This window comes from Saccostrea echinata, unplaced genomic scaffold, assembly GCF_033153115.1.
Source record: "Saccostrea echinata isolate AGI-Se365-2 ecotype Australia unplaced genomic scaffold, CSIRO_AGI_Sech_v1 ptg000009l, whole genome shotgun sequence".
Taxonomy (NCBI): domain Eukaryota; kingdom Metazoa; phylum Mollusca; class Bivalvia; order Ostreida; family Ostreidae; genus Saccostrea; species Saccostrea echinata.
Window position 1 is genome coordinate 12086568 of NW_026889758.1, and position 115933 is coordinate 12202500.

Here is a 115933-nt window from a genome sequence, read left to right on the forward strand (position 1 = left end):
AAACTTTGTCAGTTGATGCATCTTGGGTACCCGGATTGTGTCAACCAAAAAGTGTCATCATGACCTACTTTAGGAATTTGATAACTATTTCTGATACTTATTTACTAAGAATCATCAATCTTTGTCAGTTGATGCATCTTGAATCCTTGGAGTGCATCAACCAAAAAGTAGGTCACTGTGACCTACTTTTGCAACTTAATGGCTAAATTTAAGTATTTCAGATACTAATTGGCCTGGAGTTATCAAACTTTGTCAATTGTTGCCATGCTGACCTTCTTTTAGAATTTTAAGGCTTTATACTTATATATAGGTTACCAAGAGGCTTAAAACAGATGAGATTATAGGTTGTACAGTTTTCAGAAGAGCGATTCTAGGCCCTTGGGCCTCTTGTAAACTCATTTCTCCTTGGATTAGAATTCAGGCCAAAGGGTAGGGCTTATTGGTCATATATTGAAAATTTAATTTAGAGTATTCTGGGAAAGAATCTGGGGGGATAAGACGAGCCATGTGCCCATGCCCATTTTTCGGCTATGCAAGAACATTTATTGGAAAAAATCTCTCAATTGTTCGAATTTACTTAAGCATTTTAATGTTTACCGTAGTTTTCAAAATGATATTTATATTCTAAACAAGCTAAACAGTTGACTTTCATTTACTGTCACAAATGTCTAACATGGGTAAGGACTTCTATTAATTAATCTGCATATTGAGTGTTTACACTAATTGTGGAGATATTATAAAAATGTTAACATCGTATATAATGATAATGGTGATCTAGAAGCGCTTTTATTTAAAATAAATAAAAACGGGAATAAATGTATTCAAATATCTATTATAATTTTTATCCGGCATTTTAAATAATTTACTGTAAATAAGTTCATTACTACATGTATATATTTTATTTCCAGTGAAAAATATGTTATTCCTATAGACATTTTTATCTAAAGTAAAACAAAATTAAAACCAAAAATAATAATCAAAAAATCAGAGCATGACTCGAACACTTTCCTTAATAAAGGTCACTTTAAAGAGCTCCTCGCTAACCACTAGACCACATAGTCGCACTTACATGTCTATTTAAATAGCATACAGTTCTCTATATTTAGGAAGCGTTTTCGGACTTAGAATTTTTTAAGACCACGGTGAAAATTTAAGTTAGTTAACTTATTTTTTTATGTAGAGTGGGTCTTCATACCAAATTTTTGCAAGTGTAAAAAGCAACATCTTTCCATTGCCTTTCATTAATCGTTCTCAAAAAAATGGTACGATGACCCACTCTATTTAAAAAATATAGTTATATCATCCAATTTATGTCAGTTTCTGTGAAAATTGAGCGTGATGCCATTTTGTTGTGTTAATCAGAATCATTTTCGCTGTTACAGTATTCAGGTTTTGTCAAATTTATATGCAAATGGTAATGAGCATTACATTAATTCAACAAAAAGTGAAATTTTTGTAAAATGAATTTATTGATTTTTTATCCATCGTTATGTAGGCATATGGCTCGGCTTATCCCCCCAGTTTCTTTAGTAAGCAGACTTTATAATGCATGGTAACAGTAAGCTAGTTGGCCTTTATCAGATGTGTATCAAATGTAACTCAGCATCCATGATAAAAGTTATTCCACCTGAAAATTGTTAATCTTTCACAACTTTCAGTTCAAGTCTAGACAAGTATTTTAGTATAATTTTTGGCAACATCTAGATGAGGAGTTCTGGCTCCTGGAGACCCATTGTTTTATTTGACTGTTCTTGTTTTGAAGATGAAGGTGGACAATACAAATATTAAGGAAAATGTGAAAGATCTTTGTGTGTACCTCAGCACGGTCGATGATTCCTATGATGCCCAGTTTTACTCCATCCTTGCTGATCCCAAAAATATCTTCCAAGTTTCTGGCTCTAAGCTTTGTCTCAATAGAAAGGCAGACTATGAGGAAAAGCCAACCAAGTATGTTTTATTTATCACATGTATTTATTAAAAATGTAAACATTGTGATGTGCGTACATTTCACTTATGTGGAACACACTACATTGGTGTATGTTAAATTTAAGATGTGACCAACCGAAGTGCACACTAATTGTAAAAGTTGACTTTCACGTGATTTAAAAGGTAAAAACAAAGCTTATTATTTATTTCATGTAAAATGATAAGAAAATGTAAACGTAAACTTAATTTTGATGTCCATTTTTTATATACAAGATGGAATGTGACAGTGAGATGTACAGACATAGAGGGGGCATATGTGGACAACACATTCCAATTCCAAATTCTTAATGAAAATGATCCACCAAAGTCTGCAATGGTAAATTAATTTTTTCTGGCCCCAAGTTCAAAAGGAAAGGGAATTTGGTTTTGGTTTGTTTGCAACTTTAACTTTGCTCATAACTTTTGATGAAACAACTTTATATTGTCAAATAGTAGCTTATGGTCAGGAGGGTTATCATGACCTTTAACCAAGGTCATTTAAGTGATGTCAAAATCATGGGGATTGAAGATGCAAAATTTTTGTCTTGGCTACCTCATTTTTGACAAGAAAATTTGAGTAAGAATGAAATTTTATTTGAATTTTCTTTAGCTGATGCCAAATATGATACCAGAGAACAGTATGGCTGACACACACGTTGGATGTTTTAGTGCACAGGATGATGATCCAAGTCAAAATGTTACTCTGCTGCTTGTAGACTCGGAGCACAGAATGTTCACCTCTTACTCTAATGGATCACAGCTATGTCTCAAGGTTTTGCTAACAAAGTTATGATCTAGTTCACATTTTCTTTCTGGAGTGTACATCCTTTGAGATCTGTAGATGCCTTTTAAAGTTGGCATTAAAATATTTTTACGAGAAAGCTGTGATTAGTTGTAGATTACATTTTAAGAATACTGCAATAATTAATGGATAATAGACAGTAATCTAAGAATTAAATGAATTAAGATTGCATGAGGCTAACAGTTCATGTAATGTATGTGATCTTTCAGCATTAATTGCCTTGATTATCATTTTCTGGGTATTTTTCTGCTGGTGTAAAAACATTTGTATGAATTGATTGTAGGTATTAAAGCAGTCAGATCCCTTATGTCTATCAGAAGGGGGTAAATACTGTGTGTTGAACAGAGAAGAACAGAAAGTTCACTTTGTCACACTGATGGTACAGGATGACTACAGTCCCCCAGGCATTTCTTATTTTAACCTCCCTGTGACCTTGAAGGATGTCAATGACAAACCTGTGTTGGTGACCCTTGACCCAAATGTCATACCCGAAGAAGTTGAGCCTGGTTAGTTTGGAATGATATTTTAGATATTAAAATTGATAAAATTGTTTGCTTTAATTTTGATGAAACAACTCTAATTTACATGAAAGTACAGTTATAATCATAGATGTCAAATGTATCTCATGGCTGAGCATTAACTTATTGAAGTATAATCATTAATATGGTCAATACTGTCAGTAAGAACATGCAGTAAAAGGAAATATATTGCATATCCATGATTCTAAGATTATTAAAAAATGCACCCATTCCTTTGACTGTCTTTGGAATTATTTTTAAGACTAGCCTTTGAATATTGTAAGATATCTGACCTATTATTCAATTTCTGTAGGATTTCCACTTTGGAATTTATTCTTTCAAGGCAATGTCTTTATCCTTTTATCATTCCTATTCTGAAGATTGACAAACTAAGTTTAAAATTTGAAGATTATTATGTACGTAAAGTCATGAGGATTAGTTTTACTCACAAGCTCTTTTCTCCACCACATATCAATATTTCCTGGAGATTTTCACTTTTATTTCTTGTAGGAGAGCCATTAACAGCTCTGAGAACCATTGATGAGGATGAACACCAGGTTTTCCAGTATGAACTAATGGAAGATGACACAGGACTGTTTTCTATTATCAATGGGAGTCTGGTCTCATCAGTGAAATTCAATTTTGAAGAAAGTGACAGTAAAGAATTTCATATCAAAGTTATATCTAGGGATAATGGCTCCCCAAGTTATAGTGTAAGTGCAGAAATGTTATATTCATCAATAACTGCTTGATTAAGTTACTGAAAATAGCTTACACTGTTAACAGAGATTAACAGACATATTAGTTTTATGTTCATATATCAGTGTTTCAGAACATTGATTAAATCAAACAGGCACTAGAGAGGGGAAGCTATCTCTCCGGCGGCAATAATTTGGAGAGGTGACATGATACAACGCAGCAAAACTTATCTCCAATAAAGAATAATTTATGGAAATAAAATCTGGACTAAATCATGGGAGAAATTTATCATTAAACTCATGTTTTAAAAAAACATTTAAGACCATTACTCTGAATTTATTTCTTGCAGGAACTTGTCACACACTAACATTAAATGATTCTTAAGAATAAAATCTGGAATAAGTCACTAGAGGATATTTTTTTTACTGAACTTGCTTCCTCAGTTCCAAGATGTAGGAACTTGTTCTAAACTAAAATTTGATCATCTAAGTCTTTAGTATATTTAAAGTTACCATTTGAGACAAATACAGTTGAACTTCAGTATCTCGAACACTGATATCTTGAATACCATGGATATGTCGAAGTGATTGGGAAGTTCCAAACACTTATTCTTTTAAAAGTATTTTACCGTATATACTCGCCTATAAGTCGATCCGCCTATAAGTCGGTTGTAATTTTAAAGCTTAAATTGAAGGGATTGACCCACTAAAATACCAGTCTTTTTATAACTCGCGTATAAGTCGGATCATGAGTTTTGGATCAAAGTTTAACTCCCCAAAAACTGACTTATAGGCGAGTATATACGGTACCCTCGATAATTTCTTTTAAGTTTTTTCTCGGTCCCCTTGAGTTTGGAATAACAAAGTTTAACTGTTAATCAGTTTTTAGCTCTAATGATCAATACGCATTGATAAGGTGTCCATGGTCAGTTTGTCTGTCTACCCATCTATAAACAATTTTTTCAAAATGCTACTTCTGCAGTATCTGATTTTAATTATATTTTATACACAGTTAGACTATACAAATATGCATAATTCTTCATATCAGGTTTTGATTTTGACGAATGGTGTTGCCATGGTTACTAAGATAGAAATTTCTTATTTCTAAAATTCTTTCAAAATGCTAGTTCTCATACAGTTTTAGTCTGATTCAATAAAACCTGATACACAAGGAGACTATACTTATATAATAATTTTATATATGTGTTTCTGATTCCTATGAAGGATCTTTGCCATGGTTACTAAAAAAAGAATTTTTTGGTGAAATTCTTTCAAAATGAAAGCTTGTGCATTTGTACAGCGAACTCATGCCAATATTCAGCAATATAAGTTCAATAACACCTTTTTATCTCACCTTGACGAAGTCGAGATGAGCTTATGCTATACCCCCGGCGTCGGCGTTGGCGTCCCGGTTAAAGTTTTGGGAGCAAGTCTATTCCCAAGTAACTATAAGTCCTTCCTGGACCAAACTTGCATGGATGATGCATCTAGGGATGGACACTACCAGACTTGCTTCGGATGCTGGATCTGACCTACATTTTCCAGATGAGTGATCAGGTTAAAGTTTTTGGAGCAGGTCCATTCCCAAGTAACTATAAGCCCTACCTAGATCAAACTTGCATGGATGATGCATCTAGGGATGGACACTACCAGACTTGCTTCGGATGCTGGATCTGACCTACATTTTCCAGAAGATTGACCAGGTTAAAGTTTTTGGAGCAGGTCCATTCCCAAGTAACTATAAGCCCTACCTGGACCAAACTTACATGGATGATGCATTTAGGGATGGACACTACCAGACTTGCTTCGGATGCTGGATCTGACCTACATTTTCCAGAAGAGTGACCAGGTTAAAGTTTTTGGAGCAGGTCCATTCCCAAGTAACTATAAGCCTTCCCTGAACCAAGCTTGCATGGATGATGCATCTAGGGATAGACACTACCAGACTTGCTTCGGATGCTGAATCTGACTTACATTTTCCAGATGAGTGACCAGGTTAAAGTTTTTGGAGCAGGTCCATTCCAAAGTAACTATAAGCCCTACCTAGATCAAACTTGCATGGATGATGCATCTAGGGATGGACACTACCAGACTTGCTTCGGATGCTGGATCTGACCTACATTTTCCAGATGAGTGACCAGGTTAAAGTTTTTGGAGCAGGTCCATTCCAAAGTAACTATAAGCCCTACCTAGATCAAACTTGCATGGATGATGCATCTAGGGATGGACACTACCAGACTTGCTTCGGATGCTGGATCTGACCTACATTTTCCAGAAGATTGACCAGGTTAAAGTTTTTGGAGCAGGTCCATTCCCAAGTAACTATAAGCCTTCCCTGAACCAAGCTTGCATGGATGATGCATCTAGGGATAGACACTACCAGACTTGCTTCGGATGCTGAATCTGACTTACATTTTCCAGATGAGTGACCAGGTTAAAGTTTTTGGAGCAGGTCCATTCCCAAGTAACTATAAGCCCTACCTGGACCAAGCTTGCATGGATGATGTATCTAGGGATGGACACTACCAGACTTGCTTCGGATGCTGGATCTGACATATATTTTCCAAATGAGTAACCATGACAATGTGTTTGGAGTAGCTTTATAATTATTTATATGGCCTGTTATGATTTAACTTTCATAGATGGTGCATTCCAAACTTGCTTCGGATGTAGGAAATGAAAGACATTTTCTTGATTAGTGAACAGGTTAAAGTTTTTGGAACAGGTCAATATCCAATGAATCATAAGACCTACTTACACAGAACTTGCATAAATATTGTTTTCAGGATGCACACTAACTATAAAGAAAATATGATGTGAGATTTGCATTACTTTTACTGATAACATTCGTCGAGGTGAGCTTCGTAATCTTTGATTACCTATGTTTTATATAGCTAAAACATCTCCCAATGATTTATATTATTTATTTCAATTAAATAATTCAAATTGATAAGAATTTTCAATATTGGTGTTTAAATTAATGTCTGCCCTTTAAGTGTTCAGTATCGCATCATTTCAGTGACCCTACCAAGTGTTATGATTTGCTTATTGAGGTTTAATTGAGGCTAATACGTACAAACTGATTACTTAATAATTTCAATTTTGTGAGAAAATAAACACATCTTACCTAGCTGCCACTACCTATCATAAATTTGCCTTTGAGAGGTTAACCAGACAACATTTTTTGTTTACAACTGGGCATTCGATATTAAATGCTCGTATTTGGAATGTTTCGGGCATACTCATACGTAAGGCAAACTCTGCATTCAATATAACGCCGAGATATTGAATGCTAAAATTCTCTAGATTTTTAGTAGTTTTTCATTATAGACTATTTATAAGCTATGTAATAAAGTAATTTTAATTATGTGTTTCTGATTCCTATGAAGGGTGTTGCCATGGTTACTAAAAAAGAATTTTTTGGTGAAATTCTTTCAAAATGCTACTCCTCCAAAAATCTGATCTTATTTTTATAAAACTTGGCACACAAGAAGACATAAGGTACATAATTTGGTATATTGATTTCTGATAAAGACGAAGGATGTTGCCATGGTGACTAAAATTAGAAATTTACTTCAAATTCTTTAAAAATGCTACTCCAACTACAGTTTTGGTCTCATTTCATAAAGACTTGGTAAATAAATAGACTTTACTAAGATGCATAATTTTATTTATCTGTCTCTGATTTCAACAATAGCGTTGCCATGGTTACTTATAAATAGATATTTCTTTGAAATTCTATCAAAATGCTACTTTTTCTTACAGTTTTTGGTAGCTTTCAATAAGACTTAGTACACAAATAGACTATACATAAATTCATTAAATTGGTATCTGATTAAGATTAAGGATGTTGCTATGGTTGCTAAAACTAGAAATGTCTTTGAAATCCTTTCAAAACACTACTCTTCCTACAGTTTTTTTTCTGATTTCAATAAGACTTGATCTACAAGCAAAATATACAATTGGTGGCATCCCAAAAGTGAGTGAAAAAATTCTCAAAAGAGGGTAAAGCAAACATACAAATATAACACATTTTGGCTTGTTAGCTCTACTGGTCAGAGACTAGTCATGTCTGTCTTTCTGTATGCCCATAACACTGCATTTAACTCAGTTTCCATAAAAAGTGTTCAAGGTATTTTAACCAAAATTCGTAACACTGATACATATTGATGAGAGCTGTTCAACTGTGACATAATTTACTGACCTTGACTTTCGCTGTTACCTGGGCCTCACTTTTCCTTATTTTAGTTTCAAATTAACTATAGGGGATATTTTTATCAAAACTCATACAGTCACTTATATGTATTGGTGGGAACTTTAAGAGTATGTCACAATTTTGGGGATTTTGACCTTTTATATGACCTTGACCTTACTATTCCTCATTTTGCATTTATCTTAGTTTCAAAGAAATTGTTAAATATATTTTCATTGAACTTCAATCAAATATGTAAATTCACAAGAGCTATTTGACTTTGTCAACTTTTTTTTTTACCTAGACCTTCTCTGTGTTCCTTTATCTTGCTATGAATTATTTTACCATTAGCACAGTTTAGAAGAAACTTTTTATAGCATTTTCATCAAACTTCATACACCAATAGGAATTTGTAAGAGCTATTCAACTGCATCATTTTAATTAAACTTCATACAAAGTTACATGTTTTCTAGAGTAATTAAACTCATAATTTTTACCAACTTTGTGATTTTGACCTTCCCATGACTTTAAGGTAGAGACGGATAGCAATCACGTGATAGATAGAATCCGCATATTAGCACGTGCTATTTTTCCGGATTCCGCAACGCCGCCAAATAATAATCTTCATTTACACATTATTGTCTATGCTACAAGATGGCCGACGAAGCAGTCGAGAAAATTTCCTCGTTTAAAAGACAAAGTTTCTATACATATTTAATCTTGACGGTCCTCGAAATTGAAGCACCTTAATAAGAATCGAAATGAAAATGAGACTGAAACCGACCATGAACATAATTTTGGTGAAACTACTCCTTGTCGACTGCAGCACCACGTGGATGCCGGTATCGGTGTCTGATGTGGTTTTGAATATAGACATTAACTGATGAAAGGCCATGACCCTGCAGATGTTAATTGGTATGATGGAAGAAGTAAAAATTTTTGCAGAACAAATGTTTTGTTTGCAGTGTCCGTTTCAGATACATCAGGTGAATATTACGACTATGGTGCATGTTTGTTTAACAATTGTTTAACGTACAGGTCTGGTACAATCACTAGATTTATAGCTACGTAGCTTGAATTACCTACATAGGTTTATTTACCTAACTAAAGTTGTTTTATTTAGCTACATAGTCAAACTTATTTTATGACCAGACTCTTACTTCTTGAATGAAATAACAAGACCAGACATTTCTGGTGAACATGATAAAGGCCGGATTGGTAATTATTTAGCACAATGTGAAGTAATCATACTTTTCTGTGCCTAAACGCACACCAGGTTGTGTATAGTTACTCAAACAATAGAAATCCATATTTTGCTTAAAGCGTTCAAACACAGAAATGTGTAAACTTTCTCTGCTTTGGGTCGCTTTTTAAATATTAATCCCTTGTATAAATAATAGTGGACATTTACTTGCAATTCTAGATCTTTTGTCTTTTTGAAATAAAAAAGCAAATTTGTAAAAAGTTGCATTGAAATAGCTAAATAAAGCTACCCAAAGTAGCAAAACAAAGTTACAGTAACCGTCTGTAGGTAATTCTACCTATGCAGATGAATGTACTGATTGTACTGGACCTATTTAATACTTAACATTGTATATTATTTAAGTACATGTATTTTACATTTTAACTTATGAACCATATACATAGATGATAAATTACAGTTTAAATGGTGCTGTATTCAAAAGATTTTTAAATAAATGCAAGTTTATGTAACAATTATGCACATGTAATAAATTATGTATGTATTTGTTGTATGCTCAAAAGGGTCCTGATTATAAACAGATATTATAAATACTAAAAGAAATATTAAATACTACAGGTGAAGCAAAATATGGAGTAGGCTAAGGCAGTGTATTCAGCATTCTCTGCGGAAATAATGTGGCCATTCAAATTAAGTGTCAGCTGGAAAGAGGAATATCAAGGGTGCTTTTTACATTAACTTCAAAGTAGCCATTGGTTTGTATTTAAAGCTTAATTTGTTTCCTCTCTTATTTTTTCCTTTCAATTTACACTTGCACATGTATCAGGGAAAATCCAGAAATTTTTCCAATGGGGGGGGGGGGGGGTAAAAAGGAGGTGTTTTGTAATATTATAAATTTATTAAATTTCAAAATTTTAGTCCTTATATTCTTAAGTTACACACCATAATGTACAAACTATTGTATACATGTAGAAGCATTTTCTCAAGTCAATAATTTTTCAAAGTTCATATACATATTTCAGGAAAATTCAAGACAGATCTGCTACAGTAACTGTACATAAAGTAGCATACATGTGTGACAGGAAAGGAGGAAAATGTATGGCTGGACCGAGATTCTAACCTGGGACCCCTGCATCACTAGTCAGGTACACTATTGACTTAAATACATGTACTGGTAAATGCTTGTGTATAGACATACAAAAAAAAAAAAAAACCACATCGTAAATTGAATTAAAAACTGAATACATGTAACCAAAAATTAAAAAAATGTAAAGATGTCTTCTAACTTGAATGAGATTGTTTCAGCTATAACACCAAAGAATTGGTATGATAATCTGAAGAAGTCAGTATTGTTAAAAAACTTATGAGACATGGTTTTTTAACAATACATGTACATACTAACTTCTTCACATTATCATACCTAAATTTACAAAAAATTAAATTTACAAATTAAATCAGAATTGTTCATAAATTCTACAATATCTTTTAAATAGATCAAGCTATCTACTTTAATTTTTATTGTCTTATCTTCATGTTACAGATTTTATGGACATACATGATCCTTTGCTATATAATCAAGTGTCATATGCAGTTTTACAAAAGAATATTGGAATTATGTCAGTAAGGTAATTAGGACAAGACTGGATTAAAAACCAAGGAATAAGAATGATGTAAAAAATGTATTTTAATTCCACATACAATAGTTACTGTATGTGTACATAAATTGGCGTATTTAAAATTTAGCGCTATTACTGGGTGTGGAATTTTTGGCAAAATCATGAATTCGAGCTATATATGTCCCTGCTGTATATTGTATTTATTAGCTCACCTGAGCCAAAGGCTCAAGTGAGCTTTTCTGATCAAAATTTGTCCGTTTTCTGTCATCGTTGTCGTCGTCGTTGTTGTAAACTTTTCACATTTTCATCTTCTTAAGAACCACTGGGCCAATTTCAACCAAACTTGCCACAAAGTATCCTTGCGTAAAGGGGATTCAAGTTTGTTCAAATGAAGGGCCACGCCTTCTTCCAAGGGGAGATAATTAAGAATTTGTGAAAAATTAATGGCATCATTAAAAAATCTTCTTTTCAAGAACCACTGTGCTTGAAAATATGAAACTTATGTGGAAGCATCCTCAGGTAGTGTAGATTCAAGTTTGTTCAAATCATGACCCCTGGGGGTTGGGTGGGGCCACAATGGGCGATCAAAGTTTTACATAGGAATATATAGGAAAAATCTTTAAAAATCTTCTTCTCAAGAACAGCAAAGCCATGATTGGTCATATTTACATGGAAGCATCCTCAGGTAGTGTAGATTCAAGTTTGTTCAAATCATGACCCCCGGGGGTTGGGTGGGGCCACAATGGGCGATCAAAGTTTTACATACGAATACATAGGTTAAATCTTTAAAAATCTTCTACTCAAGAACAGCAAAGCCATGATTGGTCATATTAAAATAGAAGCATCCTCAGATAATGTAGATTCAAATTTGTTCAATTCATGACCCCCCCCCCCCCCCCCCCCCCCCCGAACCACTTTTCTATTTAAACTTTTCAACCTTTCAAGACTGAACTGATTTCTGCTTTTTCCTAGCCATAGTGCTCAGGTGAGCGATGTGGCCCCTGGGCCTCTTGTAAATGATTTCTTAGCAGTATTCTTGAATTAGCGCATCGTTTTTGTGCCAAAGCCGCTAAAATATGAAACCCGCTTTTTAAAGTACACATACAGCATGTTGCTAGTTGCTGTATGTATTGTTTTAAATTGAAGATGTTTCATTGACAGGTACATGTAGTGTTTTTTCCACAAAAAACTTTATCCTTTGGCCTTAACTCTTAAACAATTATTGCTGGGTCTTTGTATTTCACATGTTTATTTCTTTTTTTAACCCCATGATCTTGGCCTTAGAGTGTGACTACATTGAGAAACTAGAATATGTAATCTTTACCTATATATACCAATTTTTTTTTTTTATTTAGACACTTCATTAATCCAGTCAGAATGTCTTATATTCATAATATAGACATAGTCATACCATGTTTGCAGTGTAAGAAAGAAGTAATACATGTATTTTAGTTCTTTAAATATTAAAATAATTTGTTCATTTCAGAAAAAGAACTACCAGAAGGATACAGTAAAGAGGAAACAGACATATCCCACCCATTAGATATGTGCTGCAAAATCTGAATATACAGAATGAATTCCACTCATTGCAGCTCCTTCTGAAAAGAACACCTTTGTTGTATTGACATAGAATCAACAGAATTGTCCGGTTCCTTGAACATGACACAACTGGATGCATATGATGGCAATTAAAGATTCATACAAGTGTACATTGATCTTCGTCAGCCAATAAGCCAAAAAACTATAGCTAGCAAAATAACAAGTTTATCTTACTTTTCCAAATGAATCTTAATGGTAATACATGTACATGTAGCATCAACATTCATCAAGCATTGTTATATTTCTTAGATTTTCTTAAATCAAACCATCCTTTTCTTGTTGCAGGTCATAATGTTGTATCAAATGACATTCCAATTTTCTTGAAATTACTTGAGGAGTTTGGACTTCAGGAAAAACTTACATATTATTGAATGTATTCACTTTATTTTGTTGAATTACATCCCGAGTTTAAAAGTTGTACACCATCATATACAGTTTATGGTGGGATTCCTCTAACTTTTATGAACCTGTGTGTAAAATCTATACTTTAAAGTTACAAATTATTACCTTTAATAGATTATATGTTTTTACGTAAATTATTACACTATTTTTGTATGTATGTAATGATAACCGAATCACTCTATTACCCCGCACTTTTTACCATGTGATGCTTGAGTGTATTAATATCTGACTACTGATGACCAGGCAGTCTTCATTAAACAGTGAAACACATAACTCATGCTTTTATTTGAATATCTTTAAAACAAGGATAACATACTGTGGATTGATTCTGTTTACAAAACTTCATATTCACTGGGTATTCTTATACATGTTATACATGTATTTGGAATGAAAAAGGAATTATTAAAGGAAAGTGAAATTAATACTAATTGTCAAAGGAAGATTAAAAGACCAGTTTATTTATGCACAGAATTGGTCAAAAGATATTGTCATTGATAATTCATCCAAGAATCATATGTATAATAAATCTATCAAAGTCAATTTTAAGGATATAAAGGAAAGTTCATATCTGTTTGAATGTAAGTGCAAAAAGGTCAACCAGGGCAACATGTGTCTAGGATGTATAAATATTTGCTTTTGTGATATAAAATGTAATTTAGAAGAATATTACAAAGAATTTATTCATTTTCTGTGAAATATTTTGATGAATTCTTTGATAATCTCTCTTAGTCACTATATTCTTCAAAAGTGCATCCTTTGTAAAGGAAGGGGGTAGGGTAGGGTGTAAGATAATAAACTTGCGCCAGGTTGAAATTAAACCCCATTATGTAGTATGATTTTTTTCTGAAATTTAAGATACCTATTGACTAACTATAATATGCAATAAAAAAAGAAATTTGATGGGTAATTTTTTCACAGTGGAAGCAGAAGTGTGAGTCTTTGAGCAATGAATAGGCAATATTTTAACGTAATTTGACCATGCATCTTGGTGAATGTAATTCTGTTTTTCGTTTACAATGCTTGATAATTTTAAGATTGATGTCAAATATTATTTCATATAGACAGATGTTTGAATTCATATAAGACAAATGATAATTAATATATCAATAAAAAATTTATAGCCCTTTTCATATCTTCTTCTTATATTATTTTACCCTGCTTTTTCAGCTCTTCGGTGGGTGATGAAGGCTATATTAAAATTATCAAATTTCTCTTAAACTAGCCCGATGGCCTACCTTGAATTTTTAATATGATTTAGAACAAAGACTCAACACAAACATATATAAAATTCAGAAAATTTCAATGGTTAGTTTTTTTGTTGACAACCTATCAATCTCTACCTTAAACTTCAATTTTTAAGTTTTTTTAATCAAATATCATACAACTTATTGGTTAGAACAAGTCAACAATGTCATTATATTCATACTTTGACATTTCCAATGACCTTTCTATCCCTTCATTTTGCAGTTAAATGAGTTTCCAAAAAATAATGTTTGTCATTGACTGAGTATTTGTCTGCAGATATTTACCAAACTTTGTGTGCATGCTGATAATAATCTGGTGAGAGCAAAGTGTCAAAAATTCTTTGACCTTCACCTTCCCTATTTCCTCTCTCCTCATTTTGCTCATAGTTAAATATCTTATTTAATTCCGTAAAGGATTACTTAAAAAAAAAAATCCATATTTTGATATTTGTTTGTAAGGACATTTTTACATTAAAAGATAATACTTAATAGATACTTAATTTGCTCAATATGACAATAAACTTAAAACAATGAAACTTTATTTCACAGCTGCTAGATATTAGATGGGATGAATTAAATTCAGACCAAAGAAGGAAAGTACTTTTCCTTTTTAGCTCACCTGAGCCGAAGGCTCAAGTGAGCTTTTCTGATCAAAATTTGTCCGTTGTCTGTCGTCGTCGTAGGCGTCGTCGGCGTCGTTGTTGTCGTAAACTTTTCACATTTTCATCTTCTTCTCCAGAACTACTGGGCCAATTTCAATCAAACTTGGCACAAAGTATCCTTTGGTGAAGGGGTTTCAAGTTTGTTCAAATGAAGGGCCACGCCCTCCTCCAAGGGGAGATAATTACGAAATAGCAAAAAATTAATGGCATTATTGAAAAATCTTCTTCTCAAGAACCAGTGGGCCAGGAAAGATGAAACTCATGTGGAACTATTGTCAGGTAGTGTAGATTCAAGTTTGTTCAAATCATGACCCCCGGGGATAGGGTGGGGCCACAATGGACGATCAAAGTTTTACATAGGAATATATAGGAAAAATATTCAAAAATCTTCTTCTCAAGAACAGCAAAGCTATGATTGGTCATATTTATTTGGAAGCATCCTCAGGTGGTGTAGATTCAAGTTTGTACAAATCATGACCCCCGGGGGTAGGGTGGGGCCACAATGAACGATCAAAGTTTTGCATAAGAATATATAGGAAAAATCTTCTTCTCAAGAACAGCAAAGCTATGATTAGTCATATTTATATGGAAGCATCCTCAGGTGGTGTAGATTCAAGTTTGTTCAAATCATGACCCCCAGGGGTAGGGTGGGGCCAAAATGAAAGATCAATGTTTAACATAGGTGTACATAGGAAAAATCTTCAAAAATCATCTTCTCAAGAACAGCAAAGCTATGATTGTTCATATTTATTTGGAAGCATCCTCAGGTGGTGTAGATTCAAGTTTGTACAAATCATGACCCCCCGGGGGTAGGGTGGGGCCAAAATGAACGATCAATGTTTAACATAGGTGTACATAGGAAAAATCTTCAAAAATCATCTTCTCAAGAACAGCAAAGCTATGATTGGTCATATTTATTTGGAAGCATCCTCAGGTGGTGTAGATTCAAGTTTGTACAAATCATGACCCCACCGGGGGTAGGATGGGGCCACAATGGACGATCAAAGTTTTACATAGGAATATATAGGAAAAATCTTCAAAAATCTTCTCAAGAACAGCAAAGCTATGATTGGTCATATTTATATGGAAGCATCCTCAGGTGGTGTAGATTCAAGTTTGTTCAAATCATGACCCCCAGGGGTAGGGTGGGGCCAAAATGAACGATCAATGTTTAACATAGGTGTACATAGGAGAAATCTTCAAAAATCTCAAGAACAGCAAAGCCACGGTTTGTCATATTTATGTGGAAGCATCCTCAGATAGTGTAGATTCAAGTTTGTTCAAATCATGACCCCCTCCCCCACTCCATTTTTAGGGGTAGGTTGAGACCCCTTATGCATTTAAGCTTTTCAATACTAAACTGATTTTTCCTTTTTTCCTAGCCACAGTGCTCAGGTGAGCGATGTGGCCCTTGGGCCTCTTGTTTACTATTGCAATTCAAATGTACCTTGGGTGGGGCATTCATGTCATATGAAGATATTTTTAGTTTTAATATTGATTGCAAAGCAATAATTAGTGTTGTAGATAAGAGGCATCCCAAAATACATTGCCCTTTAATTCCTCTTCATTAATATAGTACTGTTAAAGTCAATCTATAGATTAAACTAGAACAAGTTGTTTGTTTTTTAATAGTCAATGATTCATTGTAACTCATTCATCTTCCATGTACATACATTTTGTTTGAAGATGATAAAGCATATTAAAGATGCCAGAAATACATTGTTTTATCTTGATAGAGCCATTTGCTTTTATCAATCTCTAATTTGTCTTTGAACTGCTTGTGCATAAAAGCTTTCATATTTTTGGTTGCCAGACTCTGATTTATAACTACATGTGTAAATTTTACCAGGGAATCAATATATGATAGAGACAGAAACAGACAAGTGAATTTACTGTCTTAATGATGAAGTTTTTGTTTGTTTAATGCCCACAATTTATATTTATAAGTACTTGTACAATTTTAGTTTATAGGAGCTGAAAGTTGGGCCGTGTTTTCTGATCAGAGATGATTTAGTTTCTCTGTTTTATAACATTGTATCACTTCTTAGCTCACCTCGAAGAAGTTTAGATGAGCTTATGCTACACCCCTGGCGTCGGCATTGGTGATGGCGTCCTGGTTAAAGTTTTAGGAGCATGTCCATTCCCAAGTAACTATAAGCCTTACCTGGACCAAACTTGCATGGATGATGCATCTAGGGATGGACACTACCAGACATGCTCCAAATGCTGGATCTGACCAACATTTTCCAGATGAGTGACCAGGGTAAAGTTTTTTGTGAAGGTACATTCCCAAGTAATCATAAGCCCTACCTGGACCAAAGTTGCATGGGTGATGCATCTAGGGATGGGCACTACCAGAAATGCTGTGGATGTTGGATCTGACCTACATTTTCCAGTTGAGTGACCAGGTTAAAGTTTTCCTACACCAAACTGCATGGATGATGCATATAGGGATGAACACTACCAAACATGCATAGGATGCTGGATATAACCTATATTTTCCAGATGAGTGAATTTAGCCATACTTTTACAAAATTAGCATAGGTGATGTATCTGGGATGGACATTACTAGACTTGCTTTAGATGCTAAATTTGACCTATATTTTCCAGATGAGTAAACAGGATAATGTTTTCCACAGTAGCTCTATAATTATATGGCCTGTTATGATTAAACTTGCATGGATGATACCTCTAAAGATGGACACTTCCAGTCTTGCTTCAGATGTTGGAAGTGACCTACATTTTCTTCATTATTCAACAAGTAAAATTTTTGGAGCAGGTCCATTTCCAATTAATTATAAGCCCTACTTAAACCCAAACTTGCATGGATATTGATCTTAGGGTGCACACTAACTTAAAATAATATAATGTGAAATTTGCCTAACTTGTAGACAACATTCATCTAGGTTAGCTTTGTAATCTTTGATTACCTATGTTTAAATTTCTCCAGAAAAACAATCCCATTTTAATCAAATTTGGTACAAGCATTATTTGAGCAAAGGACAAGATATTAGTGGTATTGCATTTTTCAGAAGGGGTTCGATTTCTTTATTAATAAAAGGTAAAATTAGAGAGTGGTCTTGTGTGCAAACATAGGTCCAGAAACTGCATAATGAAGGCTGCCTTATGTTAATCAATTTAGTGCAAATAGGCCTGTGATTACGATGGGGCTACAGTGATTCAAAATTATCAGAGACAGATATATAGAATATTGTTTCTGAGATCCAGTCAGCTAATATGATAGGTATATGCTGTTAAGGAAATTAAATTGTCAATTGCCAGTAGTCTTAGCAACTGCAAAACTTCAAACTTTAATTACTGTAGTCAAAGATAAACATTGCTGGTTTAGGAATAATGTGTACATCACTATATGGTCAATTTCTGGAAACACACAGAAAAAGGTGAAAGCCTAGGAAATTGATCAGCACTTTATATTTATCACTGAACCTATATTGATATCTCAAATTTTTTTTTGTCATTGATTTATTAAAAATATGTTTTCATGCTCTACAATATTTTGTCTACTGTAGGAAAATTTAATCAATATTTAACTGATGTGCTTTATCAGCTTACAGTTACTGGATGAATTTTATGTTAAATAGGTTTCCAACTGTAATTTTTTTTTTTAATACAACTTTGCATTTTCAGTACAAGTTGCAGTTACAGTACAGGCCACGAGTTTTCCCCGTCGCACGGTGGAAAACACACCGTGTGAAATGCTCTGTGTTACACCATGTACACGGTGTAGCACGGTGTGTGTGGATTTGAAATACACAGGTAGGCACACCGTGACGCACCGTGTCTAGAAAAATCCCAGCTAATGCTCCCCGTGTCGCACCGTGCCCAGAAAACTCCCTCCGTGCCGCACCGTCTCCATAACATTACAGAGAAAAACCATTTTGTTCTGATAAAATATTTTAAGATTTTAAAACAATTATAACATTGATTTATATGTATACTGTAATTATCGTTTTCTAATCTAGAAGACATTGACGTGTTCTGAATCGTACTAATGATACATGTAGTAGGATTAAATATCAGTAACAGAAAAAATTATTAAAAAATAATTTTAAAAAAAAAATAACAGAGTTGAATTTACCGTGTGCCCAGAAGTTCATATTTCATAAAGTTGTTCAGTTACTTTTTAAAATTATAACTTGGGTTGAAATTTTTAATTTCTGAAGAATTTGATTCCACGCAATCGCGTAACGAAGAAATGGCGTGATCTGTGTTACATGTGGTATACGATCCGAGCTGCATGTATCTGTTTTAGGATACAAACCAAGCATTTATATTCCAGAGTAAAGCACATTTATTTTATTTATCTTGTATTATTCTGAATTTATAAGCGAGAATCGAGAGCAAAATTCCTGTGTACAATAATGTGCGTATTTTTCGTAACAGAATAAATTCTTTACATAAACTAATAAGTATAAATTCTGTTTTAAAAATCCTCTCAGTGTAAGAATTTAATATGTTTTTCCTTAATTATGTAAAGAAACAATGTCAGAGAGAGAGAGAGAGAGATGCTCTTAACCCCCATTCGTATAAATCTGAAGAAAAAATTTTTTTAATTCTCGTTTGATAATGCCGAAGCGTATTTCTCGTAACAGACGAATTTTTTTCTTTTCATAAACTAGTATTTAGGTTTTAAAATCCTTTCAGTGTAAGTGTAAGTTTTTCTTTTATTGAAAAGTGTGTAAACAATGTCAGAGAGAGAGAGAGAGAGAGAGATTCTTTTAACCCCCTTTCACATAAATCTATAATAATAATAATTCTTCGTTTTATTTACATTACCAAAGTCACAATTAACCATTCTGTAATACTATTTAAATTCTGTAACATTGTTTCATAGTCAACCCAGTTGCAACATGTTATGCTCGGTTACACACGAAATCCTCGTGCTATACCTGTCAATCAAAATCGCACGACGCTAGATGGCCCAGAAAGTCTGTTTACGCGGAAAGTCGTGATTTGAAACATTCTTATGGGCAGTTCCGAGTTCACACCTTTCTTAAAAATATATTGGGGCACAGCCGGAGGGCCGGGGGTGCTGTGTGTTTATCACACCTTTCAAATTCTTTCGTCCTTGACCACATCAAGTGTATAACACACTCAACTGACTTCCAGCCAAATTCATCTACCGAATTACGCCACCACACGTGTGCTTTGGCTTGATTACAAACTTACTTTGTAAATTATTCCTATTCAGACACATATAAACATGTAACGTGTTAGATTATAGTTGTTTATTTCACAATAACGTAACATATAAAAGAAAATCTACAGATTCTCGAATAATTTAGAAGGGGGGGGTAAAAACATATTAGCTTGAAAGAGGCTATGGATTTTAATAACTACTTATTTTTTTTTCTCTCTAAAACCATGATAATAACTTTACAAAGACTTAGGTAAGCTTTATTCTATACATGTACATCCCCGCTCTACATTCGCTAATTGATTTTTTTTTTTTTTTTTTTTTTTTTTTTTGCGCAAACCGTTCGACACATTTTTCATTAAATAATTTCAGGATAAAGTAATATTTGTACAGTATTTGAACAGTAGATTTGAGTTACGAAAATTCGACATTTTGTGTGTGTAATATATATTTACCTCCATATTTATAAGATTACAGATTGCAATAATCCTTAAATTATCAGAGAATTTATGAATTATGTACGAGTATCTGACACGTTCTAAATTTTATTTGAGATACTTTTTTTAAATTCTCCTTATGTAGAAATGATTTATAAAATATAACATGCATCTGATAAATACGACATATGAATGCATAAGTGCGGCAAAAATAAATCTTTTTATGAAAATGGCTGTAATTAAAATAAACACAGTTATAATCACTATTCCTTCTAAGCATTATAATAGTTAACTGAACATAATTTTTTCTCTAGTATAACTAGGTCTTGAAACACGACTTACATGGATGTGCATACACATTTGAAGACTTTTTTTTCGGTGCTGGGCACATGCACGTGGATCTTAGATTTTAGGGCATCTTATTTGTTCAAAACACCTGTATATCGATAATGAAGAACTAATATTTAAGAAAAAGTAAAAAGAAAACTTATTTCAAAGGAAATTGATTTAACAAAGACAATGCATAGTTTTTTTTTGTTTTTTTTTTAAGTTCTGTGTGATATCGTAATGGGACACTGTGACACACCGCGCGTACACACCGTGTTACACGGTGCACCAACATGCTAACTTCAAAGACGCCGACATTGATCGAGGTCCACGCAAAAGCGTGGACTAGCGGTCCACGGGGCCCCGTGTTTTTCGGGGAAAACTCGTGGCCTGTACTGTAAATGCAGTATTTAAATCAGAACAAAATACTTGCTAAGGTCCCTGAATTATTTTAGAACAAGTACAGTTAAATCTTGTTATCTCCAACCCAATGGGTCTAAGGATTTGAGGTATTGAGGGTAAAATAACGGTGTTCGAGATGCCAAAGTTTAACTGTATTTGAAATTTTAAAGGTAATAACAAGTGGAAATACAGTAAAAGCTCGTCATCTCAAACTCAATGGGACAAGAAAAAAGTTAGAAATATCCGAGGATTCAAAATATGGAGGGTATAATACTTTTTAAAGAATAAGTGTTTAGGACTTCCAAATCACTTTGACATATCCATGGTATTCGAGATATCAGTGTTCAAGATTCCAAAGTTCAACTGTATTTTTAGATGTGGCTTATTGGATTGTAGACGGTAAAGATCTTGAATTTCAGGTGATTTCCACCCTGACCTTTACTATAGGAGATGTTAATGAACCTCCTTATGACCTTCATCTGACCTCATTAAATGCACCGATACAGTTTCCAGAAGATAAACCAGAGCTGAAGGAAAATGTCAAAGGTATACATGTACAAAGTCAGTTTGGCTGTCAAAGGTATAGCAGTACTAAGTCAGTTTGGCCGTCAAAGGTATAGCAGTACGTAGTCAATTTTGCCGTCAAAGGTATAGATGTACACAGTTTGGCTGTCAAAGGTATAGGTGTACGCAGTCAGTTTTGCTGTTAGTGAGTTTCAACACTATGAATAAATTTATTTTCAACTATCACAATCTTGAAAGTAAAAAAAAAGTAATGTTGAACAAAGCATTAAAATTTATATTAAAAAAAAAAAATAGTATGTGGAATCAGTTTGATTCTTAGTGTTCTTATATTTCACAGCAACTTATATAGGAACCATAGTAGTGAAAGACCAGGACAAGGGAGACAATCTAGTGATGAAATTAATGGATGATCTAGGAGGCCGTCTGGTTATAATGAATGCAGACTGCTCTCAAGTCAAGGTCAGTGTTATTTCAGTGTTATTTTCTGGTTATTATGAATGCAGACTGCTCTCAAGTCAAGGTCAGTGTTATTTCAGTGTTATTTTCTGGTTATAATGAACCCAGACTGCTCTTAAGTCAAGGTCAGTGTTATTTCAGTGTTATCTGCTGGTTATAATAAATTCAGACTGCTGTAGTGTTAATGTCTGGTTATAATGAACCCAGACTGCTCTCAAGTCAGGGTCATTTTTATCACCTGGTTATAATGAACCCAGAATGCTCTTAATTTAAGGTCATTTTATCACCTGGTTATAATGAACCCTAACTGCTCTCTAGTTAAGGGTATTGTTATCACCTGGTTAGAATGAACCCTGACTGCTCTCCAGTTAGGGATATTGTTAGGGCCCCGCTCTGCGGGCGCCCTATAGTGATCAGTCCGTCCGTCCGTCTGTCCATCCAAGATCTCTTGTCAGGAGCATATCTTCTCTCTCCTTGGCCCAATCTGGCTCATACTTCACCCACAGAGTGCCTTTGGGTAAAGGGTGTGCAATGACCTTGAACTATTTTTCTAGGTCTAAGGTTAAGGTCATGGCAGAATTATATGAAAAATCCTTGTCTGGAGCATATCTTCTCTCCTCTTGGTCCAGTGTGGCTCATACTTCACTCACAGAGTGCGACTGGTCAGTGGATGTGCAGTGACCTTGAACAAAGTTTTTAGGTCAAAGGTCAAGGTCAAAAAATAGCCTCTCTGTTTAAAATCTTTGTTCGGTGCATAATTTCTTTCCCTTAAGTCCAGTCAGCCTCAAACTTTACCAATTGACTTAGGCAGGGTTAGAAACTCCCTAAAATTACAACTCGCAAATAATTGTGAGTACCAAGAAAGTGAACTCGCAATTTTATAAGACTACTTGCAATTTTCATACAAAGTTAAATTTATATAAATTAAATCCATGTAACTTAAGGAAAAAGTAACTACTGTACAATACACAAAATACAACTACAGTGTGACTTTTAGTTAAATTACTGATTTAAATCAAAAGCATTGTGTTCTGTCATATTATATAATTTTGCTACAGTTTCAATGCAAAAAAAATCAACTCGCAAGTTTTTGCGAGTTACCTAATTTTTAACTCGCAATTTGGGAATTCTAACTCGCCTTTTGCGAGTTGTATATAGTGAATTTCGAACCCTGTTAGGGTACGGAACATTTGTGATTTTCCTTCCATATTTTGATAAAGGATATGCAACAATTTTCATCGAGAATATGCAACATTTGTGATTTTTGTGCCGTTTTTTGATAAAGGGTATGGAGCACTCGTGATTTTCATGCCATTTTTTATTATAACAAGGATGATAAAGAAGCCCTTTAGACTCAAACAACACATCCCTTAATAGTACACAAATGTTCCTCTTCAAACTTTTCACTCTATTAAAATACTCACTTTTAATCAAATATATCATAAGCCATGCAATTTGTGTACATGTAGGTTTTGTGTGGTGGAAACTGCATGAAACTGATCTCGGATAGTTCTTTAAGAGATTCTTTAATGTTTCGTAAATAAATGTTATAAATTAATCCACAATGATACACAATGCCTGTAGCATATTATTTCTTGTACTGTTTGTGCAGAGGCTGCATGGGCTTATATACAAATAAATGATGTTCTGTATATTCATTGACAAGGATTATAAAAATTTTCAAAAAAATTAAAAATGTAATTTGTAATTTAATTAATTACTTTTGCAAAGTAATTGTAATTTAATTAATTACATGTCTTAGAAAACCTGTAATTTAATTGTAATTTAATTGAAGAAAAAGTCAAAGTAATTGTAATTTAATTAATTACTTTTTAAAGTAATTGACCCCATCCCTGCTTCAAAGTAAACCCTTTTCAGCTACCTTACATTTTCATGTTCATTGCTGAAAGTGAGGCCCTTTGAGATGGCCGCCATCTCAATGATATCTAGTTATCACCTGGTTAGAATGAACCCTGACTGCTCTCAGGTCAAGGTCATTTTAACACCTGGTTATAATGAACCCAGACTGCTCTCTAGTTAAGGGTATTGTTATCCCTGGTAAGAATGAACACTAACTGCTGTCTAGTTAAGGGTATTGTTATCACCTGGTTAGAATGAACCCTGACTGCTCTACAGTTAAGGTCATTGTCATCACCTGGTCACAATCAACCCAGACTGCTCTCAGGTCAAAGTCAGTGTTATAGCAGTGTTATCACCTGATTAAATGAATGCAGACTGCTCTCAAGTCAAGGTCATTATTATTTCTTTGTTATCATCTGGTTAAAATACATAAGCACACGTAAACTGCCCTCAAGGTCGATGTTATTATTAGGTAATAATAACACAGAGTGCTCTCAAGTCAATGTCAGATATATTATTTAAGAAGATTATTTTCATAATTTTCACTGGGTTAAAGGATGTCACGTAATAATCGACCTTTTCTGATATTGATGCGAAAGTGTCCAAGTAGAATATGATATTGCACAACTCATCATTTCTATACTGTAATAAGCAAAAAACAACCATGCCAAAGTTACATAAAACATGACATCATAAGAAGCATGTGTTTATGCCCCCACCATAAAATGGCCAGGGGCATATAGTGTTACCCTGTTCCGTCATTCCGTCATCATTGAATTTCAGTTCATTATCTCGGCAACAGTTGCATACATTCAACTCAAATTTGACATATGGCTATGTCAAAGAAATACGCAGGTCAAGTTCGAATTTGGTCATGGTCCGATGATTTTTGACAGAGTTATCTCTCTTGAACTTGGAAAAAAATAAGAGATTTTCAGTTTCCGCACTCTAACTTTTTTAGGGATTTATGTATAAGGTTGAAATTGCATATGCACAAACAAATTTAAAACTAAAATATAGCATTTGAAATTTTTTGCTGCCTTTGGGAGCATTCGTGGCAATGCGACACATCTAGTTACAATTGTGACGTAATGTCAGCAAAGTCTCGCAAGCTTAGTCTCTTTCTGTGTCTTTGGTCAATATTACTTGACAAAGGTCCTTATAAACACATATTGACCTATGCTGAAGTCCATAATTGTATATCATCCATGCAGACTGCTTGAAGTCAAGTTCATTGTTGCTTCAGTGTTATTGTTTGGTTGTAATGAACACATGCAGGCTTCTATCATGTCAAGGTCTGTTTTATTTCAGTGTTATAATCTGGTAATAATGAACCCAGACTGCTCTGAAGTCAAGGTCAATGTTATTTTAAATATGATTATGAATTTTAACATCAGAACCTGAAACTGTCAGGTGATTACAGTCAAAGATTGGCAGATATTCCTGAGTGTGACTGTCTTTCAGGAGATAAACACTTACTGCCTGGGTACCCTTGTGACATTGGGGTCCTTTGACCATGAGAAGGAGGGAGAAGTAAACATCTCAGTGTCTGTGTCAGACAGCCGGGGTCTGGAGACGACAGTGGAGTGGACAATGGAGATCCTAGATGTCAATGATGCTCCCTCTGTAAGTGAACTCCAAGCAGATACAGTGCCATAACAGAACTTGTTTTGTAAACATGAAAAAGCATTCCATAGGTCAATTTTTTATTTGAAATCCTTTGACATAATATGTGATTACTGTAGTGTTTTATAATCAAAGAAGATGGGTGAACATGACGAGTGAAAAGCCTATAGTGTGACAAACATGAATGTGAAAAATTAAATTTTAATTATATCAAAAATTTCCTTGATATTTCATCCAACATTAAAATATACTTTATGTAAAATCTCTACAATTTTCAAAAATCTCACAAAGATTGAAATTATTTGCTTATGAAATATTATACACACACTGAAGAATGCAAAAAGAGTCATTTTCTCACGCTATAACACTATTTTTCGTTATGAGTGGGTCTTCGCTCCATTTTTTGGAAAGTTAATCCTCAAAGTTTGCATAAAAATATACATTTTTTGTTTCCAAAAACATGGAGCAAAGATCCAAAATACCTTAAAAATATACTTTTATGACATAGCATTCACATCTTTTCAAGAAATACTTGAAGTCCATAAAGTCAAGGGTCATATCACAAACATGATTTAAATGCCACTATTTATCAGGACTTGTGTAGTCTAGTGGTTGGCGAAAGTCTCGAAAGAAAATGATACTCAGTATTTTTATTGCTAGGTGTTTGAACCCCACGAATACTACATTATTTTTTTAAATAAAAGAATAAATTTTGCCGAGAAAATTTTCCTCAGAAAAGTGCTGTTTATTATAATTTCAGAAATTTCAATAATGAGAACTTTACTCTAAATCCTAAATTCACAAATTGAAATGATTTTTATATATGTGAAGCTATAGGCTTTCTGCACGCTATGTTCACCCATCTCCTTAGCCAAGAATAACAATTGTGCTGTCTTGTCCAATGTAAGCGAAAGTTACACAGTTTAGATAAAAATCAACAGTCTGAGAGAATAGTAAAGAGAAAAATAACAATTTATTTAAGATCATAATTAGCCAAGAATAGAAAAGAGAATGGTAATAATGTGTTTTAAATTAAGATAAAAAAAAAAATTATCAGAGGATGATTACTCTCTTGTCTAGTAATTATGAAAGTTCAGTATTATATATATTAAAGGATGTCAATGAGTATTCGCAGGGATCGACATTAACAGTTGTCCGATTGCCCGGGGCAAGTAAATTCTCAGTTTGGGCAAGTGAAACTGCTGATGTACTTGTCCAACCGGGCAAGTGAATATTTCTGATAGATTTTTTTTTATCTTACATTAGTTTATAAACAAAACAATAAAGTAAACATTTGATTTCTACCAGGAATATGACATTGTTTTTGCATTTGGAAATTCCTAGATCATACTGTTTATCAAAAAATCGGGTTTGTTATTCAGTTTTTCTTTCGTGGTAGCTAGCTAGTTGACAAAAATATGCTTTCCGTCTGACAACTTTCTTTACATTCTTACGAAAAAAGATATCATAAAATAGTTCATTTGTTAACTCACAGAATATAAAGAACACCAGTTATTCTTGGCGCACAATGTATTCTTATCAGGACATGTATGTTTCGAAACATGGCAACTATTTTCCTTTAGCATTGCTTCAGTTTTTCGGGGGGGGGGGGGGGGGGGGGGGAATCAAAGTTCACAAAAAGATCACACAAAAAATAATTTTCAAAAATATGAATTTTATTTTTAAGGAAATATTCCTGCATAGCAGTGTGAGTACAAATATTTAAAATAAAACATGAGCAGCAGACCAAATTTTTTTCTGGCACTTAACTTGCCAAATATAAAGTAATATCTCACTTTATTTACAATAATAAATTAAGATACCAGTTCTCTTCTTTCTAAATTTTGGGCGACCAAGTTTTGCATTCGGACAAGTCAAAGTTTGAGTTCACTTGCCCAAAGGGCAAGTGAATCTGAAAGTTAATGTCTATCCCTGATTCGGGTACTCTACTATCATTTGGTCAAACCAACTATTGAATAAATATGAGAATTCATGAAGTACATGAACTGACGTTTGGTCATACCAACTGTCGACTAAATGTGAGAATTCATGAGGTACATGAACAACGCTTCATGCCAGCATATTTTTCATGAATTGCTAATGTGGTGATAACTTTATCACTACCTTAATTATAGATTAAGGAATTGATTTGAAAACCTAATGCAAATGAAAGAAATCTGTAAGAGCACAAATTGCTTAGTAATAACAAAAAATCTTTTAACTCTATCATGATCATATTTATTATATAGAACATGCATTTGATGGTGGGCTGTCAAAATTCATTTCTACAATTTCTAGAAAAAGAAAAACATGCATCATGTTATTGAATGTAAATTTGATACTATCCTTCCATCCTGATGATTGGTTTGAGTAAGTGGTATTCTCAGTAGGTTAATCTCACATTGTTTGTAAAATCATCTTTTTGGTAACTGAGTCCTGCTCATCAACAGAAAGCAGACTACAGGTCATTCAAATACTAATTTTCATTTAATTTAAATGATAACCAGTGAATTATTCTGTGAGTTTTCATGGTTTTAAATGGCCATGAAGTATATTAGCCTACATCTCTATTACAGGAAATCTTGATAAATGGAGAGATGGTCAGCCGTGTGACAGTTACAGAGAACAACAATGGAGCTGTCATAGCGAACCTGACAGCAGCAGACCAGGATATAAACGACACTCATAGCTTCCTCCTGCTCAATTCCGCAGACAGAAGATTCACCCTCAAAGGGAAACAACTCCTGGTGAACACAAATTTACCTTTATCACATCATTTTTTTCTAGGGTGGGATACTTGTAGTTGATATTAATACCATACTAAATACTCTTACTTGAACAGTACAATATATTTAAATTTATACCAGTTATCAATACTCAAAAAAAAAAAATGTAAATTTTGTAGAAATCTCTCATTAATCTGGAGGTCTTTGTCCTGAGCAAATCTGGAAAACTGAATTACTTCTGTTAAATTTTGTTTTTAAATATGAGTAAAAGTATAAAAGCAATATATAATCCTAATTAAACAAAGCAAATGAAATATTATCTTGTGATACTGTAAAATAAGACATGTGAATGAAAAGATTTCAAATTAACGTGTGTTATTAAAATATGTGTGTAAATCATATAAATATAATAATGTTCAACTCAATTTTCAACTCAAATCCTTTGATCTACATATGAGTATAGGACACCCACAGACAAATGTCAAGTTGTCAGTGTCCGGGTTAAAAATACATGCTAATAAAGTGTGGTAAACACAGATAATTGCCTACCTTGTGTTTTGCAAGTAAGGATGGTCAAACTAAAGTAATTCTTTTGATTTTTGAGTCACTGAGTCACCTTTGAATGAAATTTTAAGTTTTTTTGTAGTAAAAATTGATTGACCAAGTGCTGTAGCAGTTCCCTTCTGTATCACTCTCTCTCTCTCATTTACAGTCAATTCACTGACACAGATGGAACATTCGTATTGTTGTTTGTTAACTTAATTAAGACTTGGTATCAATAAAAAATGAAAAAATATTGAAACTGTAGGTGCAATTAAATCCAAATACCTATTAGAATTTTAAGCTCAGGTGTGATTTTCTGCAGTACTAGAATTACTGGTAATCATATTTTCAAGGTTAACTTTTCTATATCAAGTTTTAGTGAAGATCTTTTATAAAAGCCAGACATTTATATATACAAGTTTTTAAGTCATTTAAAACGTGTCTGTTTGAAATAATAAAAGGGTGATGTGAAAAGGATGTGAAATTAAAAAAAAAAAGATTAAACGTCATAACATATGAGTTACTTTAAAAAAAATGTAAGATCTTTTGAAGAGGAAATAAAAAAAAATGTTTGAATATATTGTGTGATAAATTTTTCTTTTCCAGACATCTGATTCAGCTAACCTAGACTTTGAGACCACGGACTCCTACGCCATTCGTATTGTGGTTAAAGACAATGGAAAACCAGCTTTATCTTTTGAGAAATCTGTCACTATCATGGTTGAAGATAAAAATGAGGCTCCAAGAAATATTCTCTTGTCCGCCAACAAGGTAACAAGGGCTACCATGTCTGTCTATGGGTAACCTTGAAATGGTTTTCAGGTTTTGCCAACATAGTGATATTTGTTTTTATGTATTTTAAGAAGGTAAAAGAAATTGTTTGAAATAAACACCATGCACAGTAGAAAACAAAACCCACAAAGTTTTAAAAATGGCACCTTTTTGTAATGATATTTTTGCTTCAATGATGGTAGAATATTTACTAGAAGCCTTATCATATGTCATATCAGCCAAAGTGGCCCCATGTCAGCCAGAGGGCGGAGGGCTGATATGGGGCCGAAGGGCTGATGTGACATATGATATAGATTTTAGTATGTAATAATATTCTATTTATCATATATTTAAAATACTTGATATGCGAGTTCACATAATGTTTCATGCATGTTTGTGAACTATTTAAAATCTAATAAGAGTCAATTTTATCCAAATTAATTAAGTCCACAAATTTTGGTAAAGAATTGTATTACATGTATAATTATTTTTAAAAAATCAAGTAATTGACTTTTAAACTTTATATAAAGTTAACGTTACTTCTAGTTTGATAAGGATTTTCGCACGCCGGTCCAAGCTTTTATTATATACCTAATAAATAGTCTATAATAAAAAAAATTACTAAAAGTCTAGAGAATTTTATCGTTCAATATCTTTGCATTTTATTAAACGCTAGGTTTGTATTATGTATATGAGTATGCCCAAAACATTCCAAATATGAGCGTTCAATATCAAATGCCCCATTGTAATCAAAAAATGTTGTCTGGTCAACCTCTCGAAGGCAAATTTATGATAGGTAGTGGCAGTCAGGTAAGAGGAGTTTATTTTCACACAAAATTGAAATTATTAAGTAATAATTTTGTACCTATTAGCCTCAGTGTTACCTCAAAAAGCAAATCATGATGCTTGGTAGGGTCATTTCTTATATTTATGCAATACTGAACACTTACAGGGCAGACGTTAATTTAAATACTGATGCTGAAAAATTCTTATTAATTTGAGTTATTTAATTGAAATAATTAATATAAATCAAAGGGAGATGTTTTAGCTATATAATAGAGGAATTATCAAAATATACAGTGCGGACTCGTTATTACGATGTTCATTTTGTCACGGTAAAATATCGTAATACCGAGGGCAACGTAATAAAAGTTCCCAATAAAATCCAGTAAAACATCGTTTTGAAAGCTTGTTGTTGTATTAGGAGGTGTATTTTTCTCCTTTTGTTTCCTTCTCCTGTTCAAATTCTTCATTAAAACGCTATATACATAGAATTTATTAATAACTTATCTTGAACAGATATCTTCATGATGCTATTTCTTCTATTTCCTTCATTTTAAAAGAAATGTGCACATTTTTTATAAAAACTTCGGCAATCTTCATTTATCTGCCGCCATTTCCTTTTACTTTTACTTTCGTTTCGGTCTAGATAATGCGTTCGTAAAATTTTCAATGTCTTCGTATCATTACTACATAAATAACAACAATACATCACTGGGCGGTTTTGGGTGTTCAATGAGCTTAGAGCTGCAGTGAACAACTGATGAAAGTGGGCAGTGTGATAGGCATATTCATGGACAGGATTGAGAACACACAAGCTAAATATATTAATGTCAAAATAAATTTGAATTTTTAAATTACTGAACAGAGTTCAATTAGCAGTTGAGCAATTATCGATTTGTATTTCTGTTGACACCTGTGAGGTAGTCCAAGCCACTATCCAAGCTGTTAAAATGTTAGTGGAGTTCAAATTTTGCCAAAGTTATGTTTGATACCCAAGCTGTCTGTTAAACTGCAAACGAAATTACACATTACGTATTTAACATACATGCATACGATTAAATGTAACCCTTTATTTAATAAATTAATTTTACTTATTAACCATAGTAAAAAAAATAATGAAATAAACTTTACAGAGATAGATAAACTAGAGACTACATTTATAAATAAACAGTTTAATTGTTTAACAATGGCTTTGGCACGTCTCCAATTCTGCTGACCTCGCTAGAACAGTCAAGGTGTGTGCAGTCAAGCGTCACTAATCACCTAATGGCCCTGCAAGTTAACACTCTGTCAGAGCACAGGTGTTTCAATGTTTATTTAGCGTCTCCTTAATTGTCTACAGTCGATCAACACTGAATAAACACGGGGTGAAAAAAAATTTTTGGACATAATTTTTACATCGTAATACCGAGTCCCGGCATTTTAGGACATCTTAATAAACAGTTCTATTTTGTATAGATTTGTTAAGAAAGGGTTTTGTGCTTTGAATTTTCAACGTAATAAGCGTTCTATCTTATAAAACCGTCACCTTAATAACGAGTCCGCACTGTAATAGAGGAATTATTGAACTTATTTTGGTGAATATTGGCACTCGTTGGCTGTACAAATGCACTCGTGAGCTCGTGTATTTGTACAGCCAACTTGCACCAATATTCACCAATATAAGTTCAATAACCCTATATTATCATATGCTTACTCCTTGGTAGTAAATACACGGATTTTGCACTAGTGTTGTACAGGTAATCAGAGAACATCGATTGTCGATGAAAAAATGCTACCGATTCCGATGATCGATTATTATTTTTCATAATTGATCATCGGAAACATACCTACCTAGCTACCTAGTCCTTGTTGCACCCAGAGGCACATAGGCAAGGACTAGGGATTTCCATTCTTCTCTGCTCTTAGCTGTCCTCCACCTCTCCTCAGCTAAGTTTCATTTCCATCAGTTCTTTTTCAATGGTTTGCCTCCATGTTGTTTTTGGTCGGCCTTTCCTCCTTTTCCCTTCTGGGGTCTATCTTAGTGCCACTCTTGTGATATTGTTTGTTGGCTTTCTTAAGACAATGGCCAATCCATTTCCATCTGTATTCTGTATCAGAAACGTACTTCTTATAAAATGCAGTCTGGAATTATTCATTCCTGGTTTAAAATTTATTTCTTCGTAATGAAAGAAAAATGGTGTCTTATGTGTTATAAAGCCAACTAGCACAAAGCAGAGGTGATTAAGAACCAAAAGGTGCATATATAGAAAGTGTGAAAGAAGCAAAACAACAAAGAAAACAGTATATTATATTTTATAAAGATTCATATTAAAGAAATAAAATGAAATACTTGTAATAGTCTGCTTTTTATATAGAAAACTGACATCCGATTATAATTGGTAAAATCTCATCGGAAGCAGTAACCGATTCCAACCGATGATGGATTATGAAAATTAACTGATGTCCCATCTCTATTCTGCACTGTGCGAAAGAGGTCACAATACCCCATATTAATGACTGGTCTGAAAACCATTATCACTAGTCAGACATCGGTGTACAAAAACGCATATCAAACCAGCACCTGTTTAATGAACGTCAATTTTATGCCCCCTTAATTGAAGATTCGGGGCATATAGTTTTTGCCTTGTCCATCTGTCAGTCTAGCTTTCTGTCTGCAAAAACTTTAACCTTGGCCTTAACTTTTGATTGGTTTGAGCAATGGCTCTCATACTTCACTTGTGTATTTGTTGTGACAAGACCTTTCTTTGGGTACCAACATATTTGACCTCTTGACCTTGGAGTTTGACCCGCTTTTGCATAATTTTACCACACTTTAACCTTGGCCATAACTTTTGAATGGTTGATGCTAGGGCCTTCATACTTCACATATATATTCCTTGTGATGAGACCTTTCCTTAAATACAAATATTTTTCACCTCTTTACCTTGACCCTTGAGTTTGACCCACTTAACAAAAACTTTAACCTTGGCCATAACTTTTGAACAGTCAGTACTAGGGCTTTAAAAACTTTAATCTTGACCTTTACTTCTGAACAGTTGCCACTGGGAAATATATATTTCTTGTGACAAGACCTACACTTTGGTATCAACAATTTTGACCTTGACCTTGGAGTTTGACCTTTTTTTGAAAAACTTGTACTTTGGCCATAACTTTTGACCAGTTGGTGCTAGGGCTTTCATATTTCATAAGTGTATTCCTTGTGATAAGCCCTTCCTTTGAGTACCCTTTGACCTTGACCTTTGAGTTTGACCTACTTTTGAAAAACTTTAACCTTGGCCATAACTTTTGAACAATTGGTACTATGGCTTTCATTTTTGAGATGTATATTAGTTTAGAAAAGAGCTATCCTTGGGTACTGACAATTTTGACCCTTTGACCTTGACCTTTGAGTCTCACCTAGTTTTGAAAAACTTTAACGTTGGCCATAGCTTTTGAACAGTTGTTGCTAGGCCTTTCATATTTCACATGTGTTACCTTATGACAAGACCATTCATTATGTACCAGCGATTTTGATTTGTTTACATTGACCTTGGGAGTTTCACTTGCATTTGAGAAACTTTAATCTTTGCCGTGGGCTACCATACGGGGGCATCAGTGTTTCACAAACACATCTTGTTTCTATTTACAGTAAAAAAGTGCCAGGGACAGACAATTTTGCTTCAATGTAAACATACACTTTCAATGTGATGTTTTGATGATGCATATGTTTTGGCTTTCCCATAGAAAAAAAAAACTGGACACTGCCGTTCTTTCTATGATATTGGGGAAACCCATCTTTTATCTGTAGCTCCTTCTATACCACTGAATAAAATTTAAGCATACCTTCCCAGAATCTTTATTACAGAGTGCCATTGTGCACCTCCTATTTAACATTTTAATTGGACACATATTTGGGCTTTTCCAAAGCAAAACATGGACACTGCCATTCTTTCTATGATATTGGGGGTACCTGTGACTTATCCACAACTCCTCCTATATCACTAAATTAAAATGAGACTTTCACAGAAACTTAGTCACAGAAACTAAGTATTCCACTGAAATATGGAAGATCTTGTATGACAACTCAGATTAAATTGTGTATAACATCTATCATGGCTGATGTTCATCTTATCTATGTGAAAACTTTAAGATCAGCTGTGTCTTCAAGCAACACCAGAGCATCCTCTAAGAGGATTTATTTACAACTCATGTGAAGGCATGTCAGACCTACACTTTATTATAATGGCATCAAGGATTGAAAATTTTTACCATCTTCTTTTAAATGTACCAATGGGAAGAGTACTTTTAAAAAACAATTTATGAGTTTCATCTATCAAAAGGGCATTTAAAAACATGAAAGTGAAATGTTTAATTACTACTGATGTGAAATCCTTTTGACAAGACCTTTCCTTGGGTACCAGCATTTTTTACCTTGACCTTGGAGTATGACCTACTTTTAAAAACTTCAATTTTGGCCATAACTTAAGAAAAGTTGGTGGTAGGACTTTCAAATTTCACTTGTTTATGACTTGTGACAAGACCTTCCTTTGGTACCATTTTTAGCTCACCTGAGTTGAAAGCTCAAGTGAGCTTTTCTGATCACCCATTGTCCATCGTCCGTCAATCTGTCTAGCCGTCCGTCCGTCTGTAAACTTTTCACATTTTCAACTTCTTCTCAAGAACCACTGGGCCAATTTTAACCAAACTTGGTACAAAGTATCCTTGGGTGAAGGGGAGTTTAAATTGTTAAAATAAAGGGCCAAGTTCCCTTACAAGGGGAGATAATCAAGAAAGGACAAAAATAGGGTGGGTCATTAAAAAATCTTCTTCTCAAGAACCACTGGGCCAAAAAAGCTGAAACTTATGTGGAAGCTTCCTTGGGTAGTGTAGATTCTAAATTTTTAAAATCTTGACCTCTGGGGGTAGGGCGGGGCCACAATAGGGAATCTAAGTTTTACATCAAAATATATAGGAAAAAATCTTTAAAAATCTTCTTCTCAAGAACCACTGGGCCAGAAAAACTAAAACTTATGTGGAAGCATCCTGGGGTAGTAAAGATTCTAAATTGTTCAAATCAGGACCCACGGGGGTCGGGCGGGGCCACAATAGGGAATCTAAATTTTACAGTGAAATATGTATGAAAAATCTTTAAAAATCTTCTCAAGAACCACTGGGCCAGAAAAGCTGAAACTTACGTGGAAGCATCCTGGGGTAGTTTAGATTCTAAATTGTTCAAATCAGGACGCCCAGGGGGAGGGTGGCGCCACAATAGGTATTACAAGTGGGGAAATCTGATAAAGAACAGCATGGCCAAAGTTAGGTGAGCGATGTGGCCCATGGGCCTCTTGTTTTTTTTTACCTTTTTACTAAAAGGCATTGGAGTTTAACTTACTTTTGAAAAACTTTAACCTTGGTCATTACTTTAGAACAACTGGTGCTAGGGCATTCATATTTCACTTGTTTATTTTTGTAAAACGACCTTCCTTTGTTGCCAATTTTTTGTGTCACGTACAGAGCAAAGCGACACTTAGGGATCACTTTACCTGTTGTCTGTCAGTCTGTCCATCTGTCACACCTTATATCTCAAGAACTATAAGAGATATGGATTTGATATTTTGCACATGTATTGCTTGGCACTATGGTGTTTGTAAATTACCATGGTTACGGACCTCATGAGCCTTGACCCTGACCTTTGACCTACCTTTCAAAATAGTTCATACTGCTGATATACAGCATATTTTTAGGTCACCTGAGTCACTCAGGTGACCTATTGCTATCTGTTTTCGTCCGTCGTCGTGCGTTAACTTTTGAACATTTTTAACTTCTTCTCTAGAACTGCTCAACCATTTTCAACCAAATTTGGTATATAGCATCTATGGGTGAAGGGGAACAAAAATTGTGAATTTCATGGTCCCTGCCCCCCTGGGGCCTGAGGGCTGGGGCTTAAACCACCTAAAATAATGCAATCTTTAAAAATCTTCTTCTTTACTCCTGGACATCAAGCAGTCAAACTGTTGGCATCATTGTAATAAGCATTGAGCCCTCTACCAAAATTATGAAATTCATGGCCCCAGGCTCAGGGGTTCTGGCCCCAGGGTGGGGCTATATAGATCATATAGTGAAAGTGCATTATTTCTTTGAAAATCTTCTTCTCTGCTCCTGGGTATTAAATAAAGTTACTAAGTACATAGTTATGATGAGCAAGAGTGCCTCTTCCAAAATTTGAAATTTATGGCCCCAGGGTCAGGGGTTGTGGTGTTAGGGCAGGGCTCTATAGATTATATAGGTGAAAATGCATTAATTCTTTGAAAATCTTCTTCTTTGCTCCTGGGTATTAAATAAAGGAACTAAGTACATAGGTATGATGAGCAAAAGTGCCTTTTCAAAAATTGTAAATTTCATGGCCCCAGGGTCAGGGGTTCTGGTGTTAGGGCGGGGCTCTATAGATTATATAGTGAAAAAACATTAATTCTTTGAAAATCTTCTTCTCTGCTCCTGGGTATTAAATAAAGGAACTAAGTATATAGTTATGATGAGCAAGAGTGCCTCTTCCAAATTGTGAAATTCATGGCCCCAGGGTCAGGGATTCTGGCCCCAGGGTGGGGCTCTATAGATTATATAGTGAAAATGCATTAATTCTTTGAAAATCTTCTTCTCTGCTCCTGGGTATTAAATAAAGGAACTAAGTACATAGTTAAAATGAGCAAGAGTGCCTCTTCCAAAATTGTGAAATTCATGGCCCCAGGGTCAGGGGTTGTGGTGTTAGGGCAGGGCTCTATAGATTATATAGTGAAAAAAGATTAATTCTTTGACAATCTTTTTCTTTGCTCCTGGGTATTAAATAAAGTAACTAAGTACATAGGAATGATGAGCAAAAGTTCCTTTTCAAAAATTGTGAATTTCATGGCCCCAGGGTCAGGGGTTCTGGTGTTAGGGCGGGGCTCTATAGATTATATAGTGAAAATGCATTAATTCTTTGAAAATCTTCTCTGCTTCTGGATATTTAATAAAGTAACTAAGTACATAGTTATAATGAACAAGAGAACCTTTTCAAAAATTGTGAAATTCATGGCCCCAGGGTCAGGGGTTCTTGTGTAAGGGCGGGGCTCTATCAACTATACAGTGAAAATGCATTAATTCTTTGAAAATCTTCTCCTCTGCTCCTGGGCATTAAGGTGATAAACTAAGTACATAGTTATGATGAGGAGGTGGGCCTCTTCCAGAATTGTGAAAGCCATGACCCCTGGGTCAGGGGTTCTGGTGTTAATGCGGGGCTCTATTGATTATATAGTGAAAATGCTTTAATTCTTTGAAAATCTTCTTCTCTGCTCCTGGAGACTATTTAAACAAACTAAGTGCATGGTTATGATGCATAAGGATGCCTTTTCAAAAATTGTGAATTTCATGGCCCCAGGGTCAGGGGTTCTGGTGTTAGGGCGGGGCTCTATTGATTATAAAGTGAAAATGCATTGATTCTTTGAAAACCTTCTTCTCTGCTACTGGAGACTATTTAAACAAACTAAGTGCATGGTTATGATGCATAAGGATGCCTTTTCAAAAATTGTGAATTTCATGGCCCCAGGGTCAGGGGTTCTGGTGTTAGAGCGGGGCTCTATTGATTATATAGTGAAAATGCATTGATTCTTAGAAAATCTTCTTCTCTGCTACTGGAGATTTTTTAAACAAACTAAGTGCATGATTATGATAGACAAGGATGCCTCTTCCAAAATTTTTTAAATATATGGCCTCAGGTTTTGGGGTTCTTGAGGAGGGGGGGGGGCTCTATTGATTATATAGTGAAAAAGCATTAATTCTATTAATTAATCATTAATTAATCCTGTCTGCTCCTTAGTGTTGAGCTGATAAATAAATTGCTTAGCTATGATGAAAATGGGAGCTTTGAACAGAATTTTTAAATCTTGTGGTTCTAGGGTCAGGGGTTCGGGCATAACGAGGGGGGGGGGGGGGGCTTTTGATAATATAGTGGAAAAGTGTTAATTCTTTGAAGTCCATAGTTATGATGATGAGGGTAACTCTTCCAAATGTGTAAATTTCTTGACCCTTGGTCTTGGGTTCTGGTGTTAGGGTAAGGCTTTGTTGCTGCATGGTGATAGTGTTAAGTTGGGGACAGATTAGAACTTAATTTATGAGTTGATACTGAATACTAGACTAATTATTTTGTTGATCCTGATCTTTCTGCTTCTCTTGCTTTAGGGCACATTGCTTCATCTATCAGTGTATTTAACTCCTAAATTGTTGTATTATACTCAGGTGACCGTTAAGGCCCTTGGGCCTCTTGTTAACATTTAAGAAGTTAGTCTGTGCTATTTAGCATGTGCACTGTTTGTCATAAAGCATTATGAAAAATACCAGTGTTAAAGTGCACTTGACCTTTGACCTACTTTGCAAAAAAATTCCCTTGAAGCTTTGATTTAAAGGTGCTTAGACACAGATTTGAAGTTAATATTTTCTCAAATTTTCTGTATAATATCACGACTTACATATTGCAATAGCATTTCACACGAAAATATAATTAAAAACTTATTTTATCTGGAAATTATTGGAACTACGAATTCCTGGACGCGTTTGATTAAAACATCCTTGCACTTTCACAAATTTTATCTTTATCCTTAATATTTAAGAAAAGAAGCGATTCTGTTGTGTATTAATGAAAAACATTACATCTATAATCCAGAAAATTCAGAGTAGAAATGTGCGAAAGCAAACCCCCTTACTAATATCGTCAGTCTGTGCTCAATGTTGTATACAGAGTTTAACAAATTGAATACACCCGTGAAACGTAAACTGTTGTTGTAAACAGGACACGAGCCCTGTTATTGTTAATGTTTACGATTCACCGAGTGTGTTCAATTGTTAAAGTCTGCACACACCACTGAGCACGGACTGACAATACTGTGAGTGGGTTTTGCTTTCGAACATTTCTACTCTGAATTTTCTGGATTATAGTTTTAATATTTTTCATTAATACACAACAAAATTGCCACTTTTCTTAAGTATTAAGAATAAAATTAAAATTTGTGAAAGTGCAAGGATGTGTCAATCAAACGCGTCCAGAAATTTGAAGTTTCAATAACTTCGAGATGAAATAAGATTTTTATTATATTTTAGTATGAAATGCTATAGCAACATATAAGTCATGAAATTATACAGAAAATTTGAGAAAATATTAACTTCAAATCTGTGTCCAAGCACCTTTAACATGTCTTTGAATTTAAGAGACAGGGTTTTGATAATTAACATTTATACATGTTTATGAGCTCATGATACTGTACTTTGAAACTGTATGATTATGATATTTAGTTACCACACAAACATATTTAAATACTATGAAAATACATTGGATCTGTATCTCACAATGAGTCATGTAGACTGACATTTGCAGTAAAGACAGATTGAAGTCTCTTTTGGGTGATTGTTGGAATACTATAAACAATAATATGTTTCGTATTACTGCATTTCACTGAGAAATTTTCTATATTAAGAATCTATTCTTGAATACAAGTTTACCACAACTTTTTAAGAGAAGATGAAAGAGTTGGATTGGGGATATCCTTTTGCAGCTTTTCTACTAAATGTGTTTGATATTGACTTGTAAATGGTGGGTTGTTTATAGCATCTTCAATTTGATAGCTCTCTAAAGCTCAATAACATTGTCTGATTTTGAGCATAATTCCAAAAGTGCAAAGTTGTTTATATGTTCTGCAATGGATGTGCCTTGGGCATGTGTAGTATTCATCATGTCTGCCTTCCATCCCTCTATCCTCCTGTATGTCTGTCCTTCCTACTTTGCATTTGGCTCAGTTAAAAAAAAAACTATTTAAGAGATTTTTCACCAACCTTCATATGTAAGAGCAATTCAACTGTGAAAAAAATGACCTTGATCTTTTATTTGGCCTTGACTGCATTTTCCCCCCATTTTAATAAATACAAATTTAGAAGTGATTTTACCCAGAGATTGGGAGCATATAGATTTTGGTCTCTCTGTCCATCTATCTGTCAGTAAAAACTTCAATTTTGGCCATGAGTTTTGAAAGGTTAGTGCTAGGACTTTCATATTTCACATGTGTACTTGTAACAAGACTTTTCTTTAGGTACCAAGATTTTTTACCTCATGACCTTGACCTTGGACTTTGGCCTTCTTTCAAAAAACTTTAACCTTGGTCATGACCTGCCATATGGGGGCATCAGTGTTTCACAAACACATCTTGTTCATAATTATTTTAATATGCTTTATTTATTTATGAAAATATAAGTACAGTTAATACATTATATGATGTGTGCTTAATAGATCCAATACAAAGGACTATTCAGTAATGATCAGTATTTGCCCCAAAATCAGACTTTGACGGAGAAATCTATAATTTTGTTCTGAACCAGAGGGATATCTGCAGGTTTCAAAGCATTAATTATTAGCTCACCTGAGCTGAAAGCTCAAGTGAGCTTTTCTGATCACATTTTGTCCAGCGTCCGTCTGTCTGTCTGTCTGTAAACTTTTCACATTTTCGACTTCTTCTCAAGAACCACTGGGCCAATTTCAACCAAACTTGCCACAAAGTATCCTTGGATAAAGGGGATTCAAGTTTGTTCAAATGAAGGGCCACGCCCTCTTTCAAGGGGAGATAATTATGAATTACTGAAAAAATAATGGCATCATATAAAAATCTTCTTCTCAAGAACCATAGGGCCAGAAAAGATGAAACTCATGTGGAAGCATCCTCAGATAGTGTACATTCAAATTTGTTCAAATCATGACCCCCGGGGGTAGGGCGGGGCCACAATGGAGGATCAAAATTTTACAGAGAAATATATTGGAAAAATCTTTAAAAATCTTCTTCTCAAGAACAGCAAAGCCATGATGAGTCATATTTATATGGAAGCATCCTGAGGTAGTGTAGATTCAAGTTTGTTCAAATCATGACCCCCGGGGGTAGGGTGGGGCCACAATGGAGGATCAAAGTTTTACAAAGAAATATATAGGAAAAATCTTTAAAAAATCTTCTTCTCAAGAACAGCAAAGCCATGATGAGTCATATTTATATGGAAGCATCATCAAGTAGTGTAGATTCAGTTTGTTCAAAACATGACCCCCGGGGATAGGGCGGGGCCGCAATGGAGGATCAAAGTTTTACATAGAAATATATAGGAAAAATCTTTAAAAATCTTCTTCTCAAGAACAGCAAAGCCATGATGAGTCATATTTATATGGAAGCAATCTCAGGTAGTGTAGATTCAAATTTGTTCAAACCATGGCCCCCAGGGGTAGGGCGGAGCCACAATGGAGGATCAAAGTTTTACATAGAAATATAAAGGAAAATTTCTTCTTCTGAAGAACAAAAAAGCTATGTTTAATCATATTGATATGGAAGCATCCTGAGGTAGTGCAGATTCAATTTTGTTCAAATGATGACCCACAGGGGTAGGATGGGGCCCAATGGGGGATGGAAAGTTTTACATAAGAACATATAGAAAAAAATATTTCTTCTCAAGAACAGAAAAGCTATGTTTAGTCATATTGATATGGAAGCATCCTCATGTAGTGTAGATTCAGTTTGTTCAAATGATGACCCCTGGGATAGGGAGGAGCCACAATGAGGAATCAAATTTTTACAAAGGAATATATGGGAATTTGTTTTAAAAATCTTCTCAAGTACAACAAAGCTATTTGTTATATTGACATGGAAGCATCATCGGGTAGTTTAAAATTCAAGCCCCCCCCCCCCCCCCCCCCCGGGTCTTTTCAATACTGAACTGATTGTGCCTTTGCCTAGCCAATGAGCTCAGGTGAGCAATGTGGCCCATGGGCCTCTTGTTTTTATTAAGCATTACACCATATGTTAGATATGATGCCAGGAAAATGACGTAGATTCAAAATTTTTATGATTTATAGAGAAAAAGGTGTATATAATGTGACAGTCAATATTTTGAGTAAAAGTCAACGAGTGCAGGTCTGCTACAACTCAATGTTTTGATATTATGTGAAGAATGATATCTGAAATATGTGAATATTCTTATGGAGCACGTTTGCGCTCAATAAATTATAGTAAAAGTTGAACAAATTTTGTCCTCTTTCTGAAAAAATAATGCAAAATCCAAATAGTTTGTGATGTGATAGAAACAAAAATTGCCAATAACCTACTATGAAACTTCATTATTTTTTGTAAATTCAACTTTTTCATTCTATATATGCAATTCAGCACATTTCAAGATATTTTCAAAATTTTACTCTTATGGGGGCAAAAATATGCATTTAATGCATATAGCTCTTTCCTGCTTACATAGAGAATATGAAACTGTAAACTGTTATTTTGCTACTACACCACGAAAGCCATGCATCTTATTTTGCTATAGCTCAGACCGAGAAACAAGGTACATTTCTCCTCATGTTCTTCCGTAAATTCTTATGATGATCAAGAATTCTTGATTCATGTAATAACTTTTATCAATATTATGCATTTGTATTAGGAATAACACTGTCTTAATATAAGATGAAAAACTTCATAGTCTCTGTAATACTTATGTTACTTAAATTTTTGACAGTGAACTGAGAGAGACTCTGAACTTAGAATTAAAATAACCGCAAAAGTTAAGGCATTGGATTCCCAGTGGTTAAATGTTGCATAAGAGTTATATACTTATTATGCATCATTTCATTCACTTTCCAAACCTAATACACATATGAGATGTATTTGTTTAAACTATATTGTTAACAAATAAACTAATCTGGAGTGGGTGCTCAACTGTTTATAATGGAGACCAACAGATACTGTTATTTAAATCTGGAGAAATGTGTGTGTGATATCACATATGAAGTACATATTCATACAGCAGTGAATTCTGCCCCTGCTTTCCAACACCTAAATAAATTCCCTAACTAAATTCTGCAGTATTCCAAGTTCTGATAAAAATTTCAATGTAGACAGAGTAGCCTTTTCAAAGAGTGATAACTCTTAAATTCCTTGATAAGTCTTCAACAATGATTTGTATCATTTTTTCAGTGTGGTATTTCATTAGCTCACCAGAACTGAAAGCTCAAGTAAGATATTCAATCAAAAAGTGTCTGTCGGTTTGTCTGTCATGTGTAGTATGTTGTCTGTTTTAACTTTTCACATTTTTGATTTCTTCTGAAGAACCACTGGACCAATTTTAACCAAACTTGCCACAAAACATTCTTGTTTCAATGTAGACAGAGTAGCCTTTTCAAAGAGTCATAACTCTTAAATTCCTTGATAAGTCTTCAACAATGATTTGTATCATTTTCTCAGTGTGGTATTTCATTAGCTCACCAGAACTGAAAGCTCAAGTAAGATATTCAATCAAAAAGTGTTTGTCGGTTTGTCTTTCATGTGTAGTATGTTGTCTGTTTTAACTTTTCACATTTTTGATTTCTTCTGAAGAACCACTGGACCAATTTTAACCAAACTTGCCACAAAACATTCTTGCTTGAAGGGAATTCAAGTTTTCACAAATGAAGAACCATGCCTTAATTCTGTGAAGGAGAGATGATTAAGAATTTGTGAAAATTTAGCGATATTTTTTAAAGTTTCTCCTCAAGAACAGCTGGGCCATGGTGGGTCATATTATTATGCAAGCATCTGCAGGTAGTGTATATTCAGATTACTTAAAATCATGGCCTCAGTTGGTAGGATTGGGCCACATTCAGAAATCAAAATTTTAGTACTGGAAAATAAATGAAAAGTCTTCCCAAGAATAGCTGGGCCATGATTAGTGATATTAATATGCAAACATCATCAGATATTGTTTAAATCATGACCTCCAGGGGGAGGATGAGGCCACAGTAAGGGATTTAAGTTTCATGTGGGAGTATTTAGGAAAAAATCTTTAAAAAATTTCTACTCAACAACAGAAGGAGATGCAGATAAAAGGATTTGAATCAGGTCCAAGGAAGATTATAAAGTTTGCTTTGGAATATACACTTGTATAAGGAAAATTTTTTTTTTTTAACTTTTTTTGTCAGGACTACTGGAGCATGTTTAATCATATTATTATATGTAAGCATCCTCAGGTAGTGCAGATTCAAGTTTGTTCAGATCATAGACCCAGTGGATAGGGTGGGGCCACAATATTGGGGCAAATTTTTTTTAGAGGAGTATCAGAGCTGTTTACTGTTACGGAAATTCAGTATTTGTCCTGATTTTGGTTTCAAAATACTGATTACAAATTGACCTCCAGAAATTATGCTTCTGGGTTATGCTCAGTTTTTAGTTCACTTGAACTTTTCTGATAAACCGGTGTCTGCCGTCCGTCTAGCTGTCTGTCTGTCTGTCCCTCTGTAAACTTTTCACATTTTCAACTTCTCAAGAACCACTGGGCCATTTTAACCAGAATTGGTTCAAAGCATCCCTGGGTGAAAGAGATTCTGAATTATCAAAATGAAGGGCCAAGCCCCCTTCCAAGGGGAGATAATCAAGAAAAGGCAAAAAAAGGTGGGGTCATTAAAAAATCTTCTGCTGCTCAAGAACCATTTGACCAGAAAAGCTGAAACTTATGTGGAAACTTCCTGAAGTAGTGTAGATTCTAAATTGTTCAAAACATGGCCTCCGGGGTTGGGTGGGGCTGTAACAGGGAATCAAAGTTTTAAATTGAAATAAAAGGAAAAATCTTTAAAATTCTTTATTTTCAAGAACCATTGAACCAAAGAAGTTGAAGCTTTTTGAGTTATTATAGATCATAAATTGTTCATATCATGGCCCCTGGGGATCCGGTGTGGCCATAATAGGGATTATATAAGACAAATCTTTGAAACTCCTCAAATCTGTGATGAATCTTATAATGAAGAAAGGACGCAGTGTTACAATGCACTTTTTAGCTCCACTGGTCAGAGACCAGAAGAGCTTATGCGATAGTAATGTGTCCGTCGTCCGTCCGTCTGTCTGTCTGTCCATCCGTCTGTAAACAATTTTTCAAAATGCTACTCCTCCTACAGTTTTGGTCTGATTTCAATATAACTTGGCACACAAGTAGACTACACTAAGATACATAATTCTGTGTATCGGTTTTTGATTTCGATGAACAGTGTTGCCATGGTTACTAAAAATAGAAATTTCTGTGAAAAACATTCAAAATGCTACTCCTCCTACAGTTTTGATCTGATTTCAGTATAACTTGGCACACAAGTAGACTATACTAAGATGCATAATTCTGTGTATCGGTTTTTGATTTCGATGAACGGTGTTGCCATGGTTACTAAAAATAGAAATTTCTGTGAAAAACATTCAAAATGCTACTCCTCCTACAGTTTTGATCTGATTTCAGTATAACTTGGCACACAAGTAGACTATACTAAGATGCATAATTCTGTGTATCGGTTTTTGATTTCGATGAACGGTGTTGCCATGGTTACTAAAAATAGAAATTTCTGTGAAAAACATTCAAAATGCTACTCCTCCTACAGTTTTGGTCTGATTTCAATATAACTTGGCACACAAGTAGACTACACTAAGATACATAATTCTGTGTATCAGTTTTTGATTTCAGTGAACGGTGTTGCCATGGCTACTAAAAATAGAAATTTCTGTGAAATACTTTCAAAATGCTACTCCTCTTACAGTTTTGATCTGATTTCAATATAACATGGCACACAAGTAGACTATAATAAGATACATAATTCTGTTTATCGGTTTTTGATTTCGATGAACGATGTTGCCATGGTTACTAAAAATAGAAATTTCCTTGAAATACCTTCAAAATGCTACCCCTACAGTTTTGGTCTGATTTTAGTATTACTTAGCATACAAGTAAACTACACTAAGATACATAATTCTCTGTACCAGTTTCGGATTTTGATGAATGGTGTTGCCATGGTTACTAAAAATAGACATTTTCTTGAAATACTTTCAAAACGCTACTCCTCCTACACTTTTTGTCTGATTTCAGAATAATGTGGCATACAAGTAGACTACAGAGATACATAATTGGTGTTATTGTTTTTTGATTTTGTTGAATGATGTTTCCATGGTTACTTAAATCAAAATTTCAGTAAAATTGTTTTAAAAGGCTACTCCTCCTACAGTTTTAGTCTGATATAATAATAAATCTTGCCAAAAAGAGACTAAACCAAGGATCATTATTCTATTTATTGCTGTTGCAAAGTTTCAAGTCCAAGTGCTACTTTTATCTTCCTTTATAAATACAACCAGTAGAGCTACAGTCTCATCAGAGACTTCTGGTTTCAAAGTGCGTTAAATTTGGGACAAAGTTAATGCACTTTGAAAAAATTATTTCTTTTCAAAGTGGGTTAATATAGACCATATTAACGCACTTTGAAAAAAATGTGCACAGATTGGTCAATATTCTAGCAACTGCCTATATTATATCTATCTTTGCAAATAAAGCTTTGAGGGACTAAGCCCCCTTAGCCCTTTGAAAAAAATTTTTCAAAGTGCTTTGATTTTGTCCCAATTTTAATGCACTTTGAAAAATTTTTTCAAAGTGCGTTGCCGCAAAGCAGCCATTTTTGTAATTACTGCTCATGTTACGTAACCTCTGAAGTTGACATAAGACGACATAAGACGGCTAAAGACGACTTCCAATAGGAGTGCGCTCAGCAGCTCTAGCAAAATCCTTACTCAATTTGCCAAGGGTGAAAAAAGGAGAGGAGTGGATCATCACCCTTGGCTAGCAAAGATGGATAGATGCTGAAAAAACAAATAATAGTGTTACAATAAAAGATCATTCATATTTTATAAAGTTAATTCAAATTTACATTAAATAATTAAGCCAAAGTATTGTAATCAACATTATATTAAATGGAATTATTGATGAAAAAACTCAAATTAAAATTTAAAATATTCTAATTTAACTCTTTCCCCCTCAGAGCTTTGAAGATAAGGTGTTACTGTATACTCCCGTAGCAAGCCACTGCTGCAGCCTTATCTCCACAGCAGTCTAGCATCAGTGATAACCCCATTTACTCAGGCATTTTCAGAAATAAAGAAAAAAATCACAGTGCTTTATATTTATTCTTAATACTCTCAAATTATTGGGTAAAAATATTTAAAACCAAGTATTTTTATTTTCAGCACAATCTCATCTTTACAATGATGATAATTTAAAGCCAATCCTTTATTTTTAAACTAAGAAAAAGTTTGGTAAATGTCAAGAGTCAGTGTATATACACACATTTTTCATGACAAAATATTTAGAATTTAATCATTTTACAGTCAATAAAAAGGTTTCAATGTCTATTTTGGTATGTGAAAAGATCCACATTTTGCATAGATGAACACTGCGAAGTTTACACGAACGGATAATCTTTTTAATTTCTTTTTTTGGCCAAGTAAGCCTTCTTTTCTGCTTCAGTGATTTTGTACCAGACACGGTCTTCCTTTCTCTTCTATGCATTTATTCGCCATGCACTTTTATTTTTGTGATGCACATAGTCTATAATAATGTTTGGATAAAACATATCACCCAAGAAATCTTTTGTTGCAGTTGTTTTTACGCAAAAATCGGCTCCGGAATACTGGCCATGTGACTTTCAACTCGCACGCCATGAAATTTCGAAGGTTTTCTGGCCAATTATAATGTTCCAAATTAATTTTTTCTGCACAAATGAATTCTTTATGAATATATGTATTCGATTCAGCATCCTAAAACCCATAAAGTTTATCTAAATCGTCGCGTGAATAGAAATAATCTCACCGTACATTGTTCGTAATCCGCCATTTTGAATTCACAACTTTTGTTTTTCCTACCATACAAGGTAAAAACCATCTTTATTTATAGGTACACGTGAATTGATGACAGTGCACATACTTTATTTTTGTAGGCCAATAATAACGCTTCAATTTGATACCTGCCCCAAAGTTGCCGATGTCATAGTCTCGTTTTCACATAGTCTTAAAATAACAAGACGTCGAAAGGCGCTTGTGCAGAAATTCTGTATAGGCGTCGAGAGATGCTAGTGCGGTAATCATGGATGGGCGTCGAGAGACGCTTGTGTGGAAATCCTGGCTAGGCGTCGAGAGGCGCTTGTGAGGGGGAAAGAGTTAAATTACTGAAATGAATAGGGTAAAACTTGTGGAATGAAGAGGAGAAAAAAATTCATTTTAAAGTTTTTCTCAAAAAAACATTTGACTCGGGTGAGTGTTGTAGCCCATGGGCCTCTCGTCTTTTTCTGTGAGAAAATTTTAATCATTACAGAAAAAAACATTTTTTTTGAGCCCAGGTTTCTCCTTGGAGTATTAGTCTAGAAGTTATGTAACTTGATTCATCAGCAGTAGTTTCTAGTGAATCTAATAAATTTGGTTGCATAATTGTCATAAACTCATAATGAAATCATGTAGTTTATCATATTTTCCTCGAACTAGGAGTTCTTTTTTGTGTTGATAAATGGATGACTTAGATTTGAAATTAACCACAAAAATATATTAGATAACCACAAAGTATTTTTTTCCTAAGGCAGTGGGAGAGTTCGTGATGTTTTAGTCGGTTTGATGTTTAGAATCTTAGTCTCTCAAGGCTACAGCCAATCCTTGCAGAAATTACATAATCCTGTTGCACTGTGCAAGTTTTCTTTTCTAATCCATTGTTTATGCATGTATTGATACTCTTCTATGATTAATTTCCAGTGAATTTAAGCAATTTTAGCTCATATCATTACATAATTAGTCCCCACATTAATCACCTGAGTAATGACTGTCAACTGTTAGCTCAGAACTCTAATGACTGCATATTCACTACACAGATAGATAATAGTTATAAATTATAGTTAGTTATTGGTTGTATAGATCAGGGGTCAAAATCAAATAATCAAGTTCAAGTTCAGTTTATTCACCCAAACCAAAATATTGGTACATGGGGTACATTTATAACATATACATTTCAAATAAATTGGTCAGAGGTACATAAACTATACATTGTCATATACAATACAAAACACGGTATAAAATGAAGAAAAAAAAATTAATAAAAATAATAACGAAGAAAGTATAGGAAATACATCAAGGAGGAGAGACAGCATCATAAACTTTTAGAGTAAACATACAGGATTTTTTCAGGATTTTTTCATTTTGGGTTGACATTAGTTCAGTGAATATAATAACAACATGAACAGTAAATCTGTTTGAACTTGATGATGCAGTACTTTTAAGGGGATGAAGGACACATGGTCACATGACTGTTTAACTACGACATAGTCTCCGTTTATATAAGTGCAAAATGTGAAAACCATCAGTTCTTGTATAAATTTCTGACAATTCATTTTACTTTAATTACCATATCTTATATAAAAATAAAAAGTTTGAACAGTCTTGTAAACATTGACAAATTATGAAATAGATTGATTGACCCCTCTGTTTTCCTAAACTGCGCGTCCAAAGAGTCAGTGACATCATACACAATCTGATAGTACAGCAAGATCATACTCGGTGAATACAGGGGCGGTTTTATTATGTAAAAACAGGTCATAATCAGTATACGATGAAATAATTTGGGAAATGGGGGACACAAAAATTATTTTTGCATGGTTGATGACAGGAATCTTATGTAGATATATAGCTTATTTAGCTTACATGTGACGTCATAGTTGGTTTTTCCCGTACTCGAGAAATGTAAACATGACACGTTTTTGTCATGCTTGTGTCTTCTTTAACGATGTCCTGTGCAATATTGAGGTCAGCTTCACCATTCAAAATTTTTACAGTTAATCAATAACATGAAGGACTTGCATTTCAACGTAAATTCTAAAATATTGAATGATAGAATTTTTGGCAAATTAATAGTTGTTGTTTTAGTTGTCTGAAAAAGTACGTAATTTTCCCTATCCAAATGTAGTGTGATAGAAGAAACTTGCTTTGTCGAATTTAAACCCTATTCATACTCTGAAATATTTAAAAAGATACATGTCCACTTACATATTTTTTATCTATGCTTAAAAAATCCCATTATGGACAGAGTAATGGACCCGGAAACATGGAGAACTAAAACTCCACTTAGATACTATAGGGCATAGTATTAGTCGATCAATATCTCTAAAATAAGATAAGAAACCTAATGACATAACTGCTATAAGATATGTGGAACACACTAAATTAGAAATATACAAAATATGAAAAAAAATTGAATGACAAGTATTTTTTCAGCTCAAGGTCCTTCTTCCCCATAAGCCTTTTAACATAGTGCCAACATATTCACACAGCAGGTAGGTACTTAGAAAATTTTGGATCACAGTTCAAGGTCAAGTTTTTTTTTAAAATGAACACTGAGGGATCGATACAGTAAGATAATTTTCTAGTTATTAGGTATAGTTTAGTTATAGTTTAAACTTGAGCACAGATGATATATTGCTGAATCCCTTCTTGTTGATGAAGGGGTGAAATGATATACCTCCTTCACAATACAAAATGTATAATTTTGTTGCCGTATAAATTTTCTATACGAGTCATTTTGATAGAAGGAAACAAAATAAAAGTTGCTCTATGTTTTGTTTCACTAAAACCAGTAATTTAATCTACGTGCAAATTGACTAGAAGAAATTAAGTGGAAGAAGGACCTTGAGCTGAAAAAATACTTGTCATTTAATTTTTTATCATATTTTTAGGTCACCTGAGTCACTCAGGTGACCTATTGCTATCCGTTTTCGTCCGTCGGCGTGCGTCGTGCGTTGTGCGTTAACATTTGAACATTTTCAGCTTCTTCTCTGAAACCGCTCAACCAATTTCAACCAAATTTGGCATATAACATCTATGGGTGAAGGGGGACAAAATTTGTGAATTTCATGGTCCCTGCCCCCCTGGGGCCTGAGGGGTGGGGCAAAAACCACTAAAATTAATGCAATCTTTAAAAATCTTCTTCTTTACTCCTGGACATCAAGCAGTCAAACTGTTAGCATGATTGTAATAAGCATTGAGCCCTCTACCAAAATTGTGAAATTCATGGCCCCAGGGTAAGGGGTTCTGGGGCTAGGGCGGGGCTATATAGATCATATAGTAAAAGTGCATTATTTCTTCAAAAATCTTCTTCTCTGCTCCTGGGTATAAAATAAACTAACTAAGTACACAGTTATGATAAGGAAGAATGCCCATTCCAAAATTGTGAATTTCATGGCCCCTGGGTCAGGGGTTCTGGTGAAGGGGGGGGGGGGGGCTCTATTGATTATATAGTGAAAATGCATTATTTCTTTGAAAATCTTCTTCTCTGCTTATGGGTATGAAATAAACTAAGTACATAGTTATGATGAACAAAAGTGCCTCTTCCAAAATTGTGAAATTCATGGCCCCAGGGTCAGGGGTTCTGGCCCCAGGGTGGGTCTATATAGATCATATAGTGAAAGTGCATTAATTCTTTGAAAATCTTCTTCTCTGCTCCTGGGTATTAAATAAAGTAACTAAGTACATAGTTATGAAGAGCAAGAGTGCCTCTTCCAAAATTGTGAAATTCATGGCCCCAGGGTCAGGGGTTCTGGTGTTAGGGCGGGGCTCTATTGATTATATAGTGAAAATGCATTAATTCTTTGAAAATCTTCTTCTCTGCTCCTGGGTATTAAATAAAGTAACTAAGTACATAGTTATGATGAGCAAGAGTGCCTCTTCAAAAATTGTGAAATTCATGGCCCCAGGGTCAGGGGTTCTGGTGTAAGGGTGGGGCTCTGTTGATCATATAGTGAAATTGCATTAATTCTTTGAAAATCTTCTTCTCTGCTCCTGGGTATTAAATAAAGTAACTAAGTACATAGTTATGAAAAGCAAGAGTGCCTCTTCCAAAAGTGTGAAATTCATGGCCCCAGGGTCAGGGGTTCTGGTGTAAGGGCAGGGCTCTATTGATTATATAATGAAAATGCATTAATTCTTTGAAAATCTTCTTCTCTGCTCCTGGGTATTAAATAAAGTAACTAAGTACATAGTTATGAAGAGCAAGAGTGCCTCTTCCAAAATTTGAAATTCATGGCCCCAGGGTCAGGGGTTCTGGTGTAAGGGTGGGGCTCTATTGATTATGTAGTGAAAATGCATTAATTCTTTGAAAATCTTCTTCTCTGCTCCTTGGTATTGAATAAAGTAACTGGGTACATAGTTATGATGAGCAAGAGTGCTTCTACAAAAATTGTGAAATTCATGGCCCCTGGGTCAGGGGTTCTAGTGTTAGGGTGGGGCTCTATTGATTATCTAGTGAAAATGCATTAATTCTTTGAAAATCTTCTTCTCTGCTCCTGGGTATTAAATAAAGTAACTAAGTACATAGTTATGAGGAGCAAAAGTGCCTTTTGGAAAATTGTGAATTTCATGGCCCCATGGTCAGGGGTTCTGGTGTTAGGGCAGGGCTCTATTGATTATATAGTGAAAATGCATTAATTCTTTGAAAATCTTCTTCTCTGCTCCTGGGTATTAAATAAAGTAACTAAGTACATAGTTATGATGAGCAGGAGTATCTCTTCTAAAATTGTGAATTTCATGGCCCCATGGTCAGGGGTTCTGGTGTTAGGGCGGGGCTCTATCGACTATATAGTGAAAATGCATTAATTCTTTGAAAATCTTCTTCTCTGCTCCTGGGCATTAAGGTGATAAACTAAGTACATAGTTATGATGAGGAGGTAGGCCTCTTCCAGAATTATGAAAGCCATGGCCCCTGGGTGAGGGGTTCTGATGTTAGGGCGGGGCTCTATTGATTATATAGTGAAAATGCATTAATTCTTTGAAAGTCTTCTTCTCTGCTCCAGGGTATTATTTAAACAAACTAAGTACATGGTTATGATGCATAAGGATGCCTTTTCAAAAATTGTGAATTTCATGGCCCCAGGGTCAGCGGTTCTGGTGTTAGGGCGGGCTCTATTGATTATATAGTGAAAATGCATTGATTCTTTGAAAATCGTCTTCTCTGCTACTGGAGATTATTTAAACAAACTAAGTGCATGATTATGATGGGCAAGGATGCCTCTTCCAAAATTTTTAAATATATGGCCTCAGTTTTTGGGGTTCTTGAGGAGGGGGGGGGGGGGGGGCTCTATTGATTATATAGTGAAAAAGCATTAATTCTATTAATTAATCATTAATTAATCCTGTCTGCTCCTTAGCGTTGAGCTGATAAATAAATTGCTTAGCTATGATGAAAATGTGAGCTTCGAACAGAATTTTTAAATCTTGTGGTCCTAGGGTCAGGGGTTCTGGCATAACTGGGGGGGGGGGGGGGGGGGGGCTTTTGATAATATAGTGCAAAAGTGTTAATTCTTTGAAGTCCATAGGTATGATGATGAGGGTAACTCTTCCAAATTTGTAAATTTCTTGACCCTTGGTCTTGGGTTCTGGTGTTAGGGTAAGGCTTTGTTGAAGCATTGTACCTGTGAAATTCTTCTCTGCTTCTGGGCATATCGGAAGAAAACTGAGTAAAAGTTTAAATGATATAAGTAAGCGTATTTCTACCAGATTTTTGAACATCTGGACCATTTGTCTAAGCATTCTAGTCCTGGGCAGGGCTCTATTAATTTGTATTCTACTGAGAGAAGTTATTCCCCTTTTCCATTCACCTTTAATCACTGTAAATAATGTATTTGAAAGGTTAATAGAATAAGATAATTATGCAAGAATGTTTATCATATAATTCAAAAAGTATTTTCTTAGTTTTAATAATCAGGTTGACCTGTAAGTAATAGATAAATAAAAATGAGACAAAAATAACTTATCTTATTAAAAGTTCTTCAAAGACCATAAGAGAGGTCAATGCTAGAGCTCTTAATATGGGATTAAAAATAGTACTGAAGCACTAATAGTTTGTTAATAGTCTGTAGGGCTGGGACGATACAGCTTTTTCTATATCGATACGTATCACGATATTTGAGCCACGATACGATATGTATCACGATATGTTGAATTGGTTATAAAATATTTTTTGGAGTGAAATGAATGAAACATTTCTTCACAAATAAGAATAATTTATTCAAAGAAGTTGTGTATCTGTTGTAAAACAAAATCATTTTACCCAAGTGGTATTAATTATGTATTTCATGTTTATATTTAGCCTATTTATTATATATATTTAACCCAAAATGTTAAGTAAACAAAGAAAAACTCAAGTCAGAATTTTCTTTACGATATGTCGATATTTCTTCATACGTATCGATATGCGTATCATCCTCACATTGAATCGATATTATCGATATCTCGATATATCGTCCCAGCCCTAATAGTCTGCATGGTGATAGTGTTAAGTGGGGGACAGATTAGAACTTAATTTATGAGTTGATACTGAATACTAGACTAATTATTTTGTTGATCCTGATCTTCCTACTTCTCTTGCTTTAGGGCAACAAAGCTTCATCTATCAGTGTATTTAACTTCTAAATTGTTGTATTATACTCAGGTGACCGTTAAGGCCCTTGGGCCTCTTGTTTTATATTTCTTTTTAAGTATGTCCCACATATCTTAAAGCAGTTATATCATTAGGTTCCTTATTTTACAGATATTGATTGACAAATACTATGCCCTACAGTATCTAAGTGGAGTTTTAGATCTCTGTGTTTCCAGGCCCATTACTCTGTCCATTATGGGATTTTTTAAAGCATAGATAAAAAATATGTAAGTGGACATGTATTTTTTTAAATATTTCAGAGTATGAATAGGGTTTAAAATTCGACAAAGCAAGTTTCTTCTATCACACTGCATCTGGATAGGGAAAATTACGTTCCTTTTAAGACAACTTATTAAAATAAACAACAAAAAACTTAATTCAAAAAATTCTATCATTCAGATTTTTTTGAATTTACATAGAATTGCAAGTCCTTCATATTAATAATTAACTGTAAAAATTTTGAATGGTGAAACTGACCTCAATATTGCACAGGACATCGTTAAAGAAGACACAAGCATGACAAAAACGTGTCATGTTTACATTTTTCGAGTACGGGAAAAACCAACTATGACGTCACATGTAAGCTAAATAAGCTATATATCTACTTAAGATTCCTGTCATCAACCATGCAAAAATAATTTTTGTGTCCCCCATTTTCCAAATTATTTCATCGTATACTGATTATGACCTGTTTTTACATAATAAAACCGCCCCTGTATTCACCGAGTATGATCTTGCTGTACTAACAGATCGTGTATGATGTCACTGACTCTTTGGACGCGCAGTTTAGGGAAACAGAGGGGTCGATCAATCTATTTCATAATTTGTTAATGTTTACAAGAATGTTCAAACTTTTTATTTTTTTTTAATATAAGATGGTAATTAAAGTAAAATGAATTGTCAGAAATTTATACAAGAACTGATGGTTTTCACGTTTTGCACTTACGTAAACGGAGACTATGATGTAGTTAAACAGTCATGTGACCATGTATCCTTCATCCCCATAATTTGAATGAATTGACCGTAAATTATTCTACAAACTATTAGTCCTCAAAAATTAAATCATGCTTTGTAGCTTTTTTTACGAATGCCAAATTTGACTGAATACCAATCTTGACCAAAAAATGAATTGAACTGAAAATGGAGATTTTGTACTTTGTATCAAACTGACAAAAAATACCGCAGTGAATCGATACCAGAGAACTGTTTCACTGCTATTGTTGATGTTATCCCAGAAATAAATACAGGTCAAAATGTAAGGGATAGGTGGGTAACAAAAGGAGATCAAAGATTAGGAGCAAATGTACAGAAAAAAATCTTTTGAAAATTTCTTTCAAAGAACATTGGGGCCACAAACTAAATCATACTATTGTGCAAGCATCCCCAGATAGGGCAGATTCAAATTTATTAGTCCCCTACCGATGAAACTGGAGGGGACTACAGGTTTCCTCTGCATCTGTCCGTCCATCTAGCTCTCTGTCCCTCTGTCAATCTGTCCCATTTGGTTTTCCACACTTTTTCCTAAATGCTATGATCAGATACTGAGCTGATTTTTGATATATGAGTGTATCTTGATGAGTTTCAGATCAAGTTTGCATTTCGTTACACTTCATTGATTTTTCACAGAATTACGACCTTTTCAAGGGTTTTCAGCAATTTTTTTCTAAACGCATGCAGATATCGAGCTGATATTTGGTATGTGACTTTACCTTGATGAGTTATAGATTAAGTATGCATTTTGTTCCGCTTCAATGGTTTTTGACGGAATTATGGCATTTTCAATTTTTAACGGGAATCAGATTACACTTGCCGATAGGGGACTAGTATTGTTAATGCAATACTCTCTCAGAATGCTTGTTCAATCTGTGGCCACGGGCTTTAAGTTAGCAACAATAAACGATCAAAATGAAATATACAATATAATTTTTTTTTTTTCAAAATAGCAGCAGTGCAACAGTATCCAAATATAGTGCAGATTCTCATTTCTTATAATCATAACTCCTTGAGCTAATTAAGATAAAGCTAAAAATTTTCTTAGAAAAATATAATAGGTAATTTAAAAAAAAAAAAATTTCAGGAGTAGCAGGGTAACTGGAACCCATATTCCTGTGATGTGTTTATGTAAGTGTGTTCAAAAAGTGGACACTGGGGTTAAGGTAGGACTAAAATTGGGAATCAAATTTTACACAATGTAAAGGGAGGAGGGGGGGGGTTCTTGGTTATGTTTTCAGTTTCACTTCTTTGGTTAATAATGCAGGTCCCCGAGAGGAGTGAGGCAGGATTTGTGATTGGAACACTGAGGAGTGAAGACCCAGATAACAGTAGGATGGAAGAACAGACATTTGTTTACAGTCTGGAGAATGATGCCAAAGGTCGAGTAGAAGTCAAAAGTGACCAGCTACTGGCAAGTTAATATATTTGACTTTAGATAATCACAATATGAAAACTAGAAGACACTAAAGAATGTACTGTTAATTAAACTTCTCTGCTTATGATTGATAGTGCTTGTGAAGTAATATCATAAAACAGATATTTTCTGTGATTGGAAATTTTTGTGATTTGCCCTCAAAGGCAAAAATCCGTCGGTCCTGTTGGCAAGGCCGGTAAAAATTTGTCTGGACCGACAACTTTTAAGAAAACGTCGGTCCAAATGACCGTTTGAAAAATCAAGCGTGATGCAAATTTAATAAAGGTCGGGATTGGGATGCGTAGCTGAAGGTCACAAACACAGAAAAAATTGGCCGCGTACGCGGCGTGTTGACGATAGCCAATTAAATTTGTTATAGCAAAGTCATAAAACGTGTCATTTATGTCTTTTATTAAAGACTTTCTATCCCAAGGAAGGAAACTTGTAAGACTGAAGGCTGTTGAAAATAATCCAGGGCATTTTGGTGCTGTTATTCATATGACTTTCACAGCGTCAAAATAAGGTACATGTATCTGGTATGACAAAACTTTGACTGGTCCGACAGAACATTTGACTTTGTCAGACCAAATGTCTGACAATGATTTAAAAATTTCGACAAGTCTGCAAAGGTAGCAAATTAATTTCTGCCTTTTTCAATTTTTCTGGTTGCATTATACTGCAGAAAAGGTAAATCAGAATTGTTAAGTAAATCTGCTGATCTTCTGTCTCTCAGCTGTTTTTGTATATTGTTTTCAAATCAGATTTATTTCATACCCTGGTAAGCAATTTTTTTTTCCATTATGAATTTAAGGGTTGAAAAATCAGGCAAGAAACTACCTTGACATACATGCCAGTGTTTGTGAATAAAGAATGAATTTTATTAAGATTTACAGAATGTTTTTGCAATTGTATTTTTTATGGATTTGTTCTATCTGCAAAATACTGCAAAAATTGTAAAATCGCAGATAATATATATAGTATACCAGCAAAATCTGTTAAAGGGGGGGGGGGGTTCCTTAATTTCTGTACATAAATAGTAATCAACATTCTTAAGAATCCTTGCACAGAGAGAGTGAGAGGATCAGAAATGAGTAATTTTTGATCGGAGTATTATACCACTGCAAACAAAGTTTTGGGGGCATATAGGAATCACCTTGTCTGTTAATTTTTTCGGTGTAATAAAAAACAATGTTATTATTAGTATTGATGTTTTATTAGGCTGTGCCTTAGTTTCATTCATTAAAAATATAATGAGCAATTACCTGTAAATTTTCACTCTAAATTTTTAAACAAATTGTGAACACCTTCATCAAATACTGGTATTAATGACTTGGCACCTTCTCTGAAAAACCCAGCGGGGGGGGGGGGGTATTTGTCCATTTTACATTATTACATATTACATTAAATTCATTTCACTTATTTTACGATGAAGAATTTAAAAATGTGGCACCTGTAATTATTTTGTGTGATGATTTTGGCAGATAAAGAGGTCCAGACACCTGTGTGATGACCAGCCTTGTCAGTTTGACTTTGAGAAAGAGCCTAGTGTCAATATCAGGGTGATGGTCACTGATTCAGGTTTCCCACCCCTGACCTTTGTTAAAACATTAACTTTGGAGGTTAAAGATGAGAATGATCCTCCACAGGACATTAGACTGGCAGGAAACTCCATTGCTGAGGGAAACACTCCAGGAACTGTTATAGGTACATAACTATGTAGATAAGTCATACTTTTACAATTCTTTAATTCTGATGGTTTCATCCAAAGAGTTGCAACAGTATCCCTCATTAAGAACGTTTAAGACTTTTAAGGCTCAAGTGAGCTTTTTTTTTTTTAGCCCACCTGAGCCGAATTTGAGCTATTCTGATCGAAATTTGTCCGTTGTCTGTCGTCTCGTCGTCATTGTAAACTTTTCACATTTTCATCTTCTTCTCAAGAACCACTAGTCCAATTTCAATCAGACTTGTCTCAAAGTATCCTTGGTAAAGGGGATTCAAGTTTGTTCAAATGAAGGGCTACGCCTTCTTCCAAGGGGAGATAATTATAAATTTGTGAAAAATTAAAGGCATCATTTAAAAATCTTGTTCTCAAGAACCACTGTACTTGAAAATATGAAACTTATGTGGAATCATTGTGAGGTAGTGTAGATTCAATTTTGTTCAAATCATGACCCTTGGGGGTAGGGTGGGGCCACAATGGGCGATCAAAGTTTTACATAGGAACACATAGGAAAAATCTTCCAAAATCTTCTTCTCAAGAACAGCAAAGCCATGATTAGTCATATTTAAATGGAAGTATCCTCAGGTAGTGTAGATTCAAGTTTGTTCAAATCATGACCCCTGGGGGTAGGATGGGGCCAAATGGAGGGATCAAAGTTTTACATAGGAAAAATCAACAGCAGCCATTTTGTGTCATATTAATTCAAAAGCAATCTTAGGAAGTGTAGATTCAAGTAAGTTCATATCATCCTCCCTGAACCATTTTTATATTTAAACTTTACAAGACTGAACCAATGTCTGCTTTTTCCTAGCCAAAGTGCTCAGGTGAGTGATGTGGCCCCTGGGCCTCTTGTTAGGTCACCTGAGCCAAAGGCTCAAGTGAGCTTTTCTGATCAAAATTTGTCTGTTGTCTGTTGTTTTGATGTTGCAATAAATTTTTAACAATTTCATCTTCTATAGAACCACTGGGCCAATTTCAACCAAACTTGCCACAAAGTATTCTTAAGTAAAGAGGGTTTAAGTTTGTTCAAATGATGGGCCACACCTTCTTCCAATGGGAGAAAATTACAAATAAGTGAAAAATTAATGGCATCATTTAAAATTCTTCTTCTAAAGAGCCACTGGACCAGGAAAGGTGAAACTTAAATGGAAGCATTCTCAGTGCAGATTCATTTTTCTTCAGATCATGACCCCCAGGGGTAGGGTAGGGCCACAATGAGTGATCAAAGTTTTACATAGGAATACATAGGAAAAATCTTCAAAATCTACTTCTCAAGAAAGTAAAGCCAAGCTTGGTCATATTTATATGGAAGCATCCTCAGATAGTGTAGACTCAAATTTGTTCGAATCATGATGTCTGGGGGTAGGGAGGGCCCACAATGAGCACTCAAAATTCTTCATAGGAATACAAAGGAAAAATCTTTAAAAATCTTCTTCTTAGGAACAGCAAAGCTGTGATTGGTCAAATTTATTTGGAAGCATCTTCAGGTATGGAAGATTCAAGTTTGTTAAAATCACGATACCCAGGGTTAGGATAGGGCCAAAATGGACAATCAAAGTTTTACATAAGAGTACATAGGAAAAATCTTAAGAAATCTTCTTCTTAAGAACAACAAAGCCATGCTTTGAGCTGAGTCATATTTATGTGAAAGCATCTTCAGGTTGTGTAGAAATCAACACCCTGGGATAGGTTGGGGCAACATTAGTCAATCAAAGTTTTACATAACAAAAAATGGGGAAAAAATCTTTAAAAATCTTCTTGAGATCAGCAAAGCCATGGTTAGTCCTATTATTTGTTATCTTCCACAGATAGTATAGATTAAGTTTGCTATCCCCAGGGTAGGATAGGGCCACAATAGGTGAGTTTTACATGAGAATATATAGGGAGAATCTTTCAAATTTTCTTCTCAAGATCAGCAAAGTTATGACTGTTTATATTTATAAGGTAGCATTCTCAGGTTGTGTAGATTCAGATTTGTTCAAGTCATGACCCCCAGTGGGTGGGGTTTGGCCACAATATGTGATCAATGTTTTACATAGGAATAGATGGGGAAAACTGTTGAAGAACAACAGGGCCATAGTTATTCAGGTGAGCATTGTGGCCCATGAGCCGATTGTTAATAGGTTGGGAAAACTTATATGTTTATACATTTCAATACTGAACTGATTTCTGCATTTTTCTAGCCATAGTGCTCAGGTGAGTGATGTGGCCCATGAGCCTCTTGTTGACAATGCTTTTTTAGCTCACCTGAGCCGAAGGCTCAAGTGAGCATTTCTGATCACATTTTGTCTGTAGTCCGTCTGTAAACTTTACACATTTTCAACTTCTTCTCTAGAACCACTGGGCCAATTTCAACCAAACTTGCCATAAAGTATCCTTGGGTGAAGGGGATTCAAGTTTGTTCAAATAAAGAGCCACACCCTCTTTCAAGGGGAGATAATAAAGAATTAGTGAAAAATTAATAGCATCTTTTAAAAATCTTCTTCTCAAGAACCACAGCCAGGGAAGATGAAACTCATGTGGAAGCATCCTCAAGTAGTGTAGATTCAAGTTTGTTCAAATCATGACCCCCAGGGGTAGGGTGGGGCCACAATGGAGGATCAAAGTTTTACATAGAAATATATAGGAAAAACCTTTAAAAATCTTCTTCTCAAGAACAGCAAAGCCATGATGAGTCATATTTATATGGAAGCATCATCAGGTAGTGTAGATTCAAGTATGTTCAAATCATGACCCCCAGGGGTAGGGCGGGGCCACAATGGAGGATCAAAGTTTTACAAAGAAATATATAGGAAAAATCTTTAAAAATCTTCTTCTCAAGAACAGCAAAGCCCGAATTGGTCATATTTATATGGAAGCATCCTCAGGTAGTGTAGATTCAAGTTTGTTCAAATCATGACCCCAGGGGGTAGGGCGGGGCCACAATGGAGGATCAAAGTTTTACATAGAAATATATAGGAAAAACCTCTAAAAATCTTCTTCTCAAGAACAGCAAAGCCGAATTGGTCATATTTATATGGAAGCATCCTCAGGTAGTGTAGATTCAAGTTTGTTCAAATCATAACCCCAGGGGGTAGGGCGGGGCCACAATGGAGGATCAAAGTTTTACATAGAAATATATAGGAAAAACCTCTAGAAATCTTCTTCTCAAGAACAGCAAAGCCATGATGAGTCATATTTATATGGAAGCATCCTCAGGTAGTGTAGATTCAAGTTTGTTCAAATCATGACCCCCAGGGGTAGGGTGGGGCCACAATGGAGGATCAAAGTTTTACAAAGAAATATATAGGAAAAATCTTCAAAAATCTTCTTCTCAATAACAGCAAAGCCCGAATTGGTCATATTTTTATGGAAGCATCCTCAGGTAGTTTAGATTCAAGTTTGTTCAAATCATGACCCCCGGGGGTAGGGCGGGGCCACAATGGAGGATCAAAGTTTTACATAGAAATATATAGGAAAAATCTTCTTCTCAGGAACAGCAAAGCCCTGATTGATCATATTTATGTGGAAGTATCCTGAGGTAGTGTAGATTCAAGTTTGTTCAAATCATGACCCCCTGGGGTAGGGTGAGGTCATAATGGAGGATCAAAGTCTGAAATAGAAATATATAGGAAGATATCTTCTGATGAAGAACTGCAAAGCCATGATTAGTCATTTTGATCTAGTGTAGATTCAAGTATGTTAACATGATGACCCCAGGGGATAGGGATGGGCCATAATGGGGGATCGAAAATTTTACATAGGAACATATTGGAAAATATCTTCTTCTCAAGAACTGAAGAACATGTTTAGTCATTTTGATATGGAAGCATCCTCAGGTAGTGTAAATTCAATTTTGTTCAAATGATGACCCCCGAGGGTAGGGTGGGGCCCAATAGGGGGATCGAAAGTTTTACATAAGAACATATAGAAAAAATATTTCTTCTCAAGAACAGAAAAGCTATGTTTAGTCATATTGATATGGAAGCATCCTCAGGTAGTGTAGATTCAAGTTTGTTCAAATGATGACCCCTGGGATAGGGAGGAGCCACAATGGGGGGTCAAATTTTTACGAAGGAATATATGGGAAATTTTTTTTTTTTAAATCTTCTCAAGTACAACAAAGCCATTTGTTATATATTGACATGGAAGCATCATCGGGTAGTTTAAAATTCAAGCCCCCCCCCCCCCCCCCCCCCCCCCCCGGTAATCTTTTCAATACTGAACTGATTTGTCCTTTTGCCTAGCCAATGTGCTCAGGTGAGCGATGTGGCCTATGGGCCTCTTGTAATTTTTTTCCCATTTGAACTAAGAATTTTTATTGCTGCATGTGAAACAAGTTTCTTTTCTTTAAAAGGCAGACTTGTGGCTATTGACCAGGATGTTGGACAAACCTTGATTTTCACCCTTTTGAATAACACTGATGTATTTGTGCTAAAGGGCGATAACTATATAGCTGTAATTCCAAGCTTAGATTATGAACAGCAGTCAATGTATGCCTTGTCTGTTAGGTGTAGAGATGATGGCGAGGATTCAAAGTCAGTGAGTTGAATCATGATGTCCCGTTATATTCATGAAAGCTTTAGTATCAGTAGTATGTACAGTCAAACTCAGTTATAAGGAGTCACTGGAACCCCGAATTTTGCTTCCTTATAATCAAGCTTCTTTATATCTGTTTTAGGAAAGTAGTGAAAAGTCATCTATGAGATTCATAAAAAGTTCCTTGTAACCCAGATTTCCTTATAAGGAGTTTTTTTATAACCAAGTTTACTGGACATTTTTTATTTAAGATATTTTTCCAGCAGTAGTTATGAAAACTAAATTTTTAAAATATGAAGTGTTGTTTCTTTTATTTATTTAGATTTGCCTTCTTTCAATAAAAGAATAATGTTTTATTTTTAAAAGAGAGAAAAAAAAAGTTGGGTTTTTTTATCAAGTCAAGAATTCTTTAGCTGTAACTTCAGAATAGACTTTAGAAAAGTAATAATGGAGGAAAAATATTCCAGGTAGACTCTGTTGTGACTATTAATATACTGGATGTAAACGAGCCCCCAAGCTTCACTGGAGTAATGGATATAACAGTAGAAGAGAACAGAGAGACGGGGGAGGTAATTGGAACAGTCACTGCCACAGATCCTGATCTGGAAGAACAGCTTTTGTTTACTGTAACTAGAGGATACAACCACTTTGTGACTGCCAATACCACGTGCCTTACAGAGGTATTGATACAACAACTGAACAATTACCAAATGTCTGAACAATTAAGTAGGAATTGAGTCAATTAATTTTCAGCCTCAAAGGAATTATTTTTAGTTCACCTGAGCTGAAAGCTCAAGTGAGCTTTTCTGATCACATTTTGTCCGTCGTCCATCCGTCTGTAAACTTTTAACAATTTTGACTTCTTCTCAAGAACCAACTGGGCCAATTTCAACCAAACTTGCCACAGAGTATCCTTGGTTAAAGGGGGTTCAAGTTTGTTCAAATGAAGGGCCAAGCCTTCCTCCAAGGGGAGATAATTAGAAATTAATGAAAAATTAACGTCATCTTTTAAAAATATTCTTCTTAAGAACCACTGGGCCAGGAAAGATGAAACTTATATGGAAATATCTTCAGGTAGTGTAAATTCAAATTTGTTCAAATCATGACCCCCAAGGGTAGGGCAGGGCCGGGCCACAATGGACGATCAAATTTTTACATAGGAATACAAAGGAAAAATCTTTAAAAATCTTTTTGACAAGAACCAATGGGCCAGGAAAGATGAAACTTATATGGAAACATCTTCAGATAGTGTAGATTCATATTTGTTCAAATCATGACCCCTGAGGGTAGGGCAGGGCCACAATGGACGATCAAATTTTTACATAGGAATACAAAGGAAAAATCTTTAAAAATCTTTTTGACAAGAACCAATGGGCCAGGAAAGATGAAACTTATATGGAAACATCTTCAGATAGTGTAGATTCATATTTGTTCAAATCATGACCCCTGAGGGTAGGGCAGGGCCACAATGGACGATCAAAGTTTTACATAAGATTACATAGGAAAAATCTGTAAAAATCTTCTCAAGAACAGTTGCGCCATAATTGGTCATATTTATATGGAAGCATCCTCAGGTAGTGTAGATTCAAGTTTGTTCAAATTATGACCCTCCTGGGGGTAGGGCGTTGCCACAATAGAAAATAAAACTTATAGGGAAAAAAATCTTTAAAAATTTTCTACAGCCATGATTTGGCAAAGAAATATGGAAGCATCCTCAGTTAGTGTAGATTTAGGTTTCTTCAAATCATGCTCCCCCCACTCCTCCCCTTAGGGGTAGGTTGAATGCTGAACTCCTAGCCAAAGTGCTCAGGTGAATGATGTGGCCCATGGACCTTTTGTTCAAACTTTTAAGAAATTTTTATGAAGAACTTTGTTTTTGTTCTTATGTTTATGTGTTTTCTTTGTACTTCTCAGTCAGGACAGGGCACTCGCTGTGTTGCTAGTGTTTCCCTGAAGCAGCGTTTAGACTATGAGATTATGTCTATCTTCACTCTGACAGTGTCTGTACAGGATAGTAGTGGTCTGACTGAGTCTTCCAACTTCAGGGTCCATGTACAAGATGTCAATGAATCTCCAACTGTAAGTTTTTACTTCTGGTTCTATTTACAAGATATCAGTGAACCTCTATCTGTAAGTCTTAGCTTAGGGTTCCATTTACAAAATATCAGTGATCACTCAATTGTAAATCATAACTTCAGGGTCTGTTTACAAGACATCAGTGAACCCCCAACAGTAAGACATAATGTCAACTCTGTATTCTCATAATCAGAGTGGTCTCATGAAGTTTTTTTTTAAAAAGTTTGACTTCCAATTCCTGGGTTTATGCTTATCATATAGTATGAAATGGTTTTATAGAATTCAGTGGGCTTACATACCGTGTAAGCAGAATTTTTAGCGAGGATTCAATTTTGGCATTATTAGCAAGGGTTTGAGATTGCTAGAATTGAATATTGCTAACAATTTATACCCTATTGGTTGTTCTAAGCTATCTTTCTTGACATTATAAAATCAATAAGATTACTTGTTTGCTAAACATAAACACATTTTTGGGGGATATATCGCTAAATTTGCGTCTTGCTTAAAATTCCACTTATACAGTATTATTACAACCCAGATAAAAACATTTTTTAAACATTTCTTTTTCAGAGTATCTTGTTAAATGGAAAGTCATTAACTTCACTGTCTGTGAATGAAATGACACAAGATGAGACAATTGCAGAGTTGTCAGCCCTTGATCCAGATCAACATCAATTTCACAATTTTTTTCTTGTGTCAGGAGAGAAAGAGAATTTTGAAATTGTAAAAAATAAACTCAGGGTAAGTCACATGGAAAAGAAATGATTCACTGAACAAGAATGTTTAATTCTCAAGTGATTATCAACTAATGCTGGAGATGACTCAACTAGTCTTTAAAGATTGAAGTATTATACATAAAGATCACTAGTAGGTTATGAATTGTTCAGGTTTTTATCCTGTTTAGGTAAAGGCTAGTGCAGTGATGGATTTTGAAACAAAAGCTGAACACAGACTGACCATAGAGATAACAGACAATGGTTTACCTCCCTTGTCATTGCAAGAGAAAATCACAGTTCATGTAGAAAATTTGAATGAAGCACCAGATGCCTTAGATTTGGATAACAACAGGGTAAAAAAGAATTTATGTGAATGAACTTTTAAATTAATGTCAAAAAAAGTTGAATTTAAAGGAAATGATGAATTGTGAATTTACAGTGCTTCTTTTGGCACAAGCATTATTTAACACTTTTTTCCAAGTAGTTTATGCTTCATGAATCTTCAATTTTCGAAAATTGTAATCAAGAATTAGAGAAATTATGATTTCTAACTGTATTTGTAGACAAAATATTGTATCATTGTAATATGATAAATAAGCTTGTACAAGATGACTTATGCAGAAATAAGATTATTTCAGAAAAAAACAAGAAGTTTGTGAGCCAATGCTCACTAGTAATACCCCCACTCTGATGTGGATACACAAGTTCAGTTATGGACAGACACAGGGATAAACAGGAAGTTGACATCGGATTTGTACAGAAATGAATCCCACCATATGGCATACCTAAACAGTGTGCTAAACTTTCAAGTATCTGCGATGAGTAGATGCAAGAAAAAAATTTGTTATGTATGGTCCAGGGAGATGCATGGATAAACAGGAAAATGAATCCCATCTTATAGCATTGCATAAGCCAAGAGTATGCTAAAATTTCAAGCATCTGCTATGAGTAGTTGCTGAGCAAACTGCGAAAAAAAAATTTGTTGCAGACAGATTGTACAAATCCAATGTCAACTTCTGTTTATCCATGCATTTGTCCATGCCGTACTTAACAAATTTTCCTCACAGTTTTCTCAGCAACTACTCATTGCAGATGCTTGAAAATTTAGCACTCTTTGTTGAGGCATGCCGTATGGTGGGATTCATTTTTGTACGAATCTGATGTCAACTTCCTGTTCATCCCTGTGTCTGTCCGTAACCGAATTTGTGTACATTCTTATCAGAGTGCATATACACATCAAAGAGGGGGTATTACTAGTGAGCATTGGCTCACAGAATTCTTGTTGTGGTTGCATTAAAGATGAACATTTGTTTTTTTTTTTTTGCTAAGGTTCCAGAGAACACTCCAGAGGGTGAGATGATTGGTCAACTGTTGACTACTGATCCAGATAACAGAAATGCAGACATTCAGACATTTACTTATACAATATTGACCAATCATGAGGGCAGGTTTAAAATTGTAGGAAATCAACTCCAGGTATCCCAGTTCTTTTTGTTAAAAAAATGTTTGGAAGAAGAAAAACTGCATATTTATATCTGTTAAAATGTTTTCTAAGATAGGCAAGGCAAATTCCGAGTGCCATAAGACTAGGGTATATACCTGTGGTGTTAACTTTGAGGAGTCTGATGCATATAATGTGACCATTATGGTGACTGATAGTGGACTTCCTCCTCAGAGCAAAGCATTCAAGCTGACAGTATACGTGACAGATGTCAATGACAGACCTACAAATCTGACTTTGTCAGGTAATTGAAATTGCTTTCTTTTTTCCTTAGAAAGTAAATTATTGCTGGTGTTTATTTGGAAACCATATCAGAATGTTTAAAGTCATTCATAGTACAATACGGAGGCAGTGGAATGCAGAATTTTCTAATCAGAGTTAATTGCAGTTCTTTGATTAACAGGTCAATCATATCAAAATCTTATTAATGTTAAATTGTCCATCATTGAATTCATTTATTTAATGTTTTCTTTGAAGACATTTTCTTTGAGACTTTTGCAGTATTTGAAAATGTATGTTAATAAAAATAATGTTTTGATTAATCCACAGTGAATTGTACAACCCAAATTTATCAACAGTGAATTGTACAACTGATAATTGTACAACTGATAATCATTGGACACATTTTTGAAAACAGGACACAAAGTTCAGAGTCTGGCATCAAAAGATGCTGTGATTGGTCAGCTTCTAGTGATGGATGAAGATGTTGACCAGTCACACGTCTTCTCTTTGGCATCTGGTGGTGATGGTCAATTTCTGGTCAGCAGTGAGGGTCAGGTTACCAAGGCAACAGACCAACCTCTAAAGAGTGGGCATATTTATAATATTTCTGTGGAGGCCATTGATGATGGACAGCCACCTTTAAAGGTTCTTCTTCAATTTATTTATAGGAACATGTTTGGTCATAGTGTTAAGCAAAACCCAGTCTATACAGTTTAAATATCTGTCTGTCCCTCTTGGACATGATGCTTTCAAAAATTGTCATTATAGTTGGCCTATCTTGACCTTTGATCTTGAAGTAGGTAAATAATAAGTTGTCAGTTTCAATATGTGTAGGCCACCAGATAGTTTTCTTATACTTTGATTATATGTAGCTTATAGTATTGATAAAGGCATTGATCAATGTCCTGAAAATTACCTCCAACATCCTGTTAACAAACTTCTGTAGTTTAATAGTATGATTTGAAATAATAAATGTTTGAACCTATTTTTCAAATTGAAATTCCATTATTTGTGCATCCATAACAAGGTTGTGGAGTACAATTTTCAGTCAAAAATAGGCTTAGACACAAGTCATGTGTCTAGAGAAACTTAAAGATCAAGGTCAAAGATAGTGATAGATGAGCATTGTGAACAAGTTAAAAATGGTCTTTGTTAAAAAAACAAAGATGATTTTGATGAAAGAATTGTAACTTTTATGTTTTGAATCATCATGAATTACACGTTCTTTTTGGTATCTTAAAGGTGACTTCCAATTTTCAAATAGCAGTTCTTGGAGGGAAGACACCTGTCAGTGTAAACTTCACTTCAGAAGGAGGAGTCAAAACCTTCCCTGTCAATCATCCTATTGTCATGGAAAACTCTCCTGTTGGCACGGTGATTGGATCCCTGGAGGGTGTAACTTATGGTGTGGATGAGATATTAACCTTCTCTTTTGAGGTGAAGAACAAGGAAAATCCTTTCAGGACTGAGAATGTCAGTTGTAATACGGAAGTGAGTAAGCAATATTTATTGACTTTAAAGTGATTTTTTTATTACAATTGATGAAAAGAAATGTGTCTGTTGTGAGCATTGTGACTTGTGCATCTTTTCGTTATTATAGACTGACTTGACCAGCTGCACTGTTTCTGTGAAGATAGAAGAAGTTCTTGACTTTGAGAAGCAGCCATTGCTGTCAGTAGCTGTTACTATTGAGAATGGTGAAGGAGGAAAATTGGTTGAAATGTTTGAAGTTACCATTGAAAATGAAAATGAGGCTCCACAGGTAATTACTCCATAATCTCTGAAAAGTATATTCTAACCTTTTTTTGATTTAATACGGGTTATGAAATGTCTTGGTATGTGTAAATAATGGGTATTTTAATTTGATTTTCCAAGTTTGCAGACTTTTCATATTTATTTTCACCTACAGTTACAGTTGAGGTGAAACAGTTCACCGTGGTATTTTTTTCTCGGTTTGATACACGGTACAAAATCTCAATTTCGGTGCATTTCATTTTTTCATCGGGATTATTATTCAGTCAGGTTTGGTATAAGTAAAAACATGCAACTTGGCATAATTTGATTTTAAAAATGTAAATTTTTTGACTGATAGTTTGTAAATTTATCTTTAACAGTCAAATCATTGTAATTAATTAATTTCAGTCAAGTTGCACATAGATTTATTGACATGATTTAGTGAAAAAAAACATAAACAACGTTGAAATTGATTCCTTGTGTATCATTTCAAAAATACCCAGAGCAAGACAAAATTATATGATACATATTGTATTGTGAAGAAATCGTATTGTTTCACCCCTATAGTTAATTTGTTTTTCTGTGACTTTTTTAAGCCCTCATGATCAAAGATTTAGAGGCATATTATTTTTTGGTCTGCCTGTAACTTTAACTTATGGATTTGATATGATAGACACTTCATATTTTGTCATATTGAAGATAAAGGTTACCCAGTAATATCAGATAAAGGTCATAATTGAGGTCAAAGTAATATATATCTGTTACTATTTGGACCATGGTGTTTCACAAGCATATCTTGTTTTTTCTGTGTTTTTGACAGGATATCCAAGCAAGCCGTCAAGATTTAGTTATTCCAGAAAACACCCAGGGACTGGTGACCATCTTCCAGGTAACTGATCCAGATGTGTATGATACTCACTCCTTTACCTTGCTGGACGAAACTGGTGAAAAGTTTACGGTCAACTCACAAGGACACTTGTCTACAAGAAGAGGTATTCGATTGTTAATGTAGAAATGAAACTTAATAATGACTGTGGTAATGATAGCAAATGATAATAAATACATACCCTGAAATTAGACTTTTACTAAATAAGCTGAGTGAAGGGATTTATACTGTCAAAATAATGAACATACATGTAAATTAACAGAATGCAAAGTTAGAATAGCACATATTAAAGTGAATGCAATTCTTTTTCAGGTGTAGTAATAGACTTTGAGGAGAGTCCACATGTTAACATCACAATTAAAGTTGCAGACAGTGGAGGACTTACACTGAAGAAAAACTTCACCATACAGGTGGAAAATATCAATGAAAAACCCATTCAAGTCAGTCTCTTAAACAATAAGGTTAGAAAAAAAGTTATATAATATTCAAAGTTGGACTACTTTTCATGAACTGAATTCAGTAGGGTATACCTCTCCTCTATATTAACTATGTTGAATTCAGGTGAAGGAAATGAGTGATCCTGGGACAATTATAGGTCAGATAGTGACAGGGGATCCAGACTTCAATCAAACTCACACTTACAAATTGCTGGATGATGCTGGTGGCAGGGTCCTCATTCAGGGAAAGACTCTTCAGGTACAAAAAAATATACCTTACTGTGTTTTTAGGAAATAAAAGTCAGGGTTAGAAACTCCCTAAAATTACAACTCGCAAATAATTGCGAGTACCAAGAAAGTGAACTCGCAATTTTATAAGACTACTCGCAATTTTCATATAAAGTTAAATTTATATAAATTAAATACATGTAACTTAAGAAAAAAGTAACTACTGTACAATACACAAAATACAACTACAGTGTGACTTTTATTTAAATTACTGATTTAAATCAAAGGCATTGTGTTCTGTCATATTATATAATTTTGCTACAGTTTCAATGCAAAAAAAATCAACTAGCAAGTTTTTGCGAGTTACCTAATTTTTAACTCGCAATTTGGGAATTCTAACTCGCCTTTTGCGAGTTGTATATAGTGAATTTTGAACCCTGAAAGTGCATTAATTAGAAAATAAACAGTAAAGTAGTAAGCATTTAAATATCAAATGCAAGCCACATTCATTCATATTTCAATATAGCCAACTTTGACATTGATGGAGGACTTGTAAATGGTTCTATGATATTTAGGTTGCTGCCAAGGGGAATAAGTGTGAAAAGATAGGTGGAACCTCCTGTTTACTAGATTATGAATCTGAGAGAAGCTTTAATGTTGTGGTCAGTAGCCAAGATTCAGGATTTCCCCCTTTGAATCTGACTAAATCCCTCGCAATAGATGTGACAGATGTCAATGACCCCCCTCATGACCTTGTACTGAGTCTAAAGAATCTACCAGAGGATACAGTGGTTGGGAAGCTGGTTGGGACATTGGAGGTATTCTTGAAGCTTGACTTGCAGTTAGAATGTAAGTAGAATCTGTTGACTATTTATTTTGCATTGTTCTTATTTGAAACTCTAAGGTCAGTAATGCAGAATCAGAACAGACGGTGACCTTTAGCACAGAGATGGAGGCTGGAATGTTCACAGTGGAGGGTAACTCACTGGTACTAAAAAAGGCACTGGACTATGAAACAACACCTGTGTACAACCTGACTATCACAGCAACAGATAATGGTTTGCCTCCTGCTAAGGTAAGTTCAGTTACCATCAATATCGAGGAGGACAGTGTTATATAGATTACGCTGTGTTCAAGATTTATCGTCTGTTGTAAAGAATCCCCAATGCACACTTGAAAAATAAAAGATTATCAACAGCTGTTTATGTAAAAATTAGTCAAATTTCAATGAAAATTCTGGCAGATTTCAGAAACTTACCAGGTAAATGTGGTTGATGTGAATGAAGCTCCATTTGACCTACTGGTCACATCAAGCAATGGAAACACCAAATTCCCAGAAAACAACCCAGTCATTGCAGAGAATTCTCCTACAAATATTCTGATTGGTCAAGTAATGGTACAGGACTATGACATCATGGATGTTATTACCATGGGAACGACTAGTGTGCAAGTTGGCTTATTCAATCAACATTGTCTGCCTTTAGCAAAAGTACTTCCCCATCTTGATTTCTTGAAACATTTCTCATTATACAAATTACATTAATACAAGCAGAAAATACTTTGAAATTTATGAAATGCCTGATTGACTTCAGATGGTGCACTGCACAGCAGATTTGAGGGCATTGGTTTCATTGGACTATGAGGCAACACAACAGCTGACCTTTGAGTTGACTGCAGTGGACAGACGGGGACTGACCATCAGGAGGAAGTTAGACCTGACTGTACTTGATACTAATGATCCACCCTCTGTAAGAATCAGTTTTCTGTCACTTACAGTGTAGCTAGTAGTTTGCTAAATTTCTTTTCATCCTTTTCATCTTTTGTGTACACTTAAATACTGTACTTGTTTTATTTTTAAACACAGGATATCAATGCAGAAGAGGATACTTACTTTGTGGATGAAGGAACTCATCATGTCAGAATAACTCCATTAACAGCTAGGGATACAGATATCGGGCAGAATCACACGTTTACAATTATATCAGAATCTCACTTTTTCCATATCATCCACAGAGAATTATGGGTAAGTGTGATGAGGATATGATGGTGAAGGCTTTCATGGAGGGGTTCTATTTTAACTTTTCCTATAATACCATATGAGGTATTTTCTGCAGTTTAATTTTTTTTGTTATTTGGTGTCTGAAAGGTACTGTTCTTATTTCTAATTTTACTTATAACACTTCAATTTTTTGCAATTACAGTCAATCAGCTAAGATAAAGGTGCAGAATATCAGCAGTTTGCAATTTTATTTTTTGTAATTTTGAGAGCACAAAAGTTGGAGCAAAAATTAGTGAAGTGTAGATAATATTTTTATGGAATTTTATGAAAAGAAAATTAATTTTAATGAATAATATCTGTAAATGACTTTACATTTCTATTCCAGGTATCCAACATAGCGGATTTAGACTATGAATCAAAATCCGAGCATGACTTGGTGATCCGAGCCACAGACAATGGAAGTCCTCCCATGTACACAGAGAAAACCTTCACAATCAAGGTCAACAATGTAAATGAGGCTCCAAGAAATATCAGGATGACCACAAATGAGGTCTGCCCCTCCCCCTCCTTCCAGGCATCTCATTCTTATACAGACAACACTGAAGGTCAACAGATACAAACTCGAATTCCCTGTGTATTTCAGATTCCAGAAAACAGTCCTCATGGGACAGTGATAGGGGAGTTAACAGCAGAGGATCCAGATAACATCCTCAAACAGATCCAGATACTCCAGTTTACCCTCACAGATTCTGCAGCAGGGATGTTTGCCCTCAATGGGACACAATTAATGGTAAGCTGCTGAATTACTTTTTATCAAAATTAAAAATAATAAAAGACTAGAAGACGATGATGAAATTGCTTTAATATATCAGTTGATGAAGTTTACTGTATGTATAAAAAGCTGAACGTAAGTCTAGGTTGTGTTTATAATGGAGTGTTTTATTGATTTAGCTGATCAGTGGAGAATTGGACTATGAGAAAGTTCATCAGTACTCTGTGGGTGTACTGGTGACTGACAATGGAGAACCTTCCCTCTCAGCTAGAGCTGACATTGCCATCCAGATAACTGATGCTAATGATTCTCCAACAGATTTAAAACTAACAGGTCACCTGACAACATCTACTGTCACAATATTTTTAAAGAATTCTACATGCTCAGTTGTATTCTCTGACATTATAAGTATAAGATTTTAAGTATAAGATGCATAATTATATTTCTCAAATCTCAGATTTCCTGTTTTATAAGGAGTTCAATTCACTTACAGCATTTATCTCTCATTATTCTTGGGATACAGAAATTTCACTTCTTCACATTCACAATGTTGGGATTTGATTCTTTTGTCAATTTCCAATTCAGCAATGAGTGTAGATGAGAACTGTAAGATTGGGACAGTGGTGGGAAGGTTATCTGCTGTGGATGTGGATGAGGGTCAGAGTTTGACATATTCTCTGTCTGACACTGGTAACCTTGTAGTAGAGGGGAATAAGGTCAAGGTCACAGGAGGTATAGACTTCGAGCAGGTGCCCTTCATCACATTTAAAGCTATTGCTACAGATGATGGCCATCCACCCAAAGAAGTAAGTTCCCTAATGTACAAGTATCCTGATTATTATGCATTTAGTTTTGATGAGAGTAGAAAACAATTCCAGTTTTGTTGATGAATAAAAGTTGATAACATTTTAAACATTCATTAGGTTTCAAGGAGTTTTTCAGTATTAGTGAGGGATGTGAATGATGAACCAACTACCCTGAGATTTATACCGTCTTCTGTTGTGCAAGATTTTATGATACCAGAATCAATGTCCATTGGTGGTCATATTGGTACAGTGGAGGTGGTGGATCCAGATGGAGTGGATAAGATATCTTTTGATATAGTGAACAATGGTTTTGGTGTTTTTAAACTAGGAAACACTATTAAGTGTGGACCAACAAACATTCAATATCAGGTAAATAATATATGTAAAAGTTATGCTGTCTGACTTACTGAATCTCAGAATTTTTACAATGAAATAAATTTAGATGGAGTAAGAGGTCTTTAGTTGATCAATGAATTTTTATATGTTCTGCCTTGTAGAACTTAAAATCTTCTGTTGGAACAAAGTGTTCTGTAGAAATACAGCTGTCCAGAAATTTGAATTTTGAGATGAAATCCACAGCTATGACCTTGAAAATCCAAGCACAGGACAAAAAAAGCTCTAGTATTGTAAGGGAATGGACATTCTCTGTCAAGGATACCAATGAGGCACCTACTGTAAGATTTATGGTTCATCATTAGATTCGTAGGTATAATTCTGAAATAGTGTCAATCTGTTAAACAATTTATAGACCAGAAATGTTCATGATTATTTTAGGACATAAATATTGATGGCAGTCAGACAAAAATTCCAGAGAATGAGCCTAGTTTTATTATTGGAGCTGTACAGACAGCAGATGAGGATGTAGGAGAGACCTTCACTTACCAAGTTATCTCCCATTGGGAATTCTTCAGGATTAGAGGGGACAAACTGGAGGTCAGAAGGCCCCTGGACTTTGAGAAGAAATCCTCTTACAATGTTACTATTAAGAGCACTGATAGTGGAGGACTTTCCTTTTCCAAAAGTTTTAGTTTCAGTGTATTGAATATCAATGAGAAACCAAGCAACATTTCTCTAAATCCTAAAGAAGTAAGAATTCCAGCATATTTTTTTCAATTCTGATAACTGAATATTGTGGAATCATCGTTGTCTTTGGGAGGTTCATTGAATCTTCTGTAAATACAATGTCTTGAAATTTATGTCCAAAGGAACCGTTGAGATTTTTTTGAGTACCACAAATTGAAATGATTCCATAGCTATCTGAAAAGTACATGCATCTCAGAGTAAAGATTAGGATGTCTTAGTACATAGGTACTTATAAATAAAATCTGCTCTGTCTCTATGTGTAATGTGTAATTCTGAAATAAAAATCTCATATAAAATTATATACATAATTTACTTTTTGTCTACTTTTAGGTGAGTAACAGTGCTGATGTTGGGGAAGTGGTGGGACTTGTGACAGTAATAGACCCAGATAATTTAGACCCGGACTCCCCCACCCAGAACCACAGTTGTACAGTGGGTGGGGAGGGGCTGGGGGTCTTCACCATGGATTTTGGTTCTAAGATTCTGAAGGTATGTAAATTATACACATATTGGGATTTCTCAATGAAATCAGATTGACTGAGCTTGCTTTATTGCTAGTGCTCTCGAGCGCTAGCAACTACGTTAGTTTTTTTTTTTACTGGAATATGCATGCTCAACTTCACGGTAGGCCATTCTGGGAATACCTCTATAGATAAACTAGCTTTACAATGTCAATTTAGTATTATTATCTGAAAATGCACATGATCTGAAGTTTCCTGTTTTGTCATAAATGTACAAAAAAGCAACTGTAAATTAGGTCTTAAAATGCTAAGACTAGAAATCAGTCATTTCTAAAATTATAATAAATACCTAGCTTTTCTTAACTACATTCCTGGATCTTTCCGGCAAGCTCGGAAAAACAACCTTGGATATGTTTTCCGAGCTTGCCAGAATTAAAGGCCCGAGAAGATGCGTTTGCTACAAAACAGTGCCATGCTGGAATATTTTAAACTATAGGTGGTTCTACTGACCTCTTATTTTCACCTCAAAATTGGAATTACAGTGAACTTCAACACAGATAATGAATTATGTTCATTGCTGATGTGAAGCTTACTCTAGCTTCACCATTCTGAATTGGACACACCCTCCCCAATCACCCCCAGTGCACCACTTTGCCTTCCTATTGATAATACGTTCTATTTCCACTATTGAAGAGTTATAGTTCTTAGTGCGCTCTTTTGTGAAAAAGTCGGAGAATGTACAAATCTCGCGGGATTTCTGGGACAAACGTAACATAAACATGTAAACAACACGTTGAATGTCGATGAACAAATCCTAACAAAATGAATATGAAATATTTTATTGTTGTGAACTTTATTTAAATCAAGAGTAGAGATGACAAGGATATTAATTTACATCTATTGGTGATCGTATGTATCTATTTATCGTAATGGTACATTTAAAGTCAATACACATACCTCGGAAATGTCGTATTTTTATTTATGGACGATAAAGTTAGGGTTTCCGCTCATTTTCATATGTCTTTTAGTTCTTCTATTCTTTAGTTAGAATGACAAATGCACTTAACATTTAAAATTGGTTAGATACTGGCATGTTTTGTATTATCTGCAATGCCATGCTGTCCCAGTCAGACGACCAAACGCTCCTCTAATTCTGAAGAGTTCACTAATGGAAATACAACGTATTAATTGATTTGGCAAATTAAACAAATGGTTCAGATATCTACTTCTGTGTTCTATGATGGCTACAGCCTAGCTCACCTATCTTCTTTAAAAGATAAGCTTGTACTTTATAGAGTGGTCAATCTCTTTCATGTTGCATTGTTTATGTACATTTAGTTTTATTAGCTCTTCTGAGCCAAAGGCTCAAAGAGCTAATGCTATGGCCATTTGTGCGGTGTGTGTAAACTTTTTAGAATATGGGCCATAACTCAAGAACCCCTTGGCCAATTATTGTCAAATTTGTCACAGGGTATCCTTGGCCCAAGGGCTCCCTTTTATACTAAAACTGGGGTTGTGACCCTTTAACAAGGGGAGATAATTAGTAAAATAGAAACAAAAGTACTGGTTGCTAAAAAATCTTCTTCTCTAGAACCACTGGGCAGATTATCACCAAACTTACACAAAAGGATGAGAATATGTTGTAGATTAAAATTTGCACGGAGATTTACCCTGGGGCAAAGGGCTTGGTCTCAAGGTCACTGAAAAGTTGACAAAAATTACATTTTATTAAAATGTTGATATTTTGCTTACTATAAGGACAAGGATCATCAAATCTTGTCAGTTGGTGCATCTAAGGACCTCATATCATGTTGACTCAAAAGTAGGTCACGGTGACCTACTTTTTAAATTTTGCGGCCATTCTTTTTCAAAATGATTAAGTGGCATATTTTGAACAATTTAAGGCCTATGATCATCAAACTTTGTCAGTTGATGCATCTTGGGTCCTCAAAGTACGTCAACTAAGAAGTAGGTCACCTTGACCTATTTTTTGAATTTTATGGCTAATCATTTTTAAAACAATTAAGGTCATTAATTCGAATACGGGGAGGCTTAGAATCATTAAATCTTGTAAGATGATGCATCTTGGGGCCATAAAACATGTTTATTAAAAAGTAGGTCACAGTGACCTACTTTTGAACTTTGCAGGCATTCGATTTCAAAGCGTTTTAGAGGCATAATTTGGACATTTTAAGTCCTATGATCATAAAACTTTGTAAGTTGATGCATCTTGGGTCCTCAAAAAAGTCAACTGAAAAGTAGGTCACCATGACCTACTTTTCAATTTATATGACTATAATTAAATATTTCAGGTACTAATTGGCTTAGAATCATCAAACTTTGTCAGTTGATGCATCTTGGGTCTTCGGAGTAGGTCGACTAAAAAGTAGGTCACAGTGACCTACTTTTGAAAATTTATGGCGTTAATTAAATATTTCAGGTACTAATTGGCTTAGAATCATCAAACTTTGTCAGTTGATGCATCTTGGGTCTTCAGAGTAGGTCGACTAAAAAGTAGGTCACTGTGACCTACTTTTGAAAATTTATGGCTTTAACTCTTTACCACTCAGAGCTCTTTAGATAAGGCGCTTCTGTATACTCGCACAGCAAGCCACTGCTGCAGCCTTATCTCCACAGCAGTTTAGCATCAGTGATAACCCCATTTACTCAGGCATTTTCAGAAATAAACAAAGAAATCACAGTGCATGTGTGTTTATTGATATTTCTCAAAAACTATTTAGTAAAAGTATATAAAACTATATATTTTTATTTTCAGGACATTCTCACCTTTATAATGATGTTAATTTCAATCTTATATTTCATAACAACTCCATGAAAAAGTTAACCAAATGTCAACAAACAATATGTACACACAAATTTTCCTAGGAAAAAACACTGATTTCCAGGATTTTACAGTCCATAAGAGGGTTTTATTGTCCACTGTGAAAAGTGAAATGACATCCATCTTTGCACAAATGCACATTACACACTTTGCAGCCATACACAGTTTCTTTCCGTTCTTTTTTGTTCATGTGAACACGACATCTTCTTTTGGTCCCCATGTGAGTAGATTCATGTCCAGCAAAGTTCTCTGCCTGGTGAACCACTTCAACATTTTCCGCAGCTTTCCTTTTTCGTCCGGAGAAGCCCGCAATCAAATGATGAACCAGCTCCATTCTAGGGGTGGGACGATATACCGATACACCGATACATACCGATATTTTCTTCTAAGATACGGTTTACGATACATGCATTGAAATATCGGTATGAAACGATACACGAACGACCTATCAAAAAATTGAAAATGAAAGTAGTTGTTCTTGGAAAATGGCGGCTTGTACGAAACGAAGAGATGATGTTGATATTGAAAACACGCTTTAGAACAAATATGTCGTAGATAAGGGGTAAAACATTTTTCACTTTTAAGCATATGCGGAAGATGGGACAAGAAAAGTTCAGTACGTAAAGTGTTATATACAGAAAGTATCGTTTCCACAACAGTTGATATTATAAATTGTTGGTCCATCTGGCAGTAACAGCTCATAACAAAGAATGGATTCTCTAATTTCATTAAAAAGAATTTGAAATTTTAAATCAAATTGTTGATTAATTTTTTTTGTGAACTCAACTTGATTAGAGACTTTCAGCAATTAATAATAATTAATGTACATGTGATGATTTTTATAAAATGAGATTTTAGTCAGTGTTCCTGATGAACTGCACAACTATTTGAAAACTTGTTTAAAGATATTTGGCAATATGTAAATGTAATATTATATTTGTAAATTTTTTAGTCAATGAAATTTATGAACTTCAAGTATTAATTTCAAAACATATATGATTTGATATAGAATAATTTAAATTCATATTTGTTATTGTCAAGAAGACAAAAATGAATTAAAATACTGAGTTTTTTAAATAGTTTTACAATTTATAATAATATCGAGATACGTATCGTATCGTGTTACATGTATCGAGATACATATCATATCGCAAGATCTGTGTATCGTCCCACCCCTACTCCATTCTAAAGGCTACATGTGTGAACCTTTTCCTGGTGTTTGGACGTCTTGATGTGTTACCAAAAAGAATGAAGGCATTCACCACTGCACAATTCATCAGGAAATAAAATATGTACTTCCAGGCTTTTTTACTGTCCCTTCCCAAAGGATATTTTAGTCTTAGCTGGTCATGTCTGTCTACGCCATTCATGTACTTATTGTACTCATTGGCAGCATGGGGTTGCGTCATTTGTAGTTCCTGTCTTCCATGCTGCCTGGTGACAGGGACTTATACACGAGGGTCACTTAAAGTGCTGAGGAAGGCCACTGGCTTTTTGTCCTGCCAGACAGATGCAGTTAAGTTTCCTCTCTGTCTGGTTTGTGACTGTCCTCTTTGTAATCGAAGCCTGCCTTTTAAATCGTCAGGAAACCCTCTTCTATTCATACGTACTGTGCCGCAAGCGTAAATCTTCTCAGCAAGTAAGTCCTCCATAAGTTTGACACTTGTAAAGTAATTGTCAAAATATAAGTGAAAGTTCCTTCCAGTGATGTCCCTAGACAATTTTGTCACAACGTCATACCCAAGACCATTTTCTGATGTAGCTTCTCCTTTCCCTAAATAAATATCGAAGTCTGTCAGGAATGCATTCTCTGAATCGCATCGCATCCAAACTTTGATACCTCTCTTGATGGGTTTAGCAGGTAGGTACTGCTTGTATGATAGTCTTCCTGTCCACTTGATCATAGCTTCATCAATGGCCATGTTTTTGTTAGGCTTATAGGTTTCATTGAATTTTCTCTTTGTCATTGGTATAACTTCTCTGACCTTATATAGCTTGTCATAATTTCTGGATCCCCTTGCTGGCTCATTTGTACGGTCACTAACATGAAAATATTCCGTAATTTTTTCATACCTCCTCACTGTCATGACAGATTTTGCGCCTTCATTGCCAAGGTACACATCTTTGGACCAATAATCCTTATATGAAGGGAGTTGATTGATGCCCATCATAATATTCAGTCCTATGTAAGCCTTCATTTCAGCTTCTGAGATTTCGTACCATACACTGTCTTCTTCGCCCTTCTGGGCCATTTTCCACCTCGCATAATTATTTGTGTGACGAACAAAGTCTGAAATAATGTCTGGACTAAACATAAGATCAAAGTAATCCTTTGCTGTTGCTGTATTCACGTCAAAATCGGCCGGGAATACGGGTCCAGTGCCCTCCGCGAACGGATCAACACGCACGCCACGAAGGTTCTCTGTCCATTCATCATCATTTTCTGGCTCTGATTCACTGGAACTTTCACTTTCTTCTTCACTACTAGATTCCTCGGGAATATATATGTCTGATTCAGCATCTGAGAAACCCTCAAACTCGTCTAAATCATCATCTGAATCGAAATAATCTCGTAGTATCTCTTCGTTTGTTGGTAGGTCCGCCATTTTGAATATCAACTTTCGCTTCGGTTTCCATACATGGTAAAAACCGTCTTTATTAATAGGAACACGTGACATTATGACAGTACACATACTTTATTTTTAAAGACCAATAATATCGCTTCAATTTGAAGCCTACCCCAAAGTTGTCGACGTCATAGTCTCGTTTTCATATAGTCTTAAAATAACAAGACGTCGACAGGCGCTTGTGAGGAAATCCTGGACAAGCGTCGAGAGACGCTAGTGCGGAAATAATGGCGAGGCGTCGAGAGACGCTAGTGCGGAAATAATGGCGAGGCGTCGAGAGGCGCTAGTGAGTGGTAAAGAGTTAATTAAATATTTCGGGTACTAACTGGCTTAGAATCATAAAACTTTGTCAGTTTATGCATCATGGGTCCTCGGAGTACAACAACTGAAAAGTAGGTCACTGTGACCTACTTTTGAAAATTTATGGCTTTAATCAAATATTTCGGGTACTAATTGGCTTAGAATCATTAAACTTTGTCAGTTGATGTGTCTTGGGTCCTCGGAGTACAACAACTGAAAAGTAGGTCATGATGACCTACTTTTGAAATTTTATGGCTGTATTTAATATTTTCAGGAATTATTTGGCTTAGAATCGTCAAAATTTTTCAGTTGATGCATCTTTGGTCCTCGGAGTAGGTTGACTGAAAAGTAGGTCACCGTGACCTACTTTTGAAAATTTATGGCTGTAATTATATTTTGGGTACTTATTGGCTAGAATCATCAAACTTTGTCAGTCGATGAATCTTTGGTCCTCAGAGTACAGCAACTGAAAAGTAGGTCACGGTGACCTACTTTTGAAAATTTATGGCTTTAATTAAATATTACAGGTACTAATTGGTTTAGAATCATCAAACTTTGTCAGTTGATGCATCTTGGGTCCTTGGAGTAAAACAATTGAAAAGTAGGTCACTTTGACCTACTTATAAAATTTTATGGCTATAATTTTAAAATTTATTTTAGGTATTATTTGGCTTAGAATCATCAAACTTAGTTGATGGGTCCTCAGAGAATGACAAGTGATAAGTAGGTCACCATGACCAACTCTCAGGTACTAATTGGCTTAGAATCATCTTGGGTTCTCAGAGTGTGAATTGGAATTTCAAGGGTTTATCTTAATATACAGGATAATTAGAGGCTTCAAATAGAAGTGAGAGGTTGTACAGTTTATCAGAAGAGCGATTCAAGGCCCATGTGCCTCTTGTTTGTTTCCTCAATGAAAAAAGGCCATAACTAGTTTGTCATATGAAGAATATATTGTAAGATCAAAGTTAGATCCTACAAAGTGTTAAAATGTATAGTTATTTTTAAGGTTGAATCTTCAGTGCCCCTAGATAGAACGGAGATGATGCTAATTATTACCTGTAAGGATGATGGAACCCCACCATTGGAATACTCTCAGAATATTAGTCTGGTCATCAAAGAATCAGTTAAAATACCAAAGGAAGTCAAACTGACCAATCTGAGAGTTGTTCCAGAAAATACAGAGAGATTTGAAGTAGGAGAATTTCAGGTCTTTAACATGCTAACCAATAAGCCTGTAGAAAATGAGGTCAGTTATGGTTTTAAATCAAATCTACCATATGCTATATTAAAGTAAAAGATTTATTCTGTTGTGAATAATAACTTGTACTATTTGTTTCAGATGTACTTGTATTTCCTATTGGATGTAGATGCCCCATTTAGGATGGAAGGAAATGTGCTGAAAACCAAGAAAGCATTTGACTTTGAAACACAGCAGTTTTTCAAGGTTGAAATTAATGCTATGGCATTTGGATCAAATCTAAAGGCAGAATTCAAGGTGATAGTCTTAAGGTTTGCTGATGTGATAATGCAGTGAAGTTTCTCTAGTGAAAAATTGTTTGTATCCAGGTTTTAAAAAGAAGTTTTTGTAAAATACATGTGTGTACAGTGGCACCGCGGTAATCCGGACACTTCACCTTCCGGACAATATTCTTTGGGAACAGATTTTTTCCTCGTTATTCTGTCTCATTAATCCGGAAATTCGTGTTCCAGATCCAGACGGTCAATTTCTACTACAAAGCGTAATATTTCATTGAAAAATGACTCGTTTATCCGGACGGTGATTTTTCGAGGAACGACTTTTCACACCTTTCTTGCAGTAGTGATAATTATTGTAAAAACATTGTCCGTGGAGTCAGTTTGAAGGCGGTTACCTGTGACCTCTAAACAATAGCGACTATAATTAGCACGTGTTTACCTCAGATAAAACACACGTCTTTTATATTATAAAGCCCGAAGAATTTAGCTAGCCTTACACTGTGCATTAATTAAATATAAATCCGTTTAGAATAGAATAAATTGCTGACGGTATATAAATTTATGAGAATTTTGGAGAGTTGTAAATAAAATTTTTTTACTGAATAATAAATCACAAGATTTCGTTGTGTTATTGAGTTGCGTAAGTTTATCAATTTTCCAATTCTCAAAACGTACATCATTTGAAACTTTTTTTTTCTTTTCATAAGACAACTTATTATGATACATAATTCAAGAAAATATATTTCTATTTGATGCACTAAGAAATACGTAACTGGCGTTAGTTATAAATGCCGATCACGTTTTTTTTCTAGGTATATAACTTAGAGTTTATAGAAAAAGTATTGATAATCCTGAATATGGCTTGTGTTTACGTTGAATGTTTGCAATACGTACACTGATTACAGTGTTTAGTTACTTACTTCCCAAAATGTAGTGAATATACGCGGTTAGTCATTTGAACATTCTCAATGGTGATAATTAACAGTTCTTCTTAATATGAGCTTGAATAAATAAAAGAAATGTGCCGAAATAAAACAGTAGCAAATCAAAATTTGGTCAGCCCATGTAACTACACGTCAAATAGAAGGCAAGTAAAGTTTCCTGTGTTAGAAAAGGAAGTCTCAACATAAAACTGCCTATCCATTTTTCATCTTGTAAATTACATTTTAATTTTTTTCTTTTTTAAATATTAATTATTTCTTCTAAAACTATAAAAATAAAATCAATAAGTCAAGGTAAAATAAAGGTGTTTTCTTTGCCTTCACATTTAATACCCCTATGTTCATATGTACATGCTTTGAGAGGGTACGTCTTTTAAGAAGCGATTCTCTTATCCGGACGATTCATTTATCCGGACGATTTCGTTGGGGACAGAGGCGTCCGGATTAACGAGGCGCCACTGTATGTATGGAAATGCACTCTCAGGGGATTGTTCATGCATCAATCTCAAAAACATATGCCCAAAAGTGATAAAGATATTTAGAAAAATAACGCATGTAATTTATATTTCTAGATTGAGATAGGAGATGTAAATGAGGCTCCCATGGGGATTGGAATATATGGTGGAGGCCTTCTGAAGGAGAATAGTGATGAAGGGACTGTAATTGGAGATCTAAATACCAGAGACCAGGAGAAGAATCAGATATACACATATACAATCAAATCCATCTATCCAGGGTATGATATCATTGTATCAAATCTTTCAGGTTCATCATAAATATTTATGCAATTATTGTTCAAACAATGGGGGGGGGGGGGGGTTAAAGAAATTGTAAAATACTTGTCTGGACATAACTTTGAAAATGAGAAACTTCATAAAAAGGTAACTTGTGACCAGAGGTATGTCATTATTAATTAAAATGATCATTTGGACAAGGTCTCAGGATGTAGATGAATTACATTATTGCTCTAAGCACAATTTTTAAACAGAGAAATATTGCAAGCATATACTCAGTCAAAGGTTGCTTGTGAGTAAAGGGTGTATCCTGGCCCTAATTCCTGATTCATTCATTAGCCATTACACTCTGTGGTGTCTAGGCAGCTAATCCATGATAATTTTTGGCACACTCAGCTTCACTGGTTGGTACTAAAGTTGGTTGTGACCAGAGAGTGTGTAGTACTTTAAATTTGATAATCATTGTTATTGTTCCACATAAGCATTAATTTTTTTCTCACTGTTATGGCATTCTCATCCTCCACTCTCCTTTGTATATATCTTCCAGCAATGCTCTTGCATTTTTGTAGTATTTTATGCTGTACTGTATTTTCAGAAAAGGACAAGTTGTCCCAAATTATTTCAAATGTTTTATAAACTATATTTCAGATTAACAGACACCGAGGATGCATCACCATTCAAAGATTTATTTAAGCTGCAGAACAGAACCCTTACTGTTGGAAAACCCACAGAAACTTTAAACTTTGAGAAATACCCTGTGTTTTCAGTTCAGGTGACAACAACAGACTCTGGTTCCCCTGCCCTTTCTTATACTGGAATTATAAGGATTGTTCTACAGAATGTTAATGACCAACCAAAGGATATCACCCTCAGTAATAATCAGGTTAGCTTTACTACAGAATGTTAATGACCAACCAAAGGATATCACCCAAAGTAATAATCAGGTTAGCTTTACTACAGAATGTTAATGACCAACCAAAGGATATCACCCAAAGTAATAATCAGGTTAGCTTTACTACAGAATGTTAATGACCAACCAAAGGATATCACCCTCAGTAATAATCAGGTTAGCTTTACTACAGAATGTTAATGACCAACCAAAGGATATCACCCTCAGTAATAATCAGGTTAGCTTTACTACAGAAAAAACACTGGGATCTTCCTCAAGTGTTTTATTACCAAAGTAGATTACAAATAGCAGCAAATTCATTTTATCTTGACATACTTTTTATTGGTAATCAAAGAGTTATCTCTCTTGATATGTAGGTTAAAGAGAACAGTTTAATTGATGCAGAGATTGGGATGCTGACTGTTATTGATGAAGACAAGAAGGACGTTCACTCTTGTTCTGTAGTTTCATCAGGGTTCCCAGTCAAGGTATAAATATTAACAGAATTTATCTCAGCTAGCACTGGTTATTAATTATTACCTTGCATTATAACCTTACATTATTATTATTACCTTGAATTAAAAAAAAAATGAAAGTACTTAATATTTGAATTTGCAGATAAAGAACAGTTTATCCTTAGTAGTTGGGAATGGTGTAATTGATTATGAAAGTGATAAGATATTTCCAGTAGAGGTATGTATGTATTTATTAATTGTGAAAGGAATTCATTAAGATTTGCAATTAGCTAGCAAATGTGTAGTCTTTGGTAAAGGATTTATTGCATTGTCTAAAAAAAAGTTACAATCTTTGTGCAACATTAAATTGAATGTCTTTACTTCTTTGCATGGTATGACTGAACAAGTTTGGTATTTAATTGATACGAATAATTATTATATGACCCCTAAAACAAAATTGGAGGGGTGCGGGGTATAGTGGAATCACCTTATCTGTAAGATTAAACTCGACGTTAAGGTAATTTTTCTGCTTAATTTTAGGGGTATAGTATGAATTTTTGTCAGAAGCTAGATTTGAAAGCTGCATTTGACATACATTTTACATTTGACAGACCTTAGTAGTTCATGTTTTGAATGTGCCCCTGTAGGTAGATTTGAGAGTGTCATCACTGTTGGATCTACTCATAGTTTCCTTTCCATTGTATAGATTGAATGCTGGGATTATGGACATGGTGGACCTCAGCTCAGGGTCAGTAAGACATTTGTCATCAGTGTTACAGATGTTAATGAGCCTCCATTTGACATCAGCCTCAGTTCCAACTCAATGGAGGAAAACGCTCCAGTAGGTCAAGTGGTAGGAGAGTTGTCAGCAAAAGATGTAGATAGCACCAAGGTTGGTTTTACATATACATGTATGTAACATTTCAGGTGGTCTACACCTCTAACAATTTAACATCCTGAATAATGGCAGCTGAAGAAATGGTTGTCTAGGAAAACTGAACCCGCACAAAAAAAGACATTTATGATATTTATGATGTTTATAGGTAGTTATATGTGTACCAATACTTAAAAGCAATCACTGAGAACATTAATTTGTCACTGAGAATAATGGAAAGCAATTTGCAAAGAAGATATTTGGACCAGCAACCAAGTGTTAATCTTGGATCATCCAGATGAAAGACATGATGAATCTACTTAATGTGTATGGCTTATTTACTGCTACTTCTCATGACAGTCAAGATTTCACTGTATGAATTCTGAATCAAAATTAAAGGGCATATTTTGTGTATAAGTTTAGAAGTAGAAATTAAGTTATTTGTTGTTATTATGTGATAAATAATTTTTGTTTATTATTTGATAGATAATCTTTCACCTTGAAGAAAATCTGTTTGTTGGACTTGATGGGATAAATACAGTTGTCACCAAGACAGAGATGGACTTTGAACAAATGTCTGAGTTTGAGTTTACTGTGAAGGCTGTAGATTCTGAAAAAGCTTTTAATTCCACAAACATAAAAATCAAGGTTTGGATTTTTCATGTTGAATTTCATATTTTTATTCTGCTAGAGAGCTATCACCATAGACAATATTCAGTATTTGCAGAATATGTGTACTTAAGTTTTAATCTTACATTAACATTTCAGATATTAGATGTGAATGAGGCCCCAACAGACATTATGTTAAGTACATTAACAGTGAAGGAAAATTTGGACTCTGGAGTAGAGGTAGCCAAATTGACAACTGTTGATCTTGACCACAACCAGGTGTATGTTTACTCCATCATTGACGCAGGTAAGTAAAATGTTATACAGATCAACTACATATACATATTGCTGACACAGTGAGAAAACAGTGATAGAGTTTATCATAAACACAGTAAGTTAAACATAATACAGGTATCTTTAATCTCTGACACAGTAAGGTGGAGATGATTCTGAGAAAGTTAGTCACTGATATACCGGTAGTAATTTAAAAGTTATCCAGATACAGTATGAAAAGGATGATCCAGGTACAGTTTATCACCAACATTGACATGAAAAGGATGTTCCAGATATTATACAAATATATTTCATCACTGAAACCTTAATAACCAATTCAGACTTCCTCACTGATATAGAATTAAGAATCATCATCCAGATTGAGTTTCTCACTTTGGCTTTGAGTTAATTCAAGGTTGCACAATGTCTAGCAGACTTGCTTGAGATAATGCTCTAAAATTTTGGGATGAGTGTCAAGGTTTAAGTTTCTGTAGCATGTCATTTCCCAAGTAAGCTTAAACAATGCTTGGATTAAATCACTTCAAATAAAGCATTTAAGATTGTATACTCTTTTAAAAGTCGTGATTCTACATTCTATAGATTTGTATTTCAACCCATTCAACTTTGCCTCATTTAAAGAGATCATTTATCAAGTTGCTAATTTTGCTACACTCTAAAGCTGTTTTTCTGTTCATCTCATTTCAGGGTACTTTGAGGTAGTAGGAGACAAACTTTTCACTACAACTAAACAGATAGACTATGAGGAGGATTCAAGCCTGGAGTTAGTCATCAATAGTACTGACAGTGGTGTACCTCCACTGACAATTCAGGTAAAGAGTTAGTCATTAATAGTACCGACAGTGGTGTACCTCCACTGACAATTCAGGTAAAGAGTTAGTCATCAATAGTACTGATATTGGTGTACCTCCACTGACAATTCAGGTAAAGAGTTAGTCATCAATAGTACTGACAATGGTGTACCTCCACTGACAATTCAGGTAAGGAGTAAGTCATCAATAGTATAGTGGTGTTCTGCCACTGATAATTCAGGTAAAGAGTTCGTCATCAATAGTGTAGTTGTGTTCTGCTTCTGACAATTCAGGCAAAGAGTTAGTCATCAATAGTACTGACAGTGGTGTACCTCCACTGACAATTCAGGTAATGAGTAAGTTATTAATAGTATGGACAGTGGTGTACCTCCCCTGACAATTCAGGTAATGAGTAAGTTATTAATAGTACTGACAATGGTGTACCTCCACTGACAATTCAGGTAAGGAGTAAGTCATCAGTAGTATTGATATTGGTGTACTTCCCCTAACAATAAATGATCCCTGTAGTTAACCTACAGTTATTCAGTCAAAAAGTGTTTGCCTGGGACAGTCAAGTTAGAATTGTGTGTATCTTAGTATCTCTAGAAAACAAAACTTTAATTCTTCTTGCTTTTCAGCTGGTGGTTGTATGTCATGTTAAAGTCTACAAAATGTTCAAATGATTTCTAAGTTTATTTACATGTATGGACTTTGTGCTACCTTTTTCAATTTCAGAGGACTTTCATAATTGAAGTAGAAAATGTGAATGAACCTCTCAGTGATATAATTTTGGAAGCAATTTCTCCAGTCTCTGAAGATCTTCCACTAGGATCAGTCTTGTCCAAAATCCTAATTTATGATCCAGATGAGGACCTGTCACACATCTGTCAAGTTCTTCCAGGCTCCACCCCTTTTTCCATTGTCACAACCGAAAACAATGTAAAGGAGTTGATGTTGACAGGGGTATTAGATTATGAAATCAAATCAACGTATCAACTCAACATTAAGTGTTCTGATGGAGAGTTTGATATGGTTAAGGTAATCACTACTTTTTTTTAATATTAAAAAAAAACCCATACATTTTAACTTTACATTCAGAATCTTCATATTCAGCCTCTCATTCTGTAAAGTTCAATATCATAAAGACCTTTTCTATTTCAGGAGATAACAATAGAAGTGAAGGATATAAATGAGAGACCATTAGGAATAACTCTGAGTGGATCTCACACAGTGTTAGCCAATGGTACAGCAGGATACAGTATAGGAGAAATCGCTGTCTCAGATCCCGACATAGACCAGACCCACACTGTCACTGTCAAGGGACCTAACTCAGATTTTATCAAGGCACTTAAACAACTCAATTCTCCTTATTAATAAATTGGAGGAAATAGTTTTGTTTTCTTAAATTCATTAAACGATGAATTTTTATGCTAGGTTAAAGTCTCCATTAAAATAATTGTTGGTATACCATGCAGAAAATACATGTAGTTTCTCTTAATTTTAATCCAAGATTGAACTATCGTTGATAGAGATCACAAAAGTAATGTACATCTTTTACAGGTTGAAAATAACAAACTGTTGTTAACAGGACCTATCCCAATGGAAATTCTAAAGAAAGTCCCTCCTATCATAAAAATATCATTAATAGCTACAGACAATGGTCAGCCAACCCTGTCGGTCAATTATTCTTTTTCTCTTCCAATTACGAATGTCCAAATATTTGCTGCAGAACTGCCATCAGTTTCATTGGATAATCAGAAATTGTGGGAAGACTCTGAAATAGGGTTTGTGATTGGGAGGTTATTCAGTATAAACCAGACCATTGATGAGGAAATTATATTTAAACTGATATATAACCCAGGAGAGCTCTTTGCTATTAAAGATAATAAGTACTTAATACTAGCTAAAAACCTAAGGGAAGTGGAAGGTACTTCAGCAAGGATTACTGTGCAAGTAAAGAACAGTGAAACTTTTGAAATGGAGACACAGAACATCACCATATTTATTAAAAGAGTTGATAAGTGTGAAGTAAATGGTAAGAAATGTGATGATAATGCTCGCTGTGTGAAATCTGGGAATTCTACTAAGCATATTTGTAGCTGTGAAGTTGGATTTATAGGGGATGGGTATTTGTGTGAGAACATTGACTACTGTCATCAAAATTCAGCAGCTTGTTTTAATAATGGCACTTGTGTGAACAAGATAGATGGGTATGCTTGTCTTTGTGATGAAGGATTTGTAGGCATGCATTGTGAAATAGCCACTGTATCTGAGGATCTGTGTTCAGCCATGCCTTGCCAGAATGGAGGTGTCTGTTCATTCATTGAAGGGAAGAGAGCTACCTGCTCCTGTGTACCTGGCTGGGAGGGGGAGCTGTGTGAGAGAAGTGAAGATGACTGTGTGAATGCTGTCTGTCTTGGTAATGGAACTTGTGTGGACAGGTACAGGAACTATGTCTGTGTGTGTTCTGAGGGCAGGACAGGGGTATTCTGTGAGTATCAACCTAGTCTTTGCCATGACCAAAAGGTATGTAGTAGGAAAGATGTGTGTATACCTATAGGAAACAGAAAGAAAGTGATTTGTGCCAATGAGTCCTGTGTTATAGACATCACCATTGGTACAGGGACTAAAACAGACATGGCAGAGCTGGAAGCTAGATTTACGGAGGCAGTTCTCCAACTTATAAGGCAGACAGAGAGTTTACAGTCAACTAACAGGGGAAAGAGGCAAACATCATCAGATCCATTTGTCTACATCATCAGCATCACACCAAAACAGGATGGTCAATCATGGGATGTTAAGTTTGTGGTGTTTGAAAGTGGTGGAGTTGTAAACACTAGAGAGGATGTGTATGACATTCTTAATCAGGCCTGTTCCTCTAATGGTAAGCTTTAAAATGTAGACTAATTACCCAGTTTTTAAAACCATTAAGATATTCTGATTTGTAAAGCAAGAAAACCATTGGGAAAAAATTGAAAACTGTCCTGAGTAAAACGTTATGCTATTGCACATAAAATTCAAAGAAAATTTTTTGGTTTTTGTTTTTTTTTTAATAATGTAGCACCTGATGAAGAGTTCAACATGTTGGTTTGTCCATCAGTCCAGATGCATCATCAACTAAAGGAAAACGGGGAGAAATTTATCCTCACTGCAATAATAGCTGTCCTTGTAGGTAAGTTAATATAATGTAGACCCAGTTAAATTCTGGTATTCTCAGTGCAAGTCATGTACACCATAATTTGATAGTAATTGTTACAACAGTTTAACAAGCACTGTTTTGTAAGTGTTAGAGTTAAAATAACATATGTTCAGGAGAAATGGTGTATGTTTGTAAATTAGGCTTTCTTAACAAGCAATTATATTCTTGAAACTGAAGAACATGATGAAAATATTGAGTCTTTTAAGTGCAGACTGGAAAAAAATGAAATGAATATGATATTTAGATCTTATGGTTTGATAGGACTCGTTGCTGTTTTTGTGTTCATATGTGTTTGTGTTTGGATAAAACGGAGGAGGGGGAGGAAGTCAGATGAGACCAAGACAGAACAGGGAACCAGTAAAGATATGGTACAGTATCTTTATATTACTCTGTATATGGTATTTATTTTGCCATGATTACTAGAATTAGAAATTTCTTTGAAATTATTTTAAAAAGATTCTTACTAAAAGATAATACATGTGAATACAGTTTTGGTTTGGTTGCTTTCAATCTTAAACAAATTTAGAAAACATAAGGATACAATTCTGTAAATGAAAGGCGAAGAGTAAAATCTAGGGGTTACTTTTATCTTTCTATCATATGAGTATATACAGCGACAGTCTCATCAGAGACTTCAAGTTTCCAAAGGTACACATGTTTCTTTTAAATCATACAAAACACATATTTTCTCAAATTTATGACATATGTTACTAAACAAGCCTATAAACTAAGTTTGAAATTTCCTTTTTTTAAAGTTTGCTCAAGTTAAATCCATACATCAAGAAATCCTGATTTTATGTGACATTTGTTGTTGTAGGACTCTTACACAGAATCCTCATCACGGAGATCCAGTGGTTATGCTTCCATCTCAAAGGTATGTGTATCTGTCCAGTTTGTTGTATTTCTTTTATAAAACTCTGTGTTTCCAATGTAATAACTTAAAAGAGTAGTCATTTTTATTCCCCATGAGGTACAAAATAAAATAAATGTAGTAAAGAAGATTGAATTGGTACCTTGATTCTGAGGAAGTTGATGGGTTTTTTAGGTAGTATGCTGGAGCTCACAAAATAATACCCCACCCCTTCATTAATTGAAGTGCATATTGTAAATATGTGGCCTTGAATTTGCCAAAATGACCTTTGCAAAAAATGTCCCTTGGTCATAAGTAATTTTTGAATGAAATATGGACATGCAATGTTTCTGTTTGACATAATTATAGACCTGTCATGAATTTGACACTTTTTCTACCAATGCCCTTGAACTTGCCATTATGACCTTAGGTCAAGGTAATGAAACACTCTCAGATCAGAAATAATCTTTGTGCCAAGTATGAGCTTCCAAAGATTTTCAAAAGTTATAGACCAGACAAGAATTTTATACTATTTCTGCAAGTTACCTTGAAGTTGCCAGAATGACCTGGGGAAAATTCATGACACACCATCAGGTCACAATAAATCTTTTTACCAAGTATGAGCTTCCAGTGATCTCCATTACAAATTTGTAGCCTGGCAAAATTGCATGAACAGACAGAAGGACAGGGTGATTGCTTTACAACCCCCCCCCCCCCCCCCCCCCAACTTCATTTGCAGGGAGTATATTAATTTAAGAATGGCTAGTCAAATTCAAATGATACTAGTAGAGATTTACAAAATTTAAGCATATCTAATATACAGTCAAATCTCATTATCTCAAACTGAATTGGACCGAGGAAGAGCCAAGAATTCAAGATATCAAGGATAAAATAAAAGAATAAGTGGCTGGAACTTCCAAATCACTTTGATATATCCATGGTATTCAAGATGTCGGTGTTCAAGATACCGAAGTTCAATTGTTTTTTGTTATATTCAGGTGAAAAATTGTACATTGTATTTGGTAATAAGTTTCCTTTAAACATGGAACTCTTATCGTACAGACATTTACAATTATTTCATTTTATGCAGTATGAATTTTCAATATAAAACTTAAAATAAAAACTGTGAAAATGAGTTTTAAAAAAAAGATGGTATTAGTAAAAGATGTGATGTTTTTCTTGCAGAAATCCACAACAGGCTTAAAGGATGAAAGTGGTCAATCCTCAGAACACAGGGCAACATCTCTGTAACTTCATGACATTCCATAATAAAACTGGGATCAGGCCAGGTGTTTAGTTTTCTGTAACAAGACATTCCATAATAAAACAACTGGGATCAGGTGTTTAGTTTTCTGTAATGTAACATGACATTCCATAATAAAACTACTGGGATCAGGTGTTTAGTTTCTGTAACATGACATTCCATAGTAAAACTACTGGGATCAGGTGTTTAGTTTTCTGTAATGTAACATGACATTCCATAATAAAACTACTGGGATCAGGTGTTTAGTTTCTGTAACATGACATTCCATAGTAAAACTACTGGGATCAGGTGTTTAGTTTCTGTAACATGACATTCCATAGGAAAACTACTGGGATCAGGTGTTAAGTTTCTGTAACATGACATTCCATTGTAAAACTACTGGGATCAGGTGTTTAGTTTTCTGTAACATGACATTCCATAGTAAAACTACTGGGATCAGGTGTTTAGTTTCTGTAACATGACATTCCATAGTAAAACTACTGGGATCAGGTGTTTAGTTTTCTGTAATGTAACATGACATTCCATAATAAAACTACTGGGATAAGGTGTTTAGTTTCTGTAACATGACATTCCATAGTAAAACTACTGGGATCAGGTGTTTAGTTTCTGCAACATGACATTCCATAGTAAAACTACTGAGATCAGGTGTTTAGTTTCTGTAACATGACATTCCATAGTAAAACTACTGGGATCAGGTGTTTAGTTTTCTGTAACATGACATTCCATAGTAAAACTACTCGGATCAGGTGTTTAGTTTCTGTAACATGACATTCCATAGGAAAACTACTGGGATCTGCTGTTACAGTTTTCTGTAATGTAACATGACATTCCATAATAAAACTACTGGGATAAGGTGTTTAGTTTTCTGTAACATGACATTCCATAATAAAACTACTGGGATCAGGCCCCAAGACCATAAACTGAAAACAGACTTAAGTCAAAATTTTGATTTTTAATATCTTGAGTTTTATTTAATGTATTTGCTTCAAAATTTGCAATGTTGTATATTTCAATTCAAATATACGATGAAAATTTTGTTTCAATATCAAAATTATTTTAAAAGTTATGATAGTTTGAAATTTTGACTTAAGTCTGTTCTCAGTTTATGGTCTTGGGGCCAGGTGTTTAGTTTTCTGTAACATGACATTACATAGTAAAACTACTGGTATCAGGTGTTTATTATATATATAAATATTATGGGCCTGAATGAAGTTTTTATGGCAAGAAATGAGCAGAGAATGTGGGAAAATGACTACATTGTACTTTGAATTGGACTTTTGTTAACTCACTAGAGCTTGTGCATATGAAAGCACAGTATCCATAATGGTACCTGCAAGCTTAAAACATTTCGGTCTTGGATAGCAATTTAATGCAAAGGTACAGAAAAATGTCATTTAATGAAATATTACATCAGTCTTTCGGGAATTGTTATTTCGTTCCCTTTACATCTTGGATTACAAACTCACAAGAACTTGTGCATATGAAAGCACAGTATCCCTAATGGTACCTGCAAGTTTAAAACATTTCAGTATTGGATAGGAATTCAATGCAAAGGTACAGAAAAATGTCATTAAATATTACACCAGTCTTTTGGAATTATTTCGTTCCCTTTACATCTTGGGTCACAAAACTTCCTGTCACTGTTATGATGAGGGAGATGATTACACAAACAATCGTTATTATACTGGCATTATAAATGGATATATGTACTCTATGACTGGGTGATGAGGTAGACAGTTTTGTCTATAAATAGTCGAAGACCAGTGTGGTCTATGACATTTCGATAGACACATGATCCGGGTTCTCCGCAATCTCTAATTCTTTCAGTGCTTCCTTCCGTTCCATGTCTAAGAGTCTTTTTCTCTCTCGACGTTTTATCCTTCGTTCTTCCATTCTGTGAAGCGCTTTGTCCACTTTGATTTGTAGTTTATTCTTTTTCTCCTGTCTTTTTTTACGTCTTTCCATTTTCCGTCGGTGTTTTTTCCTAGCTTGACGCTCAAATAATTTTTTCTTTGCTAAATTTTGAAGTTGTTTCTCTGCTGTTTAAAGAATAAGTAGGTAAGAGTGCATTCAAGATGTAACAGAATGTTTCTAGTGAATAGTTGACATAATGCTAACACATAACATTTATAATCAACAACTACAAACAATAGTTAATTTTTAATGTTAGTGGTGGATGTATAGGTTTGTAAAATAGTGAAGGGAGGGTCTCTCCCTAAAGTATACTTACTACTGCTGTTTTTCTTGCATTTGGACACAAGTATGGAACAGGCCGAAACTGATAACACAAATATTATTGCAATAGGAATAGCCATCACTGTTTGAAACTTGGACACCTTACCCACAGGATCTAAACCAAAAAAAGAGACTTTTTTTTAAACATCTTTCACCTTGGTTCAAAACAAACATAGGGGGTGTCATGTTTAACTATAAGTGATTTTCTTGATCTGTAGAAAAATGTACATTTTATAAACTATTTAAATAAAGATGGTTTCATTTTTATATTTTTTTTTCCCCATTTTAATCCGGTTTTTTCGTCACTGGGAAGTGGGAAGAAGAAGATATAATTTCAAGATGGGGTTTTAGCTCTGCTCGGTTTTGTGTGTGTGTGTGTGTGTGTTGCCTTGATTACTGAAAATAGAAATTTCTTTGAAATTCCTTCAAAACGCAATCGCACCAGTAGTTTTGATCTGATTTTAATAAAAAAAAAATTCTACGCAAGTAGACTAAACTAAGATGCACGATTCTTTTTATCGGTTTTTGATTTTGACAAATTAATGGTGTTGTCATCGTAACTGAAAACAAAAAATTCTATAAAAGTCTTTCAAAGTGCTACTCCTCCTACAGTTTTGGTCCGATTTCAATAAATCCTGGTAACAAATACATGAATAACACTAAGAAGCATAATTTTGTTGATTGTTTTTTGCACAAGTTTATTTTAACATAAGATCTTGTCATGGCTACTAAAAATAGAAATTTCTGTGATTTTTATTTCAGTACCCTACTCATCCTACAGTTTTGGTCGGATTTCAATAAAAAATTCTATACAAGGTTATTCCAATGTAAAATTTACCTTAGCTTATCTTATCCCCTGGAGTCATGACTCATACAAACTTGTTTGGATATTATGATTTCGCTCTATCCTTATTCATGAATTCATGAAAAGAAAGTTATTAAAGATTTCCTCTCATATTCACTTTTATAACTATAAATTGTAGTTTTACCGTAGATTAACCTTTCACCTTTTGGTTTCAAAATCGATAGAGGTCTGTCCTAAGTTGGAGTCATCACCTTTAAGTTTCATTGCAAAAGCTCAACGATAACTAAATTATCATCTGGAAACAACTACATGTAAATGCAACATAAGAATTTCTTCCCTGGTCTTTAACCTTGACTTTAAAAATCAATAGAAGTTAGGATATAAAATATTAAGATAACCTAAAGTTTCTGACTGGAAACCATTTTTGCACTACAATGTATATGAATACTGACTCCAACATCAATAGGGGTCATTTTTAAATCATAGGGAGTTGTAGTATAAAATTTCATTGCAAAAGCTCAAAGGTACCTTAAGTTTCCATTTGGAAACTATGCAGTTGACCTCAATATATCAATAGGGGTCCTGAGTTTTTGGAGTTGTGATATAAAATTCCATTACAAAAGCGTAAGGTCTCTGAGATATTTAGAAACAAGTGTTACAGACGTAAGAATAGATTCCCTGTTTTAAGAAAAACCAGGAACAAATAATAATTCATTTTGTATGTATTTGTATTCTTAATTGACCTATAACTATTTGTGTCAAAGCTTTTTTATGCAACTTGTTCAAATCGTTGCCCGTAATGTTTGGATGAAATTTAAGCTACACGAGGGAAAAAAATAGAGAACAACAGAGCCCCAATCAGACATTAATCAGTACATTAATCTTTGCTCAAATGATGACCACTTCTAAAATGAGACATAACTCGGGGGCGCAGTTTTGCATATACCGGAGAAGTGTCATTATGATTCATCCTCAAATGTTGTTCAAATCTTGATCTCGACGTGACTACAATAGGAGGTAGATTTTTTTTGCATAGAAAAAAAATCGCCCTTAAACAATAAAATGCTTTCTTTGGTTGTTAGTACGGGAATTAATGTCGCAGCTGTTGCAGAAAAAATGCATAACCCGCGTAAGCGGGTTGTGTGAATTTTTTTCTGCAATAGCTGCGACGTTAATCCCCGTACTAACAAACAAAGAAAGACATTTTATTGTTTATATTTATATCTTTTTAAAAAAAAAAAAAACATTCAACGTAGATTAAATATGTCAAATATTGTGTTATAGCTGTGTATGTCATTGTATACAAAATTGATGGAACAGCCATTGCTTAAGAAATCTATGCAGGTGGCTTGCTTAGTGTTGTTTATGGACTGATTAATGGCAATGGTTTTTATAAGAAATAAAGGAAATAATATTCAGTGGATGTAAATATAAAAACATGATCACAATTTACCTTGATATGAAAGCACCTTCATGTGGCTATTTGTACTTTACGGAAATGAGCGATAATCTTTCATGTCGCAACTAATTATCACCCGCTTTTTCTAAAAGCAGAGGATATTAATTTTAGTTTGTCCGTCCCACTGTCTGTTATTCTGTCGGTCTATAACACTTTCGTTTCCAAAAGATATCAAAAAGTCAAGTTTTGAAATGAAATTTATATCATCACTCCCTATAACTTAGGGACGACCCCTATTGATTTTGAGGTAAAAAGTCTACATTAAGAAATGCATTTATTGCATTAAAAAGGTTTCCAGATGATAACCTCAGTCTGCGATTTTTACAAAACTCCCTACGTCTTTCAGAAGATTTCTATCTAGTTTAATATGAAAATGTCAAGGTCAGAAATTTATACATTGCATAAATGGTCCCCAGATGGTTCTTTAGTTCTATTTCAGCTTTTACAATGGAATTTTATTTCAGAACTCCTCGTGACTTAAGAGGTCAAAAGGTCAAGATCAGAAATTCATATATAGCATAAAATGGTCTAAAGATTAAAAAAAAAATTCTCTTTGAACTTGCAATAATTTTTTTTAATCGTAACTCCCTCTGATTTAAATAAACTCCCATTGATTTTGGGGTCAAAGGCAAGGTCAGAAATTCATACATAGCATGAAGTAGTTTCCAGATCTTGACCATAAAACTATTTATTAAAATAAATTTTTATATTATACTTGAAATAAACAATGCAAATCATACAATATTCAATTTTTAAAACTGGACACAGAATCATAAAGAAACCAGATTTATAGGGGACAATATTTCTTGTAGTGGAAAGATATTTAAATGAAAATTCTTGAAATCTACACATTTATTAAATTTAATATCTTGGAACTTTAGTCCTACATATTTTTACTCAAAGCATTTTTTTCGTTATTATATGCTAGGAATATTAGATATAGGTGAAATGAAATATGGAGATAACGAGCAGTATTCAAGCTCAAAGTCCATTAAAACAATAGAAATCGGGAGCAGAGCAAACATGGATCTCAAAAAACGTCAGAGGGGAACAGGTGCCATGAAGGAGTGAGCATCCCCTGTCGACCAGTCACACCCGCCGTGTTCTCCTTGTCTCCTTGTGTAAAATGATGACCTAACAATTAGTATGAAAAATGTCAGTCAATATTTGACTGTACTAAGTTGTATTTGCTGACATGGTCATTGTATCGACCACAAAACTTGCGAAATGATGACTTCAAATGTTTCATCAACTTGTTTGTCAATAACTTGCCTCGTTTTAAAAATTGTTCATACTTAGATCATGCTCTTGCATATCGAATCAACTGGGAGACAAAAACCCCATATGCAGGTGCTAAGGTTATATTGCTACATAAGGTAGGGAAGTTGACGATTGAAAAATTGAAGTCATCGCGTTTATCATAAAGCTTTGTTGTTAGGTTACCATTAATGTCTTTTTCTAGTAAAACAGGTTTCAATTAATATATTTAGAACAATTTTTACACATTCACTCAACAGGCTTTTCCAAGTAATGAAGCTATATTGAAGAAGTCAAGATAAAATTTACACTGATTTTTGCCTAAAAATTGCATATTTTGACCAATATCTCAAACTTTACATCACTGGCCCCATCTTTTTCTTTCAGTATTTTAAACTACACGATACTTCCAACCGATCAGCATCATAAAAAGCTTGATACAAAAAAATATTTTATTGCCAATTTAGATTTTTAATACCCCAAATCACAGGTACTTGGGTCTTGGTTTATAAATGTGTATGTATACCTTATTGATACGTAAAAAAGTACTTTTTTTACATATCAATAAGGTACATACATATTTATAAACCAGGACCCAAGTACCTGTGCCCCAAATTTGATACTTTTTCAGTTCAAAAAGGTCACACGATAATTTATGCGCATTAATTTGCATGATTTGTTCAATGATATTAAAATATTATTCAAACAATTTTACGTAAAATAAGATTATATTTATTGCCATGATTACATCTGGTAAAATATGATAAAGTTAAAGTGAATAACCTAATAGTGCAAAAAGGTCAAGTTCATTGTATCGTTGCTCAATAAGATGCACACTGGCCCCCAATTTTGTTTGCGATTTTGAGTCATGCTGTATGAGTACTTATCTAAAATATACTTCTCAAAAAATCCTTGATATAACATTTCACGAGTGACATACTTTAAGCTAACGAAAATACAAATGAACTATATATGCAACTTTTTTAAGGGATGCAAAGTTGCTAAGAAATCTTCTACGTTTAGTTGACAGGCGAAGAGGGGTAAATGGGGGGGGGGGTATGAAAAGGAAATACTAAGAGATAGAAAGTTTAAGAAGATTGAGGGTGTTATACACTTACACAATTCAATTGCTGGTTTAATATATAGATCTCTCCTTGTGATGGTTTTAAACGTTGAAGATGTTATGTTTCCAGTACTACAAATGTAAAAAATATATATGTATAAATTGGTCATGATTACTTTTAATATAAAATTATATAATTCTGTTGGAAATATCATGAAGAAAACACCCGACATTCTCAGAAACTGTCACTAATCTCGGCTGAAATTCGGCTCGGCATGATATATTTGGACTACTCAGTGTTACCGGCTTAGAAGGCGTAAATCCTAATATATTGCTGTCGCCCGCTTGCCGCAGTTGCTAAGAGTCGTTTTTCTCTATGAAGTAAAACCTTCGTCCATGTAAACCGTACTTACACCGGCTATCTTTCCCTTAGGCACGGATTTTACCTTACTGTAATTAAGGACCAAGCTATGTCACTGGAATTATGATTAAAAAGGCTTTTAGCACTAAATTCAGTATTGTAATGTTTTACCTGATATTGGTTACGGAGGAACAATCAAATGAGCCGCTAGGCCTATGATATCCTTTCCGACATTTACGCACACACATATATGAGGGGGTTAACTCTTGTCCTTGAGGACATATATATTTCACACACATAAAGTCTGTCTGGGACGGAAGAACACAGGAGGTGTTTAGTGGGTTTTCTTGGATGAACTTTTCTATCACCCAATCGTCAGCGTTATCACATCGACAAAGTCTGTCTGACGTCATACTGCCGTCTTCGCAGACGACTTCTCCAATTCCATTACATGACGATTTTTTCCGATCACAGAGAGAGGATGACTCGTGGCTCCATCGACCCAGCGGTTGATAAAAGCCATATGGACAAGGTTTCGGTACTATGGTGTTCTTGTCAAGGGAGAAAAGTGCTAATGTTCCTGGAAAAAAAACGTTGATAATTACAGTTGCATCCTATGTAGTGGTGTAAATCAAATGACGAGAAATTGATAAAAATCTCTAAGAGAAAATTATGTTGTTAAATAACATGCATAACAACATGTACTTTGAAGTGTCATATTAGTTTACATATAGTATTTCTCACTAAGGGCTATGACGTAAACGTTAATAATTTACCCTTTTCAATCCATGTAGCACTCTTATTGCAGAATTCTACATATCCGCCGTCCTCCGTCCGTAAACAATGATAGTATGACATATTTCCACATCTAACCAAGGAACTTTGTTCTCTGGTACTGGGATCAGTTGGACATGACTCCACAAACACGAGAGTGTTCGAAGTGTATGTCACTTTTTGATGTATGAACGTTCGCAAAGGTACACACCAAATAACTGGAACCACGAATAACAAAACATGGAGAAGATGCATTTTGAGGTCAAAGTTCCACGGACAGACGGGTCTGTGTTAGATCAAATCTAAGAACCATTTAAGAAAGCAGAGTCATGATCCGTCAGAATTATTCCTCATATTTTCATTTTTAGATATTTTAAATGAAACTCACAAATATTTGATGGCAAGGTTATCTATTCTATGTCACAACAGATACATCTTTCGTGTATGGATTGGGCCACATTAAATTCCATTATGTAACTCATTTCTAAACAATTAAGAAATAATTAAGACACAGTTATGTTAACGAATTTAAAGACTATCGCTTTGATCTGAAATTTGACCTGCCCTCCCTGCTAATGAATACGACTATCGACGCATATATCTTCCCAGAGTTGAATATACATGCTCTTGTAGACATTTCTGCTGACTGACTATCGGGGGTACATGGACCTTTGAAAAAATTCGACGTTATTTTTATGTCTCGTGAATAATTTTACACACGTATATTTCAGTGGTGATCTATATCACTGCGTGACAAGATAAGGGATCCAGAAGCACAGAATCATCGCATGTTTTATGTCCTTTTTGCTTTTCTGAAAGAAAATGAATATCCACTTTAAATATCATGAGTTTAATATAAAATCTCTCACCTCAACCTTTTAGCTCACCAGAACCAAAGACCCGTAATTTTTCCAATATTACCCATTTTTACACAGGAACCTAGAGTTTATGACCTTCTTTTGTATTAAAAATGGATGCAAACCTTCAATCATGGGAGATCACATAAAAAGAATTTTTTTTTTTTTTTTAAAAAGTCGATTCTAATAAAATAAATCTTTTCAAGAACTAGATTTTCACCAACCTAGGTATCACGCTAAGACAAAGTGTGTGATATTACATATATATACATCAAAGTTCATCCAAAATGATCCTTCTTTCAGATGTTGATATTTTGCTATGAGAAACCTTGTTAGTTGTTCATCTTAGAGAATCAATTTAAAAATTGTGTTTGCTGTACATGTAGGACACTGAATAAACAAGGATGTCTAAACACTATTGATACATATTACATTGGCGGATCCAGAAGTGGGGGGTCCAAGGGTTGGACCCCCCCCCTTTATTTTTGGAGAGAGGGATTTTTCTTCTGTAATATATTTTCACGTCTAATATTTTGAATAAAATAAGTACATGTAGTTCAATCTCTGCCCTTTCTGCTCGCTAGATTGAGTTTCGCGTATTTACTTTCCTACGTGAACCTCCACAACCCCGGCCCCGGGCCCCAACCACCCACAAGTAACATGCAAGTTTTCACTTTGATATCATCGGAAGATTCCGGCGAACGTCAGCTTTGGACCATCTTCTGAAGTAACCAACATAAGTCACGAAAGGGAATATGCATAAGAGAATATTTCTCTCCTGATATTATGGGAATATTTTTAATTAATAAATGAAGAGAAAGGTTTAAAATTTCCCCGGGGTATGCGGGGGGGGGGGGGGGCTTACTTTGCTGTAGTTTTAATATGCAAGTTTTGATTTGTATCCCCCCCCCAATTTTTGTTGCCGGAAGGTCAAAATACGCAAAAGCCCCCCCCCCCCCCCCGGATTTTAAAATGCGGTGCACAAAATATATGTTTGTTTGTTTTTGCTCGTCAACTCTTTTTAGAAGTTGCCCCCTTTGAAAAACGTTGCAACGGACTTGAAGTGCCTGTGGTGTGATTCTTTGCATGAGTATTTGGGGCACCGACCTGGAATCCCCCTTTCAAAAATTGCTGGATCCGCCTCTGTATTAGAGCAACGGGCGATCGAGCTTCACAATTTAATTATTCCTTGTCAAATTTCTTTGTCTGCATATATAGGCCATCTAAGACCACAATTATCTTTTTTTTTATTTCATTAGATGTAACTTAAGGGTGGGTCCATGCAAATAAAGGTGATAATAACGTATAGATTCTTAAATCAATTACTGCTATTCTTTTCAAAGCTTTTGGGCAGCATATTGGTATGTCCTGTGTGTCAACCGTTAAGAGATCCTAATTGTGTACTTTCACAATTTTAAAACAATATTCAATATCAAATACTTAGCTTACTTGTCCATTTTAAGGTCTTGGCATTTTATGCTTTAAGCTTTAAACAGGTAATCATTGCAGCGAGTATACAGTATCTACCCAGATCAGTCTTTTTGACTATGTAGCTTACATCATTAGATGCAGCTTATAATTAATGGAATTCTTAAACATATCTGCTCAGTTCATCAGATGAGCTTTCCTGGGTCATTCTATTTTTTAGCAAGATTGCACAGTTTATATTTTTTCCTTTTATTTTATCCAAATATCATTATTTCGTAAGTATTTAAGTTATTCATCCTTGGTATTTATTCTGCTTTATCGAAGATATTCTAGTAAAATCTGTGCATGCACAGACAGTGCTCGAATTTACGTAGAACTCATTACGTTGACCAATTTCACTTAATTAATAAAGATTTGTGAAATAAACCGAGATTGTATCAAGCCTTTTGAATCATACCGTTTATCAAAAAGTACAGTGTCTCTATCCTGAAATTTTTTATTTGATGCAGTTAAAGTCAGTGGAAATCCTCCAAATTTTGTGAAACCTCAACGTGTAATTCCAAATATAGTACTGAGAGTTTCCACTGGGGAAGTTGTATTGATGTCTTAAATGTATTTTGTTTTCCAAAAATAAATTTCTTACCTAGTATTTTCCATGCTTGTGAATCTTTCTGAACTATTTTATATACCAGATAGATCTTTAGGGCGTTTTATTTCTGGGTTTGTACACGCTTCGTTGTTTTCCTATTTCGATTTCATGACATATCTTTTCTTTTGACTGTAGATCTTTTACAAAGTTAGCGATGCATGGTCTGTTACCCGTATAATTTTTATGACAAAATGTCAGGTCTACAAGTTTCAACTTTCATGGATGATAAGTGCAAACCGCTGAGACGGATTGTCTTCAATTCTTGTTAATCAATGGACTTTACGTTCTCGAGTAACACTTCAAGGGACTACATTTAAATGGACACGACCCAAGAAGGCCTCTGTCTTAGCAGAAATTAACAAAGTACTTGGTGTGTATCCTCAGTGGAATGAAATTAACGTGGAATTCAAAAATGACATGTTAAGGAAGCTCTAAACACTGCACACTAAAGAGTTCTACTTGTAGGATAGTTTCTTGCAGTTAGAGTGATCTGCCCTTAGAAGTAAGATAGAAAAATGGTTATTTATAGTTAATTAATCAATTTGTAATGGATTAGAATATTCTTAGCATTATATTAGACCAAGAATAAGTAAATGAATTCATTATTCCCATTAATTTACCAATTGTAAGTAAACAACAGTGATTTGTGTTCATGAATAGTCCATTGTCTTTGAACATTTTTCCTGCGGAAATAAGGCAGTTACCCTATTTTGAAAATGAACTAAATAGTCTCAATATACACACCTTTATATGATGTATTTTTCTCCAAGTCCAAAAAGCACTTTTTGTTATAGTGTTTACTGTTTAGAGCTTCCTTAACCTGTGCCATAAAGCAAAAAGTCTACACCTGCTACAAGATATTGTTTCCTATGTTTGATATGCATGCAAATCTTTCAGAAAGAATGAAAATTAATTCTATCTTTGAGTTTTAACTAACTTGAACTTAACATGTAAAAGAGAAAGTTTTAAATCCAAAAAGCATGCTTTCCACGGTTTCATGTGCATTGGAGTTAGATTTCAATGTTTCAAATTAAATTTAATTAATAAATGATAGTTCCAAGACGCAGATACTTCTGACGATTTTTCAAAGAGTGAAAAATCTTGTTAATCTCCCAACTACAGCGCTGTATATCAAACCTAAGGCTGCGCTTTTCTTTCTAGCGCCTTTTCTTTCTGGCAATTCTTACAAATGGCATGATTCAATTGCCGCACAGAACTTATACTGTGTGCCCCACCCTATCCCCAGGGGTCATGGTTTGAACAATTTAGCACCTACACTATATGTCATGGGGCTTACACAGGTGATCAGAAATGCTTTCTTGAGCCCTTTAACATGCATTTTCTAGACATACCAAGGGATTTGAAAAAAAGACCTCAATATTTCATAGAGGGACAATAATGCATAAACAAGTAATTGATATGTTTTATTATCGTCTAGAATAAATCAATGTTCCAACCATTAGAGCATTGCTAAGCATTTTGCTTACAATTGAATTACACAATAAGTGTTTCAAACAAAGCATTCTTTGCACTTTTGCATATTACACAATTGTTAGATTAACGAGATAGGTATACATGTATTTGTTCGACCATGAGGAGTGTGGATATCAGAAAAACAAAATATATAGACACCCAGCGTTAAATAAAAATGAAAGAATCTAACTCATCCCCCATCCCGAAAATACAAGCATCATTTGATATCGGTAGATTACAGAACAAACACGATGTGCATTTTTACATTGGCACGTGTAAATCTTTTTGTTTTATGTCGAAAATGGTCTTTGGCCATAGGAATAAGTGTTTACTTCACGTGTAGAAATAAATGTCCTCATGCTGTCACGACTCTTATGAATCTTTATAGCCTGTGAACGAGTTTCTATTGTATGAAAACAAAAATTCAAGAGTAACTTCAGCATTAGATTTTATTAAGTATCAAATTGTGCCAGAGAATACTTTTTAAAAGGAAAAATTATCATTCTGTAGTAAATAAAAAATGTGCGTCTTTGGATTGTGCGGGGATTGAACCTAAACGATAAAAATAGAGCAAGCAAGCAAAATAAACAATAAATAAAACTTCAAAATTCTAGAAGTGTTTGACAGTGAGACCAACACATTCAACTTAGCCCCTCAACTTATACCACATACTGTCAACTAAATCCTCTAATATATACATGTAAGACCCCGGATAACTGCACTCCAAATATACTGAAACGTCTTTTAGCATATGATGGGTCCTTAATCCACTGAAAAAAAAATTAGTGAAATTCAGAAGACAGATTTTCAATGAAAGATCCAAACAAATGGGAAAACTGTATTATACATGTAGTATGGGGAAATGGTCAAATTTGCCTGCTTTGCATAGTGTATGAATGCTATTTTATTAAGAATACTTTGGTAACTAATGAGATTGTAGAATATTCATAATATGTTGTAATAAGACTGCAGTTTTTCCGACTCTGGAATCTTAATGCCTACGACTTGGATGAAGCATAATTTTTGTTTTTTTTAGCTCACCTGAGCCAAAGGCTCAAGTGAGCTTTTCTGATTGAGAGGTGTCCGGCGTCTGTCTGCCGTGTGTCGTCTGTAAACTTTTCAGATTTTCGACCTCTTCTCAAGAACCACTGGGCCAATTTCAACCAAACTTGCAAGGGTCATGCCCTCTTTCAAGGGGAGATAATACAGAATTGGTGAAAATTTAATGGCATCTTTTAAAAATCTTCTTGAGAACCACTGTGCCAGAAAAGATGAAACTTATATAAAAGCTTCATTACATAGTAGTTGTAGATTCAGGTTTGTTCAAATCACGACCCTTAGGCCCTAGATGGGGCCACTATAGGAGATCATAGTAATACATAGGGATATATAGGTAAAAACAAATCACTAGAATAGCAAAGTCATGATTAGTTATATTAATTACATCCCCAGGCAGTGTAGATTTATGTTTGTTCAAAGCATGACCCTCGATGGGAGGATGGGGCCACAAAAGGGATCAAAGTTATACATAGAAATACAAGAGGCCCATGGGCCTTGAATCGCTCTTCTGATAAACTGTACAACCTATCACTTCTATTTGAAGCCTCGAAGTATCCTGTATATTTACATGAACCCTTGAAATTCCAATTCACACTCTGAGAACCCAAGATGATTCTAAGCCAATTAGTACCTGAGAGTTGGTCATGGTGACCTACTTATCACTTGTCATTCTCTGAGGACCCATCAACTAAGTTTGATGATTCTAAGCCAATTAATACCTAAAGTATTTTTTAAAATTATAATCGTAAAATTTTATAAGTAAGTCAAAGTGACCTACTTTTCAATTGTTTTACTCCAAGGACCCAAGATGCATCAACTGACAAAGTTTGATGATTCTAAGCCAATTAGTACCTGTAATATTTAATTAAAGCCATAAATTTTCAAAAGTAGGTCACCGTGACCTACCTTTCAGTTGTTGTATTCCGAGGACCAAAGATACATCGACTGACAAAGTTTGATGATTCTAGCCAATAAGTACCCAAAATATTTAATTACAGCCATAAATTTTCAAAAGGAGGTCACAGTGACCTACTTTTCAGTCAACCTACTCCGGGGACCAAAGATGCATCAACTGACAAATTTTGACGATTCTAAGCCAAATAATTCCTGAAAATATTAAATACAGCCATAAAACTTCAAAAGTAGGTCACCGTGACCTACTTTTCAGTTGTTGTACTCCGAGGACCCAAGATGCATCAACTGACAAAGTTTAATGATTCTAAGCCAATTAGTACCCGAAATATTTTATTAAAGCCATAAATTTTCAAAAGTAGGTCACCGTGACCTACTTTTCAGTTGTTGTACTCCGAGGACCCATGACGCATAAAATGACAAAGTTTTATGATTCTAAGCCAATTAGTACCCGAAATATTTTATTAAAGCCATAAATTTTCCGAAAGTAGGTCACGGTGACCTACTTTTTAGTCGACCTACTCCGAAGACCCATGATGCATCAACTGACAAAGTTTGATGATTCTAAGCCAATTAGTACCTGAAATATTTAATTAAAGCCATAAATTTTCAAAAGTAAGTCACGGTGACCTACTTTTTAGTCGATCTACTCTGAAGACCCAAGATGCATCAACTGACAAAGTTTGATGATTCTAAGCCAATTAATACCTGAAATATTTAATTATAGTCATATAAATTGAAAAGTAGGTCACGGTGACCTACTTTTCAGTTGACCTTTTTTGAAGACCCAAGATGCATCAACTTACAAAGTTTTATGATCATAGGACTTAAAATGTCCAAATTATGCCTCTAAAACGCTTTGAAATCGAATGCCTGCAAAGTTCAAAAAGTAGGTCACTGTGACCTACTTTTTAATAAACATGTTTTATGGCCCCAAGATGCATCATCTTACAAGATTTAATGATTCTAAGCCTCCCCGTATTCGAATTAATGACCTTAATTGTTTTAAAAATGATTAGCCATAAAATTCAAAAAATAGGTCAAGGTGACCTACTTTTTAGTTGACGTACTTTGAGGACCCATGATGCATCAACTGACAAAGTTTGATGATCATAGGCCTTAAATTGTTCAAAATATACCTCTAAATCATTTTGAAAAAGAATAGCCGCAAAATTTAAAAAGTAGGTCACCGTGACCTACTTTTGAGTCAAAATGATATGAGGTCCTTAGATGCACCAACTGACAAGATTTGATGATCCTAGTCCTTATAGTAAGCAAAATATCAACATTTTAATAAAATGTAATTTTTGGTCAACTTTGAAGTGACCTTGAGACCACGCCCTTTGCCCCAGGGTAAATCCCCGTGCAAATTTTAATCTACAACATATCCTCATCCTTTTGTGTAAGTTTGGTGATAATCTGCCCAGTGGTTCTTGAGAAGAAGATTTTTTAGCAACCAGTACTTTTGTTTCTATTTTCCTAATTATCTCCCCTTGTTAAAGGGTCACAACCCCAGTTTTAGTATAAAAGGGAGCCCTTGGGCCAAGGATACCCTGTGACAAATTTGACAATAATTGGCCAAGGGGTTCTTGAGTTATGGCCCATATTCTAAAAAGTTTACGCACACCGCACAAATGGCCATAGCATTAGCTCTTTGAGCCTTTGGCTCAGAAGAGCTAATAAAGAAAAAGTCTTTCAAAATCTTCTTTAGAATAGCAAAGCCATGATAAGTCACACTAATACACAAGCATCCTCAGGCATTTTGTCCAAATCTTGACCCTGGGGTTAAGTAAATGCTCCAAGATTTATAAAAATCAGACTTGATTTTGGTCTTTGAAAAATGCAACAATTTTAGGAAATGTAACAACACAACTGCATTACCTCCATGTTTTAAAGAAACAAATTTTTCAATGTTTATTATAGCTTTTTAATCTTTAAATGGAAACACACTCTTATCTCATCCTCAATATCAACAATCATCCATTGGAGATCTCCAATAACACAAGGAAAATCTACTAACATATAAAATAATGTCGGTTTTCACTCCAGTCTTTTTAATTTACTGTACTTAGAAATGAAGGGTGAAAAACTTGTGCAGCGACTCAAAACCCTTAATTAAAATTTATAAGCATTAGTTAATTACAGTAAATATAAAATCAACAGATATAACATACTCTACAATATACAACATACTCAAAATATACAATGTGTGTGCATATAAAATGAACTTCAACAAATAACAATGCCTCAGTGTAAACATAAACAGTTTACTTTGTTTTGTTGTAAACATATTTTCAATGCAGACATACAGAGATCAATAATCAATAGCACTTCTTTATGCAAATATTGCAAATTAAGTGGGTATTATGTAAAATAGAATTTTTTTAACATTTTGACTCATTTTTGGCATACTTTAAAGGTGTTGTTTCAATATATTACAGCTTTGCATTTTATGCATATAAATTTTAATATACTAGTATATGATTCTCTAAATTAAAAGTAAGTAAGATTGAGGAAAATTCTACTCACTTAAACAACCACTTATGTTGAATGAAGAACACAAAGCATCAATGATAATGAAATATAACAAAGTAACGAAGATGAATAATGTAGATCACTATATTTTCGCAACACCTTATCTTTGCTAGATAGTTTTTTTGGTATTTTTTAGCGAGACAAAATTTTCACTAGCTGTGATTTCCACTGTATATAATCCTTTATAATATAAATATATGCAAGAATAAAAAATTTTTGTGAGTAGACAGACTCGCGCAATTACGCCAAAATAAAGTTCTCGTAAATAAAAAGTGATCTACAGTAATAATGACCATTAAAACTGATTTTTTAAAATTAAACATGACAAGAATTACACTTGTATAAAACATAATTATTCACAATTCTGTACATTTTGTGCGATATTAAAATATAATTGGCTCTTCAAAGTTTAATGCATGATGAAAATGTCACGTTAAAAGATCAAGACCATTTTCAACCTAAATTCACAACATGAACTTGAAGCAATATAAAACAATTCTACATTCTAAAATCCCAGTAAGCAGACAGACCTAACCGGTTAAGCTTTGAGCATTAAAATCAGCAGTCAGGCAAATAAGAGGGTAGGTATAAAATGACTCAATATATCATAGGATAACTGCTAAAAAGTCATTACATAAAAACTAACCACTGCTAGATCTTCTGACATAGCCTTATGTATCCAGAATATCAATATATCTTAGAACATTTCTTAATCTACCATAAACTTTATTATAAAAAGATATATTATTAATATGTATTTGATGCAGAGTTCTAATTCTTAACAGTATTCTATTCAAGAATTTTACTGACAAGTATTTGATCAACAAACAGTATGTGTACTTCTTAATACATGTAAATAAAACAAAAAAAAAAGGCAAAGATTTATTTTAAAAAGCCTTTTTTAAATTTCTTAGAATCATAATTTCGCACATTCAATATGATTAAAATTGGTAATACAAACTGTAATAAAATTGAATAATTCATGCATTAATTCATTTGGTAATTTTCATTTAAAAAAATTATTTGTATTTGCATCTTAAGAATTTCAAATACTTTGCTTCAAAATGTCAAATACATATATAAATTAAACATAAAACTTTGGACTAAAGGAAATATATGTTGCAATATTTCGTTGACAGAATCAAAGACAATGTATTCTTCATGTAAGATAATAGTCCAATAACAATTGAAAAAAAGAAAGGAGTAATTAGATGCACATACGCTGAACCTAGTGTATTAATATGAAGCCATAGTGTAATAAATTTAAAAAGTATCATCATGGTTATATAAAAACAAGCAGAAAATGTCCTGTACTGTACAACCATATTCAAAAAAGGAGGTGTAAAAACACTAAAAATGACAGCATAAAACAAAACACAACCAAGCTGACAAAGAATTTATATATATAGAGAGAGAGAGAGATGTCATCCTCAGGAATTTTGTGAATGAAGTGTAAGCCACTTGTGAATAGTTGCTGACCCTATTCATACTCAATTTTAGAATTCACACAAAAATTCACCGTTTCTTAAGATCCTCTATTCACTAAGGATTTTTTTTTTTTGGATTTGAGGAAAATTTATTGAAAAGAGGGTGTCACTACTGAGTTGATCTAGTTTATTTTGAACAAAGGGTACCTGTCATTTACCCTCAGGAAAATGTTCAAAGACAACAAAGTATCGATGAACAGAAATCACTGCTTACTTTAGTGAAGAAAATACATACAATGAAAGTATTCAATAAATTTATCTTAGCCCGTTAAAATGTTTACGTGTTTGAATCAATTACAAATACAATGTTTAGAAATACATATACACTGTAGATTTCAATTTATTTTATTTCAGCTTTATTCTAACTGCATAAAATACTATAGAATCAGAACTATTTAGTGTGCTAAATATAGAGGGTTCCTGATTAATGACAAACAACTACTGGTTTTCCTTAATGAAATTTGATTTTCTAACCACCTTAAAAACTTTCCATTGAATTACACAAGCAAGATCTCCCATATCACAGCTTACAGAGTTTAAAAGGGACTCGGACCAGTTCCTAAGGAACCAGTTTTATCACAGGGTCTTTGGCAAGGGGACGTAACTCTGATGTATTATTTAACTTATAATATCGAAGTCAAGCCATGCATACAGGCAACAGTGTCAAACTTTGTGAAACCTCAACAATTCAATTAATTATATTCAATGTTAGCAAGAAATTTTACCTGTTTAAAAATCTAACTTATTTACAGTGATTTTCTAAATGAAACAAATTTTGTATTCCTAATGATTTAGAATTCTGTTCTATACTGTGTACAAAAAAGTGGATATTACTTACATGAAGAACAATAATTATTGGTTCTTATGCTGCTTTATGCTGACTAAAAGTATGGCACACTGTGAACAAATTGAGCTGACAAAATATTATTTCATATTGCTATAAAAGATTGTCTATCAGCTTTGGACCACACTTAAAGGCACCAAAGCTACAAAATGGAAGCCTTCTTTATTCACAAGAATGTGGCCAATGTTAATGGCCTCCACATGACAGTTTTCTGGACGAATTTCTTCCTTTACTTCCAGTTCATTTGAGTTGTTGTTAAGTTTATGGATAACAATAGGAATGTTTAACATTTTGGCCATGGCACTGATTTCTAAATGGTCCGCCCACTTGTTGGCTTCAATACCACTCAGAAAAGTCTCCCATGTCTCAAACACAAAGTCTTTATAAATTTTAGAATTCTTTTCCAAGTATTTTTTGAGCTTTTTCCTGAGAGTGGAAACACCCTGATCATGAACAGAATCACAAAGTTTCAAAACACAGTGGTAGAAACAGCTGCCATCTTTAGGGACATCAGTGACCAACCAGCCCTTCTTTTTAGCGGCCTCCTTCATCTCCTTCATGTATTCATTACAGTCATACTCGTCTTTATCCCCAGATCCAGTCTCCTGCTAAAATAAATTAATTAATCTGACTGAATTAATTTATAGTACTGGATAAAGAAATATTAGTCATAGTAAGCATGAATTCGTGATATCTGAGCAGGGTTGTCCCTAAGACCTGTGGGCGGGAAATTTCCCCGCTAATAATAATGTAATCCCCCAGATACTCTGGTATTTCCTCATCACCCTGTTAAGGGAGGAACCCTTGAGGGGAAATATTAGTCATAGTAAGCATAAATTCATGATATCTGAGCAGGGTTGTCCCTAAGACCTGTGGGCGGGAAATTTCCCCGCTAATAATAATGTAATCCTCCGGATACTCTGGTATTCCCTCTCATCGCCCTGTTAAGGGAGGAACCCTAGATCCCCTCCTACTTTTTTAATGTCCCCTGCAATTTTAATTCTTAGGGACAACCCTGTCTGAGTTAGCTATAAATGCATTTTACTTTAGTTATTAATTTTATTTTACCATTACCTTGTGCGATTCCTTGGGTTTATCGATACTTTGTTCACCCTTTTCACTTTCTAGGCCCTGAAATACAACACTTTCTATTACTTTCAGGGAACTTTATTTTTTAAAGTGTGAGATGTTTTTTGTTAAATAATTCAAAACTCTAGTGGTAATTAACCTTTAAGGGGAACTCCTCACGTAGAATGGATAACTCTAAAATTGTCAAGTCAGTATGAATATCGTACAAAATTTTCTTCTTCAATAATGATTTACCTCAAATTGTGCCGTGACTGCATACAAATTTAGTTAATTTCATTTCTCTTTTGTAAGACAAGAGCCTAAAAGGGGCTTGCTAGGACACAGAACTGATTGAGTTAATATTTCTAAAATTTTCAGTATCATTTCATGTGGCTAGAGCATCTCACATCAAATATTATAAAACTGTGTTTAGAAACTTCTTTTATCTGGCAATTTTCAAAACTATGAATTTCAAGATACATTTGATTGACACATATCCTACTAATTTCATGAAATAAACCTTATCCTTAATATTTAAGAAAACTGGAAAATTTGTTGTGTATTAATGAACAATTTTAAACCTATAATCCAGAGAATTCAGAGTAGAAATGTGACAAAGCAAAATCAATTTACAAGTATTGTTAGTCCACGCTCAGTGATGTGTGCAGAGTAAACAAATTTAACGCATCCAGTAAAACGTAAACATTAACAACAGAGCTTGTGCCCGTGTTTACAAAAATAACACAGATGTTTGATGTGATGTTATGAACAATCTCATTGTAATTGAATTTTAAGAATTTTCATGTAAATTCAGTTCATTAAACTGAAGTTATTTTTTGAATAAAAGTCAAAATTTAAAATAGTAAACCAAATGGAAAATGCAACTAAATTCATTTTAGTCAGCAGTGGCCCTCTGTGGATAAACAAGTAAAGGTGTCATAGACCTTTCTAATGAGAGGAAAATGCACAGTGCTGAGATTGTGGATAAACATGTTACTGTAAGATATCAGGGAGCTTTGAGGTAAAGTTTGTAAACTGGTTTTGTTGATAGATATGTAGAGCAGGCAGTTTTCTGGTGAAAGGAAAGGGCACACAGCTGAGATTGTGGATAAACATGTAGAATTATCAGGGTGATATCTGATG

At 34.5% G+C, this 115933-nt stretch overlaps 8 protein-coding genes across 10 annotated transcripts in view; 5 read left to right on the forward strand and 3 right to left on the reverse strand.

Annotated features, from left to right (window-relative positions):
• Nucleotides 1–4134, forward strand: part of LOC133181786 (protocadherin gamma-B4-like) — a 7378-nt gene extending 3244 nt beyond the window's left edge. Inside the window, exons 3-7 of the mRNA XM_061316379.1 lie at nucleotides 1763–1947; nucleotides 2200–2302; nucleotides 2576–2737; nucleotides 3051–3273; nucleotides 3796–4134. Coding sequence (XP_061172363.1) covers nucleotides 1763–1947; nucleotides 2200–2302; nucleotides 2576–2737; nucleotides 3051–3273; nucleotides 3796–4037 — 915 coding nt within the window. The 3' untranslated portion in view covers nucleotides 4038–4134. The remainder of the gene's footprint in view (nucleotides 1–1762; nucleotides 1948–2199; nucleotides 2303–2575; nucleotides 2738–3050; nucleotides 3274–3795) is intronic.
• Nucleotides 4135–21481: 17347 nt separating this feature from the next.
• Nucleotides 21482–22472, forward strand: LOC133182441 (uncharacterized). The gene is made up of 4 exons (XM_061317291.1): nucleotides 21482–21488; nucleotides 21620–21769; nucleotides 22086–22207; nucleotides 22374–22472. Exons 1-4 carry the CDS (start codon nucleotides 21482–21484, stop codon nucleotides 22470–22472), a joined length of 378 nt encoding a protein of 125 aa, XP_061173275.1.
• A 6397-nt stretch (nucleotides 22473–28869) lies between these two features.
• On the forward strand, nucleotides 28870–89516 carry LOC133182443 (protocadherin Fat 4-like). The gene is made up of 42 exons (XM_061317292.1): nucleotides 28870–28938; nucleotides 29566–29730; nucleotides 57071–57217; nucleotides 58702–58924; nucleotides 63277–63461; nucleotides 63926–64138; nucleotides 65373–65537; nucleotides 66105–66275; nucleotides 66439–66603; nucleotides 67580–67726; nucleotides 67806–67995; nucleotides 68389–68618; nucleotides 69216–69464; nucleotides 69574–69735; nucleotides 70528–70699; nucleotides 70906–71054; nucleotides 71155–71289; nucleotides 71834–72076; nucleotides 72163–72333; nucleotides 72502–72747; nucleotides 72851–73006; nucleotides 73123–73281; nucleotides 73643–73807; nucleotides 73901–74047; nucleotides 74209–74362; nucleotides 74615–74835; nucleotides 74953–75204; nucleotides 75333–75509; nucleotides 75610–75921; nucleotides 76249–76407; nucleotides 83158–83397; nucleotides 83491–83646; nucleotides 85141–85304; nucleotides 85951–86185; nucleotides 86569–86679; nucleotides 86810–86884; nucleotides 87353–87538; nucleotides 88007–88168; nucleotides 88289–88436; nucleotides 89108–89239; nucleotides 89345–89400; nucleotides 89505–89516. Exons 1-42 carry the CDS (start codon nucleotides 28870–28872, stop codon nucleotides 89514–89516), a joined length of 7176 nt encoding a protein of 2391 aa, XP_061173276.1.
• Nucleotides 80531–81827, reverse strand: LOC133183992 (piggyBac transposable element-derived protein 4-like). Its single transcript, XM_061318866.1, has one exon. The coding sequence runs from the start codon at nucleotides 81825–81827 to the stop codon at nucleotides 80670–80672; it is 1158 nt and encodes a 385-aa protein (XP_061174850.1). The 3' UTR covers nucleotides 80531–80669.
• A 48-nt stretch (nucleotides 89517–89564) lies between the features above and the next one.
• On the forward strand, nucleotides 89565–90585 carry LOC133182444 (protocadherin alpha-10-like). Its single transcript, XM_061317293.1, has 3 exons — nucleotides 89565–89616; nucleotides 89947–90249; nucleotides 90373–90585. The coding sequence occupies exons 1-3, from the start codon at nucleotides 89584–89586 to the stop codon at nucleotides 90583–90585; spliced, it is 549 nt and encodes a 182-aa protein (XP_061173277.1). The 5' UTR covers nucleotides 89565–89583.
• Nucleotides 90586–90766: 181 nt separating this feature from the next.
• LOC133181785 (uncharacterized) lies at nucleotides 90767–94808 on the forward strand. The gene is made up of 5 exons (XM_061316378.1): nucleotides 90767–92095; nucleotides 92273–92383; nucleotides 92672–92778; nucleotides 93228–93284; nucleotides 94446–94808. The coding sequence occupies exons 1-5, from the start codon at nucleotides 90811–90813 to the stop codon at nucleotides 94509–94511; spliced, it is 1626 nt and encodes a 541-aa protein (XP_061172362.1). The 5' UTR covers nucleotides 90767–90810; the 3' UTR covers nucleotides 94512–94808.
• Nucleotides 94809–95910: 1102 nt separating this feature from the next.
• LOC133182445 (uncharacterized) lies at nucleotides 95911–105420 on the reverse strand. Its single transcript, XM_061317294.1, has 6 exons — nucleotides 105407–105420; nucleotides 102481–102764; nucleotides 101876–102284; nucleotides 101399–101475; nucleotides 96755–96874; nucleotides 95911–96563 (listed from the first exon to the last, which is right to left on the reverse strand). The coding sequence occupies exons 1-6, from the start codon at nucleotides 105418–105420 to the stop codon at nucleotides 96295–96297; spliced, it is 1173 nt and encodes a 390-aa protein (XP_061173278.1). The 3' UTR covers nucleotides 95911–96294.
• A 6964-nt stretch (nucleotides 105421–112384) lies between these two features.
• The window catches only part of LOC133181784 (uncharacterized), a 21251-nt gene continuing 17702 nt past the window's right edge, over nucleotides 112385–115933 (reverse strand). For 2 of the 3 annotated variants that reach the window (XM_061316377.1, XM_061316373.1), the window contains exons 11-12: nucleotides 114797–114853; nucleotides 112385–114330 (exon numbers count right to left, since the gene is read on the reverse strand). In XM_061316377.1, the coding sequence (XP_061172361.1) occupies nucleotides 113833–114330; nucleotides 114797–114853 (555 nt within the window). In that variant the 3' untranslated portion in view covers nucleotides 112385–113832. The remainder of the gene's footprint in view (nucleotides 114331–114796; nucleotides 114854–115933) is intronic. The other variant, XM_061316374.1, reaches the window with a different exon arrangement.

Coding starts and splice junctions, on each gene's coding strand:
- LOC133182441 (XM_061317291.1), top strand. Junction 21,770..22,085: donor GCTGAAGGAAAATGTCAAAG/GTATACATGTAC, acceptor TATATTTCACAG/CAACTTATATAGGAACCATA. Junction 22,208..22,373: donor CAGACTGCTCTCAAGTCAAG/GTCAGTGTTATT, acceptor TAATAAATTCAG/ACTGCTGTAGTGTTAATGTC.
- LOC133182443 (XM_061317292.1), top strand. CDS start 28,870: ATGAGTATAGGACACCCACAGACAAATGTCAAGTTGTCAGTGTCCGGG. Junction 67,727..67,805: donor TTGTAGGAAATCAACTCCAG/GTATCCCAGTTC, acceptor ATGTTTTCTAAG/ATAGGCAAGGCAAATTCCGA. Junction 88,437..89,107: donor TTACTCCATCATTGACGCAG/GTAAGTAAAATG, acceptor ATCTCATTTCAG/GGTACTTTGAGGTAGTAGGA.
- LOC133183992 (XM_061318866.1), bottom strand. CDS start 81,827: ATGGCGGACCTACCAACAAACGAAGAGATACTACGAGATTATTTCGAT.
- LOC133182444 (XM_061317293.1), top strand. CDS start 89,584: ATGGACAGTGGTGTACCTCCCCTGACAATTCAG. Junction 89,617..89,946: donor TACCTCCCCTGACAATTCAG/GTAATGAGTAAG, acceptor TTTCAATTTCAG/AGGACTTTCATAATTGAAGT. Junction 90,250..90,372: donor GAGAGTTTGATATGGTTAAG/GTAATCACTACT, acceptor TTTCTATTTCAG/GAGATAACAATAGAAGTGAA.
- LOC133181785 (XM_061316378.1), top strand. CDS start 90,811: ATGGAAATTCTAAAGAAAGTCCCTCCTATCATAAAAATATCATTAATA. Junction 92,779..93,227: donor AGGGAACCAGTAAAGATATG/GTACAGTATCTT, acceptor TTGTTGTTGTAG/GACTCTTACACAGAATCCTC. Junction 93,285..94,445: donor GTTATGCTTCCATCTCAAAG/GTATGTGTATCT, acceptor TTTTTCTTGCAG/AAATCCACAACAGGCTTAAA.
- LOC133182445 (XM_061317294.1), bottom strand. Junction 102,285..102,480: donor TGCTACATGGATTGAAAAGG/GTAAATTATTAA, acceptor TTTTTTTTCCAG/GAACATTAGCACTTTTCTCC. Junction 96,564..96,754: donor ATGCAAGAAAAACAGCAGTA/GTAAGTATACTT, acceptor TTCTTTAAACAG/CAGAGAAACAACTTCAAAAT.